Source organism: Lates calcarifer, linkage group LG12, assembly GCF_001640805.2.
Source record: "Lates calcarifer isolate ASB-BC8 linkage group LG12, TLL_Latcal_v3, whole genome shotgun sequence".
In the NCBI taxonomy this organism is placed as follows: domain Eukaryota; kingdom Metazoa; phylum Chordata; class Actinopteri; family Centropomidae; genus Lates; species Lates calcarifer.
The window spans coordinates 11,073,631-11,217,809 of record NC_066844.1 but is presented as its reverse complement, the minus strand read 5'-3'; the positions used below and the strand labels follow the sequence as shown (position 1 = coordinate 11,217,809).

General features: G+C 38.7%; 1 protein-coding gene across 1 annotated transcript; it reads right to left on the bottom strand.

The window, feature by feature from the left end:
* Positions 1 to 34,159: 34,159 nt before the first annotated feature.
* Positions 34,160 to 136,122, bottom strand: epha8 (eph receptor A8). Its single transcript, XM_018667590.1, has 20 exons — positions 135,781 to 136,122; positions 110,154 to 110,218; positions 90,736 to 90,789; positions 89,919 to 90,062; positions 88,474 to 88,623; positions 84,832 to 85,147; positions 57,906 to 58,061; positions 57,263 to 57,688; positions 55,058 to 55,182; positions 52,605 to 52,767; positions 50,009 to 50,141; positions 46,023 to 46,090; positions 45,593 to 45,718; positions 44,824 to 45,009; positions 44,276 to 44,337; positions 42,952 to 43,161; positions 39,407 to 39,556; positions 39,126 to 39,316; positions 38,062 to 38,220; positions 34,160 to 36,781 (listed from the first exon to the last, which is right to left on the bottom strand). The coding sequence occupies exons 1-20, from the start codon at positions 135,866 to 135,868 to the stop codon at positions 36,667 to 36,669; spliced, it is 3,087 nt and encodes a 1,028-aa protein (XP_018523106.1). The 5' UTR covers positions 135,869 to 136,122; the 3' UTR covers positions 34,160 to 36,666.
* Between the last annotated feature and the right edge of the window lie 8,057 nt (positions 136,123 to 144,179).

Genomic DNA, 144,179 nt, shown 5'->3' with positions numbered 1-144,179 from the left:
GTGCATCAAAGCAATAACATGGAATTTGAAAAATCTGAAAGGAGTCTGTCTACACGTCCAGCTATATACTATTCATTTAAAATGATCAAACTTTTGTCTAAAGATGGTGATGAAGACTGGTCAGTCAGGCTGTGTGTATGTCAGTAGGGTATCTTGGTCCAGAGCAAATTATCCTGTCAACTGCTGCTCGGTTTCCCATGAAATCTGCTAGAAATATGCATGGTCCCCAGAGAATTACTCCTAATGATGTTTTGTCTAGTATCACAATCAGGTCAAATTTTCCTTTTACTTATACTTTGGTCTCAGAAACAACTATCTGATTTCCAGTAAACTTTCTGTCGATATTAATGATTTCCAGAAGGTGGTTTAATGATCCTGTGACCTTTCCCCAAGGCTAAATTTCGTCTTGGACACAGGAGAGAATGAGGGCCTGTCATGCTCACCACAGGATAGACCCCATCTTATTTTGGACACACACAGACATTAACTACTCCTGCACACAATACCTCAGTCATCCTCATGTCATACTAGTGCATTCAGAAATACAGTTACAATGAGGCAGGCAGTCTGAAGCTTGCAGGTGTGGCTGCACATAAACAAAATACTTGGCTCTGAATGAGCACTGTGCATGACTCATTTAATTTCAAGAAAAATGTGTTTGAATTTGTTTCTTATTCAGGTCCTGGTAGCTTGCAACTTGCATTGTGTTGAACTGAGAAACTATGGACCACAATGATCAGCTTTGCCTTCATTTTATTAGTAGTTGTATTATGTACTTGAGTGAAGTGTGCTTGTACTCATGATTGGCTGTCATTTCCCATGTGTATAGTGGGTTTTTCAGATTTATTTTATTTATTTATTACTGTACCTGAGTTGATATATAAAATCAAGTGGTCAACCAAACAGTAAATTCTCAGGCTGTAAAACCAAAACGAGATTAAAAAAAAAAAAATCCTGGAACAGACAGGAACTGCAGAATTGGTGATAATTCTCTGTGGCTTTTTTCACTACAAAAAGTGACACTACTGGTAAAGCTCCTGCCGTACATGATATTCATTAGCTGTCATTCACTGCTTTAACAGTAGAGATTTACATTATATTACTATACATACAGCAAAAGTACAAAGAATAATTAGTTTTGAACTCAGTAGTGATTATCCACAGCGCTGAACCTGTATACATCAGTTTCAAGTTTCAGAAACTGAGTCAGATGTCCATTCCCATTTCCCTCGAGCCTTTTCCTTTGGTCACGGTCAAGAAGCCCCCTGCAGTACCTACGCAATCTCCAATTCAGTCCCCGGTTACTTCCCAGTCCTGCCTGCAATAAGGTATGGATCTCTTGGAGCAGTAATGTTATGCCACTACATGGTAGTTGAGCCGGATGAACTCCTTGTCAACCCTGTGTGTGTGTCTACCTTGCTGCAGTGCTTTCAGGGGTGTCTGCCTGCCTTTGCCTCATCTCCGTCCCTCGCTCTGAGGAGACTTTGAATTAGTCTAATTATCATCGCCTGTGTCACAGAAACATGAAGAGGAAGGTATCATCCCCAGGAGGCCCTCTTAGATTTAACACCGTATGTGTATGTGTGTTTATGATAATGTGTGTGTGCAAGTGTATCTTTTATGAATTGCCACAGCTGTGTCAGACAGCTGCTAGAGGGGCTGCATTCAGCAAAGGCGCCGCCCCTTTCGTTGCTGCTGAAAACATGCTCCCTCTTCCCATACACAAACAATTATGGCATAGTCTATCACACACACTCAAGGCTTCACATAATTACAGAGTTCAACGCTTACATTTAAGAATATATGCAAATTCATTCTGATCACCCTCGAGAACAGTTTGAGAGGATGATGGCAACCAGCATTTGAGTGCATTCAAGCATGTATGTATGTGTGTTTTCTTGTTGATATATGACGTTACAAAGACCATTTCATCTTTAGCCTAGGGACATAGTTCTGACAGGAACTGGAGAGAGTGCAGTTGTGAAAAATCCTCCTTCCCTTGTAGCAGTTGTGTGACATTAGCTGTGGGCAATAGTGGCTGCTGTGCGTCAACACCAAAGGAGTTTTTTTCTCCCTGCTGTGATCTGTGAGCTGCAGACTCAGCAGATTGTTCTGTCATCTCGTGGCCCAAGAAAAGTTCCTAGTGTTCACTGTTCACAACACACCAGCTACTCACACTGGGCCCTATATGAAGGAGAAATACGTTCTCTCCCCATGGTGGGGTTTGGAGCATTCTTGGGCCACGTTCTGGTGTTGAAGTGGCTTGAGTGGGAGCTATATTAAAGCTGCAATTGTGCCCCCAGGGCTTAGGTGATGGCACCAGCTTTGGTCAAAGGGCATAATGAAAAAATCTGAACTCATGGTGCATTCAGGTGACATCTTATGAAGAAAAAGATTTTCACCAGGTAGTTGTCTTTGAATAGTCAAGACTTTAACAACATTATCGCAATGAGTTGTCATATGCATTTTATGAAGAATTATGATTGTATTTGCCAATGGCTCATGACCACCTGAATGCAAATACCTGTTAATTATGATCTTGTCACATTTTCCAACTTCACAAGATGATAGAGATCACTAAGTCAGTTATCAGAGGGTGCAAAGGATACACTGGTTTGAGCATGGAGAGTCGCTCTTAATTATAGGGACACTATCTGGGGCAAATACTCCATTTTGTTTGCTATTCCCAGACCCTTTGACAATATCCTACAGCCTGCTTCAGCTTGATAATGGACACTGTATATCATATACAACCACCGGTTATGACACCTGAGCAACCTCACCAAAGAAATCTGGATTGCAGTCAAAAGCTGTGGTAAAGACTAAGTACTGTAAGTACCTCACATTTAGAATATATAAGTAGACATAGATAAACCAGGTTTGTGAGCAAAATTCATGAGAAGGTTGCATTTCTTGGCCTTTGAAGGAGCCATTAAATGGGATCAGGCATTTGTTGCCTCAACATGAAGGATTCAGTCCTTGGATTTGTACACAGCATATGCTCACATCACCTATCAGGGAAGCCTTGTCAGATTATTTAAAAACAGCATGGTTATTTCTAAATGTGATATTATGGATATGGTATTCCTTTATCTGTTCTATCCATTAGCTTGTGATCTTGATCTTAATCTTCTCTGTTCCTTAGAGGATTACTTTGTTCCTCAGCTTCTGGCAGGGCTCTTCAGCATTCCTCTGCGACTTTTTGGGTTTATCCTTCACTTAGCAAGATGATTTCTTTTTAATACAGGCTGGTATTTTAGTGATGGTTGTCATGTTATTTAAACATGCCCTGATGGGTGGGAGGTGAATTCATCCCAACTACTTTTCTCCACCCACAACCCATTTTGATGCCCTAATGATTTCCTCTATTGCAATAGTGAATGCTAGAGGGGAGTTGTGCACCCTGCCATGATACCAATTTCCAGGTGCTGCCATGCTGTGGTGAATTACATAGCTGTGAAGCATATCTGTATGTTTTGGAAATAGACTTTAACTAGATTTTTTACTCTAAGGAAATCGATTGCAGGCCACTGGATTGTGTGAACCAAATGTGTTTTCCAGGTGACATTAAATCCCAATTTCTCTTTCTTTTTCTTATGTTGAATTTGAATTTCATGTCTGTTGGTTTAAAAGACATAGAAAATATTGGCAGTCACATGTTTTCGGTAATGTCAACTGGTTAAGTGCTTCAAACTAATCTGTCATTTCTTAACACTTTCCTAATTTGTAGCGCTTGTTATTCTATATGCTGACTGCATTGAAGTACAGGTTTTGTGGTATCTCACATGCTTCTTTAATGAGCTTCCATAAAATCTCAAACATCTGGTGTGCTTGTGTACCTGAGAGAGGACTCCACTGTGCCCCGAGGCTGTTGATGCTCTGGCTCAGTATCGTTTTTTCGGCTGCTTTAAAAATTACTTGGTTAGGCTGTCATTTTTAATTTCTCATTAACCTTTGTCCACATTTTTATTTTTTTTTGCCAGCATTTTGAATACCCAACAAACCTTACTGCCAAAAAGTGTATTATTAGTGCCATATGAGGGTTATAAAATTGATGCGTAACAACATTTTCTGATTACAGTGGCCAAGAAAGCTCTATGCACTGCAACTTAAAAAAACACATACAAATTGAAAAAAAGAAACAAATTAAAAATACATCTTTATGAATTTGACAGCACATGCGTTGCAAATACACACAACAAAACCAAACAGACAAATGTGCTGCAAATATTCACAACACAACTAGTGCCGCAAGTAGCACAGAAAACAATGGAAGTGGGACACAAACAAGTGATGAATCTGGCTGGCATGCGCTTGTTGTTCCATGCTTTGTGACTTTTGAAGTCACTGAAGTCAGCCACTCATCAGTGGCTTTGGAAAATGACCAAATGATGAGAAAGTGGTGTCATGGGATGTCCAAAGGATTGAGTAATGGTAAGATGGTTTTTGGAAAACAAACCATACTATATATGAGCTGTGTTCAAGTATGCAAGAATCTCTGTCAACAGGCCTAGGATGACCCAGCCCTCATGTTGATCATCATAATTTGGGCCTGTGGCTACAGCCCAGAGAGGTGTCTGAGGAAGGACATTCGGCACAAATGACCTGAACTGTGGTGCAGTGGCAATGGGGTGCTTCTGATTTGGCTCCCATGGAAGCTGGGTTTTTGGCACAGTGGAGGAAATCCAGCAAGATATTTTATAAGTTTATCAATTGCTTATCTAAAATAAAATCTTAATTTCAAAGGTAACTAGTAGCTACAACTGTTAAAAAAGTACAATATTTATTTCTGAACTGTAGTAGAATAAAAGTTTAAAGTAGCATAAAATGGAAATACTTAAATAAGCAGTATTTAATTTCTACCACTCTCTCAATCAAAAACAACAACCAAAGACATAGATTAATGATGTCATTAGGTAGTGTCATACGATCATGGGAGTCTCATAAACATTGTCATCATTGCGTCAACTTCTCTTGGTTAGGATTTCTTCAGTGTCATTCAGGAGATTTTTTTTACCAGGAGTTAAATTACTCCTCCTCTCTCAAACAAATGGACCAATTCAAAATAGGTAAAAACACAGAATAAAGCAGTTTCACTTTAAAAATTGTCCATGAAGGCTGAGCTGCTGCTAATGTTTGTTCAGCTTGTTTCTCTGATAACTTATGATCAAGATGCTCTAGAGGTTTTTGGGGTTTTTGGGAGTGGGAGCTGAATTAGATATAGAGGTCTCCACCTCACAAAATGGACCTTGTGATTAAATCTGGTTAAAACACTAAATGAAGCAGTTTCATGTTTTTTTTTTTTTTTTTTTTTTTTTTTTAAACCAATGTTTCTCTAACACTGTTCAGTGGAGCCCAATTGTTGCTAATGTTTGTCCGGCTTGTTTCTCTTATAACTTATGATCCAGACTAAAATCCTTCATCCAGTTAAAATATATGGTGAAACCAAAATTAATTAAGTGTAAGGTAAAAATGTGACGTTAAACTGGACTGAAAGTCAATTTTGACTGCCTCTGGCAACACAATACTGATGCAAGCACAAAGGGGATATGATGTAATTGACGGGCAACCACATGACCATAATTACAGATTTCTCCAGATTTAGGGCAGCATGGTGCAGTGGTCAAAACTGTTGCTTTACAGCAAGAATGTTCTGGTTCAAACCATGGTTTGGTGAGGGCTTTTCTGTGTGGAAATTGCACATTCTCTGTGTGCATGCCTGGGTTTTTTGTGGGTACTCTGGCTTCCTCCCACAGTCCAAAGACATGCAGGAGACCTAGTGATAGACTGGCAACCTATGCAAGGTGTACCCCACCCCTTGCCCAATTTCCGCCCAGATCGACTCCAGCAGTACAGTGCTTGAGTAAATGTAGTTTATTACTTTCCACTATCCAATTTTAACTACTGACAGCATTATTAGAAAGCTTAGTTTCAAGTCTGTTAACATGAACTTCCTCAGCTGACTCAAATAAGTCCCCAGTCATGGAGCATGATTTAGTAAGAAACAACAAGCCTGCTGGCACAGGGCAGCTGCAGCACTGTTTGTCTCAGTTCTGTAATGGGAGTGCAAAAACCCAAAGAAACTGTGATACTGCTGATCACTTATCAGTAAAACTATTACAAATACATAAACACAGGATTTAGAGGAATTACAATTGACAGTATACACTGTAAACAAACCAATCAGTTTCTACACACAATATATAACAGACAACGAACGACTGATGCAGTATGTTGGAAGGTTGTGTTGTAGTGTAATTATTAAGTACTTTATCTAAATAAAATAGATACCTATTAGAAGCAATGGGGCTTTAAATCAAACTTCAGAAAAATATCTTCTATAGCAGATCATTTGCCCCTGATTCAGTGATCAGGACTTCTTTTTCCTCAAACAAGAAAAAATTCTACTAGTGGATTAATTAGATAATCCTCGTGCCTCCTGCATGTAGTGATTTTATGGTGGAGAATTGATATCTGTGTACAGAGCTCCTTTTTCACATTTAAGGACACCCTGCTAATTTGCACATAATTTCAGAGACTGAGCCTAATTATGGCAACGAAGAACAATTCAGAATTAAAGTTTTAACTTTATACATAGTGGCTATAGTGATCTTTGCACACATACCACCTGACGTGCCTATATACTTGACATTTTTGTGTTCCATCACACTCTCTGCTGGTGAAAGGTGGGAGGGGAATTGGGAAAACTCAGACAGGAGTTGAGATGAGATCTAGAAGTTGCATGTCCACATTGACTGTGTACGTTTTTCTCTCTGGTCTCACACTGTCTATTGTTTGAGTGGCAATATACTCAATTTAGTCCACTTTACTTATGTTTCACACAGACATACACACAGACGCCACTCCCACATGCCAATGCTGGCACTCACACATACAGATGAGGCCGAGTCTCCTTCCCAGCTTGCTCTCAAAGGCCCTTGGCACTGCTTGTTTACCCTTCACTGTGACAGCTGTGTGTGTGTGTGTGTGTGTGTGTGTGTTTGTGTGTGTGTTGATCTGAGGAAGGAGATATTGCGTGTCAAGTGCTCTCCAGGGCTAAACTATCATTTCTGAGTGTTATCACACCATCCTACTTCCCAGGGGCTGGCTGTCTTTCTCTCTGTCTCTCTCTCTATAACACACACACACTCTCTCTCTCACACAGGAGGAGCTCCAGACAGTGTTAGCCCAGTGAGGCGTGCAGTCAGAGAGGAGAGAGGAGACTGGAGTAAGTTGACCAGTTGGTGAGCAGACACACACTTTTTCAGACTGGAAAATCAGTCATGCAATGTTCCTATTCAGACACGCAGCGCTGCAAGACCTTTCTGACCTGCAACTACCACGCACAATACAAGTTCAACTGTCAGACCAATCATGTCTGTGGACCACTAATGTATAGTATTCACAGCACACATATAAACAGGATAAAATAAATTTGCACTGGTTGATACTCTTGGAGAACTCAGCAAGACAAATACTGATACTGCTGTTTCTAAGAATTCACTCTTTTCACTACTAATGTCATTGTTGACATTCTGAAGGAGAACAAACATCAGTGGTGTATAACGTGTATCCAAGAGAATGTCCTCCCAAGAAAATGAATCAGACGCATCAGTTGTTACAGCAAATCCCCAAATGTTTGCATTCAAATGACAAAGCCCCCTAGTGGCTATAGGACATATGACTTTCATCCATCAGGAGCAAAGGAGGAAGTAGTATTATGCTGTTTTAGAGCCACCAAGTCCACATAGGGGGCAACACAGTGGTGCAGTGTTCAGCACTGTTGCCTCACAAGTTTGCCTGGGGCTTTTCTGAGAGGAGTTTGCATGTTCTCCCTGTGTCAGCATGGGTTTCTTCCAGGTATTCTCTCTTTCTACCATAGTCCAAAGACATACAGGTTAGGTTAACTAGTAACACTAAGAAAAAGTGCCCATAGGTGTGAGTTGTGAGTGTGAATATTTGTGTGCCTCTGTTTGTCAGCCCTGTGACTGACTGGCAGCCTGTCCAGGGTGTACCCTGCCTCTTGCCCAGTGTCAGCTATGATTGGCTCCGGCCCCTCAAAGCATAAGCGGTATAGATAATGGATGGATGCAAGTCTGTAAAGGGAGGAGGTCAGTTTGGATGGATTGGTCATCAAAAACTCTGAGCAAAACTTGTGAAACTGCTTATTGTTACCCGTATCCTTTCCTTTAACCATGAATATGAAAATTAACAAAATATTAACACTAAAACATTAATATTAAATATTAATGTTAATTAAATTAAAGTTGAATAGGGGCACCAGATTTTTTTAATAAAGGGGATTGATAGCATAGAATAAATGTATTTAATGTTTAGTTAAATTAATCAGAACATATAGAAACAAGTCAATTATGAACATATTAATCTATGAGTAAAATGATTATAGCTAGGTTTACCATGCTAAGACAATGACAGTGAGTTGAAGGTAATTTGGAAGTTTCAACACAACATTCAAACAAATAACCTTGGGCACTTCTTGCTTCACTATAACAGGATTTATTATCTTCCAGTTAACATGAATTATACTGCTCAAATATAACAATAAACAGACAAATAATGAAATCATCTATAAGTGCGCATTAGAGCATTTGTGTATGTGTGTGTGAGAAGTACGATGGTGGGCTCCGTGACTAGGTAAGAGCTGGGGGCTGTGTGTGTGTGTGTGTGTGTGTGTGTGTAGGGAGAAAAGATGGCAGGCTTAGATCCAGAGCAATGGAGCTGATGCCATGCAAGTGTGGCAGTGAAGGGACGCACAAAGGGACTGAAGAAAAAAAATAAAAAAAAAAAAAAAACATGAGTCAAACATGAATCTACCTCACCCTATGTTTGCACATTAGAGGTAGAGAGAGAGTGTGAATGAGCAAGCTCCAGCTTGTAATTTAATTTGTATGATTACCTCTTCAACAACAGCCTTTCTTGTTAAAACTTAGTAATAGTTTGCAAGGGTGCAAGTATAAACACAACAAGGCAGTAAGGTCAACTGATGAGACTGGTTTTCATGTACAGTCTCATTCAGCCACTTATCAGCAACTGCCTATTTCAAGTAAATGGTTAAAAAATAACAAATGAGGTAGTTTTTTTTTTTTTTAATAGAATAAAATGAAAGAGTCTTGATCTTTATTTGAGGAATCTAACTAAAAACCCGTTCAAAAAAACTCACTGATTTTGGGAATAGGGAACTAGAAGTGCTAAAATGCTTATTTCTGAGTTTTAGGACTCATTCCTGCACCACCCTATGGTGGTTGAAGCACTGCATTCACAGGCAGTAGCTTTGCTGCAACCACCAGGATGGGACAAATTACACCTTTCTCATTCTTTTTGGAACATGGACTTTAGTGACCTTACATAATTCTCAGCATGGCTCAGCCCATTTTCAATCTGAGCAAAGGCCTAATCTACCAGAATAACTGAAAGCATCTCTGCACGCAGAGACTTTAATTAATTCTTCTGTATGATGTATTTAGTGCGTGTTAAATGAAGCATGTCAAATAATCTGAGGCTCTGTGATGGCTCCCGAGTGTGTTCCTCTTGAAAGAGTAGATAGAGTCCTCCCCTATGGAGTTACTATGTGCCTCTTTTTCACCTGTCAGTTGGGAGTTTTATGGGCCAAAATTCAGAATATACTATGATTCCTCACCAGCTTCTCACCAGCAAATCAAACTCTACTTTTCCTATGTTGTGGTGGGTGAGTGGTTTTTCTATGCACCAAAAAAAGCGGCATACCTAAAACAACTACCTACCTTACTATCAGGATGGGATAAATGGTATCTGTATTAGTGTGTTAAAAAGATTACAGTGTAGCACTGAAACATATACATGTAGTCTCTGTAGCTAATAGGCTACATTGTATCTAAAGTACACTTGCTCAAAAATGTAACTAACTGTCTGGGTACAACAGGAGATAACACACAGAGATCGCAAAATTTTCAGTATGGGCTGTTTGTAGTTTTTGGATGCTGTCAGAAATGATTGAAATCAAAGACATCATACAGCAATTTGAAAATCAGTAGTTGTTTGCTCACAGCTGCTGTTGCTCTTCATCACAACGTGAATAAAAGAATGTAAAAACATTAATTACTTTAATGACTGTTAGTTCTTTTTGGTGGTTAGCTAAACATGGCAGACTTTCACATTTCAATCTCTTTTTTTGGTTTGATAATGTAAAACACATATATCTTGCATTGCCATGGTGCTACTGACCGATGAAATTTAACACTTAACTATAAATCAGCTCCCACAGCAGAACCACCATACTATGACACAGAAGTATAATTATGCTTATATTCTCAGCAGAGTGGAAAAGCCACTTCAAAACTCTCCTCTGAGACAAACTGATAATGATTAAAAAACTGAATTATACCTATCAAGGCCAACATGCTCACCAGCTCAACCAGCTTAACCTGGAATTGCCGGCCCTGTGCAGCCTCCTAGTTTTACCATCTGTTACTATGTGACATCGTGGGGATGACAGCATGGGTATTGCCTGTGTTTCTCAAACAGTTAACAGCAAGCATGAAGCCCATGCCAATGTACGAAGGGGAGAAAAAGCATTACTGATTAACATTATGTTATCAGCACAACAGTCTGCCCATTGTTCTGTGGTAAGAGGGCCTAATCCTGCTCTTAGCAGTCTGGAGGAGATGGAAGCTTTTGTGTTTTTCTATCCTGCCGGGTTCTGGGGTTGATGAGTTTGCCCTTCAGATGCCTAGAAACTTTCCCTTTCACTGACAGTGACTCATCTGTGGCATGCAGGATTGGAGTAATGCAAACACATGTGTGGACTCAGACACCCATATGAAGTCACTTTCCCTACAGATAAAGTTGTAGTGAATGTCCCTCCAGAAAGATACTGTAGCTCATTGCAGAAAACAACCAGGCATTCTGCTTAGCCTGGACTGCCACTGAGAAGCGCAGATGCCACTGTTTGTCCAAGGACTGTGCCTGTATATGGGTGTTTACAGCTGCTCAGGAGTGTGGCAGATGCCTCTGTTTGAGGTGTCCTTGAAATGTGTCCCTGACCGCCAATTAACGCTGCCTTATTTGCTCACTGCAATGCCGCCCCAATTAGCATCAAACCAATACCTGTTACGACCTGCCATGAACCACTATGAGCCAGTGCCACACCTCTGCTCCACCACTTAAGGCATATAGACCTTGGGTCATTGCTGTTAAATGGCTGCCACCAGGCATTTAATTATACTGCTGCTAAAGCTAATGGAATGGCTGCCACTCTTGTTTGTAGAAATAAAGTGGTATGGTTAAATTTTTGGTTTGTTTGATCACAAGGCTGGAGGACTATGAATTGGTTCCCAGCCACTAATTTTTATTTATCCATACCACAATGACTTATACTGCAGTGGTTAGAAATTCTGCATTTTCATGTTACTGTCTCATTGCTTCTCTGCCTCTAATGTAACCTCTCCCCTTCTCCTTCACAGTTGGAGCCACAGGTGGGTTCATTCCCCTGCACCATATTTATCTGAAAAGTTTAACATATATGATGCTTGAACAAGAGTTATTTATATGCTCTTCTACTGAAAAACTATGGTGGTTTTATATATTTTAAAATTTTGTGTAATTTATACATTTGTTCATTCTGCTTGCAATCTGAGATAATTTTGTTTTTATTTGTAATGCAAAAATATGGCCAGTAAGAACCTGCCAGTAAGAACCTGCTACCCTATGTTTCATTTGCTCTTCTGATAAGTATTTATGTTGCCCAATCATCTAAGCCATTCACTCCCTGAAAACCATTCCACACTGAAAAGTCTTAAATGTCAGATTCTACAGTGTACATCTTTACATTACATTTGCAGTCGGCAAAACATGCAATATCACGGTATCATAAAATATTCTTGCTGCATCACAAACCTCATGAGTTGAAGGTGACAAGGGAGCTGATGGTAAAGTTACGGACAAGATTCATTATCTTGTTATGTTGCCCTTTTAGACTATTTTGGGTTTATTTCATAGTCAAGATGTTTCTCACCACCTTGTTTGAATGTCTTTTTTCTTTTTGTTTTTGTTAAATTTAAATTTCCTGCCAGTTAATATTTTAACATGATAGAAAAGGAAGTGATCAGGCAGTCGAACAGGTGGTAAACCTGAGCACCAACTGCAGTCCAATGAACTGTGTGTACAACTACAGTAATTAGAGTAGATTAAACCTGACTCAGAAGTGAACCAAATCAAATGTACATTTACACTGGACACCTAAAAACTGGACCTGTCTTGTCTTCTGATGACTGGAATTTATTGTCCTGTGAGATTCTGTTTTGATGATGGTGCTACTTGCCGTTTTTTCTTTTTTATTTATTTATTTATTTTTTGCCTACACTCAAAATCTTTATATGTCACATGATTTCTGAAACCTGTCACTCAAAGAGCAAAACTACACAAGTCTGCAAAACTATAAACTAATTCTCAGTCTCTCACTCAGCTTTCAATTTCATAAAACACCTGGTGCAAAACACCAAACACAATTTTCCACTTATTATCACAATAATCAAACAGGAAGTAAACCAATCAAAATACACTTATTTGCCAGTGTCTAACACCCATCCCTCACATGTGTGAACTTTAATTACTTAACAGATCACTAACAAATCACTACTCCAGTATAGGCCCGTGGTCATGTTTGTGGTAATATGGGACAATGTAATTTTTTCACTGGGCTGTTCTGGCTCAAAACTAGTTTGCTGTAACCAGATGATAATAATGATAATTAGAAATAGTTGAATTAATAAATAAGACACATCCACAACCACTTGGAATAATGATCAAACCTACAACAATGAGCTTGTAAAAAGACAGAATTTTGGAATGTGGTTAATAAACCAAAACTTCCGTGTCAAACTGATGATTCCAAAAGTTCACTCTTTTGGTTTTGGTTATTATTTTCAACAGTGATATAAAATGTCCAATATGAAGATATACATTATTTTAATTGCTCCCTAAAAAGCAAGGTGGTTTGAATTAGTCATTATAATAAAAACAGTCCTGCTTTGTTTTGCTTTTGCTTTGCCTGTGTGTGTTATGTACATGTGTGTGTGTGTGTGTGACATGGAGCAAGAGAGAGAGAAAAAGAGAGAAAAGAGAGAAAGAGAGAGGGAGAGAGCTTGTGAGTTTGTCTATGTCTGAAGTTCCTCCATTCAGCCCCTCTGTATAAGGGAATATATTTCATTCATGAACATTCCCCCTCCTCTCTCTGCTGGTCAAAATCATGGCAGTCACTGAGTGAGACATACACATGTACTCACACACACACACACACACACACACACACACACACACAGACAGTAGCTTTTTAAAGCATTCATTTTTAATTGATGAACAGATGAAACGCAGGGGAAGAAGGGGAGAAAGTTGTAGAAGAGGAAGGAGTGTGTAGCAAGACATGATCCTTCATGTGTCAGAATGGACGTGCGTGTGTGTGTGTGCATGCTTAAATTGCTCATTAACCCTGCATCACCACTGAGGCTGGATTCCATGTCATGATGTCGTGTTTTAGGGACAGACTGACAGACAGACAGACACACCCACATACACATCTGGGCCAGTGCTTGCGTGCAGCACTCTTTAACTCAACAACAGCCTAGATTAGACTGGCTTCCATGTCGTGTCAGAGACACCAGGCACACACAATCACACACGGACACAACGGCAAAAACATTGATGCACATAGTGACTTTTAAGCTGGAGAAAATACAGAACTAAATAAATAAATGGAGAGACATAATGGAGGTGCCATTCAGGTCATGAGGGCTCACTGAGTAGTTTGATGAATACATAAATGATGTGAATCACATCTTCTGACTATCATGATCACCTGATTTCTACCCAACTGAACACCAACGAGAGATTTTGGAGTGATGAGTTAGAGAGTGCTCCCCAACTCTATCATTACAACATCCCCTTGAAAATGAGATATATTGTATATACAGAAATAGCAGACAGAAATGTTTTGTACTATTTTGTTAAAGGCACTACCTTCCAAAGGCCAAATCTTCCAAATTATTCTGAGGGCTTTTATTTGCAGAAAAATGAAAAAATCCCAATGAGAATTGATATAGTCTTTGTTTCTTTCAGCTCCTGCACCGTAGTGTTCCTGTGTCACATCTATGAGGTTTCGGGGTAGCAGCCTGCACTGATGTCTGTAACTATTTTTATATTCCACCATTTGGGAGGACAGTTTCAGAATTTTACATTTCTTCACATAATGACTGTTCAGCTTTTTGCTTTTATTTAGTTTTGGATCTAAGATTTTCATTCCATCTTCATTTCAGTTAATTTGCTGTGTTTACTGTGTTTTTATTCCCTGAAGTGACTATGTTTACTTGTACTATTACTTTTTCTTTTTTGCTTTACAAAAGCAACAGTTCTGTGTATATATTTAACATAATGTGATGAATTTAAACATATAACTGATATCATGAAACTCCCCGTTGAATTGGACTTGACACCTTGAGCAAAGTTGGAGACAACTCATGAAAAAGACTATATATGGACAATATACAAAAGTACAAGAGCACTTCTTAAGGAAGCATTTGCCATCAGCACATTTAAGCCGTCTTGGAACAGTGATTTAAAAGTTTTAAAAAAAATTAAGTAGTTTACATGAGTTTGACAGCTGTGGGTATTGTTATGTGTTGATGTTGATATGTGTTGTTTCATCTGTTTTTTCATCATGCTGTGGAGGCCTGTGTGTCATCAGCTTAATTGATTCAATCAGTTGGCACACCTGGTATTTGTTTATTGTTGTTTCAAGACACCAAATTGCTCATGATGATGGTTCTGAGGTGAGACTGGAACAATGCTCTTTGATTTTGTGGCGTGAATCAGTGAATCTCCTTGGTTTGCTTTTTTAAATATAGGTTTATTTATTTTTTTTGTTTGTTTGTTTTGTTTTGTTTTTAACCTAGGGGCAATAAAATGGTTAGCAGAACTGTGAGTAAGCAGAGGCTAATCTTAGATATTAAACCAAATGTGGCAGCAGCAGTCCTTCATTAGTAATACCATGGCTGTATTAACCAGCTAGGGCTACTTGGAGGGAAATAATTAAGTTATTTAAACTAGGCTTTCATACAGAGTTCCACTCAGGATACAGTAAGTAATGAATCAGGACTTACCTTAGAGAATAACTGAACATTAAATCCATGTCTTGAGATATTAAATTACATGTACAGTCACTTGCACACACTAAAGAGTAGTAGTTGTACAAATATTGCAGTAGTGTAAATTCTGCCTGTAGTACTTAGCTGGTAGTTTAAAGTGTTGATCAGTGTGGCAAATTTTTCTGTGAAGGTGAGAGAATGGGGGGGGGGGAGTGGCCAAGAGTGGCGGTGGTGTGTCTCTCAGGGTTTGAATGTGTTCTTTGAATTTTTGAATGGGGTGTGTTCAAGCTGAAACGGGGTGACAAGTAGATCCTGCCGAAAATATATCTCCTTGTAACTGCCAAATGCTCTACTGTGTTCACTAGCTAGGCTTAAACTTTGTGTAGCCTGCTCTTTGGTGCTGGGCAGGTAGTGTCCAGTGGTTTTGTCAAAGCTGCTTTCCCCTGCAGGTGAAGACAAGGATGATGAAAGCAGTGAGAGTGAACCGAAACATTAAAGCTGCAGGCTGGAAAACCAAAACAATGAGCTGAAAGATGTTAAAATATCTGTAGAACTAGGGAAAATGCAGATAATTCTGTGGAGGTTCATTGCTTAGAGTAACCTTTCACATTACACATCGTGATTTGACCCATTTTTACATAAAAATATTCATGAGTGCAGCTTTAACTGTCTGTGAATACCTGCTTGACTTTAGCCAACTGTGCAGGATTTCTTACAAGGCAAAGCGGATGTTAAAGTCATACAAACAGGCTACTGACATATAAGCAGTTTCATTGCTAAATAACTGCCATTGGCCTTCAAAAGCCCATGTTGGTTGAACTCTAGTGTTCAGCTGTGTTGTTTGAGGAAGGCAGGAATCCTGCTGATGTTGGTCATTTTTATTTTGGGAGCGATTAGTCTCTCCATTTGCATATTGGTAGCGCCTGATCTCCCTGGCACTTGTTCATTCATCCATATGCAGTACATCTGGAGAGGAATAATTTTCATTCTCTAGCTTCAGGCTGTTAGAAAAAAAAAAACACAACACCTCAAGAATAGTGTGGTGCTTGTGTTTAATGTATGAATTATATGCATGAAGCCTTTTTTTATTTTTTACAGTTGATTTGAATTCCAAATTAACTTGAGGATATGAAAGGAACAGGTCAACAAGGTCTGTACTTTAAAAAAAAGAAAAGCTTTTAAGTATTTCTTATTGATCTCCTGGGGCTCGGTGGGGAAGAGAAGGTTAAAAAACACACATGATCAAACAGATCATGTGATCAGCAGATGACTTGATAGGCTGATGCAGTTCATTGCCTCATACATACGAGAAAGTGAAGCCTAAATTTAGTTTGTGTAAAACTGTGGGTACCTAGTGGTGTCTATCCAAATACTTTTTAAAGTAGCAAATCATGTTTAGGGTATCTAATTGCAGCATAGACCTTTTTCATAATGTACTGCAGCGGAGCTGAATGCACAGCATAACATGGAAGATTTTTTTATTTATTGATGACTGGTGAATATCATTTGGATCATCCAACAAAATAGAAGAAAAAAAAGGAAAAACTAAGGCAACACGTCCTGGTATAAGGAAAATTTGTAGTCAAACTTTTATCGTTTTAACTTATATAGTCAACATCATACTTTGGATGACAGAGTCTCAAATTTAGGTAAGGTAAATGTAACAAAAGGGTATGATCTGACAGCTTGCTTACACATACAATCAGTAATATTTTAGTGGCTCTTTTACACAGAGTTTGCAGGTGTTTGCAAGTATTTCCGATCAGTGTCACTCACTTCTTGGTTTGGTTGCTGGGAATTGATGCTTTCCAACAGGCAAAACTGGTCTGGGTTTGTTTTTGTTGCACTCACTCTGTTCTCCCAAGTCCCCTAAACTATCCACCATGTGCTCTATACTTGGTTTTGTGTCTTTAAAACTAGACTGAATACCAGTGCAGAAGCCAAAAAGTGGGAAGCTTCAGACATGCTTGTAGCATTAGCATTTAGCATTTAAGCAACCAAAGCTGTAGATAACTTTTAGCCACATAAGTTTACATTGTTGTTGCAACATGGCAAATGTTAGCTTATGATATCAAGTCATTTAGCCCTCATCTCCTTCCATTATCTTGCTACCTTTCATTAGTGAGCATGAGTGAAACATAAATAGGACCTTGAATCTGCTGCATGGTGACTTTAGTTTAACTGCAAGTTCAAAGTCATACATGTAACTTAAGGGAGAAACCTTGCTAAACTCCTTTGGAAACAAAATAAGATTATTTATGCCATTATGCATACACATAACAAAGAAAACATAGCTTTCGCCTTAAGAAAAAGACAGACGGAGACAAAATATTTTAAAATATACAAACAGAAAACTATAAACACACTATAGACACACTATACATATGTACAATAAAATAAAAAAAATGTATATAAAAAAACTAAAAATATAAATAAAAATAAAATATACAATACCATTAAATTGCTTTGATGACAGCTTTGCTCACTCTTGGCATTCTCTAAATCAGCTTCATGATGTAGTCACCTGAAATGGGTTTCCAACTGTCTTGAAGGAGTTCCCAGAGGTGCTGAGCACTTGTTGGCTACTACTTCACTCTGCAGTCAAACTCATACCAAACCATCTCAATTGGGTTTAGATCAAGTGATTGTAGAGGCCAGGTCATCTTACGCAGCACTCCATTACTGTTCTTCTACAGAATCTTTGTGGCCCTCATGTGGCATTTGTTTATCAAGGCTTTCTGACCTTAGTATTCTCAACCAGTGTCCATTTATCCAATGTACCACGGCGCATGATGTAAGCTGCAAGAATAAAAGAAAGTACAAATGAACAACATACAAACATACAAATGAATTCCCTTACTTACATTAACAATGCTGTGTCCAGTGGAAATTAATTACTACATTTTCACCAGGGAAACAGTCAGTGTGAAGTTATTTTAACATCCATCTGAGGCAAGAGGGAGAGATAGAAAAAGAGAGGGGTAGATGTGGCCATAAATTTGACAAAAAGAAGGAGAAAAAGCTAAATTTTCTGAGGAATATTTGAACTTCTATATGAGCTTCCAATGATAAGACATGATATCCTTTAAGATTTTGGTTATCATAATATCAACAGAAAAAAATGAAAAAAAAAAAAAAAAATACAATATATATTATTAAAAAAAAATAATGGTGCACTTACCACTTTGGTCATCTTTGGGTAAATCTGGTTCTAATTCATAAGACGGTTATCATAAAGATTTGCAACTTTTGGTAAGCTTCTTGAAATTGCACCCCTACTTCTTGACAATATACCTCAGAAAGCCACACACCCTCTGAATGCCCTAGGCCTCCAGATTATGACTTTAAAGTTTCATGAAAAAGTGATTAACTTGGTCTGAATGGTCTCACTACAATGAAATGGTTTCTATAGGGGAGAAGATCATCACAAATACAGTTGTGCTTATTGGATCCGTAAGAGTCTCAGCTTTTCAGTCATACCAAATTCATGTAACCCAGTTCAGTTTAGGGCCCACAGTATGCAGAAATAATCAAATACAAAATTTGTGCAAGTGTAAAAATAACACGATTGTAACTGCAAAAAACAGCATGTTTCTTGCCCAAACTGCCTGTTATTATCATGAAGTGGGTCCGCAAAGGGGAGACTTGTGGGTATCCATAGAACCCATTTTCATTCACATGTTCTGGGGTGAAAGGTCAAGAGACCCATTTGAAAATGTCAGTTTTTCCCTTGCCAAAATTTAGCCTAAATTTGGGCAACTGGTTAGCCCCCTTGGTGTCAATGCATGGTATTCTTTGTACCTATGGATTCCTCAGGACGTCTAGTTCGATATCATACCCGTATATTCACTCTAGCTTTCAAATACATCGAATTGAAGCATCTAACACAGGCCAACTTCCACTGCAGAGTTTCAGCTGAAGCTTAAAAAGTTAAAGCTAAAAACCCAAGCTAAAAACAATATTTCAGCCCATTAGTTTTAAGCAGTGAGTCTCCCCCAGACCTTCCTCACTAACCTTAACAGGTTCATAGCCACATGTGGTCCAGGCTTAAGGCTAGCTAACTTCAGCTAACATTACTGTTTGCAGCAAATGCAGACCAGATTCCTCATAAAGTACCAGAACCAACATAATGTAAACATTGTAAATGTTGAAAGTGTTTACTCCAATTAACAAAGATGTGGCTTACCTTTCTTTTGCAAGGTCCCTCTGTTGTTTTGTCCTCCATTCCTCCAGACCAGGGGTGTCAAACTCAATTTCATACTGGGTCACATCAGCATTATGGTTGACCTCAAAGGGCTAGTTGTAACTGTAAGACTATATAAATATATCTACTCTCTCATATAACTGGCATAACTGCCTCTGCAATCAATCCCCTTCGGTAATAAGTCCCACCAACTTCTCCCAGGGTAATTTCATTTTACTTATGGAATTTTCTACCTCACTGAAGATGTCCCCTTCTCTTGTCGTCCCATGCATGGCGGTCACATCCAAGAGCTCCTCACTGACAGACAAGTCTGCATTCATGCCTCTTAAAAATGGATAGATGCACTGTGTCAGTATTGTCAGTGCTTTCATCAATGGCTAGTTAAAAAGCCAGGTAACTGCATGCTTCTTCAGCCAGATTTTGGGCGAGCTCCTGGATTCTGTCTGTCTCTGGTCAGTACACAACTGCTCATATACCTTCAGCATACACTGCTTTAAAAATACACCCTCTTGATAACACTTTGAAACTTGGGCGATTTCTTCAGCCACAAAAAAGCTGGCTTTCACCACTGCTTCATTTTTTGCTGTAACTTTTGCAAACATATTCTGCTAAGAATGCAGGCTGCTTTTTAATTCTTGAACCTTGTGTTGCTTTTCTTGGTGGGTAAGGTTAACATACTTAGCTCTGTGCTTGGTGTCTAAGTGTTGACATAAATTGTATTCCTGGGCACTGTCGCTGCTTTGTAGCAAAGAAGACATACTGGTTTGTCTCCATTGAGCACTAACGTGTATTTGCTTTCCCATCTCTCATTAAATTGCCTGCCCTCTGCATCAACTTTTTTTTCCCTTGGACATTTCGGGACTATTTCCTTTTTATCCCAACCCCATCACTGACTAAAAAAACCGCTGTAAGAAATGGCTGATATTGAGACACTGCCATCCAGGGGCTAAGTGCTTTCATGGCACAAGTAACAAACTCAAGATGTATTCACTGTACTTCTGTAAAGTGGCGTAGGATTGTATTTTATGATAGTCATGGTCTTTGAAAGCTCTAGTGGGCCATATAAAATGAAGTGCCTTGAGTTGGACATGTCTGTTCCAGACTGTTGAAGTACCCTCGGTCCGTAGCCATGGTTAAAATTAACCAATAATGATTGTGGAGATCTGCAAATTATTTTAGAGGTTGATGAGATGAGACTTTGTGTGCTCTCTGCTCTGGAGAAAAAATGGAGAGACAGGAGAAATAAACCATAGTCTTACTTTGGTTTCACACAGACCTCAAAATTGTCTAGGAGAAATAAATGAAACACTTTTAGAGCTCTTCTTTAATTTTCTTTTCCTCTGGGCAGATCTAACTACCAAAAGTTATGTTTTGCAGGCTCTGGTTTTATCTCCCTCACTTAAGGAAGAATTACAAAAATACACCTAATATTCAGAGATAAAAATCTCCATATAATTATATAATATATAATTGAGGTACTACTGTTACAAATAAAGAGAGTTGAAATTTTGACTTTCTCTAATAATTTTGACATGCTATCTCTTAGCTTATTGTCTTATAATTGTGAACTGGTGGTTAAAACTTGACTTTTATTTAAAATCTTAAAATTTTAAAGCTTCTATGAGAATATTTGCGTTTTCCATTCTTTTTTTTCTGATAAGCTTGAAATGTGTTGATGAAATCTCAATGTAGAGTTTTCTGAAAAACAGGATAAAGCATGTCGTAAAAGCCTTATTTTGCTGTTACTCCCAATAAAACATATTTCATATTTATTTCTCTGTTCCCCAATGATTTATGATTAATAATGTATAGAAATCTTGAACAAAACCAAAATACATTTGGATGCTTATCTCTCTAAACTGTTGGTCCTTGTTTGAAAAAGTGAGTCATTTGTGAGTCTGAAAGAAAATGATTTCAATCAAATAGACCAAAAACCAACCAAAGCCACTGTTGGATACAAGTGTTTCGATATACTCTAATACTGCAGGTCATGCCATAATAACTACAAAGGATGCCATTTTCTGTTATTCCCTGTAAGTCATGAAATGTTATATGAGGTTATTGATGTACTGTATCTTCTGGTTATCCATGCTGTGTGTGCATGTGAGATACCGCTCCACTTGGCGTGTTCCTTCTCCTTGCTCTCTTCTCAGATAACAGCAGGGGTGCCGTCACATGCTGTGAACACAAAACCACTGGCAAGATCTGTGGTTAAACTGGGACATTCCACACACTGCCACGCAAGACAATCACGAAAACGCTCACACACACAGATGATACAGAGACATGCTGATACATTCAAACATTCATACACCTGCAAACTTACATGCAAGCTTGCACACATGACATGTAAAATGCTGACACAGGCACACTCTACCAGTCTGCACCATGTCTTCTTTTGTGTTGGTTTATTTTTTCCTATTATGTTAAATTGCTTACCCATCTCCATAAGGTACATGAAATGCGATTAATATCATTTACTTTATTTCTCTTCATACTAGTGTATATGTACAAGTCTTTGATCAAAGTTGTACATTTGTATGTGCATATACAACGTTTTTGTTTTCAGTGCTTGTCCACATGAAAGACATTTTTTCTATAGAGGACACATATCCTGCTTATATTTAAGCCTTCTGTTGGATTCCAGCTTCTCTCTACCTCCACCTACTCCTCCCTTATTGTCTGACAAATCTGTACATCACTTCCAGTTACAACACAAATTCATTTCACATTTGATCTCACATATTTTCAAAATGTGTGTGAAGTTCAGATATGTTTTTGAAATGTATGTGAAATTAAGAATGAAAAAGAGCCTATACTTAAATCAATACTGCTCCAAAAGAAATTTGATGAATATTTAAGCACAATAAATTAAAATACAATGTGGGAAAAAATAAAGCAACTAATTACCTCATTGTTAAATTTAATCATTATGGAATACTTAATATGAAAATTTAAATACAACTATATTTATAGGATTGAAAAATTGGACATTGAAAACCACTGATTAATATTTTTATGTGATTTGAATTCCCCCTTTAAAATATTGTCAAATAATGTCAGATAATTTTGGAATTAACCGAACAAACAGTACTGAATGTATCAAGTGATGATTGAGTGTCAGAATTAAATATTGAGTTGTGTATAAGGTTTCAGTGTTTATGGTGTCTTAAAAATAGGACCCAGAAAAACCTACCTGACCCTAACACGTGTGGCATTTATTTACAAAAAATCAGTCTGAAAGCAACATACAGACATTTGGATGGAATCAAAACAGACCTGAAGATATTTAGACCAAATCCAACATGCAGTCCAAGTGAACAAAGAAAGAACACTAACACTGCAAATTAAATGAAAGATGATGCGCCAACAATACGAGCATCCATGGTAGAGAAGAGCAGCAACACATATTATTTTTCCCTTTGCTGACATAGTTCACACTCTTTTCTGTCTCTTTTTTCTCCTGTGATGATTATTGTACATCATGTGATCATAGAGCCAGTAAAGAACCCACTCAGGTACTCCTCTCAGGTATTAAACCTATTAATATCAGGAGCCATGGCATAAAACGGAGTTAGAGTGAGTATTGAATCATGTCTTGTTTCCTTAGAATTGAACCTATGTAGATGGTGTTTTATTTAATAGAACTCAATAGAACTTTTCACATGAATTAATTTGTGATAAGAACAATGACATCTTCAAATTAGCACAAACGTTTGTGTGATATTGTAAAAATTAAATTGTTCTGTTTAAATCAGCTTTTCTAAATTTTAAACAAGTCTTAGGAAAACAGAGGGAAACCCACAATTTGATTGCTCTTTGACTCCTGTTCACCATACTACAAATCAGCTTGTTTTCCTCTAGTCCCGTGTTAAATATGAAACATGCCACTCAATGCAATTCTGACCTAGAAATCCTCACAAACTCATCTCTGTATTCATTAGTTTTGCATATTCTTGCTGAGATCTCGTATTTTGCATTTGTATTCATTTCTCCTTCTCTGAACTCTCCCCCAATCCTCTCCTCACCCTTCCTGTTTTTCTCCCCACTGGAAAGAGTTAGTTTAGTCAGGGCGACATGCCTTTGGCACTGCTTGAAAATCAGGTTTCCCATTAAGCCCTGGAAAGTTGAATCTGGGGGCACGATGGTGTGTGTGTGTGTGTGTGTATGGTGGTGGACTTTGTATTTTGGATGTTCTTGGCAGAGAGAACCAGTTTAACGCCAATAGCCTTTGAGCTGCTGTTCAGCATATCACTGCTTGTCAAGCATGAACTACATGTCTGCTAGAATTAACTTTATAACATGAGACCAGACATGCCATTTTTACTTTTTTTTTGTTTTTGTATGAGCACTTTTGGCATATACTATATATATATATATCTATATATATATATATATATATATATATATGATAGGACACACATTGTACACATCTTTCACTCATCACATATTATCTATAGTTGTAATAATGCTGAATCTACATCATTTAAAAGGTAAATTTAGGCAAAGTAGCTCTTTATCTTCACAAGGTGCTGGTGTTCAGATTTAACATTTCACCCTCCAGCAGTTTGCTGTTATCAGTTCCTCGTCCAGCCTTTTAAATCTTTGCCGAGTTAAAATGACTGCGAGCACTGGCAGTTGTAGATGACACATTGTGAAACGACAGACAAGAGCAGGCTGTCTTCTCAATCCATCTCCCAGCTTTTCATTGCAATATTACGTCCTGGTTTATTGCATCGATTTTTGTTGCAGCTTAATCTTTCTGCCAGGTTGTGCCAACTCTTCATGTTTTTGAAGGTATTCACTGCTCCTTGTGTGCTCTCTACAATCCCAGAAGCAATCCCCAGTAACCTTTCCCCGAAATGCAAAAGAAAAGTTACATCAGTGCAGATCTCTGGGCGTTAATACACCCCTCATCTCACTTCAGTGACACAATTTGCCAGACATTTCTGCTGTTCATTTAGTGAAACAACTTTGAAAGTCACCTCTTGTCTTTTTTATTTCCTCTCTTATTTTCCTTCCGTTGGCTTTGGGCATCTGAACTTCTCATCACACTAAGCGTGCTGTCAAGTTGGATTAGTCCATGAAGTTTAACTTGTGGGTATTTTTTATTACAGGAAAGGCACTCTAGGCTTATGTCTGACAAATAAACCTTGCTGAGTTGCAAGTTCAAAGTTTATCCATTTATTTTCTGCAGGCCGTTTCGCCCCCCGATTATTTCTCCTGAGTTCAAAGTTTTTCTGCTGCAGCTTAACGATACACGTGTGGCATCATCTATAGTGAGGCAACTGGGAAAGGAGGGCAAGGAAAGAGTGGGGTGACTGGGAGGTCGGTTCCTGCCTCTGCCTTGACAAGGGGACTTCACTGCAGGGAGGAAAAAGAGAAGGAGCAGAAACTAGGAGCAAAAAACACAACAAGGGACCAGTTGTTTAACAAAATCTCGTGAACTTTAGGGCTCAAGGCACTGTGAATTAGTGCTGGGATGTCTGAGTTTACTCACACTACATATTTTAATCACCCTTTCTGCACGGTCACTTTAGCCAGGTTCTGTGCTCATGTTGTTCTGTCAAAAAGCATGAGCATGAACAGGGAATCCCTGATCTGTTTTGTCCACTGACTTTCCAATAAATGTTGACCAAAAAAATACAAAATGTGTCTTAACTTTGTGTAACTCTACACAAAAAGAAACAAGACTAAGATGAGTTTGTATTGTTTGTATGTGTCAAGGTGTTATACAGTACCCACACTAGCTTCATATGAAGCCTGTATAAGCCGTCTATATGGCTGATGTGCACCTCATTAAAAATGAAAAACATGCCAGGACTGTAACAGCTGTAACTGACTGCTTGCATTTTTGTGTACAATTTCTGATGCAGCTCAAGATTGTTGAGTGTATAAAACTTGCACACTGTCAAGAAAAGCCTTATTTATCTTCTCCTTTTCAGTATCATTAAGCTGCCTCTATTCATGGTGACCACCAGCTCCTTAATGCAGTGAATGAAGGGTGTAAATAAAACAAGTCCATGAAATGGTCTCATACTCAGTAATGAAACAGGCAACAGTGCAAACAAATACTGTGTGGATCTCCCACACAGTATTTGTTTAAATACTGTTAAAGGATGAAATAATCTCATCCTGTATTCTACGACAAATTTAGTACTGTAGTGGTGATACTAATGGGTAAAATCTTATGCTTAGCTGTGAATAAAACCTTTGTTCTAGGCAATAGTACCATTCCCAGGGGCTCACTGCGTGGCTAAGTAGGAAAAATTTGGATCCACATATGGCTGCAAAGATAGAAACACTGTAGGTGTTTTGTAATGAGTCTCGGTCAAGACTACTGTTAGCCCCAATAGGTAAAAAATAGGAAATCATGCAAGAAATCTGTCAACTGTTTGGACAATTTGTCAAGTGCTCCGTCTTCCCTCAAAATGAGAATCAAATGACAGTCAGTTTGGCCCCATTCTGAAGTTAGTTGGAGATAGCCATTTTGGGGTTTAAATCCTTCTTATGCCATCCGGGCAGGATTAACATTACAGAGGTGGGCAATGGAATGTTCACTGTGCTCCACAATAATTTCACTCATTGTTCCGAGAGGCATTTTAACCATAAGGGAAATTACAGGATGTGGTCTGTGATAGACATGGGTGCTGCAATAGACACGGGCGCTCCACTGGACAAAGTCAAAAGCCTCCCCAGAGGGACGTGAAAGAATTGGAGGTGAGACAAAGATACTGTGAAGTGAATTCAGTCAAAAATTTTGCTCCTTCGCAGAGTCATAACTCAGTCACATGTGAAGACACAGACATGAAACACTAATAGAATTCAGTGTGTTTTCCTGAGGATATTGTTATCTTCAATGTCAATACCAAATAAACATATATAAACCTACTTAGACATTATAAAAAAAGACCCTTAAGGACTTGCCAGAGAATCATTTAACTTTCAAGTTTCAAATTTGTTGTCTCTACATTCATGGAGACATTGCGAAGAGGAACTGCTAAAAGCTGATTTGCCATACATTTAATAGCACCAGTTTGGCAAAAAGTAAATTAAATACAGGCAAAAAAATTGACTGAAAATACAAGGATGTAGCTCCAGATGGGATTTAAATTACAGTAAGACCAGTGAGTTCACAAAAAAACAGCAGGGAATTATGGCTGTAATTATTACTGGACTGGGGGTGAAAAATTACCCACATATGTCCTCTGTACAAGATTAAACTTGCTGATCATCGCAAGTAATGTTAAAATCACCTCATCTCATCCAGGGAAATAAATTTGGGCCACATGGGGTTTTAGTACCTACAGTGTCTGCTCATTGTGCACCTTTTAGACCAGGAGGGCAGAGAATGACAACAGGTTGTACTGGTATTGACTGGGAATAAAGGTTTAATAGTTTAACCAGTGATGGATAAGGTTGTGAAATTTCTGGAGGTGTGCTGTTGCCAATGCAGACCCAGTACTTGAAAAAGTACCAAAAAATGCGCTGCCATATCCCACCAGTGTGTTTGTGTCGCCAGCCATTCTCCTCTTTCTTCAGCTCTTCACCATCAATCTGTCCTTGTACTCAGCTCCCATTTCCCCACTTTCCTCTCTACTTCCTTTTATCTCTCCTGAACTTTTCCTATCCTTTGTCTCTCTCTGTGAGTTGGCTCCTATCTCCTCACCTCCAACCATGTTTGTCTCTTTCCCCCTCTCTGATTCAGTGCTGGCCCTTTGGCAGTGTCGCAGGAAGACGAGTTTATCATCATCATTATCACCATGTTAATTCCAGAGCCTTATCTTCCTAAATAAAGTGTGTGGTTTTGTCTCTTTGTGCTGACATCCCCAGGCTGCAATTGAATGTTGCTTATTTCTATCTTGCTCCACTTAGCATTGAAATGAACCGGTTTTTGGGGACTAGCACTAGCGTAGCTTGCATCAGCTCTGTGCAAGCTAATAGGGGTATCAGCAGTTGCCTGCATCGGAGAACATCAAAGCAAGCAATTCCCTCTGAACACAGAATCTGAGTGCACACAGCGGGCATGCATGCAAAAACACTCACTCAGGCATGCACGTACACACACAGAGACTAGGGTGCATACAGCGGGCATGAGGGAAGGAGTAGTTTCTTGTTTTCACACAGTATTTCCATATATGTTAATAGCATTCTTGTTATTGTGCAGTAACAGCCGGTGGTGTAATGAAGTGATGAGCTGTCCTGGCTGGAGGGAGGAAGACAGACAGGGTTAGAAAACAATATAGCCTGTGAATGTTTTTTTCAGGCATTGATTTTGCTCCAAAACACACACAAACTGTATACACACACAATTCACATACACACAATTGATTTCCCGCCATTGTCCATGTTAGTGCTGATATGAATGATGTGTTTGATGTGAGGCACGTTGAGGTGAATCATTGATGTTTCTGCTAACACCACATGATTACCCTGTGAACGGCCCCATTTGATTCTGCTTCTGAAAAACCTGCATGGGAACTGGGTCATGAAATTTCAGACGTTCAAACAATCATACTCCAAAGCTAGATGAATGGGTTTTATTTGGAACAAACACAGCTTTTGACCAGCTAACTGATGTACTATCATGTGTGACTGGAGCAATCACTGCTGCTTTATCTGCACACGACCGTGACAAACAAAACACATCAGGGCTATCAAAGTACTGTAATCATATTTGGTGAATGAGCTTTTTTCTCCCCATTTGTTGTATAATTTGATTTGCTCAGTGAGTGGCCACAGAGTGCTTCTCATTACCAGTGGAATAATTCATAATGAATTATGTTTGTAATTTCTGCTTAGTTATCTGATCTCTCTGATGTCATGGAACAAATGTATTGAACAGATAGATGTTAAGATGTATGTTTTTTTCTGCTAGTAGTGTCTCATTATTTGAACAAGATTTTGAATGAGGGTTGTCTGCCTAAATCTAAAAATTGGGATCTGGAGGCTTTCACAGAGTGACACATACAAGGTTACTTGTACTTGATGTATATACAAATGTTTTGTATATTGGAGTAATGATTTAGAATAACTTCAAATACCAAAAGACTTCCATATTGCATGGATGCAGGAAGGGTCATGGAATTGTGTCTGTGTTTTGTGGACTTGGGTAAGACTTATAACCAATATCCTGTATCCTGGGTTATCCTCTGGGGACTCCTGCACAATATGTGGTACACGTACAGTCTCTATGACTCTTTCAGTCTTTCTTTGCACAACTGAAGAGCCAGCTGTGTCTGAATCATCTGCATTAACTAAAGCTTGTTCACTAAAACTCAGTGGCTGTTGGACTGTTGGACTGTTGGACTTTGCCAAAGTTGCCAAAGTTACGCTTTGTTTGACACTTTAAAGTACACAATATTAAGACATAGCTGAGGATTGGTGTCTTCAGAATTCTGTCTCTACATTTTGCAAACCATAGTTCTGTAGTCTTTGTCAGGCTGTGATCTCCCAGCCCCAGGAATAATATTCATATTATTCATATTCATCTCTGAAACTAAGTTACAGTACTAGTGTTGGTTTTCATACGATATCCTATTATCATGAAAAGGGATATTGTATGATTTTTTTCAAGCTTAACAAACTCACCTGCAACACACCCTCAGAGCTCAGCATTATTTCTCAGTAAATCAGATCCAGACCTGATCTGATCTGTTCATATAGACCCCTGATCCAACCAGTAGACTACCAATTATATAATAGGCTCAGAACAGCTGCTGTAGATAAATAAATTAATATAAACAAATAAAAAAAGCATCTTCATTTATATATTAAATTGTTTCAACTATAATTGAATTATTTTAACCTTCTCACATGGCACTGAGATTTAACCCTGCTACTTTTATCAAGTTGTTCCAAAACATTCCAAATTCATAAAATAAGTTAATTTGGAATAGACCGGTAGATGGACCCAATCTTTTTCATTTAGGGTAAGTCATCAAACTCCATTTGTTGAAGTGGCCAGATAATTGCTTTTCTTACTGACTGTTAGAGTGGATGAAATCAAGATGCCAAATATTACTTATAAAAAGACTACAACATCTGCTATTAGTTACGTTTTCTTTTGTTTTTCATATTGTTTTCTCCCTCTGACCTGTAGCAATCACTGCATGGCTGAGTTTTAAACTTACAGGTTTAACAAGTCTCGGTTCTCTGCTCAGCTCACTCTAACTTGGTTGGCATCAACCAAGGAGAATCTTGCCAAATTAGTTAAAGGATGCTGTTGTATTATTCACAAATGACAAACAGATTGACAGATTGAGTTGAGTAAAATATATTACTAATTGTGAATAGCTGATCTTGTAGGAAATGCCTGCAAATCTACATTACTTAATACCCTAAGTAATTACTATAAGCTTTAGATAGTAAATCAAAGAATAACAGCAGATACAGTGGTCAAAGTGACTTTCATTTGCAGGGTGGATGAGCTGAATTGCTGCACCAGTAGAGGTGGTTTGGTGTCTGATCAAGATGTCACCCAGATGTCTCCCTGTGGAGGTCTTTCAGGCTGATTGGGAGGAGATCCCAAACAAGCTGAAGGGATCAGACTGTAAATTGTAGCTGACCTGAAAACGCCTCAGGATTCCCCAGGAAGAGCTGGAGGCCTTGACTGGGGAGACATCTGGGCTGCACTGATTAGTCTGCTGCCACTGTGACTGGAAAAAGTGAATAAAGGTTGATGGATGAGTGGATGACTGTGAAGAGTGTGGCTGAAAAGATGGATGAACACACAAACCAGTTAATATTCTGTTTCTATTTTTAATTAGCAGCTATAATACTACTATTGAAGAAAATTTGTTGTTTTTACTCAAGGAGAGCGTAAACTCTGACACTATTTCTATTAAGACACTATTAAGCTCCAAAGAGAGAAACTGTCGAATTGTGTGATAATTCTGTGCGGGTTGATCGCTATGAGCAACTCCTTTTACATTGCATAGTCATTTGATCCATTGTTAATAAAATTTTTGAATTAGTGCTGCTTTAATCATTGCATCAACATGCATCTCTTTTATGAATATCATAGTGCTGAAACTGCCCTTCTCAAGTTCACTAAAGACCTTTTGATGAGTGCAGATCTTCACATCTTCTTCTTGTTATTGCTTCATGAACGAAACCCAAACAACTCAGCAGGCTCTTCTTTTTTTCTATCTGATTTAGAAATTGGGCTAGTATCTCTGGGACTGCCAAGAGTTTATACTCAGTGTTAGGGATTCTGTTTCTTCTGTTTTATTGATTATCAACATTGACTTGTGTGCATCAAAGCTCAATTTAAGACTGATAGCATTAGCATTAAAAAAAATAGGCAGACTGTAGAGAAAATAATGAGAGCCAAATAGATAGATAGATCGTCAGTTTAAGTCAGTACTATTATAATCTCTTGGGGTAAGAGACAACCTTTGACTCAAATTTTATAATGGCTGGCATTATTATGTTATCTCAAACAAGCAAAAATGAATATGAAAGACAATCTGTATGTTACCAAATGTCATTGATTGACAATGCTGTCATGGATGGACAGCTACTTTCAGAGAAAATTGCTTAAAGATAAGGGATTTTCAAACCCAAGTTATATTTATCCTCTTAAGCAACAGGAGTCAAACTCATCCGACATGTTTGGTGACAATCTTGTTGTCAATTAAATTACTTAATGATTGACTTCTAAAAGGTATCTGATAATTGAACTTGTATTCCAGCCTGAAGCTGCCAGGCAAACAAGACATTTGTGCTGTGAGAGAAATACTGTCCAGCGGCAGAGTCTGATTAAAATCTTTATGTCAATATATTGGCTTAATGTGATTCATTCAGAACAAACACATCAATAATTGGACTGGTGGAGCTTTAAATCTGTTACCATGTGGCAAACATTGACACAGTGATTATTATTCATTCATCTGCATACATACGTTACTTGGTAAACACTTACCCTGACACTTAGAGCTTTCAGCTGAGTACAGTGCTGTAGTAAAACCACAGAGCTGGTTTTAGATGAGGAAATGCTGTTGTAGCTGTGAACAACAGATTCAACAGACTATTTTTCCATGCTGAAATAACACCATGACCTGACTCCATCTAAATCTACACCCTGTGACACAGAATCAGAATCAAAGGACTCAGAACTATGTTAAGCTTTAAGTTTACATATCTATATTTCATTTTAATTCATATATTTATATTTCTTTTCTCAGCCTGTGTGTACCTCATGAATTATATATGGCCTATTTACAGAATAGCGCCATTCAGTTATGAATATCAGCTATGATATGATAGTGTTTGCAAAAAAAGGTGCATAGAAAATATTATTATATATTATATTAATATTGTCTGATATACTGTCTTCAGTGGCAGCCACTCCTCCCATTACTTAGTCCCTTATAACAACAACATATAATAATAATAATAATAATAATAATAATACTAACTACTACTACTAATAATAATAATAATGAGTAGCAGTAGTAGTAATAGCTATTGTTGTTCTGATTCAGTAATTTTTTCTTCCTCTTTTCATATCATTTTTTTTCTAACTCACACAGGCAAAAGCCCACTGACAGCTGTCTCCACTGTGTTGTACTGCTGTTTTTCTCTTACTGGGCAGCTCATATGATAATAACTATAATCAAAATACCTATCTCATTAAATTAATCAGACTTTGCTAAGTTGTCACTTAGTTATGTGTGCATGAACACAAGAAACTGGTTACTGTAACCTGGTTAACGTAAAATCTATGCATACCTGAAACACCCAGCTGGTGATTAATTTGCGCACCCTTTTCCCCATTCTGTCAAATAGTATTCTAAAGGAGTGGAACTGAAAGATATTTGTGTTTTGTTAAGGAAAGTTCACCACACAACAGCATAAAAATAACAAAGAACAAAACTAAAATTACCTGTACAGCGTCAAGAAGAGTGATCTGGAGAGACAATTCCCGCGGACTTCTTTTCACTCAGCTCTCATGGATTGTTTATTTGATGAAATGTACTGTTGGAATTGCAACACTGTAAGCTATACACATGCATTGTTCCAAGGTTGTTCACAAAGACTTCATTATGACTGTGCAGAGATTTACACAGATTTGAAGTCTTGTTAATGAATTTGTATTGTGGCTACTTTAGGATAGAAACAAACTTGACAATAAATGCTTGAGTGTTTAAATCCATCTGCATTGTCTGGCACTCCCTCATGATGTGGACCTGCTGTGAGGCGATAAGAAACTCTGAAACCACTTGTTGTCATGATTGGCTTTGTGCTCTGTTCGCAGTCAGCCACGGGACATCCGGGGGACACAAGGACGTGGACTCAGCCGAGGCTTGGAGAGTTCCTGATTGCAGATACAAAGTGCTATCACCACTGTTCTCAGAGAAGTCAATCAGGGGACAGTGTAGATGGTCGTTAGCGATGGGCGGGACTCTGTGTCGTCATGGGGACAAGGCTATGGCTGATAATTGGGCGTGGGACTCGGTGGCAACAAAGCAACACGGCCTTGGTAATGAGATTAATGATGTTATGTTAGGTCTTGTTTCACCAAGGAGAGGATTATCTCCTAACAGCCCTCCTAAGGTGAAGGAAAGGACAATTACTCAGACACAGATTCATCAGGCCCATTCCCTATTCAGACTAAGCTTGAAATGATGTTTCAGAGCTGGGTCAGGCTTCATTCCCACACACAAAAAAAGCAATTTACTCAAAAACTCAGCAATGAACATTAAGGAAGTCAAAGTCAATTGTTTTCAACCTGAGTGTTGCAGAGTGAACATAATGGTGCTGCAAAGTTCAGATCAACTCCTGATCAAACACTTCAGGGTGAATATAAATATGCTGCTTATATGTGACCAGCTAGATTGAGTAATGATGGTTTGCTTCCTAGATTAATTTTCACAAGCTCTGCCCTCTCTGAACATCGGAAAAAGATTCATTACAAATGATCTTTGGACTTTGTGATGCAAATGCTTAAGTGATGCACCACTCCAAAAATACATCTCTCTCTGAGATCCTTTTGAGATGCCATGTATTTAACGTTTGGATGGATTCATTGAAAATCCTATACAGGAAGGTTGAGTGCATCAGGAGATGAATATATATATATATTTTAAGGCTATCAACTTTTTTTTCTCCTGGTTAGCAAGTATTTTTTATAGCTGGAGAATATATTGAGAGCTGGCATCCTGTGACCAGCCTTTGTAAAAGAGATAGTGCTAGTGTTTTTTTGTTTTGTTTTGTTTTTTTGAGGAACTGCACAAAAAAATCTGAATAACAACGACAACATGTTATTATCTCACTGACAGCCTGACATTGCAGCAGACATGAAGCAACATTAACATTCATCTGGAATTGTCTCTGGCCAGCTCACAAATGGAAGTTCAGTCTTAACTCTGCTTTTCTCTTTGGTTTGGTCTTCACCAACTCCTGATTAAAAAAACAAACAAACAAAAAAACATGTCACTATGTAATCTGTTACAGTTAAGCTACTTAATGTTGAAATCAGTTGCCTGTGGAGTTTGGAAAGGAGGTTTCTTAAATCAGTGTGAAAACTAAAACAATGAGCTAAAAAAGGCAAAATGGGTGTACATTTTTTGTGAGCGACATCTTTCACATCACATATGGTCATGTGATCCATTATTAACATAAAAATTAGTCATTAGTACAGTGATAAACCATCATAAAACAATGATCATTTTGTTGCATTCAGCAACTACAACTCCCATGTGGTTTAGAGCATGCATTCGTTAACAACTGAGAGCTGGTTTAACTGAAGTGATCAGACATGAAGTCAGCTCTCTGTTGTATTATAAATAGGTGGAAAATCACTGTTGCAGTCACACACAGACAAACGTTCCTTTATTGTGTATTTATGGACAGTTTGCACATTTATGATTTATCATTAGCAACAAGGATGATTCATCAACTGTAATAAAAACGCTTAGAGTTGTATTATTTGGAAAACAAATTAACATGAATAAATAATGTAAAGTGAATAAATCCGATTGTTGCAGTTTTTTTCTTCCTTCCAGTGACTGAACTTGCTGTATACATTATAAATCAATTAATCTAGCAAAAACATATCCTAACTTTATAAAATATGGGTTTTCAGTTCAAGTCCAGTGTCTTGAAAAGCATCCTAAAGAAAAAAAAAAAAGAAATCTTCTGAAACCAGTGGTGAAATGTCACAATAATACATATTCAAGAAATATCATGAGGTTCTTCTCTAATAAAAACTGACATCAACCATCTAGAGGAAAACCTACCAAGGTGCACAAGAAAAAACATTCTCTTGATGGCACAGAGGGGGGTATAAATTAGGGCTGATTATGTACTTTTGAGAGTGTTTAGATATAAACATTCTACTTACATGTTCGTCTTCACCTTTTTCATCAACACTGAGGCAGTGTCATCACATTTAATCAGAAGTTACACTTTATTTTACAGTCTGCGTAGCTTATGTGCACTATATTCCCAGCATTCACAATAGAAATGTGTTCAGATATATACTCTGGGGTACAGAGTTATTGCACTGAATAGTATTAGTGCCAATGTTGATTCCAAAAATAAGTTTCAAATAATAAACAAGCTTCTGTACCACTTTGTTCATAAATGCCAAGAGAATAAGGGGGCTTTCAGGTGTAACACACACCTCCCAGAAAAATCTGATGCAGATGTTGAAACACCAACTTTGGGATGATCCAACCTAATATATATCTAATTTTGATAGAAAGCTAAACAGATGTTAAGTATATTAATACTGGATTAATATTTAAGGAATTTTAACATTTAAGGGATTACTTAAGGAAATATAAAAATGTTTTTCAAAATTGTTCCATGTTTCACAGTTATGAGCCACTTCAGGATAAATTGTAATATAAACCACTGTCACATTTTTAATGATGGTGGTCATAAGAAAGATTTGATTTAGCCAACACTGGGAGCTTAGTGAGACAGTGGTGATTTTGGCCATCATACATAACCAATTTATGGGATCTGGTAAATGCATTTTAAAAATGCTTTGAAAATGTGTTTCTGCATCTGAAAGTAATCAAGGAAAGCATGTAGTCTGACATGCTGTGAAAATATTATATTGTGATATAAAAAAGTTTTTTTTGTTTTGTTTTGTTTTTTCAATCTATTTGATCTGGAAAACAAACGAACTCAAACTGAAAGAAAATGAGAAAATAATTTAACTTTTTGGAGGGGTTTTCTGGGACTTCTGGCATTTTAAATTGCAGTGCACATTTAATAAAAAAAATCTGCTAATGTACTGAAAATGCATCAGATGCATCATTTATGAAATGGCCAAAATGATTTTTTATGCCTATCTAAACACATATGTAATTTAATTATTGTTATTGTTACAATTTATTGTTACAGTGAAGTAAATTTGGAAAGAGAGCGAGCTACTTATATCACTACATAATTTTAGATATCTCTTTTTCTGGGGTTTTATAATGTATAGTTATTTATTATTTATGTATTTTTTAACATTTTCAGACAACTAATTCTTCAACAGACCAACATCATAGCTCCAGTTGTGGCTGCGAGGAGATTTGTGACACAACTGCAAAGCCTCTACAACACAGAGAGATTGTAGAATAAAGTGCACTGTAACTGAATCATACACATCTTCCTTCCAGTAGTTGTGCGCTGCGCAGCTTCAAACTGGGCAGAGGGCTCTAGGGCTCTCTTGGGGTCATTCATCAAGGTTGGGCTGCGGAGAATGTGCCTGTTGTTGGTATTAATAGCCTGGGGTGAAATAGGTCTTCTCCACTGTGGAGATGATCTGGCAACTCGGGTGAGCCCTATCTCACTTTTCTCCACTCTGTCTGACTGGAGCCTCAGTCGGGGCCTTATTCTCCTCAAGCTGTCACTCCAGGAGAGTCAGCTAGTGTCATCAGAACATTTGAAAACACCTTCATCCCCACCCCCACCCTATATATCATTCCATGTACTCTTGCTATTGCCCAGTTCAGTAAATCATATTACTCTGATAAATTCATGATTGATAAATTATCTTCTCTTTGTAGACAATAAAATTAAAATAATTTGTGTAATTAAGGCAGTCTTTCCATTTATAAACAAGACATTAAAACTCAGAAAATGTAGCTGGATAGGAAAAAATGAAAGGTTGAACTTGTCCTTAAGAAGTCACGTATACTTGCTCCATAGTTAAAACCTTTCACCTTTTGTTCTTCAATTTCTCAAGGAAAAAGTCCTGTAAAGTTTCCAAACATCTTCTTCTCCCTTTTATCTGATCATCTTGTTTCCCGTGGAGTCCCTCTAGACCTTATTGAGGCCTGGGTTTCTAGATTTCTGCAGAAAGAAACCTCAGCGTTGGAGTTATACGTGCACTGAAGGCACACTCTTGTTGAGGACCTGCGCCCTCATCAGCTGGACACTGGTCATGATCTTCTTCTGGTGGCCCATCAGTGTCACCCCGAGCCTCTGGATGTCCCTGTACAGCACATATACATTTCAGTCTCAAATTCAGGCAAAAACACAGATATGACACATATTCTAAATAGATCTTTCTGCATCATAATGTCAATGTTTAAAAATACTAAGTTTGTCACAATAGACTGTAAATTCTCAGATAGTGGCAAGGGCTTTAATTTACTGTGCCACAACTGCAAAGGCTTTTATGCAAAACAGAACTTTTCCTAATTTCCCCAACAGTTAAATATATTTTACCATAATTAACCTGTTTTGAGATCTTCTAATTCATTATTGATATTGTTTTGTGTTGTGCTAAAATCAACATTTCTTCCAAGTTTAACTGTTGTCTTGATAAATATAGTACAATGTAAATTTTCACAGCATTATTCATCATTATAACAACAGTCTACTTTCTCTCTGCTCTGTTCAGTGATTATATGCACCAGTGCAATTTTGGGGTATTTTACAGTAATTAAAGTGGCTATGTGAAAACAATGTAAACGCAGTCAGTCATGGTGATGAACCTACAGATCTGCAGCTCCCTTGGCTTTGTGGAATAAGATAGCAAGTTTCAGCTCATTGTTTAGCTGTCTGGCCATTTACTCACAGGTTCACCATATCAACTTATGTCAGTGCTGTGCTCACAACTCACAAAGTTATTGTGAAAAAAAATCATTGTTGCTGAAACTTGTAAGAACTTGCAGTGTAGATATACAGTAGACATGAAATGAGAGGAGAGAGTAAGGGGTGTGGTATGCAAGTAAGATCTGCAACCAGAATTGATCTAAGGATATTCCATTAACATGGTTTGCAATATAAGCACTAGGCCATTGGGACACCTCCCACACAGATATTTCAAATTAAAAGCCTCCAGGGGACATACATTTATGTATTGCTGCAGGAACTTTACTAACTGTAGCTTTGCATCGATCAACTCAGCAAAGTAGAGGACATAGCAATTTTGTGAATGTGAAGAGTACTTCTGTTTAAAAGGCACATTCAAAACAGCAGACTGGTCAGTATGACATTGCTTTGTTGTTACTTACCATGTAGGCAGGTCAAACTGATTTTACGTGTATTCACTGAGATTTAGTACAGTTTTACAGGTGTGGGGAAGCCAGAACTGTCTTGAATGTGTCAGTCAAACAGTTTAAGCCCTGTGTGCAATGATTTCTCATCCCACAGGACCTTTAAGCCACATACATCAGCTGGTAGGGCCCAGCAGCTAACTACTGCCAAAGTTAGCAGCTCACCATTCCCTCTGAGTTGTTAGCGCTCTCTATCACAGTCAGAACTTACCCTTGGTTCATGCTGATGACATGTCCCAGTGTGTGGTATCCCCCTGCTGCAAAGTGGTCCTTGTAGCGGCCCATCTTTATGGTGTCCAGCCACTCGTCTACTGAGTTACAGCTACTGAAGTCGGGGATAGCTCTCTCCATCAGTGGAGGACTATTTAAACTGAGGCCAAGAGAGAGATAGATGGCCATAGATAGAAAGAGAGAGAGAGAGATGAATGGGAAGACAAAAAGATTAGCTGGACAGAGACTGAAAACAAGAAAAGAGTCAAAAAGTGAACAAGAGAGAGAGAGCGGCTCAGGGAAAGGGGGTTTGAAATGCACTAGTAGCTGAGGCAGAAAATCAATAGCAGTTAAAATGATAGAGAAGAGGTGGCGGCTGTGGTTGCAGGATGGCTGCTTTGGGTAGATTAATAAAGGGAGAAATCCTTAAGAGTCCTCCCTCTTCTCAGCCTCTTCCTCTACCTACCGTTTCCCTCACCTCACACACCTACTCACACACACAAACGCAGAAGCACAATGCCATGCACCACTGATTCTGTAGGACCTGGGATCTGAACTGAGCAATTTACAAGTCCAGCTTCAGCCCAGGTGTCCTCTCAAACCTGCTCCCACATTCAGCACGGATCAATGTCAATATCACAGTGAGGCTTTTACTTAACGCACAGTGCGTCTATCAGAGATGAGCTTATTGGAAAACGAACACGACCGCTCGCTTCATCTGTCAGAGAACTTTGAGGGAAACTTTACACTGCAACTTTATCCCACCGCGTTCATGTTTGATAGCAGCGGGATGAGATTGGATTTACCCTGCCTCCTGCACTAGGACAGTAACTTAGTAGCCTTACAGTCTGTCACCATATATTTTCCAAGAGATCATCTTCTCAGCCCCTCGCAGGCGGTATCTTGCTTTGATTTGCAGCTTAATCCGCTAATCACATGAACCAATATTTGATTAAATTTTGGCGAACTGTCCAGCCAAATTAAATCAAAAGACTGCTCGACGTGTGACACAATGCACCCATGTAGCTTTGATGAAAATATGGATCTATTCAGTTGGCCACCCACCTGCAGAGCGTGTCCATGGACTTCAGGTTCTCTGGGTTGCGGATTAGCTTGTCAAGAACGGTGACTATCTGGCAAAAGCGTGGCCTCTCATTGCGATCCTTCTGCCAGCAGTCCAGCATGAGTGTGTGTAGAGCAGCAGGGCAGCCCATAGGAGCAGGAAGCCTGTAGCCCTCTTCCACAGATTTGATCACCTGCGCATGTACAGTAAAATATGACTTAGATTACAGTGTCTACCATGAAAATACACTGAGTGTTAGAGATGGGCAATGGACAATGCTCACATCTCTGTTGGTGAGGTTCCAGTATGGTCGCTCTCCGTAAGACATCACCTCCCACATGACGACACCATAGCTCCACACATCACTGGAGGAGGAGAACTTCCTGTATGCAATGGCCTCTGGGGCTGTCCAGCGGATTGGTATTTTCCCACCCTGTCAGGAACATAAAGATGTTCGACCAGGAAGTATCTGACTTTCTGAGACAGATTTAGAAAACATCTGGAGAGGGAACTTGTCTACAAATATTTGTCTACAAATATTCAATTCAATTTTTCAATTCAATTTATTTGTATAGCGCCATATCACAACAAAAGTCATCTCAAGGCTCATATAGAGCAGGTCTAGACCATACTCCCTAGTGTTGTTTGAACAACTAATTACAGTGGAGCAGGAAGTATTCATATTCTTATTCAAAGTGTATATTAAGAATATTCAAAGTGATGATACTGTATCACAATGTAAAAATATACCAGTAGAAGTAAAAATAGAGCAAAATTTAGTTAGTGACAGTACTCATTCAGAGAGGCCTCAATCATATTTGGTCTTGTGTACTATAATTGTTGCCTCATTATTACCAGCGCCTATATTCTATTAAGTAGTTTAATCAATAATTTATCATATTTTAAGCTTATCATATTTTTTGTATGTAGAATCTTAAGTCTATAACTATCAGTGAAGCATTAAAAAAATAAAAGGATATTTCCCTTTGGAATGGAAAGAAGTGAAGGTAAAAAGTAGCATAAAATGGAAATAGCTAAGTACAATACTACCTAAAATTTGTCCTAAAGTACAGTACGTTAGTACATGTACCTAGTTACTGCCTACCACTGAGTGAAAGCAGCAAGTTAAATGGTGCATTAAAGAGAGCCAGTGTGGACATGATCAGGACAAGAATAGACTTACACATGTTGGCAAGTATATGAACCACTTACATTATTTTTGATATATAGCTGACACTTAATTAGGCTGACAAATGGACACATCACTTCTTAAACAAACAGAGCGGTCCCTGTGGGTCATTTTAAACATCTGAAGGTTACTTTCAAAACATAGCCCATTACAGACACCTGATGTCCTGCTAAACATTAAGATCAGCAACACAACCCAGCGGAATTCACTAACCTTAATTTATCTTTATCTAACACTTGCAGGTTCTTCAAAGTGACTTTCCTGCCAGTTTGATTTCATGCAATAAGCAGCTTTATTCACTTTATTCAAACTTCCGTAAATAGCAGTAATGTGAACTATATTAATCTAATCTAAGATATGCTGTGATGACACTATAGTGTCTATAATATCACAATCTGCAGTCCTTTTCTCCTTCAGAACATCTCTGTGTGATGCTGCATGTAATCACCTTGCTTTCTGTAATCTTATTGCTGTGCTTTAACAAACTGTAACAGACAAATGTGTCAAATGCTGATTTCCATCTGTGTGCTACAAGCTGATAGCATCAGACTGTGGAAGGAGCAGCCTGTGCCTTTTTTTTTAGTTAAGACTTAATATATTTGTTCCCATCAGGCTGCAGGTTTAATATCGAGCTGCTCTCAACTGGAGCACTTACAAAGATGACGTTACTTCGCTTCCACTTTTATGGGTCTTTGATTGTATTTTTATATATATATATATTATATATTATTTTTATTTTTTATATATATATATATATATATATATCACTGTTGTGCAGTTGTGTTTGTCTCTAATTTTGTTTGCCTTATTGTTACTCTTTTGGCCAGCTCTCAGTGGAACTGCCTACTTAAACAAAGGTTATATAAGAATACATGATGAAGATTTTTTTGTGTGTGTGTGTTTTTGGTATCTTTTCATGTGCAGTTTATTGAAAGGCTTTTGAAGTTCAAAATTCAAAACACTTGCTGCTCAAGGTCCTTATTCTGTGTATAGTGCTGCCTTACAGAAAGGACTCAAAGGTTTAAACTATAAAGATCAGTTTACCTGTCACAAAAAGCACAACTCTGTGAATACAGGGGCTTTATGTCATCTGTGGCTCAAAAAAACTAATTCTAGTGATCCATCAACCAGATGCATTGGAATCATTACTGGCCCAATTACTGACCCTGTTCTGTATTGGCAAGATGTGACCAATCCACATTACTACTGTTATCCGTCACCGTCTGTCTGTGTTAAATGCATGTTAATGTGAAGGTAAAGGTAGGGCGGAAACTGAGTGCTGATAATGCCATTCACAGAGTTACCAAAAAATGCCTTGACATATTTTTTTTTCCAAAAGAACATTATTTATTATTTATGTGTGTGTGTGTGTGTGTGTGTGTGTGTTGTTGTGTTTTTTTTTTGTCATGTCAGTTAGCAGGTCATTATGAAGCATATAACAAAGTTGCATTACATTTTATTATATTAAACAAAACATGAATGAAAAAAGATGGATGGAGTTAAAACAAGCTCTGACATTACATCTAACAGGAGTTTAAAAAGCTCTATGGAGGGGGTCTTTAATGTTAGTTAGCAAATTTGGTATATGGAAAAACAGAATTTGATTACAAGAATCAATTTCATAAAATATATTGAATGATGTACTTAAAGGGGTAGTTCATCCATTTCATACTACAGTTATGGAAGAAGCGGCTTAGGCTAAGCTATACTGACTTTTACTCCCTAGTGAGGGTCAAGCTGCTAAATGTGTTGCATTTCCCATAAAGTACTTTAATATTGTCTTTTATTAGACTTTCCCTTCCTCGTAAGTGTCCACTGATTTCCGACCCCACACCTTCAATTAGTCTAAGGCCTAAGCAGAGATAACCCTAATGAAGTCATCAGGGTTTTTTCAAACTTTGTGAAACTTCATCAACCATCATATCCATGGATGAAATTATGTTGAAATTATTATGTTTCCACAGGCTGAGATGTACTGAGTAGAAAACTGTATTTCATGTACAAATGTATAAAATAGATAGATAGATAGATAGATAGATAGATAGCTAGATAGATAGATAGATAGATAGATAGATAGATAGATAGATGTACTTTATTATTCCTGTAATAATGCCCAAATTTTATGGAGTGTCCCCATAAAATTTGGGCAAGGAAGCACAATATCAAATAGATTCTTAGTATTTGAAAATGCCATAAGAAAGATTGGTGCAGGGTCGCTGCAGGGAGGGTCACTCATACTAGAAGCTAAAAGGGAGGATATCTCTGCCTCTGTGGCAGTTTTGAATCTGTCTCTTGTGAGTCCCCAAACTTTGTGGAAGTACATTAATAAATCACTGGCATGCCCCTTTAAAATCTGTACAATGCTTCCTCACTGCATTGGAACCCATTGAAATCACATAAGTGAATATGAGGTCATAACTGTAACTTTGACACATAATACCTTTAATAGAGGAGATGTATATATACCTCCATTCTTGTTTGTACATGTTGTAAATTAGAGTTTTTTAGTCCCATCATAAGTGCCACTCCCATTATTTTACTGTCACTGCGCAATGTACAACAAAACTGAGTGACTGATTGTATGTTTCTGAATGTGTGTGTGTCAATGCATCAATGCTTGCCTCGATGTGAAAACTCACACTGGTGGTGTATGCAGCATCGGGATCATCCTCTAGTACTCTGGACAAGCCAAAGTCAGACACCTTACACACCAGGTTGCTGTTGACCAGGATGTTACGGGCAGCCAGGTCTCTGTGGATGTAGCCCAGGTCAGACAGGTAGGTCATACCAGCCGCGATGCCACGTAGCAACCCCACCAGCTGGATGATCGTAAACTGGCCATCATGTCTCTACAGGGAGACAGAAAAGACAAAGAAAGATCAGGAAGGAGGAGATAGTCAGAGAGAGTTTTAACAGGCGATCAAAAAAATGTGATGATACTGCAGAGAAAAAGATGAAGAGAGTGATAATATCTTGATTTTAATCAAGATAGAGAACAGAGTAAAGATAAGAGAGTAAAACATGACAGGGATTTGCTTTTAAGTTATAATCTGCAGTATTTTCATATAAGCAAATACTGGAGCTGTTTGACATTGTCGATGTAATGCAATGTTAAATCAACCTACAGCATATCTTATTAAAGAAAACTTTCATATTTAAACCACTGGTGCCTGATAACCTTCTCCTAGCAACTGTCCTCTGATCCACAGGAAGTGATGCGTGTGGTATTTCTACTTTGTTAAAACCCTAACACTGACTCCAACCACCCACTAATAGTTATGGATACATTGAGAAAAAGTTATATAAAGAGTTATTGAGTTATTGAGCATGATGTCAAGTTTGGAGATTTTTATATTTTCACTTCCTTAATGTGTGGAGAAAAGCCTCTTGGATATCCACTGGATTATTACAACAGATGCTTAGATCAAAGTTTTCTTTCGTGGCTCAGGAGGAAGAGCGGTTGCCCACCAACCAGAAGGTCGGTGGTTGAATCCCCAGCTCCACCTCAAGATACTGAACCCCAAATTGCCCCTAATGTGTGCATCGGTGTATGAATGTGTGTGTTAGAGAGCGCTGTACGAGAATAAGTTAGAGAATAAGTGCTGTATGAATGTGTGTGTGAATGGGTGAATGTGACATGTAGTGTGAAGCGCTTTGAGTGGTCGATTCGACTAGAAAAGTGTGCTATGTAATTTATAAGTACAGCCCATTTAAAGTTGCTGAGAAGCTTACACATCTTGGTAATACATTGTTTCCTCGGGACATGGGCAATGACCAATGATAGGTATCCATGCCCGAAGAAAAAAAGACACAGAGTCAGGTGGACAACTGAACTTATAGGAAAATAATATAAGAGAAATAATAATATAATATAGTAAAAAGTAAAAAACTGAAACAACATTAAAAGCAAAATGAGAACCTCTAGTGCTTAAATGCTCTTCAACAGTAAACATCAACACAAACCCTGAGGAAGGAGTCCAGTGAGCCATTCTCCATGTACTCTGTGATGATCATTACCGGTTTGCCTGGTGAAACAGGAATAAAGCATTCAGGAAACAGTATGAGGTCATACAGAATAGATATCATACAGTATCATGACCCAATCACATTCACTACTTTCATCCCCTTTGAACAGAGGACTCTCAGTTTGTACATGTTGATGTTCCATATATACAGTGAAAGTGCAATGAAAAAAAAAAGAAAGAGGAAACAGCGTTTGCTTCATATTCATTTTGCAACATAAATGTGACCCTACTATGATCCACAAATGAAATTGGATTTTTAAAGCAACACTCCTTTGTTCTTAGAAACACACAAAAGTGAATAAAGAGTGCTATGTGGTTGTTTGAATATAGGCATAGCTTAAGGAAGGTTGTCTACAGCCTACATTAAGTCTACACATGGATTAAAATCATGAACTGTGTGTAGCTTCTGCATATCTATTAAGGTATAGTTAGTCATCATAAAAATGGCATTATATTTACTGATATATAGTTCTACTGGCAGCGTACTCTGGGTTACCACTCCCTCCAGGCGGATGACGTTAGGGTGGTCAAACTGGGCCATTATGGAAGCCTCGGCCAGGAAGTCCCTCTTCTGCTTCTCTGTGTATCCTGCCTTCAGGGTCTTCAGGGCCACTGGGATGTCTCTCTTCCCTGGGAGCCTCATACGCCCGTAACACACTTCCCCAAATTCCCCTAAATACAAGAGCATACTTCAGCATTCAACTTATGAAATATTCCACTGTATGTAATATGCACTATGCTGAGCTGCACCCACACCCTTCTTAAGCCATGGAAGTAAATGAGAATGTGTGTTAATTTGCTTGGTTGGATAAGAGAAACAAATCCACTTACAGGCTGTCTGTCCACATACGTGCTCAACCTGAAGCTTATCATCTATCACCCTCTTTTTCATTATTGCTTATCTTAAGCTCAGACAAACTTTAAGTGTGCTTTCTGATATTTGTCATCCTTAGGTCTATACTTCATACTCTCTTTGTGTCTGCGGGAGTCAGATGTAGCTTAGTCTATTGTGGAGCTGACACAGTGTTAGTATTCCCTGCCTGTCTGAGGAGCCTTGATTGACAGCCCCACGCAACGCTCTGATTCCGCTCTGCCATCCTCCTCTCTGCTGCACACCACAGCCTTTACACCAGCCAATGATTTTAAGTTAGCTCAGCCAATGATTTTGACTCTCTCTCTCTCTCTCTCTCTCTCTCTCTCTCTCTCTCTCTCTCTCTCTCTCTGTGTGTGTGCGTGCACAAGTTCATGGTTTTACCTGAACCAATGATTTTCTCTATTTTGATCCTGGAAGCTTCAATTTCTCGGGCAAACTCATGGACTGCCTGGCAGGGGTCCTCGTATGTGTGCGGGTCGATATAGAACCTCGCGTCAGGGAATGACACTAAGATAAACAACATTACCATTTGGTCACATATCGGAGAATGAGAGCAACATCACATCTGAGCCCCTGTCACTGGTGTGTGGAGGGAAAGTTGATGAAAGGGAAGAAATGACTCGGAGAAAGGAGCAGACAGAGAGAGGGAGAGAATAAACAGCATGCGGGGAATAAGGCCTGTTTGCTCCTATAATCACTCAGAGCGTGATGAAAATTGTTTGCTCTATGGATGAACTTTATTACATGGGGATGTTCAAGGAGGGTGATCTAATCTATTATTGGTAATAATTGAGGAATGGGTCAAACATACCATGACCATTCTGGTAATGCATCTTCTCCTCATCAGAGTCCTGGAAGGCTTTGCTGTAGCCACAGTGTCTATACAAACCATACACACACATACACAGACACACATAGCCAGTCATCCAAACACACACACACACACACACACACACACACACACACATAAACATACAGCGGGATGAATACAGGACAATAGTGAAACATTTGTACGATCAAACTCCAACCAAAGCTCAAAATTAACAAATCAATAATTGTTTATAATGAATTATTAAAGTCAACAGAGCTTTTCATCACTTAGTGTTGCTCAGTTATTTATAGGGAGCAACCAGTCAACCTATTAATTTGGTTTTCCACTGGCAGCAAGGTGGAGAAGATAAGAAGTCATTCTTACCCTCTTAGATGAGCTTGAAGGGTCAGCACACTCAAATGATCAAAAAAGACATGTTTTCTCATTTACTCCTGGTGGTATCAGGTCATACAGGGAGAAGTCTTTTGTTTGCCCAGGATTTTAGATCCATGTCCATCTCTCTGATTTTTGTGGTCGCTTCAGTGCCACTTAGGTCAATTTAGAATGAACTTTTATACCACTAAAAGTGAGAGAGAAAACATCTTTTTTACATCTTTGGGTGACTCAACCCATTAAATTGATTGGGTCATTGGCTTTTTTATAGTAATTAACCTGCTTCACCGGCTATTCTTCTACATTCAAGTAAAAACAGTTAACACAATATTCATGTTAAGAAGAGGACATTTAGGAGAGAAAGGGAAAACAAATTTAACATCTCATTCACAGATAAAGATTCAAAAGTGGCAGCCTGTCTCTTGCCCCTCATGGGTCTGTAGCACATTTGTCATTAGGCAAGTAATTCAGATATTCAGTTTCAGTGCAGCATGTATTTTCTGATTCTGCCACTACACTGGTGCATGATGAAGTCGTTCATTTCCTGATTTTTAACTTATATATAGATTAAGTGGCTGGTTTTTACCATACATTCACAATGTATGCTACAAGCTGGCATGGTTGATTGACATTGTGGTTCTATGTGCACTCAATATGTTCAATTCCTGTATTTCTCCCTGTGGTACATCTAGAAACGGAGTGGGGTCGGAAAGGGTGCATTATCAAACATTATAGGTGGGTGTGTTAGAGATTCTAACAATCATGGCCAATCACATTAACTATATTCATCCTCTTTAAACACAAGACTCTCCCCGTCATGACACACTAACAATTTGGGAGTTTTTCTCAGAGGAAACCCTTCCTCGTCTGGGACATACAGAATGTCAAAATATGAAAAGACCAGTTAAAATATACTGCAGATTTTTTTTCATATTGTTTTTCGGTATTTCTGAAGAATGGAAATAAATGCAGCAAAGAAGAAATTCTAACTTTTAAAATAACACTTTTGTTTTAGCCATTGTTGCATTTCCAAAAATAGGTTAGAATACAGCCTCTGGGCAGCGCTATTTCTCCAGAGCAGTCTATATGCTACAGTGAGTAGTCATCTTCTACATGAAAATGGTCTCAAATTTAACCAGCAGATCTGCTGTACATAATTATGGACTGATAGTGTACAGCATCACTCCAATTTGAGAAAGCAGATCCTCCCTCTCTGGTTATCGAGATACCGACGGAGTCGAGAGACTAATCTCAGTACCAGAAAAAACAGGTTTGTTGTGTGGCATAGTATTTTGTGCAGTGCGCTGGCATAAAAATGGAGCCGACAAACTTAAAGCTGGCAGAGTGATAGGCTGCTATTCATTGGGAGTGGGCATTGCAGCCCACTTAGCCACAGAGATTTAAAAGGCCACAGCAATACTACAGAGGTTGTGAGAAGTTTACCTTTATGCAAATGTCCTCTGACGCAATGTGAGCAACAACCAGGTGATAACCAATCACACTCATTTTAATGCTAACAGGAGCAGAAGCAGAGAGTTGTTTACTACTCCTTCCAGCACTGATAGAGGACCAAAACGTTGACAGATCCTAGGCCATTGTTGTATTGGTGTTTCAGCAATGTACCATTTGAAAAAAAGCTGTTCTTTAATTCAGGAAATACATTGTACAACAAGAAATGAACAACTTACGTCAGTACACAACTGTCTAGGTGGAGCAGAGTATGTTTTTTTAAGATCTCAGTGTGACACACACAGCTTCTTAAGAGGCCAGAGACTGACTACTACTTTTTATCTCTATGTGTGAATTCAGCATGAAGCTTGCAGATTAGATTGTAGCATCACTAGCTACAACCTATTCTTGACACTACATTTTTCTTGTCGGTAGCAAGCTACACTACAAGCAAATGAAACCACACTTCATACCACCTACTTCATATCATTTCACTCCCAGTAGCTTGATGCAATGTATGTGTTCCTCCTACTCTAGTTTACATTTCATGTCTATGTTTCCTGATGGAGTGGAGTAAAAAAAAACACCTCTGTGTTTCAGTTTCCTGTGGGAATCAACACCAACACTACTGGCTGCAGTCTTGGCAGCTGACAGCAACGCGTATTGCGATTCAATTCACCATTTCTGCATCCTGTCCCTTCACCAGTGTTTGAGTCCAGTGTGTGAACATGGCATTAGACATTACTAAACTATTGTAATTTCACTTTGTGTGGCAGTAACTATTGCTATTGAATTTAACCTCCATTCTAAATGATTATCAAAATAGTACATTTGTCAGTCTGTTTCAAATTGAACTGTCTAAAAGGCACATTTATCTCTGTCTGTAAAGTTACTCTAAAATCTGATGGGGTTGGTGAGACATCCACTGGCAATCCCTGTCAACTGCCCCTTCCACTCAAATAATTGACATGTCCCAGGTAGCACAGATGGAAGTAAATGTGAACCATCAAATCAAAACAGATGACAGAGGAGCTGCTAAATGAAAATTCTAAAAGTTCTACTGAGTGATGAGATGGAGATATCAAATCATCCACAAGTCTCCAGCGTGCTTGCATACACATACACATCTTATGTGATAACAGGGCACTAGCATTAGCCAAAAAGCTGTGTTTTGTTATCTGACCTTTATGTTCATTAAGAGAAAATCTCATTTAGTCAGTATAGCCACTAATTCATCTGCTGTGCAGTCAGGTATTTTTAGTAAAGTAATGGTTTCTGTCACAAAGCCTTTTGATATTTTCTCATCAGTTTAATAGTGGGTTGGCCATTGCCCCAACTCCTTCAATTTTAGTATATTCCTTGAAAGGGAACATTTTAAATTCTAAACTCCACCATGGATGTTATTTTTTGATCCCCAATCTTAGTGGCATTAAATATTTTGGACTATGCAGTCATGATAATATGATTTTGCCTGGATAACATCTTTAAATCCTCCAACGTTTTTTCCTCCTCAAACAGAGTGGAATGAAAAACTTAATATGCATTGAAAAATGCATTAATTAAGTGCAATGAAATTAATTATTCAGTGCAGTACTACAGAGATGTAAGTTGAAGACATCAAAAGGGAGGAAAGGGGGGCTGATGGGATAAGCGGGAACGTTTGGCTTGAAAACTAGTGGACATGAATCAACATAATTAAATCCACTATGAGGTGGAAATTATGAGTTAGAAAATTAGCTAAGTAAGACAGTGAGAAGACAGGAAGGGCTGAGGAGATGAAAGAAGCTGAAGCATTAGTTTTCAGAGCTCCTCTCTATTCATTGCCCTTATTGCTGATAGAAAAGCATACAGATTATTTGTGCACTATGACATTTTGAACATTTAGACATGACAAGTGGGACTAAAGGTAGTTTAGCTTCTCAAATACAGGCTTAAATGAGATTCTTTCCCCTTTTTTCAAGAACATTTAAAGGTATATTGTAAAAGAACTTCACATAGATGACAACCTTACTTTCATTAAACTTGCAGCAAATACTATATGTGGCAAAAGCAGGGAGAAATACAGTGCACACGAGGTGTTGATCACAAGCAACATTACACAAAGAGAGGCACGGTATAGTAGTGTAAGAAAGTGTTCCACACACAGCAGCGATGGGTAGTGTGGTAAAGTGTAGCCTTGCCGTTTCCTGCAGATGATGATGGCCAGAAAGGTGACCAGGCCGGACACCAGGGCCATGCAGATCCATATAATTGTCATGGTATTGTAGCGTAGAGGAGCTGCAAAGACACACAAACACATTTTGTTACCTGAGGAAAAAGTGCCACCAACAGCTTAGAGTTTCCAGTTTACACTATCATATAACAGCAAACACAGGTGGCAGGTAGAGTGGCCTTGGTTAAACAAGATAAACAAGAATTTGGAGCTTCATTAAAGAGCTCAGCAGTTTCTAATTACCTCCTGTTTGTATTTTGAAAGTGTGTCTGTGTCATTATGGGTAGGAAATATTCAACCCAGTGTTGTCATCTGTTTTGAAAGATTGAATATTGTCTCAGACTTGCAAGTGATTAAGCCTCCACCTTTAAGTACACTGTTATAAATACACTGACATGTAAGATGTACTGTATGACAAAGAAACAAGACAATGTATGAAATTCAGGACATAGTGAAAAACTGGTGTGGAACCACTATAAACATCTAAATTCACTGGAAAATAATTAAGCCTGTTTGAACCGTTGCTAAATGTCGCTAAATAACAGAATTTGCAGTTTAGCATATAATCTACATGATATCTTGTTGCAATTGCATTCTACCTAATGTCAGTTTCAGTCCTTTATCTGTTTATTTCTCACTCTCTCTGCACTCACTTATGCAGTATTTTAAGACAGCCAAATTCCCAATGAAGCTGTTCTCATTTACGTGTTTATCTGTTTGTGTTGTCAGACAATGGAACAAGTATGAAATAGTGACTGAAACATGGTCCATTAAGACTATATGTTGACCAGCAGTCACTTCCAACCCATTTCCAAGCTGCTGCCCCACACTGCTAAAATCCTGATTTTATAATATCTACAATGTCGTCTCTGTGATTTTGTCATTGTGTCTATATCTGCAATGACTAAATCATCATACACATAAGTTGTGTTGTGTGCTGTGTTACAATTCTGGCTATATTTACTTGTAAAATGACCACTCAGAGAGAAAGTTAGATGCTCACTCCCATTCTCTGGCAGCTGCTGTATAGCCAATTGAATGAGTGGCATAAAAAGGTGTGTATGCAGAGAGAAAACCTAACCTCAAGTTAATGGGGCAATACTGGCCACTCTCTTTTACAGAAGTAGCTAAGGTTTGTCCCAATTCCTGAAAGTAGGACTTCTAGTTTGGTGAACTATTTTAGTTTTAACTATTTGGGGTGTGGGGGTCTAGGTAAGTAAGGCCAAGAGGGCTTCATAGATTATGTTTTGTGCTGAATATTTTTATTTCATTATATTTATAATAATTTATTTTTGTTACATGCCGTTGTTACTGTATTTACATGCTTCTTTCTTGAATCTCATGTGTAATTCAAAAGAAGTCAAAGGTTTCTTGCACAAACGTTTCTTGGCCCCTGAAAGTCTAGGTTATTTATTTGTATTTAATGGAGAGTTAAGTATCCAGATATGTTGATTTTTATATGCTTGTCCATAGTGAAATTTAACAGGTTTCCATTATTAGCTTCACCTTCCTGTGCCAGAGCCATAAATCATTACAAACACACTGATAGAGCTGAAAAATTATGTTGACAGCACAGATACTAGTAACTGCTGAAAAGTCATGTAATGTTAGCAACAGCAACACTGTTATTCTTTGACTGAATATTGATGTATTAAAACAACATTTTAGGCTGATTCTCACTTCACACCTGAATCAAATGAACTGTCCAGAGTCACACAAACCTGGACACAACTCAGCACCAAGAAACTACAGTGCTGTTTGCAGAAACATAACAGGACACCACTCTGTGCTTGAAAAAGGCTACTCAGTCTATTTTCATAAACTTTAGTTTTTATTGATTACTCAGCATGCAGGCTAGTGGGATGTGTGCAGTCCTCTTGTTTTCAGAGTCTGAAAATGAATCAGTATCAAGAGGGGGGGAGTTGGGGTCGAGTGAGCAGCAGAATGAAGGAAGACTATTAGTCAACGAAACAGCTCTGGGACTCCAACCAGGCAGGAGGTTGAGCTTTGTAGACCTTGAGTCTGCTCTGCACGTTATCTGCCAAAACCCCTATTAGAAAAGAAAAATATTCTAATAAAACATTTTTTTTAGTAACGCTTAACTTTCTGTGTTATACTTGCCTCTAGTGGAAAGACTCATGGAGACTTTGCCCCCACCCAGCACTGTGTACGGCTGTTTGAAGCTGGGACAGGCTGCAGTTCTGCTGACAGGGTTGACCCTCTAACAAAGTACAGATCAATGCAATAGAGGGATGGACTGAGGCAGTTACCGGGCTCATTGACACCCAAGCCCCTTTAGCCCTGGACCATGCTGTGCAGTCTGGTCTGGCTTTGAGAGGCTTTCTGTGCTAAGTCTTTTAGCAGAGCAAACTGTTTTCTTACTGGACTTTTTCCACTATATTAGACAGCATAAAACAGCTGAGGGGTCCCTGTGTTTCAGAGCAGGCAGAACAATTTAGTGATACAGTATATCTACTTTTTGTTCCTCTATCTCTAATAGACCATCATATGCTGTAATACACACACACCTGCTTTTCCAGTCTGGATCTCCACATTCTGGCTGAAGCGTCCGCAGCCTGCTGATGTTCTGGCTCGGACCTGGAAGATGTACTTGGTACCCGGCTTCAGCCCTGACACTCGGGCGCTGGTATTTTTAGACTTCAGAGTGGAGTAACTCTGCTCTTCATTATCCTGTAAGAGAAACAGCCACATTTGAAGATTAGCTTTGGGGACATTGGCATGCTTGTCAGCTCAAGCACTCAATGCATTTTTTCACATGAAAACACAGGATGTATAGTTATATACAGGATTGATACATTTAACAACTAAAAACATGACCTAACACCTGGTTTAGCCAAGTTTATTGTTGATGACAAATATGGTGAGAAACCATGTATTAATGCACTGTACTGTGCAAGCATAAGTTTGGGCAATTTTATAATGTTTCATCAGGTATTCCAATTCTTAGGATAAGACAAAAGCAGTCTTTCCAGTCTGGCTAGTTAATCTCACTTGATTTCCAGTTAGCAAACAGGTGAATAAATTTAGTAATCTAAAATAAATAAATTTAGGACAAGTGTTTTAGTAGCCCATGTCCAGTAAAAAGATGAAGAAGTCAAATAGGTCACAGAAAATGATATGTGAAGAAAATAATTATCTTTACTAACATCAACACTCATTCCAAGAGGACTTAAGGTTTTTACATGTTTTTTTTTTCTTTTTTTTTTCATGAAATTAATTCTCTTACAAAAATCTATGTAATTTTTTTCTCGGAAGGAGGTTAATTTTTCCAAGTTTTTGCACAGCATATAAAGTCTTCAACTAATCACACTGTGAATTGACACTGAACAAATATTGTAAATGTTGCAAATTTGCATCACCAAACAAAAGAAAACGATAAGGGTGCCGATATTCTCAATTTTTCAGTTCCTATGAAAAGACCAAAAGTAATATTGAATTGACCTCCGTTATTAAATGAAAACTCATCAATGAGCCACACTGCTGCACTGTGTTATTTCATTATTTCATTCACCATGAACACACACTGCAGTTTATTTAACTCTCATATCTGGTAAGTGAGAAAGGTAGATCACTCTAGATTGAAGATTAGATATTATTTAAAAAATATATGCAAGGTAGATTTGTTGAATTGGCAGGCAATTACCTCGCACATCTTTTGATCTGCTTCTATCAGCCAGAAAAGTGACAGGTGCTTTGAAGAGTGTTTGTCTTATTTTCATGTTTCCCCTCAAATTATTGCTTCGTTATGATACATCATTTGTTCAAATGCATATTCTCAAGCTTGTTACAAATTCTCACAACTCAAAGCTTTGTTTTTTTTATGTACATATTCATTTAAAAAAGGAGATGCTTTCATTGTTTTGAAGGACCGTGTTCTTTTTTTGGAAGTCTCAATTAACAAAAAAAAAAAAAAAAAAATCATTATTATCTTTGTTATCAGTACTATCCTCACCATTGTTTTCATCTGCCTGGTGCATCATCTTTTTGTTTGGAAGTAAAGAAAGCTCAACACTAACAGGAGGAGCAAGGTGCATCCAAACAGCACAATAAGTGAATCATTCATGTGTCCTTGGAAAGGATAAGAGCCTAATTATGAAGAAGTGCTAGGTGAAGAAATAAGAGCCTTTTTTTGTCTTCATTATCATCCTCAGCTAGAATGCTGCTGCAGCGGCCGCCACCCTTGCTGTGACTCATTGTTGTTTAGTACAGTTCTATAGAAACCTTAAGAAAGCACATTGCTGACTTGTCCACTTGAAATCCCCCACAGGCGTCTCACCCCCTGAGCGAGGCCAGATTAAGACACCAGCGCAAGAGACGAGCTAATCCTTCAGCTTTCCCCACACCATCCTGCTTGTATGGCTATGAGACTACTTGCTCCCAGGCCGCTCCCTCTGCAATTAGCTGATTCCTATCATCACATGCACACACACACACACACCACACACACACATCCTCTCACCCAAACACACATGCATGCTCACATTCACACACAGACACACTCCCAGCAATTAGCTCGTTGTGAGGCTTATGCGCCCGCCAGCCGCTTGCTGTCACTGTCACTTTCACTAAGTTGGAATCTACACCGTCTCATCCTCTTTCTTGCTCTCCCTCTCTCGACCCCCATTTCCTTTCAATTAGCTGAGCTGCCAGTAGGATATTTTTCTTGGATTAAGTTATCCAGAGTCTATCCAACTGCCACTCCTCTGCATTCACAATATCTTGGCTCAGCTTAGTTTCAGCCCTTTGAAGACAATGAGCTTATGTTTTCCAGGTATAGTGAGGACTGTGTCACTTTTTTTCCTCTCATAAGCTGCCTCAATAGTTTCATGTTAACATTTTTTTTTTGGAAAATAAACACAATATGTTGACACAAGACTAAAACAAAAGATTACAGTATTTGGTTTTTGGGCTCTGTAAGCACAATTTCTGAGTGGTATAAATGCAGCAGTTAGTCGAGTACCTTCTCGTAGTATTTGATGTCATACTCCAGAATTACTCCGTTGGGCTGGTCGGGTTCATGCCACAGCAGAGTCACGCTGTTCTGACTGGTGTTCTCCTGGCGGATGGCTAACACTTCAGAAGGGGCTGCACAGGATACAGAAGAGATTACTGCTTCGTCAGTTTAACATGTGGCTCGTCAGTGACAATCATATATTGTAAGGTACCCTGCAATGGAGTCCTCTTTACACAAGAACTGCAATTTATGAATTACATTCAGACAAGATGATGAAATGAGAATGAATCTATGGAGATTCACTGGAACTGATTTATTGTACAGCAAGGTGACTTTAACAGCTAAGTCAGTTTGTGTTGATTTTAAGGCATCTTTAGTAAGTTTAGATCATTCTTACAGATGTGGCCATATAATTTCAGTCTCCACAACACACTGTTTGTCACTGTCTACCTGACCAATACAACCCCTTTTGCTTCTGTTACAAAATTATTGATGTAAGTGTTTGCTGATCTGCCAAGGATATGGTTAAAGCAACAGAATGAAACTGTGCTGTGTGGATATTGGAGATGAATGCTGGTTTTCAATGACTTCTAAGTCTATTTGACTGATCTACAGTCCAGCATTACTTAGAACTTGCTGAGCCTGATTCTGGCAGTTTAAACAGCTGACTATCACTCATTTAGGCACTTCTCACCAAAGTTACATAGTGCAAGAACAGATGTTTGGGGTGCAGAGTGGGAACGACGGAGGCTCCATTCTCCCTATTACAAACCAGTGTATCATCAGCTTTATTTTGAAGCTGTTATTCTAAGGTTACATAGTTGCGTAATTAGCTTTAAGGTATGGTATAAAGCTGTTATGACTAATGGGTTAGGTAAAAGGCACCCACTTACAATCACAAGAGACAGAGCTGTGAGAGATGTGTTTCTAGCCTCTCAGTAAATGTAAATTTGTCTTAAATGACCTCTCATCTTTTCTACTCTACTCTAAGGGCATCCACAGTCAATATCCTTTGATGGCACTCCAGGTGTCCAAAACCAAAAATCAAGACAAGCTTGATCTTTCAACACCAAAACCCCTGAAACAACCCAAACTATCAACAAAACCATTGATTATTGTGCTACTAGTTCAGTGTATTCAAACTACTTGGATCTTTTCTATGTTGAACTAAATGAGAACTGGCTGCAAAGAGGACAGAAATAAACTGCTCTAGAAAAATACTAACTTTTTCCAAGTTTGTAAAATTGAAAAAAGTTCAACTTGAGGGCAGGCTACACTTAATTGTGTGTCAACCAATCAGTGACAACTGATCACTGCAGCACTAATCAGAATGTAGATTATTGTAAGTTGGTAGTATATGGTCTGTATGGAGCACAGAAGAGTTGGACATGAGTATTGTTTGCTGACAGTGGCAGCTATTCCACTGTCAACTAGTAACTTGTGTGCCACAACCTGTTTTTCATTATCAGCATAAAATGTTGTTGAGACAGCACATTTCTTTTAAAGATTGTTATTTTGGCACTTTTGCTAAATCTGACAGCAGAGAGAGACAGCAAGGAGAGAAGAGAAAGATGTGTGATCATGGGCCAAGGCTGGATTCCCATTCAAAATGATGTGGCTGCAAGTGAGCCATCAACATGGCCGAGGGCACAATTTGTGTGTTATTTTTTTTAAAGATTATTTTTGTGACATTTCTCTTCTTTTGGATAATTTACAGTAGAATTGAACCCAGCACATAACAGTAATTGCACTTCGTATGTTATCACAGCATGCACACAATCAAAGTCTTTCCACTAGAGGACCCATAACCTGGAGTGTTTCCAATATGCTTTGCAAACTGACTTGTTTTTGATATACTTCGATATTGTTGAAAAGGTAACGCTGCTTCAGGTGAAGACAGATGTGACAACCATGAAAAAACTTTTACACATTGTTGTTACAAATTGTTAAATTAATGGAAGGGCCCTGTCTTTGCCAGGATATTGAGGCATGCTTGCTAAACTTACTAAACATGTCCATGCTTTATTAATGCTGTGGTGCCTTTGCAAACAAGTTGTTGATGTCTATTCCCCACTTAAAGAGACAACAGCAGAAGCCATGACAGTGGATCCACATTACCGTACAGGTTGTTAAGTTAGTGGAAATGGCCTACATGGGACACGACAAAGCCTTCATGATGAGAAACTCTAATGTCATTGTTCTGAACCCTACCTGCCTGGTTTGTTGTGATGTTGACAATGGCATACAGCGATGGTTCGTTGCTTAGGTGTGTCACAGCGTTCATAGCCAGGATGCGGAAGGAGTAGTTGGTGTGAGCCACCAGGTTGAGCACCGTCACCCAGGGCTCTGTCAACCCAGTCTGCCGCGGGACGAACCGAACTGCTGCAGTGCCTGAACGTTCCACCATCCCTCCTCCTCCGGTCCCAATACTCGCCCCGCCACCTGCTTTCCCCCCACCACTGCCTCCTGGGGAGGATGCACAGTCCTCACAGGTCCCTCCTTCCCCAGAGCATTTCTGACACAATACACTGTACTGCAGGTCACTACGACCTCCAGTATCCAGAGGACGATCCCACTCTAAGTTCACAGATGTCCCATTGACCGACGAAATGACATTTATTGGAGCAGATGGAGGACCTGGAGAAAAGAAAGATGCCAGTTTGAGTTCCTTCACATGTTTGATCACTGTCTAAAAAAGTAAACAGTATTTTCCAGGCATAGATAATTTTGGTACATCATTCCATAGCTGCTGTGGTTTGACTGAGTGTGTTTGTTTACACATGTCTTTGGACTACTTTGAGCTGTTCTTGCCCCTGGGATTAGGTGATCTTGTGTATGGTGTGATTGTGCTTACGGGAGCATGGAGCTGCTGGTGGGTCATCTGCTGCTCGATAGAAGTTGGAGTCACAGGGGCAGGAGATGGCGGCTCTGGTCTCTGAGTGGCTGTGTTGGGGACATTTACCACACAGGCCATCACCCGCCACTGGCTTATAGAAGCCCACCTCACAGGCTGCAGAGAGAGAGAATAAATAGAGTAAATAGAGAGCTTGCAGGGAAGGGCACTGCACTCCCATAATCACTCAGACCATGATAAAATTGAGAGAGAGTGCAGCCAGAAAGGCATGAATCACATTCCTATAGCAAGCTATGCATATCAACGCTGCTTCAACTTTTTCAAAACTGTGTCATCTCCTCTAAAGCATTCATTTTAGGACATAGCCCCCCCTCACCCACCCTTCCCCAAATCTATGTATAATTACAAGTCTTGTAACCGTAGAGACCACGGAGCAGGGGAGATGAAAGTCATACTTCTTTCTGCTCAGATTTGGGCTGAAAAGGCTCTGCACTGTTGATACTCCCAGTGAGACCATCAGAATCCAGACCGTGTTTCAACCTTATTCAGCTCCTCTGATACATATTCACTTTTAACTCTGCACTGATTAATAATGGAGGGGGCTCTGATAAATATATTCTCTTTCCAGGCGGTTAATAGGCTTCTGCTATGGTAAATGGGGCAGGGGTAAACCTTGCATACACTCAGAAAGCAGCGGCAGACACATGCTCATGTTTGCTCTTCCTCACAGGGTAATATATGTATGCCTCCCCAGAATGCTGTGTGTTAGTTTACAGACGCAGTGTTTTCCTAACCTTTCCTTGTTAAGTTTATAGGAGACCATTTTAGGTGCTTAGACTTCAAAGGTGCTGAAAGAACCATGAAATTGGATTACCAACGTGAGTGAAAGTATAACGAAGCAAATAGTTAAAATGTATTCTGGATTAATGACTGAGACAATTTTAGATGCATTTGAAAAGGAGTAAAATGTTACTATGCTTGTACCTGAAAAGTACATATGCTGCAATGTTCATCATGGCAGCACAGAAAAAGACACACAGTAGATGCTCAGCCATTTGACTACATTTTATATCCTGTGATGTTTAATTTCACTGATATTTTTGCAGACATTTTATTTTCAGCTAATCTTCATTGGAACTTGGTGTCACCGTAGCTGTAGCTAAGTATGAAGCAGCTATTTCTTCCTAAAAAAAACTGACTAAACATAAAGTGTGCAAAGGTTCACATTATCCCTGAACAATCTACCACTCCTTACTGAACGGAGTTTTTGTTACTTTTAAAATCATGAACATGATCCACTTACAAACACTAGCATTTCTATTGGTATGTCCACACAGACCACTGCCTGGATTCTCTGGCAGTGAGAAGTCATCTGACACTATGCATAAGTAAGATCTGATAAGTATATAAAATTTTAATTGAAATTTGAGAAGAAAGACATACACTGGATGTGGATAAAACACTGCATACATAGCCTTCAAAACTGAAATAATTTAAAAAAGAAGAATTTCTTTCCATGTTTCAGCAGCCTTCTTTTTTACTACAAGCTCTAAGGAAAAGAAAACAAACAAATACCAGAAACAGAACCATCTATTCTTCTGTGCAAATTGAAACACACCAAATTGTAATATACAGTGCATTCATCAAGTATTCAAATTTTCACATTTTTATTATGTTAGAGCCTTATGATAAAATAATACTGAGTACCATGTAATGACAAAACAAAAACAGAAGTTTTAAAATATTTGCAAATTGATTCTTTTTTAAAAAGAAAAACTTAAATATTATGTTAATGTCAGTATTCAGACCTTTTGCTGTAACACTTGAAATTTAACTCATCTTGGAGATGGTTCTACACCATGACTGGAGTCCATCTGTGGCAAATTCAATTGATTGAACATGATTTGGAAAGTCAGGTGGCCAGAAGGTTCTGGGTTCATATGCTATTTCACCTGGGTTTTTTCTGTGTGGAGTTTGCATGTTCTCCCTGTGCCTCCTTGGGTTCTCTCCAGGTACTTCCTCCTGCAGTCCAGGTTAGCTTAGTTGGTGACTCTAAATTGCCCGTAGTTGTTAATGTGAGTGTGAATAGCTGTTTGTTTCTATATGCCAGCCCTGTGATAGACTGGTGACCTGTCCAGGGGTGCCCCACCTCTTGCTCAGTGTCAGTTGGGATTGGCTCCAGCCCCCAGTAACTCTTAAGGTTAAGTTGTATGGACAATGGATGGATTTGGAAAGGTGCACACCTGTGTTCTGCATATCAGAGCCAAAAAACAAACCATGAGGTTGAAGGAACTGCCTGCAGAGTTCAGAGATAGGATTCTGTACAGGCACAGAAAACATTCTACTACTTTGAAGGTTCCCAAGAGCACAGAGGCCTCCATAATTTTTATGGAAGAAGTTTGGAACTGCCAGTACTGTTGTAAAGCTGACCACCTGGCCATACTGAGCAATGGGGGCAGAAGGGCAGAGAGAAGTGACCCAGTAGTCACACTAGCTGACCCCCCAGATCCTGTGTGGAGATGTGAAAAACTTCCAGAGGGAACTGAATCAGCTGAATTTACAACAGGCGCAGTCCAATCAAGGTGTAGAAACATCTCAAACATGATCAAGAGAGATATGTGGAACCTGAGCTAAATTCTTAGATAGCAAAGGGTATGAATATTTATGTCAGTGTGATATTTCAGTTTCAGGTGCTATGACTTTGATATTTTTTCTTTTGCATGTCTAGGCCACCTGAATATCTCTGAGCATCAGCTTAATAATTGAAGATTTTGAAAAACATCTCAAGCGTTTTGGCACCTTGCTGTTTTACGCTTCTCCTGACTTCCTAAACATCACTGTCACTGCTTTTATTTGGGAAGTGAAACAGCTGGAAACCACCATAAGCCTGCAAGCATCACCCCAATGGGATACAGTACTGTTTAGCATGGCAAAGCATAAATGAAAGGCAAATTCTAACCCATATTTGATAAACCAAAGTGCTAACCTACTGTACACATAACACTACTCAATACATATTTATTCCATTATACCATACCTGCATCATCGTTTTATAATTACAGTTTAAAAAAATAAGTACTTTAACCTCCTCGTCACTCAGAGATGTGCATTTCTTATGGAAACTCCAGTGAAATGATTTTCACTATACAAACTGTTTTATACAGAGAGCTGCTTAGTTGCTCTTCTCTAGTGAAACTAGAAGAGCAAGAGATTTCTATGAGAAATCAGGACAATTTAAAGCTGAAAATTATGAAGACCTCAGCTGGAAATGGCTCTGACAAAAAAGAAACATAGACAGACAGTGTGACACACAGACACAGGCACACACACGCATTCTCTGAATGAAAAAAGAGAGAGTACGTGAAAGAGAGCGGGAAGGAGGGTGGACTGAGGAGGCACTGGGAGCAGCTTGCAGAAAAGGATTTACCAGCTCAGTTTCCTTCCAGTGTTTACCAAGGAATCATGTTCTGAGACAGAAATGTCTGATTTTATTTACAGACATTGGGTTGACATGCCTACAAACCTACAGGGACTTGCACTGTTTGAAGTGTTAATTTCTGTTAAGACAAGTTGAAGAATTTTACACGGGAGTCCAGGGTTCGGTCAAAAAGTTAAATCAAGTCCATTTTATTTATATAGAGCCAAATCATAACATTAGTTATATCTGGGCACTTTTCATATTGAGCAGGTCTAAACTGTACTCTTCATAATATAATATAATATAATATAATATAATATAATATAATATAATAACAAGTAATACCACATACATAAAACAATGGAGCCTCCTGAGTCACATTTATTTGTGTGAATTTAGAAACTACTTCCTACAAGGGTAATTACTGAACGTGCAAACATCAGCTTGACTGCTTGTGTGAAGTGATTGACATGTTCTGAATTGAGTGTAACTCAAACTCAAACTCAAAACTACATATGGAAAAATACAATATCTAATGCACATTATTTTTATGTGTCTTAAAATTTGTCCATAGGGCATCATAAAATGGTTCTCTATGCTAGTTTTTATTCATAATTTCGTCCAGCAGTCTACAGTACAACATGCACATGCTTTAGTATCTGCTATTGCCAATTTAGTGTGAAATTTAAATGACATTAAGTAGTAGGAAATTGAGTCTTTAATTGATTTGCATTACATTTCCAGGGGTTACAGCTCTAGCATTTAAAACTGTGAAATGTATAACTGAGAATTAGCTTTACCCCTTGAAATGTCCAACACACCACATGAACACACTGACACTCAGACTTACACAACTGCTGATGATGTAAAACACAAAGCAGATGCTCTGACATGTATTTACACACACACACACACACACACACACACACACACACAATGCTCTATGTGTATCACTATAGATAAACAGACTGGGGGGTGACATTACTCCTCTCTTTCACTGTCATGGCCCCCACAGGTGCCAGAAACTATTTCTATTTCCAATATTTATCCCAGACTGTTCTCGCTTCCTCCTTTTTATCCCGTTAATCCCTCCATCCCTTGATGTTTTTTGTGAAGCCCCTGAGTTGAGAAGCAGGTCACGATAAACATCGGTACAGCTCGTTCATCAAGGAGAGAGGCAGCAAGCGCTTTGAAGTCTCTGACAGATTCACCAGGAGTTCTGCACACACACACACACATATGCGCACACACACATGCAGAGGTTATGGTAATAAAAAACATACACACGAGGCGTGTGATGCAGCCACAGTAACCACATGAAACATGAATTTATCAACACACAGGTGAATATGCAAAGGGAAAGAAAAGGCAGCAAGTGTCAAGCCCAACTGTGATAACCTTTCTCTTCACCTCTGATGTGCTGCTCATTTGGTGCTCTGGAAAAATTGAGATGTAAATGACGATAATAATATCAGATATCATCAAAAGAAGATTAGGAAGACTAACAACTGAGATGAATGTTATCAATCTGAGGCATGACAATTATTGAGGTTTGGGCTACTGCTTGAAAAATTGTTACAAATAAGTGAATAAATAAATAAAACTGGAAAAAAAATGTTACAGTCTAAAAGAACATGGTAAAATATATTACTGAGTTGCATTATGGGAACTGTAGGATCCAGTGTTTCTGGAGCTTGACTCATACCAAGGACCAGAAGTTAAGATATTGCTCTCTGCTGCTTTTATTTCTAAATCTAAAAATCTAGATAAGCAATACAGGAATTTTCTAATCAACACACCAAAACTGATTTCACTGATGGACGCATCAGTTCTTTCTATATTATCAACCCACTCAAGTTAAAGCAGAGACTGCAGTTTAATGTATCAGCCATTTTATTTATTTATTTATATTAAATTAAAGGTGCTGAGCTCAGAGCCCATAGAACAAAAAATGCCAAGATAATTATATTCTGGACTGTATTTTTAAAATATGGAGTATAAACATAAAAAGTGATGGAAATAGAAAGAGAGGTTCAGTTTTGAGGCACATACTTCTTTGTGTGGTCCCATTTCTTTAGGTAAACTGTTTACATATTGTGTACTTTAGTGAATGTTTATATCTATGTATGTGTGTGTGTGTGCTCATGTGTGGCTGCTTGCGTATTGCCTGGTGTGTCAGTACCTGTCAACGCAGTGCACTCGCTACAAGAGAATTTGCATTACAATGAATCTTAATAGCCATGTGCAGCATTGTGTGCTGACCTTGATTTATTCCTTGTATAAGTGGGTAAATAAATACATTGGAAAAGAGGGGGGAACTGGAGAAAGCACATCATCGTCCCACACGTGAGGTGACTGAGGGAGGAGTGGGGAGGTGCGGTGAGAAGCAGGGAGGAGTGGTGGGGAGCGAGGTCTTATGAAATCTTACATTCAGTGTACAAGACTGGCTGTGAGCACACTCTGCTTCAAGGATACATTTAAGTAAATATAGAAAAGTACAAGAAAATGAAAATAATAAATGCTTTTCTTAAAAAAATGCTTAAAGAAACATTCTGACATTTTTGGTTCCTAAATATCCTCTAAAATGGTACAAAGTAGATTTAGGAAAAAATGCATCATCACCAGTACCAAAATGATGGCTTGCTAGCTGAAATACATTAGCATCTTCTGATGTTTGTATTCCCCTCAGTTAACTGTGCTCTGCTATTTTGATGCCATTATTTATTTCTAAATGGCCTTCCAGTAGAGGTTCTGATTCCTTTGCCCATTTTCTTCAGCTTACCCTTGTACAGCAAGTCAGTTTTTCTCTTAGTGCTGTTTTGTTATGTTTTAATGCTCTTAAATTGTACATAAAGTTGCTAATCAGAAAGTTTTTTGCTTTTCTGTAGTATCCATCTTTTGAACTGTTGTTGAGATGTTGTGGTGAGTGCCAGACGCTACCTATCAGATACAAGGCTTAGTCAAAATGGGAGTGAGTCTAAATGGGAGTCAAATCAGACTCAAGATGGAGTCCAAACAGACCTTAGACCTAAATCAAGCCAGAGGCAAAATAATGCCACAAAACAAAACAAATAAACAAATAAACAAAAAAAAGAGACTGAGGATTCAGAACACTCTGTGTGGAATGATCTCTGATAACAATAGAAACCAACAGATATTTGCCTGCAGTGACAAAAATCAGTGATATCAGAAATGCTAGAAAGTTTTTTTTTTTTTTTTACACACATTTGTTATATGGCAAAGAGGTGCTACTGACAATAAGCACTACCTGTACAATGTTAGTACTGTATGATATTGTACAATGATGACTGCAATGACAACATTTTTTTCTGGTTTTCCATTTCTGCAGTGTCTGCACAAAGCAACTACAGTATAAGGGAAAGACTGGGATGATGACAAATGAACTGGAGTTAAGTTTTGGTTAGGGTTAAGCAAGTAAAAATATTCCTCAGTAAAAACAAATCAAACAAATAAATTTGGTGAAGACAATACTCATGTATGTCATGTATTTCCTTTTCATGTATTCATATACTTTGCTATCATTATATGAAAAATGTTGTGGCTGCCATTAGTTTATGACAAGCTAAATCTGTGGTTCTGCCCTGAAGCAATAATGGTTCAGTTCATTGTATTTCATTTTGGTACTGACAGTGCTTCTCCAGCTCAAAAAAGGTCCATTGCACCATTCATGAAAGCTAATGATATTGCTTTGTGTTTAGTATTGGCAGGGCTATGATGGTCCCTGCTGGACAACACCAAAATGCAATAGGCCTCTTCTGAATGTTTTCTGTGATGCAATTTGATTTTAATGCGGCATGGAAAAGCCATGTCACAAATGAATTAGTCATTTACACACCATCAGTCACTACGTTAAAACCACCTGCCTAATATTGTGTAGGTCCCCCTCATAGCGTCAAAACAGCATTCCATGGAACCTCTGGGGGTGTCCTGTGGTGTCTTGCACCAGGCCTTGGCAATGGATCCTTTGGGTGCCGTGGGTTGCAGGATGGGACCTCCATGAATCTGGCTTGATCCGGTGCATCCCACAGATGCTTGATCAGATTGGCGTCTGGGAAGTTTAGAGGCAAGGTCATCACTTTGGGCTCTTTGAGTAATTTCTGAGCAGTTTAAGACTGTGGTGGGGGTGCACTGATTTGCTGGGGGAGACCACTGCCGTTGAGGAGTGCGGTTGCCATGGGGGGTGGGGGGTCTGCAACAATGTTTAGGGGGATGGTCAAGTAACATCCAAATGAGCAGGACCCAAGGGTTCTCAGCAGAAAATTGTATTGTAACAAGATGATCAATGTTATTCAATTCATTTGTTTGGAAGAAACTTCAAGTCCAGTGCAAAATCCAGAGCGCCATATTTAAGGTGCATGGTGTACAGTATGTGTGTATGTAGTGTGTAGTCCGTCAGAGCAGTTGACATAGCCCAGTAAATGGACAAACATTTATGTTGAGAAAGCATTTTGTATTCAGGAGATGAAGAAGACAAAGTGGAAGCAAAAAGACAGCACATGTCAGCTATTACCCATTGTTTTACAGACTGACAACTAAATGCAGTATCTAAATATAGCTATAAAAACAATTTTGCCACCATCGACTCTCTGACATGCCTGGAAAGGCTGCCAGATGCTACTAAATCCTACACACTGGTCCTTTAAGGTTAGGGAGAGATTGTGGTTGCCCATGGTGGGATTTGTTGGGTCTCCCTCTGTAAATACCTATTTTAAAGAGTATGGTCTAGACCTGCTCTATATGAAAAGTGCCTTGAGATGACTTTTGTTGTGATTTGGCATTATATAAATAAAATTGAATTGAATTGAATTGAATTAATGTACAGTAAAAGTAAACGTTCATTAATTGCAGGTCTGTGATGCCCCATCAAAGACCTGAGGCCCAAGGGAAACCAAGGGATACTCTGCCTGAAATGTTTGTGTAGAACATTAATTTATGGATTGGTGTAGAACTCACAAATGACTGACAGTAAGAAAAGTACAAGATGATAGAAAAATATTTCAAGATCTGACTCAATACCTGATTAGAAAACTACAGTTCTGCTTTTCAGAAACATAATATAGCAAACATGTGATGCTTCTTTTTTTGTCTCTTCATGGTGGCTGTTGTTCCTTATGGTATTTAACCATATCTTATGCCACACATTTTTGTTGAAAGACTAAATATTTGCGTTGTATCAATCAATAATAAAGTAAAAGAGTAGAAAAGTCAACATTTACTGAAAACCAAGTATCAGACAGATTTACTTTTAAATTGACCCATAAACTTAATCTGTCAACAAAAGCAGATCTAAAAGTTCTATACACTCCTCAACAACATATCCAATTCTGATGTCCTAGACCTCGCGCAGTGTCGACCTTGTAAAGAAATTGAGCGCACGCCAAAATCTAGTGACAAAGTTTGCCAAAGGCTCCTTAGCTGGTTCCCTAGGGAGCACATGAAGCCACTAACGAGCCACCGAAGCTGTCTGAGTGATGGATGAACGTGTCGGTGAGATCAGCTGTGTAAATGGGACACTCACCGTCCACATTGTCCCTCCTCTTATTCTGCTAGTCCAGATACGAACAGCTGGATCGTCACTCTGCTACAACCCACTGCTACAAATGTGCCTCCTTCCAATTTAAGATAAGCCTGATTTACTCAGCATTATGTCCAGGTACATGGAGATATATGACCTTGGGGATAGAATAAATGGGGCTGGTTAAGGATCCTTAAAGAAGGATAGACAGATGGGTTTAGCTTCTTTGTGTTTTGCTCAGAGGACAAGAAAAACAGAAAGTCACCAAAATCATTACTGGGAAAAAACAAAAACTATTGTGAATTTTACTTGCAAACAAACCAGTCTTGTGGCATTCAGTCAGCTGGCTATTTGACCTTTAAAGTGGTCCTATATTTCTTGATGTGCCAGTGACCAATCTAGTGTGGGAAGAAAGGGTCTTCTCTATTTACATCTGTCCCATATGAACTCAGCTAAACATTAAAAGGCTTGATATTGCTACAGGCTGTAGCAATGATACAAGACGAAACAGACATCAGGCTAGAAAACATTAGAGAGAGAAAACAGTAAGCCTGTGGGAACATTTATTAGACTGTAAAATGGGAAGTGAGACTAAACACTGCACTAAAACCTAAAGCCTAAAGTTGCCCCAACTGAGGAAAAATGTCCTGGAGAAAAATTGCAAATTTTAAACTGTCCAAGTGAAAAAGCATTTGTTTATCTAACAGGGTACCTGAGCTTCCTCTGGCAATATCATCACAGCACTTTTTAAAAGTCATCTATCACATAATTTGCTGACCTTATAGAGAAAAACTGTGTTAAAAGAGAGAAAAACATTGCAAACTGTTGATACTGCAGCATCTGTCTACTCAAAGTAAGTGTTTTACAATTATTTAACTAATAATATTACTTAAAAAGGAAAAAAACAAACTCAGTGTCCTAGTCTTTGAGTAGGCAGGCCTTTGTAGGTGTTTCACAACTAAGCAGACAGGGTCAGTGGTAACTCAAGAAAGTAAGGCAATTTCAGCTGGTAACTAGCTTACAAACCAAGGGCAGCCAGGGGTGTATTAGTAGTGGGATTTTAAGCAATGTAGTCTGCTAACAGCTAATTAGCTATCTAACCAGCAAACTCACATTGGCAGCACACTTGTATATCTGTGGATATTTGTTTGGGAGCTTCTTAAGCAGGAAAAAATGCAGTATAAAGCATGTGTCTGTGCCTGGAAATAAGAAAATAAATTTGTGTTGCATGACCACTGTTGGCTGTTGACCTGACCTGACCAAAACAAAAAGCATTGCAGGAACATCATGTGCATAGTAAGAAAAAAATCTTTTGCTATACAACAAGTTGGGAATGCTATCTAGGATGTAGGTGTACGTGTTTTCTTGTCAACAGTCAAGGGAAGACTTCATGACCAAAACCTCAGAGGATTCACTGCAAGATGCAGACCCCTGGTAAACCTCAGGGACAGAAAGGCCATAAAAATTAACAGCTAATGGCCCAAAGCCATCACTTCATTTGTCAAACATGATGGTGGATTATATTATACCAGTGGAACTGGCACACTATGAATACAGAGGTACACAGCAGTATTCTGTATGCTCAGATTCAGAAAAAACTCAAAGGAATATTTTATCAGGAGGACAATACGGCCAAAGCAAACAAAGAGGCTTTCAGGGTGAAGAGATGGAATATCCTTGATTGGCTGAGTGACTCACATGATCTCAATTTAAGTAAGCAGCACTCCACATTCTGAAAACCAGACTTAGCCAGAGACAATTCACTACAAGAGCTGAAGGTTCCTGGGAGATGATGCATGGGTGGCTGTGGCTCAAGAAATAGAGCGGGTATATTTGTGTGTGTGTGTGTGTGTGTGTGTGTGTGTGATAGTGCTGTATATAAAGTAAGTATAGATTAAAGTATGTGTAAATGGGTGATTGTGACCTGTAGCGCTTTGAGCGAATGTTAAAACTAGAAAACCACAATATGAGTGCAGTCCATTTACATGGTTAATACTCAATAGGAATGTGTCACTTGCAGAAAATGAGTAACGTTTCAGTGAGTGGTTACTGTTTCGTGCTGTTCACTGGTAGGTTCAGAGTTAATGAGGAACAAATCATGAAGTAAGTGGTCAGTATGTTGATTCACAGATATTTATGAACTAATAGTATCTGCCAGTACCTCTACTACTTTTTTAACAATCAAGTCTTTCCTGAAATCACAATTTTGTTTGCATTGTAAAGTGTTACTGAGAAACCAGGTATACTGTTCTCCTATATGTATACTCTCAGGATTAATGTCAGAGCAGATCTGTATGCTGTAGCAGAGAAAGAATGTAAACTTCAGTTGGACAAATTAGGAATACAGTAGGTATAGTACATGAGTATCATATGTTTTTGTTTGTTTGTATTCAATAGATACAGACATTTGTTGGTTGAGAGTTGCTGTATTTTAAGGTACAGCCAGTATTTCTGTCTGCCTGAAGAACCTGTCAGTCCATATACATTCCTGCCTCTCCTTGCCTCTCTGTTGGCCTCCCTGCTGGGTTCAAATCAATTCCATCAATGAAGCCATCACAAAGGGAACATTATCGCAGTGTTTTCCTGTGAAAAAGGCCTGGTAATTACAAATCAAACGAGACAAATACATCCCGGTTAATGAGCGTTAAACGGATGTTAATTATCCGATTGAATGGCTGTCACCATTAAACTGTGCCTGATGGAGAGAGTGGGAGGAGGAGGAGATGAGGGGAAGAGAGTGTGGGGGAGAGGGTTGGGAAGGGGAAGGGTAGCTCAAAAAAGATGGGCATTCTGAAAGGCATATTAGCGGCAGATTGAGAAGATCAGACAGTGTGAAGTGCATGTGTTGGAAATACAGGCGAGAGGGGAAAGGCATGGGGAGAAGCAGGGGGAGGGAGGGGATAGGGTGAGGGAGGAAGGGAGGGGAGCTCAACTTTTCACTTTTTCTGACATTAGCAATTGCTGCGATGCATCAGAGGGGAAATTAATCAACTGTTTTTGATTATTTATATATTTGAAAAGGACAAAGTGTGCTGAGGAGAGAGCTAAGCAGAGACAGGAGTCACACTGTGCTAATATGGTCACAGCCAGTCTATCAGGAAGCTCCAGTCATAACATATCCGTCTAAAAGGGATCAAAAAAAGAAAAAAATAAAGTTCACACATTTAACATTCAAAACAAGGTACAAGTCCTCTCTGATTCATCAAGCACTTCACATAACAAAGAGGGACTCTACATTTGGATTAGGAAGTATAAACAGTACAACTTTGGAACTTGGGTTTTGAGATGAATTTCTGTGTGTGTTTGAGCAGTGGTCCACTCAAATAATAATTTCTCACAATATTGTGAAAATTCTTCTCATGAATGAAGGATGCATATCACCAAGACAAAATAAGCAGATGCAAGGAATACAGAAAGAGCTGAACAGGGCTTTTGACAAAAAGAAACTCAACAACACCCTGAATGCTCTGATTAACCTTTGGTACATGCAACTGTGACCTGTGATTTAGCTAAATTGTTTTTCACTGCTCTAGGTCTTTTGTTTGTTGAGGTCATGAGGACAAATCAGTTTTAAATTCTTGTTTTTGCTCAGCACTGGTCTATCAGCAATAGGAAGCTAAATATCTCACCATATACCATAAATAAGATTATTCTCTGTGTCACAAAAACAAACAGGCCTCAATCAAAAAGCTACTCTGCAATCTAAAGTTATGAATTTATCTAATATTTCAAAGGGATGTTTGGATGTTTTTTTTCAGAGGTCCTCGGAGTCTTGGTAATAATACAGCAGTTAAGTGGTTATATGATCTGTTTGATATAATGAACTATAAAATATAATAAAGCTGTGAAATCTGCTTTGTGCTTTTAATAGGGTAAAGGATGAGTATGGTGACATTCTATATAATTTTTATTGCCAGGACAACAACAATCTAACAATCCAGCTACCAAGTACTGTCTGTGTAGCCAAAGCCTGATTCATGTAATTCTTCTGTGCCATAGAGCCCTGTCGATATCAAAAACACTTCTATGAGCCACACTAATACACTTGGTGACATGATCCTTCATTACCATAACACAGTTTTTACTCAGTCCCACATACACCATCCTGCTGCTGGAAACACTTTCTAGAGCACCAGATAAGTATTAATCCACAGCAGAAAATAGTCCCCAAAAAGTACTCTGTTTCTTCCTATTAAAGTAACATTTGATAAGAGCTGGCTTTTTCAAATGACCCATTTTAATGATTTTCAGTAGGAATGAATGTGCTTGGGGCTGAGGGCCACAAACACGGTAGGGGAATCTGAATACTGAGAGATGGACTAATACATGTTGGCTTTGGATTTGTTGACAACAACAAAATATAGAATGTCAGGAGCCTTTTCCTTTTAAGACAACTGAATGCATACACCACGCAAGTAGGAGCAGGGGAGAATCACTAGGGGCCCACGTCTCAATTTTGTCCCTGATTTTGAGTCAACTGAATGTTCAAATGACATTTAACTTGAATATGTTAGAGCATACTCTAGTTTTCGATAAGAAATGACAACAGCTTACATAACATAAACTAACATATTTAACATATTTCTATAGTCTCACTTTTATTTATGCAGGCAATCATCTGACTTTGATGGAAGTCTCTGTGACAACAATGTCACAAACTGGTCCTCCTATTTGAAATGCCAACATCATTACAATTCATGACACACACATACACACATACATTCAACCATCCACATCCATACAAACTCCGCTCCCCTCAGCAGAGGTCTAGAGGAGGGAGAAGTAAATGACAGCACCCTGTGTGCACATCAGTTTAACTCAACAAGAAGTCAGGGCAGAAAATCATTTGAAGAAGTCCCGCAGTCCCTTCAGACAGAGACTGCCAGCTTCTCAGTGATCTGCTATCATGTTGCCTGTCTCTTTACTGTCAGCACTAATAGCTCTTAGACACTGGACTGGGACATGGGTGGCTACTGCAGGCCAGGGGTGGCACATACTCAATCAATAATTTACCCAGCAGCTTTCGGCCTTTTGTGTGTATTTTCTGTCCTGAATTAAGCATTCGTATGGGCTGCACATAAGAGGATTTGTTTGTGAGATTGTGTCTTTGTGTAGCTGGTAACATGGGTATGCAAGCATGTGACCAACTGTGTGAGTGTGTGTGTGTGTGTGTGTCAGCAAAGTTGCTTTGTGTACTGATGTGTAGCCCTCTGCACCTGCTGTGGAGATAGGGCTTTGGCCAATCACAACAAAGATTGGAGGGAAGTTTGAGTGAACACAACAGTGCTGTGTCTGGCTGAGATATGATTCATTCTGTTATCGCTCTCGCTCTCTCTCTCTCACTCGCACACACACAGACACACAGACACAGACACACACACACACACACACACACACACACACACACACACACTCAGTCATGATGGCTTAACAGCATTAAAATGTTTAATAATACCATCTCCTCTCATCCTCTGTTTCCTGTCTCCTCTTTCCTTACCTACTCTCCTTATTTCCTCTCCCTTCTTTTCATTATTTTCTTCTCTGCTGCCTTCTCCTTTTTAGATTTCCCACTTTCCTCCTTCCTCCTCTCCTTTTTTGCTTATATCATTTCCTCACTTCTCTCCTTGCTTCCTTTCCCTCTCTCCTCCTTTCATAATCTGCTCTGTTCCTCTTTCCCTTTCCCCTCTCCTTTTTCCCTCCTCTCTTCTGTCCTCCTCTCCTGACTGACCAATCCAAATCCTCAGTCATCCACCAATGTGGACCAACCAGATGCACACAAAAATACTAATTAGTCTTGGCACTGCAACAACAAATCCCTTAGTACTAATGCTCCCACACTCCAACAAACAGTTGTACATTGCCTTCACATTTTGTGAGACCCACACATTGGGACACACACACATTTGCACATTAACACACATGTTCCCACCACCTTGCTTCCCAGTGCACAGCATGCGGCTGCAGCAGCTGTGATAGCTGTTGTTTTGTTCTTTTGTAAAGTTTTTGTTTTGCCACATCAGTATTGTCGATGCCGCTCTGTGGCAATAAATGCATTATGTGTGTTTATGTGTGCACAGTTTAGACATGATGGGTTTTTATCAGCTTGTAAGGAAACCTTCCAGGGTTATTATGAAGTTGAATGTACTAATTTAGCATATTGAGTCATTTATACCCTGCTACTGGCTGTACTGTGTTTATTTGTCTGATAATTCCAGTTTTTTTACAACTTGGGTTTTGATTTCCTCCTTTCATTTTCATTTTCAACATCTATTCAACAAAATCACTACAATAAAGTCCAAAGGGATGGACTTCTGAGAGCAGGGGCGGGGTGGGGCTCACAAAAAACCTCCCTTAAGTCCAGAACCTTTGTTTTTTTATTTGTGTCAGGTAGCTAGTTAGCCTGATAATCAGACTGTTATTGCTAACCGCTTTTTTGTTTTTAATAATTATTTTAGCCCAAACCACACTCTTTTTCTAAACCCAACCAAGTAGTTTTTACACCTAAACCTAATCCAACAATGATGATTCCAGAACCTTAACCACGTGTTTATTATGGTCATCACTATGCTCTTATTACTATTACCATAACGGCAAAGGTCTGGAACACCTGCCACTGGTACACTCCTATGGGCTCCTATGGGCTGACCTACAGTATACAACAAAACAGAATACAACCCTGTACAGTTTTGAATCACTAAAATTTTCAGTGATTCAAAACTGTACCATCTTACAATAACTGTATTATTTCTAAGTTGAGGTGTAGATTATTTGTTCTCATCTCATCTCAAACAATAGTGATTACAGCTGTGATTTCCAGTTTAGGCTAAAACAAGATTAGAAAATAACCTGTGAACACACACCTGAGTTGTGTTTTATATAACATGGTTCCACATGGGAAGAAACTCCCAGAAGAACTAAGAAACCAGATTGTGAGACTAATAACAGAAGGCTTAGTAACTGTCCTCGAAGACTGATATCACACATAATTCACTGCTTATGCAACCTTTTAATGAAACATAGTTAAGTACTTCTGAGTGGGCACTGGGATAATCTCTGGAAATTGGTGTTTCACTGACTGAAAATGAGAGGGACATTACATTGAGTCAACCTCTACAACACAACATGGTCCAAAAAATTGCAAGATGAAACTTTGCAAAAGAACTGATGAATACTGGCAGCACATTCTTTGGTCAGATGACACCAAAATGAAACTGTTTGGATCAGATGTGGTCCAGTATGTTTGCTGTGGACCAAGGACTACCACTGCAAAGCATGTAGGGGAGATTGACCTGACAATGAAAGTTTGTTAATGCAAACACTGAATGAAAAGATGACTCCAAGTCTCTAGATGCAGCAAAGAAAATTTTTGACAATGATGCCAAACACACTGCAAAAACCACACAAGAGTTTTTAAAGAAGAAAAGAGATTTGTGTAAGACTTGCATCAACCATGCATATTGAGAGAAGATTTGAATTTCACTAATGAAGGTGTGTGCTGACTTTTGGTCTAGTTGGCTTTTATATAAAGACCTTTCATTATAGTTTATTAGTCAAAGTTAAAATTTATCAAAATCACATTTTTTAATTAAGTGGCTTCATTCTTTTCAGGATTTGGCAAAACCTAAATAAAATTTTATTAAATGGATTTGTAATTCATGCTGATCAGGAGTGTCCTCACTTTGGTATGTATATGATTGTTTAGGTTAGGTTAGAACTTGCTGACTTGCTGGTACATATGAAGAAAGATGTAGCACAGACAGACAACACCATGTTCAATGTCATTACAGTACAAACAGTCTCAATTCATGAGTATCTGTCACCTTTTTTTACAGGTTTATTACCTGTATATTGTATTGTTTTCTTGTACCTCTTTATGTGGTCCAATATTGGTCTGAAGCCTGGCGGTTAGGAACTAATGACCTAATCTTTGGAGGGTAAAAACAAAAATGTACAGTGTACAAGTGTACAGTTTTTTTTGTTTTTTTTTCCTACAGTTTGTTGTAGTCTGGACAATGTTTTACTTATTTCACTGTATTACCACATGATCTCAGAAACTAAATAACTAACTAATTAACTTGGTGAGAGCAGTGTTATCATAAAATAAGATTAACCTTGCAATAAATTTACCTCAAGAGAAAAAAAAAAAGGATTACTTTCACAGTTCAAATAAAGTTGAGACAAAGCTCTGGTGAAATGATGTCAGAGGATTCAAATCTGAGTGTGTGTGAGTTTGTGTCACTCTTTATTAAGTCATATGTTTGTGTGAATGCGTGTGCACTCACACCGGGCAGCTTTCCCTCCCCGAGGCTGTGAGTGTGGGTGTGTTTCTGGAGCCTTGGTGTCATTTGCCTCCAAACAGTAACAATGTTGTTGATCAGCAGTTGTTTACAAACCGCCAGGAGGATGGAACTAATTTGATCACTCACTATTCCCCTGTCTCTCCCTCTCCAGAGACCGTTTCAATTTGAGATCCTTATACGTTCTCAATTGCAGGCTGCCACAAGTTGATTCTGACAGCAATTATGAATATCGTGTTCCACTCAAGTGGTCATGAGCCGTGGAATAATGAAGTTCTCACCAAATCATCTGTTTCCCAAATCACTTAACTGGATCTTCATTAGGAACCAAGAAAACATAGTGGGAAATAGCAACTACATGGTGGTTGGTACATGACAAAGAATTACATTTATGGGCTTAATTTCAAATTAATGTCCCTAACTACCCATGAAGTATAACTACAGCTGTCTGTATGTGTATTTTCACAATGGTCTGAGTGACGGTACTTTTTATTGTTATTACACTCAGGTTTAATCTTTTTTTTTCCCCTATCCTATTCCTTTTTGGTTGTTTGTTTTGTTTATATTTTTGGCAAAATAGTAGTATAGTAGGCATAAATAGTAGGCATTTTCTAACAAACCCATTTTAGTTCTAACACAACACACATCATTTGACCTAGTCAGGACTGAAGCCTCTAAAACAGCATTTCCATTCATCACTGATTATTTTGAATATTAATTTTATTACATCACTTATTCTTCTCTGTCAGCTGAACTTGGTTTCTTGCCAGGAGCTGGGGGTGGTGATAGTCACTTGTCAAGAGCATCAGCCATCATTACATTTGCAATAGAAGAGTTTAGAGTATGCCCTCTGAGCTGCGTTATTTCTTCAGGGCAGGCTGGATACTACAGTGAGTCACTGTCTGATGAGACAGAACTGGAGACAGATCTTGTTGAGCAAAGGAATTCAGTTTGATACTGAACTCGCAACTTTTCCTCTAGACCCGTGAGTAAACAGCTGTTAATGGTAACACTGGCTATGTAGCGATAGTGAAACTTACAAAATATCTCCTTTAAATGACAGTACAATTGCTTTCATCTAACAAGTCACAAAAATGTTGATATTGAAATGTATCAGTAAAATGTTCGCAGACAATTTTTTTCCCCCAGAAAATATCTGATCTTGCAGTACAATGTCCACTTGTAGAAACTATAGCATTAATGCTCTTTTTCATGTTTATTGTAGGCAGTCACAGGATTTGGTGAAGATAGTGGTCCTAGATTTAATACAGAAAAACTTCAGTGACACAAAGTATTTATTTGACATTTAATCTAAATGACAATGTTTCTAAAGTGCTTTTGTTGCCTAAACCACAGATGGAGCTCTGAATGTGAAACTCTGTCTCTGGTGTGACAGTCATGTGCTTTGCACGCACACCATGCACCCCAACCACCTCCCAGAGACCCTGGGAAAAACACTGCTTCTGAACATAATTCAGCCAGCCATAGTTGGAAAACAATTTAGTGCACATGCAAATAGTTTACACTGTAAAGCATTTTCCAGCATAATTGAGTAGACTTTTCTAGACAGTCTATTAACTTATTAATTAACTGATTAACTGATCAATTAAAAAAGTCCACAAATAATGGAAAATACCATCACAGTTCCCCATAGGCCAGGTGATTTCTACAAACTGCCTCTTTTGTCTGACCAACTTGCCAATTATCAATCATATAAAACAGAGAAATGCAACAAATACAAATTAATATTTGGCACTTTTATATTTTGCACTTTTCCTTGAAAAATTTACTGTAGTTAATCAATAATAATGAAACAGTTCAATCAATCAATTAATTTTCTGTCAATTTACTAACTGTTTTATTAACCTTTCAGTAGAGATGTTCTGGATATATTAGCTATTTCAATGATTAATTTACAAACAACCTAATGGAATAATTAAAACATATAATCAAATAAGCAGTAAAAATAATCACAAAATTTTTAGTTGTCTTCAGGAAGAAACTTCCATCTTTTTAAAGGAAGACACGATTTATTGTATCTAATATTTAATAAAAAGAACTACATTGGTCAGATAATCACAAATCGTATAGAATATACTTAAGCTATTACATTGATCTAACCCCTTTTCCACAGCTGAGTGTCAGCCTACTTTCACCTCAAGGACCCAGGGCCAATGAGGCTCCTTCACCCTGTCAGAAACCACGATGCACAGCTCTGTCTCTGGAGTGTCAATGACCTGTGTGTGTGTGTGTGTGTGTGTGTCCACCTCTGCATATGTGCATCATATGTTCAAAGTGGAAAATACCAAAAGTGAGGAGGAGTGACAGCAGAGAGGAGGGAGGTGCTGACAGGTCGGAGAAAGGACAAAGCCTCAGCCCCCTGTGTGTGTGTGTGTGTGTGTGTGTGTGTGTGTGTGTGTGATGAAATAAATATATAATAGAAGAATATTAAATCCTCCTTGTCGTCTGCTGCTGTCTTCCTCTGATATTTCTCTACAGTGCCAAATTGACAGATAACGATCATATTATGAGGCAGGGTGTCACACTTTCTCTCTTCTGAAGCCTCACTTCTCCCATTTTTTCATAATATCTGTCTTTCTCTGTATTTTCATTTTTTTATTTCACCTCCTTTCTTCTGTTCACCTCTCCCTTTATTCATGCTGCTTTCCTTTCTCTCTCCCACTCCTCTCCTCAACTGTAAGCCTCGCTCGTCCTCTCTGACAGACAGGGAGGAGAGTTTGCTGACAGGAGAGACAAAGAGGCTTGAAACAGTCCCACAATCCCTCAGTGACTGGAAGAGCCAATAAGTTTTGTCTGCTTAAGGAGAGGTGACGAATTACGCGAGCTACTTGGATTACACAATCAAACAAATCTGTTGTTACAGTTTTTGTTTTACACATGTGAGGAGTTTGCCTGGTGTAATACATTACAATGAAACTGTAATACATTGGTTTGATAATTTCATATGATTTTGCTTCTCTTACTGCATATCCATTATATTTCCATCAGAAAAATATTCTTATTAATGTTGTGATAATTTCAGTTATATTTCTCCATGTGAAGGAAGTATTCAGATACTTTACTTGAGTAAATGTACTAATACCATAATGTACTTGTTGACAAATCCCCCATGTAACAGTTACATAATTAAATCGCTATTACTCATGCAGTAATGCATAAGCAGCATTTTACTGTTGTAACTGGTTGGGGTGGAGCTAATTTTAAACTATTTTATATAGGGTGACTGATGGATTAATCTGCTGATTGTTTTCTTGATTAATTGATAGTTAGATATGCCCATCACCAAGAGCCAATGTGACACCTTCAAATAGTTTGTTTTGTCTGGGGAGTTTTCAATTTGTATATGTTTACTGTAGTTTCTTTAGGCCAAGGAAAAAATCCTCACTTTTGAAAAGCTTGAACCATGAAATATTTGTTATTTTTGCATTAAAAATGACCTCAGAGATAAATCACTTATATATCTTACTCATAAGTAGTTTTTCAGTAGTTTTTGTTTTATATTCTGCTAGTAGTTTAATTTTTAATAAACTGGTTTGTATATAAAATTACATTTTGTAATAACTGCAGCTGATAAATGTGGTGGAGTCAATGTTATTTCTCCTCATATTTCTACTTAGGTACAATTGAGTAAAAGTATTAAATTACATTCCATCCCTGGCCAAATACAGTGGCATCCAAAACTACCACAACCCTGGACTTAAAAAAAGAAATTACAATCAAAATACTATGTAACATAATCCTTTCAGATACAAATTATATAAGACACTACAGATAGCCTTTGTTTTGTGCAGTTGGCTCTGACTGAGCAATTTCCTGAATCTCAATATGTGCTGTGGTCATAACTTTATTTTTACAAAGGGACCTATCTAACGGCCACAATAATCTATAATGATAAACACATGGAACTGCCAAAATACGCTATTGTAAGCAGTATAACAGAAAAAGTTTGTTACAGTAGGTTGGATCAAATCAGTTCAGAGTTTATTTTCATTATTATTTCGATATTTCAGCATATTATATGATCAGTGGTTTAATTAGTTTTTAAATTATCTGTAGAAATGTTCTCAAAAAGTAAAGTTCACACTAGTGTAGATACTCACTGTAATGAAAACATTTGTGCCAAAAAACTTTATAATATAGGTAAATATTGTCTGTACATTCAGGGTGATTTTTAATTTTTATTTTCAAATTTGGTTTTTAAATTTTACATTTGCAAATTAAAAAAGAACCCTTTCATTTATATTATTTCACAAATATAATCTGCTAAGTAAGCATTTTTCTTATCTGTCTGTATTCATTAATAAGAATCTTTCTCTCATTTTTTCCATGGTTGTGATAATTTTAATATGAGAACATTTCAGGGGCTATATATTCTAACTGATGGAATAGTGCAGCATAAAAATCATGGAGAGTTGGGTTTTAGTATTTTACACAATCTTACTATAAAGTTTGAGTGAAGGTATATATGTGGCAGATGGTGGCAGATAGTGTGGAATGATGATACATGCCACCTTAAAGCTATGGAACTATATGTTAAGGGATTTTTAATATCATTATTTCCAGCAAAGGTTTGAATTTCTACTCTAGTAGCTGCATTATATTATTTTCTATACACTCAATCACAAATCACATTAAAGTATCAGAGGCACAGTGCAGTTCACAGAAGAGAACAGGCTGTCGTCCATTCACTGATCAGGGGAGCAAGCTAACCCACATGTATGAGTACACACCAACCCCTCTGTGTGTCTCTGCGTGTATGTGTGTGTGTGTGTGTGTGTGTGTGTGTATCAGGCTCGGATGAGCTGGCTGAGCTGAGTAGATGTGACCAGCCTAAGTGTGTGTGTCTCATATCAGTGTGTCCTCGATCGCTCTCACTGTATGGGGCACTTTAGTCCATTCTTCAGTGGCACCGGGAGGCACGCATTCACACACACACACGCACACACACACACACACACACATACAGTACACACCTGCACGCATGTATGCACAGCTACACACACACACACAGACTCAGTGTTTTGATGTAAACTCAAGTGGATGAGGGGTCCAGTCAACCACTCGACCAGAGTCTTTCTCCCTCTATCCTCCTCTCTTTTTCCCTTCGTCTTTCATTGCCTCCCTCACTGTGACACTTTTAACAGCATGTCACGCAACCCTGTGCTCACACAGACGTGTGCGCATACACACACACACACGCGCGCTCATACACCATGTCGTGCTCTCAGCCAAAGCTCTGCACCTTTGTCAAGGGAGAACCACTTAAGCACGCTCATATACACACACATATTCACGCACATTCATGTCTGATTTTTTTCCCCTCTACACACACAAGTCTTCACCACTTAAGCAGTCTTCCTTTCACCATCTCGTGCCCACCCCTCCTCTCTGAGTCTTGTCTGGCCTCATGTGTGCGTGACTGTGGCTGGCTTTGGCGAGGGTGAATTAGCACAGGCGACCCAGTTTGGTGCCAGAAGAGACGAGACGTCAGCAGAGGATATATTGAAGAGCTCTTTTTTTTATTTTCCTTCCACTGCAAATCCACTTTCTACTCTGGCTGCAGTGATGTAATAGTAAATAAAATACAGGGAAAATACATTTCATCCTGCTGAGAATTATTGTAAAGCAAATAAATTCTATTTCTGCTGATTTCATGTTTTTTTTTTCCTTAAAAGATCCTATCTCTTTCAGATAACTAACATCAGTGCATTAATTTAAATCAGTCTTAAAATGTGGATTGTTCATGGTTTCGTGAACAAAATGTGACTCAAGGTGATTTTTCTTCCACCCTTTGCTTTCTTTACAGGCTCTGTTTTGCATTTCTGTGGTGATGCTAATTGCCTGCAACTAATTATAGAAAGTCTGTAAGTAGCAATCTGAACCACACACACACACATACACACACACACACACACACATACTCACAAACTACACTTTTAAACACATTTAGACAGGAAGCTCTCACTGTTGAAGCAAGAGGGTGCTTGCTACTGGACTAAGACTGGTAAAACACAAAAGACATTTTTGTGTGTGTGCGTGTGTGTGTGAGTGTGTGTGTGTGTGTGTAGGTGTTGAGAGGAGGAGGAAGAGGAGGGGAGATGCAAGCGAACTGGTGTTGCATGTCTTGTTCGGCTCGTTTAGCTGACAAACTGCTTTTAGCGTTTAATTATCCATCACTCTGTGATTAATAGGTTTTAATTACAGTAACCCATGGCAACCTGAAGTATGCACAGGTCTTCCGAATAAGGTCAGCCTATCAAAACCACATGAAAAATCAAAAAAGGTAAAAATAAACAGAACGTGGTCAAAAAGAAAAGCAGAGGATCAAAATTCTTTGCATCTCAGATGTCTCATTATTCATCATAGATGGCTGGATGAGAGAAGAAACCGAAGCTCAGAAAGACCCACAGCTATTTTCTCTGTATTTACCTACTTGAGATGAATATTAGACCTCAGAAAGCGCTTTTGACCAGACCTTGAACTTCTTCACTTCATTTATTTTTACATGAGCCACAGTCAGAGCTTCAAACAGACTTCTTGATTCAGGAGAAAGGTTAGAACTTTTTCAAATTCATGTGTTGTTTCGAAGGCTTTTTTCATTCTAGAGACATTTCTGCTGATGCTCTGAGCTCAGACAATTTTATAAAGAAACTGGAAGAAGAAAGAGACTTATACCAAGTTAAGTACATGAGCAACTCTGATGCTTACATGATCATATTTCTACTGAGAAAAGAGGATGGCAGATTTGCTGAAAATTCACCAGGAAAAAAAACCCACTATATGTTCCTGTACTTTCCAGCATCCCTAACGGAATGTAAGCATTTTAATCTGCTTTCACTTGTTGTTTTGCTTCAGTTGGTCCAAACTCATCAAATTCTAGTTCAATTTTAGTCCTAACTTTGTATTGATGTGACAACATACACAAAGAAGTAACTTTTAGACAGTTTGGTATTATCCTGACCTTGAAATTCCATCTGTGTGGTTTGTTCAAATGAGGCAGTGTAAAGTTTTATTAACAAGAGCAAACTGAATAATTAGAGCAAATGTGCAGCAATAATAGCATAATACTTAAAATGTAAATAAACAAAAAATATTTTAATTAGAGTACATTTTCTCCTGCATTTCATTGAATGTCTGCAGCCACCTGAAGGCAGCATGACACATACGCTATCTTGATAACTCTGCTGCCTCTGAATTGAGCGGTGCTGCAGCAGAGTATTGCACCATTACAGACAGCCATGTGTTGTGTTTACCTTTATTAAATCACATGCAAATAACACCAGTCTGCTACAGTGTAACTACACACACCTTTTATCAGTTTCTTATTTTATTCTTGAGATGCATTATGATGTAGACCCTGTTGCGTCACATTTTAAGATATGATGTAACATTTTACAACATGAGATTGAGTAGAATTAAGACTATAAAGGTATCTAATTGATGAACTCATAAACAGCTTCAAAAAACTTTTTAAGATTTTTTTTTCAATCTTTATTTCTCTAATTAACTCTTGTCTGGTCCAGTGTGTTTACACTGTGTCATTCTGGACAACAATATAATTTCTTGAAAAGACTTCTTTCCATTTTTTGCGCTGTTGTTGTCATGTTTTACTATGACTGGCTCAGCTGTTTCTGACCAATGAGAGCAGTGCTAGAAAGAGGAAGCAAAGAACACCCACTTGATTTGTCTAACTCCTCACATTATCTTCAGTTCAACTTTTTTTTGCACAGAATGAGGGCTTATAACTCCCAAAATTGCTTTTAGAAAGAACTTTTAGTAAGGACAGGAGGAGCAATTACTGTGCAGCAATCCATAACTCTTTTAGTATACATACTGTAACGGCATGTCAGTATTGTTGTGTGCAGACTGTGACCTCATCAGAAGTATTGAGAACACATGTGTAAGAAAAAACAAAAAAGGAAACAGTTTGAAAACAGAGAGCAAATGGAAAAAAAAAGAAAAAAAATCCACTTTATCAGGTTTTAGCGCAGAGCCACAGCTCAGCTGCAGTTCACCTCACTCTGATGAAGTTCACTCACCTCCAGCTCTCACTGGAGAGTTTTACATTTTGTGTTGCTCTCCATCCACTGTCTCATAAAATCTGCAATTTTTCACCTCTCTTTTTAAGTATAAATAAAGTATAAATTGTCAGGACAGTCCATTTTGTTTTGATAAAAGAAAAATGTGAGAATTTGTGTTCAACTATTTTTAAGGTCTCCCAGGTCTACCCAGAAACTGAAAAATACTTGGCACAAAACATTTGTATTTTAACAAACGTTTTCACTTACACACTGCGCATATCATGGTTACTAAATTATCTTGTAGGGGTGTAACGATACACATACTCAATTATCAGCATCCAACATTATCGATCCAAATTCAAAACATCGACCACTGTAACGTCCCTCGCCAAGGAAGCGCGGAGACGCCAGCTGGTTTCGTCACAACTTTTATTAGGCCAATAACACAGGCTGCTGTGGGCTACTGAGTGCCCAACACCGACAGAAATAAAAAAAAAAGACCAGATCCAAAGACCAGGCAGCTGACATGACAGACAGGCTTCACCGCGTCTAAGCTGGCAACATGTTCATTAACCCTGAATAACAGTACTTTAATTTAACAGTCTGCACAGCGTTTCGTAACTAACCCAACACTAACATAAGGTATATTATCACAGTCTGTCACGATTTAATCAATGGAAAGACACGCCCTTATTTTGAAATTCCCCGGCACGTCTTCTCTGCGCCTGAGCGAGCGGCACCATGACAAGTAGCTAGACAAAAGTAAGTTAAGGTATCGCCACCGCACTGGAGAAAAAAAATAATGGTCTGGTAACATTTTGGATTTTGGAGAAAGGACGGGTCAACTGACAAGTTGCATGCTGTGTTTCAGCCATACCACTTCGAGATAAAATACTCAGGTTTACACAGTATCCTTCTTTAATGTATAAAATATGAATATGATGCTCTTTCAGTTTTCTGTTTTAGAATTAGAATTCATTAAAGATCAATATAGCAGAGTGTGGCACTTAGTAGTACATACACAATAACATAACAATATTTATCTATTTTTGTTAAAAAGAGAAGATTATTTTCATTTAAATGGTTGAGCTCAGGAATAAAAGTGTCAAATGATATTTTAGTTGCTGTTTGTGATTTGATATTAATGGAAGTGATTGTGTTAAATCAGCAGATATCGTCTCATATCGATTGCTGGCTCCTAAATCGAATCAGATCAAAATCGTATCGTAGCAGACTTTGTGATATCGGCAAACATTGAATCGTTGTCCATTGAATCAATATAATCATATCATGATGAAACTTGTGATTTACTCCCCTATGATCTTGTATAATTTTATAGATTGCGTATATACAGTAGAGCACTTAGGAAACCCCCTCTTTGACAGTTCCCACAATCAGCATGTTGATTGGATAGATTTAATTGTACTTTAGTTTCTGAATTCAAACTAAGGTTGCATATCTATAATCAGCAGAATCCTGAGCTTAGTCCTCTTTACCTTCACACCACAAACAAACTGCACCTGATTTCTCTGTGTGATTGTTTTGCACAAGAACAGCACAACCTAAGGAAACCAACTGAAATAGGCAAAGGCATTGTAGTCCCTCTGAAACAGGTCTGAAACACTTAACTTACCCACACAGGAGTCTCTGTGCTCTTCGAATCCAGCAGAGCACACACACCTCCCAATGGGCACCAGCCACTCTCCCTCAGCACTGCAGTACATTTTGGGCGTATCCCTCTCCTCGGCATGATCCACACACTGACCCCTGACCTCGACTAGAGAGGATGAGTCGGCACCTGTCACCACATCGGTGAACACAGCCAGGTTACGGCTCACCCCCACACAGCGTTTGTAGTATACCCGCACCGAGGTGAGGGCGATGCAGGCACCAATGTCTTGGAAGGCCAGGTAGAAGCCTCGTCTGTTCAGAGGTCCCACACCTCGCACCTGTGAGGAGAGCAGCAGCTGACACTTCAACTCACACACTTCAGGTCATCATAGAAGTGATCATTTCTTTATGACAGTAACAATGTATACATATACAGTAGGATATGGTTCAGTTCTACCCATATTTATGAGACCTCCCTAAGACTTACAGCACAACTTATTAGAGTTTGGGAAGTTCTGTCTCTTTTTCATGCTAAAGGCTCAAACAGTGGCTGCCGCAGCAGTTGCTAGACAAAACAGGTGTAACAGTGTGAGCACTGTCTTAATTTAATCTCTGGACTGTTGTTTGTTTTTGTGCTTTGGCAGCAGTCATTAATCAACTGCTCTATTTCCAACAACAACCTGGGAACATTAATGTTATTACATTTTTATATGCTTGTTTTGGGTTAGGTTTTTTTTTTGTAGAATATCGTATCACGGTTGACTATATTGTTAACGTCCATGACATTATTTAACAAATATTTTAAGTTTGTTGTTGAAGCATGTGAAAATATGAGGACACCTTTTTTGGCATTAAAATTTGCAAAACATCTGATAGGGTCACAGCACAAAGTAGGAAGTAGTATAGCTGCTTCTAATTGACATTTACCAGCTACACGTAATTAAATTAGGTTGATATGTCTCGAGAGATCCACTCTGTCCATACATTTAAGTACAGGATTTTTTAGTAATTCATAGCCATGGCATAAAAGCTCTTTGTTGTACTGTATTTTTTCCATGACAACCTCACTTCACTTCACTTGATGAAGTAGAAAAAAGAAGAAGAAAAAACTGGCAAAAAACTAAGACACTAAGCTGACAGTATTACAAACGAGGAAATATTGCTTTCTTTATCTCCTCATTCCATCAGTCAACATCTCACTGTAAGAACTAAGCATGTCTTTGTGAAATAAAAGCTTTGTGACGTAGTGACTGTATTTGCAGGGGTATTTGGTGAATTGCTAACTGCACTGCCACCTGAATTATTGCTAGTGTCAGTTACAATAGCTCCTGGTGCATGTTCTGCTTACTTCCATCTGGTATTTTCTTCCACATTGCACACCATGTTTGTTGAATAAAAAAGTTTGTTGATGAGGGAAAATAAAGCATCTAAACTTACAAATGAGCCATTAATAAGTTCGGTAGTGCATTAGCTTAGTTTTGTTACTAACAGGACAATAAATTCACACAGGTTATCAACATTTCTAACTGTGCCATTGATTGCTGTTTGCAAACCATTACTCTCAAAAAGTTATCACCAAAAGTTAAAGTTAATACTCTAAAAGAGAAAGTGAACATGGTGCAACACAATAAGCTACAATTTCTTTCATTTTCTTCTTCTTTGGCTATCTATGCCCCCATAGGTCAGAAGTTGGGTTGGAATAGCTGACTATTGGTCAACGCTGCACTGATTGCAGCTTTTCTTTGAGCTCTATTGTAATGATTCATTTTGTAATTTGTAATGACAGATATAACACATTGTGTTTTCAGCCCTGTCTGATGACATTCCACAAGTGGCAGAGGGGGAAAAGACCGACTGGCTTCAGGTGAGGTTTTCCTACACACTACAGTATCCACTGTTTCTCTCACTTTACAAGATGGATTTTGTATTTCTCCTGTATACCAATGTACAGAATGCACAGAACTCCTTCAAAGTAGCGGTGTCTACATGTTTAAACAGCCCAATTAGTAGCTTTGTTTACATGTGATGATGGATTGAATAGATTTTTCACTGCCAAACTGACTTACTGAGCTCCTGATATATCAACACTGTGTGCTAATTAGACAGCTAATTAGGAGTTTTGCGGATCCTTCTGAGCTATAATGCAGATGTTTTTGTTACTATTCCAGGTAAATGACAGAAATTAAACAGCATGTTGTGTAATCAGAATCAGAAGTCCTTTTTTAGAATGTCTGATGATTTCTTTTTTTCCTGCACTGTGTGCTAACATTTTTCAGTTACGGACACACTGTATACACTGTATGGTCAGCTGTTTTGGTGTAGTTTATTCCTACCAAGTGATATAAATATATATTCTCATTACAATTCATTGTTTTTAGATGATACAGCGGTGGCAGTTGATATCTCTTGACTAATGTCTATTAGTGTCTATATCTGTCTGTAACAGAGTAAAGGTATCGCACAGGTGGGTATCTAATCTGTCAGAATCTGAAGTAAATGTCCAGAATCATATGATTCTTTCACATTTTAACTATGAGAACCATTATCTGTAGTATTTGCAGGACCAAAATATGGTGAGATAAAATTACTAAAGAAGTAAAAGTAAGTATGTAAATAAATGTCAGCCATAAAGATGTATATACTGTACATATCTATACATCCATTATATATGTGTTTCTGTGTGTTTAGATAGATATAGATATACATACATGTGTGTGTGTGCACATGTGCACAAGAAATAACAGAAAATAGCATCCTTACCAGCCAAACAAGTAGGTTTGCAGTAATCATGCAGTAATATCAGAGTATTACTTAAAAGTCAGCTTAGCTGACAATATTATATTCTTATTGTTAACAAATCCCATAAAAAGACAACCAGAAATGCATTAGTCCACCCTTATTGACATTAGCAATATACAAAGCTACAGCTACAACAAACATTTATTTGGAATGCTCTAAATTGTCTTTTAATTGACTGTAATGGCAGAAAAGAGAACATCTCTGTCAGTTCAGAATTCATTAGGCAAAACACCCTTGTTTTTAACTTGAATTAAATGTTTTAAAGTTGAAGTAATAAATCAAGCATTGAATACAACCGCCACTGTGAAGCAATGTATTTGTCAGCCTTTTGTAGCATTGTCTAAATATTCTCGCTTTGCCAGTACAGAAGGAACAACAGAAAAAAACAATGAGTATGCCAGCAAAGCCACTGTATCAACACAACTGCTACCTAATTCAATGACTAAGGATTAATATATAAGAAATATAAGGATAGTGAACAATGATTTATACATTGTCTTTCATATCTTCATCTTTGCAACAATGTAAAATATCAATAAAAATGTTGTTCCACTATCCAACATCAAATTCAAAGCTGTTATCAATATCAAAGTATTTCCCATGATACTGATCTGAGCCCTGCTGTTTGTTTTCTTTTACAGATCTGCAAAACTGAGCACAAAACAGCCTCAGTGACGAGACTGGAAGAGGCTCTCCAGGGCTGTGGATGTTTCCAACTTGTCTTGAACTCCTATGGAGGTGTACGTGCTTAGAATTAGAATGAACTTCCTATCCAAAGTGAGATATTACTTCAAAGAGCTTGGCCTGACATTTACTTGCTGTATCAGTCATTATTCTTGCTGTTGTTTAGCGTTGTAACACATACCTCAGTGTTGAGTTTAAGTCGGCGGACCCCCAGGTCCACCCCTGTGAAGCTTTCATCAGCAGCAATGGTGTCAATCTTAATGAACTGGTTCTCCCGTATGGCTGAGCCCACCGCTCTGTCAGACTCATAATAGTAAAGGTTGAAGGTTTCCTGCAGAGCAAACAAGGGTAGTTTGAGTACTGTATGTATGTTCAGTACAAAAAGCCTTGTTCAGACTGGATATATTTCTCTAGAGGAGATAAGATGATTTTAGCATCACCTGTGCTGGTCAGTGTGTTTGGGTAATTTTTCACCACCACCCCAGTAATAATTACAGACATTTACCTACTGCTTTTCTGTGAGCTGCTCCACCTGTAATTTAAATTCCATCTGGATGTTAAAATGGATTTCTTTTTTTCTGCACATAGAACTGCTTGGCCTTCCACTTTTTTGCATTTTTTCAGCTTAGTGTGAAATTTGATTTATGTGTGAAAATGGACAAAGTCACAAATGTTTTGCTAATCTGGAGAACATGCTAATACCAACAAATAGCACAGGCCTATTTGGATACTAGTATGATGACAGAAAATATTCAACATTTATAATCATCATTAAAATGGTGCCATTAAACATACGCCACATTAGTTATTATATAGCAGTGCATGTTTTCAGTGAACAAACGGATGTAAAAATCCCCCCGGGGAGGTTTTGTCCTGATGAACATCCATGTCTAATACAGCTAACAGAGTGAATATTTTAGTTACCAACATCCCCCTGCAATCTTAGTACCAATGAAACTTTGGTTTATCTAATATATATATATATATATATATATATATACAATCCTGGAAGCCTTACAGATGGACTGAAACCACCTCAAGAGGTTTTGAGATGTTGAAAAGATGCACTTATCTTTTCAAGAAGCACATTATTTTTTGTCCCTCCAACTATAATTATGGCAGAATGCAGTCTGTAGAAGTGCCCACTAACAGGATCTTAGCCTTCTGATGGCAGCCAAAATTAAAGTTCTGCAGTCACCTCTACAGTATAGTACAGAAATAGGTGGCTTCCTTAGTAAACTAAAATACAGTCAAAACTCAAAAAGGTATGTCCCACTTCTTAAATGTTTTGGTCAGTTTCACATCTATATTACCACTTTCTCAAAGCAGGTCTGTCAGGTCTATTTTTGATCAGTAGGTAAAAACTCCCCAAGTTGTCCCATAAAGCACAATTTGTACTTTTGAAATTATGTTTAAAGGCCATTGTGAAGTATTTTCAGTTAGTCTTCACAAGAGTAAAATAGACTATTTTTTAAATGCTAACTGTATAATCTAATGTGAGATGAGATATGCATTTATGAACTCTTAATTTTCAGCTTTGTCTCTTTCTCATATACATTTCCATCATCCTCCCTCCTCTCCCCTGGCTTTCCCAGCCTCTCCTCTCTGTCTCTCTCTGAGTGTTACCTTGCAGGTGCCCAGTACTCCAGGCATGCTGTTGCAGTCTCTCAGGGTGAACTTGACCTCAATGTAGATCCTCCTGGCTCCCTCTCGAGGGATCCAGCCTGTCCTCAGCCAGTTGTTCTGGCTGGGACTCATCACGTTACAGACCTGATTCAGAGTAATGGTTATAATCATCACAAGCAACATCATCAAGAAAAACAAACATTGCACTCATTAAAGATGCTAATTTATGTGTGGGTTAGTTTTTCCTCACAATTTTGATGCTTTTGAGTTCTGTTTCAGTTGTGACTTATGCCTCCTTGTAAAAGTATTAATGCTGTCATCATCTTGTGTGGCTGCATATTCACAAGACTGGCTATCATCTCAGTCTTTGCTGCCATTGACTATAATACGGTAATGTTTATTATAATTTATTTAAACATTTGGTCTATAAAATGTCAGAAAATAGTAAAAAATGCCCATTACAGATTACCAAAGCCTTCAAATTGCTTGCTTTGTCCAACCAACAGTCAAAATATAAAGTTAAATGTACTATTACAGAAAACTGAAAAACAGCAAATATGAATATTTGAGCTTCTGAATTTTTGGAATTTCTACTTAAACAATGGACTTAAATGAATTCACATCAACAGTTGACTGACTAGTTGATTCATCAGCTCATCATATTACAGACAATATAATTAAGCTGTGAACTGATTAATTACATTGTCTGTGATACAAAGTTTCCCTGGGACCAAAGTGATATATTCAGCTGAAGTTCATCTAATAATTAATTCTAATAAAACTTTCAACCCTGCTGCACACAGAGAACATTACATACCTGATATGTGTGGATGGGACTGAAGTACTCGTCCATCTCATTAATGGCGTCCCACTGTGCAGAGAAAGAGAGAGAGGGAAACATTCCTGGGTCAGTCACATGTTTGCATGTATCCAAGTTTTTCATATGCAGCAAATCATTCAGCTGCTGTCTATATTTCCCACATGATTATCTGTGCCTGTGTGCCTCCCTAACCACATTGGAAGATTATTAGCCTTGACTTCAAATGAAACATGTGACGACTCCTGTCACACAGGCAGCAGTCATGTTAGTGTGGCAGGTGTATGGTATGCTATATTTGAATCTCTCTGAAGACGAACACTATGATTTTCCAGATGATTGGTGGTGATTTCAAATCTCATTATCTCTATCCTCTATGACTTTGTAGGACAAAAAGTAGAGATAGTTTTTTGCATGAGGTTAAACATCTACCTTCTCATTCACTTTCCAATGTTTCTTTATCCAAAAAAAAAAAACAAAAAAAAAAAAAAACCAACAACTTATTTTTAAAGTTTCCATGAACACAGTTAAACTGGGATTCATGCTGGTTTTAAATATGCTGATGTATTCCACTCTAGTGTTCTGGTGAGCAGCAGTTAACACATGTAATCATGTGTTCTACATTTCAGCATGTTGGAATTCACTTAATGTAATTCCAAAGGGACACATTTCCCTTTAATGAGATGCCCCTCATGTATGTGATTAGATTTGCATTGTTTACTGAGTGTCGCTGGCGGCCAATAATAGAATTATGAGGACGAACAGTAAGTGAAATGTGTTGGTATTTCTAAATGTGTTAATGTGCATTACACCTCCCTGCACCAAAAGAAATCACAGGAAAGTCTGTTTGGCTCCTCCTCTGTGTATATTGTGAGGAGTTATAAGCTGTACTCCCAGAAACCTTTATCTACAGATGCCCAGAAAATGCCCAGATTTTATGTAGTAGGATGCACTTTGAGATTAGACTCAAAATTCTGATTGAAAACATCAGTGAGTATGTACACAGGAGCATGTTTTCAGTGTAGGACAAGATGACTGAAAAGCTTTTCTCCATGCACAGATCCCAGCCACACTCCACATACCAGTTAAGTCTATTTTTGCTCCAGTGTTCACAAGCAGTACAAATGTAAACAAGACATTTACATATACATGCATTAGCTTTTCATTTTGGAAAGATACGATTGGAACCATATAGCTAGTTGTCACTTAACAATTAGATACTAAATAAATCTGTCAATTGAGAACCTTCAAACGTCTGTCCAAATCAGTGTATAAACATGTTGAAACACAAATTGCATACATGTACAGTACATCCATACTAAATCTGGTTGCCTGGTTTTGGGCCAGTGTGTGAAAAGGTCAAAGGTCATGTCATTTGTAGTATATAATAAGCTTCCAGTATGTTTCTTCAGAGGTCAGATGGTCAACCTTTTGGTCAACTTCATGTTAGGGGGCCTGTGACCAACCATTTCTGTAACTTTCTGTTACTGACAATCCAACATTCATACCTTCTTCACACCTTGACTGGTCAGTTGTGAGGAGGTACAAAAAGAACCAGGCGGTGAACCTTTCTCTAGCTCTCTTCTTGCTTTCCTAGCACAACTATTTCTGTCAATGTTCATGTGAAAAACCAAGTGCGAGATTATAAATGTAATCCAGGAGCGAGTGTCTGAAAATCTATCCTGAAATATCTTAACAACTACTGGATGTGTGATTTGCCATGTGATTTTGTGCATGGTGCCCAGAGGGTGAATTGTAAAGACTCTGGTGATCCTCTGACCTCTAGCACCATCAAGTCAAAATTTCAATTTCTCCAGTACTTCAATCTATTACTCAATACCTGCAGAACTAACGACATGCCCATGCTATACTTTGTGTTCAGTGCTAATTAACAACTGTTAGCATGCTAACATGCTAAATTAAGACAGTGTGATAAACATTATATTTGCTACACATCAGTATAGGACACTGTCAGTATGACTAAGTAAGCATAATGATGTTTGCATTTAATCTGAATTAACGCTATGCCTATGTCCAGCCTCACGGTGCTGCTGGCATGGCTGTAGACTTGTTTTCATGCTAGGACTTTCCTTGCCCTGTTCAGTCTTATTCTTATTAGGGTCAGTGTTTCCCAAATGTAAATAACAATGGTCATGAGGGAAATGTCCATTATGAGTCATAATGGACATTTTCTTCACAGCCAAAATAAACAAGAACAGGTTAAAAAATAGTGTAATTTTCCTTTACACATACATCACAATCCAGCCAGTTGCCTGCTTTACTCTTCAACAGCTTATTGCTGTATAGAAACACTTTACACCTTCTACTTATGGTTTTCATAGAAAGTACAAATCCAGTTGCATAGTTACATGGTGGATTTTGATGTCAGGACTAGAAAATATCCTTTAGTGTTACTGTATTACAAATAGCACACCACAGCCCAGTCATAGAGGAAATAGATATTCTGTCAACTGGTTTATTCATGGTAATGTGGAGACTCAATCGCAGGATGTCAAAAGTTCATGCAAACAGCTTAACCCAAAGAGCAGGAGAATGGGATTTTGAAGGTAGTTTTCTTCTTTCTCTTCTCCTGTTGAAACAGAAAATTTCCATGTGACAAAAAGCAAGCAGAGGTCATTCAAAAGACAAACAATTGAGGCACAAGATTTATTTAAGAGAAGGGAAAGCAGAGTGAGATTATTATTGTGATGCTTTCATTGGTTAGAATTTTTGTATGGGTCCACTGGTGCAAGACACCAGACAAACCTGGCAACTTTCCAGTGTCTGAGCAAGACACTGCTCTGTCATGGTCTTTGATCATCTAAAAGACACTGTTCTTTGATCATTTAAGACCAGAAGTCATGTGCAGGTTTCTGAGATGGGGGAAGGGGGCAGCTGGTCGCCCCAGGTCACATTTGATTTATACATATGCTCCCAAGTGCAGGATGAGTCAGCAAACATATTTTAATGTTTTACAATAAGAGAAAAGGATTTTGATGTAGTAATACTCAATTTTTTTGAGCATTACTACATACTATTTAGCATAAGAGATACCTGAACAATTAACACAGGAACACAGGACTGGAGCAGTAGAGGACATGGATGTAAAAATCTTGCCAATAACGGCATCATTCATTCATCATTCTTCTCTCTTTTCTCTATTAATTTGCATCTTAGCCTTATCCCTCACTGTGTTACTTTTGCAGAGCTTTCCTTAATCTGAGAAACAAACTTCAATGATGTCATCAAAGTTATCTAAGCTTGAGCTGGAGACATGACAGAAAGCCTTACATATCAGGGAGGGGATTACAAAGGATTCCACTGACTTGCAATATGGGTATGGATGGGTATCCAGGATCTGATATATACTACAACTCTTATCAGTATTTGTTACTGTTTTAGCACTTTCTTGATACTCTTGATACATCAGTTCTTTTTATTAGTATGCAAAATACATTTAGAACAGGGTTACAATTTATTCATGTTTTCATGTAACAAAATATTTTAGACCACCACAATGTTTTCAACAGAAAAGTCACTGTAATCCACTCTCTACTACTTTTGCTAACAAAAATGGGCTCGCTGTCTGGCAGGTCAAGCTGATAAAGTGAGGAGAGGCTGGTTTGAGAGCTGGGGCTGCCATCTCAACCAGTAAGTCTACAAGAACTTACCATGTTTTAAGATACGTGAGCAGCTTTTGTTTTAGCTAGTTCTTAATAATTTGCTATTAGCCTAATGAGCACAATATGCCTGTAACATGGAAGGGAGCCTGTGAACTTAACAATGAACGTATCACTATCCTGCAAAGGTATGCTTTTGATGAATTACTAGTAATTTTTGCATAGATTGCACATACAGTAGCAATCATAGGCTAAAGCATTCAAACAAACAGAAAAAAAAAGAAAAAGAAATATCTCAGTGGATGTAAACATAACCAGTGACTCACTCAGTGCAAAACTATATCTTCCCCCCTCTATCAAGAGAAAAGCAATTCACCTCCTCTCCCTTCTTGCTGTAGTGAGGATTAGAGTTTAGGTGTGCTGGGTAGTGAAAATTGGTATTCATTTGAGCCAAAACTGATGCTCTCTTGAATCATGGCCACCATATATTTCACCCTCAATGTTATATACAGCACTGATTATTTGCAAATACTACAAGCATGGACAGAGTCAATTTGTATGCATGTATGAATGACATGCATGTGTGTTTAACCCCAGTGTTACCCATGATCCTCTTGGGTGTAGGATCCTTGCACAAGTGGCAGTAAGTGGAGTAATTGAAAGGGAAAGTGTTGACCCTGGGAAGCTTTGTGCTGCACCCAGCTGAACTCGGCCCCAGATAAGACGACTGGGCTTTTCATGGAAGCCCTTCAACTCCTCTCCTCAGCCCCATCTCACCCTGCTCTCTCCCCTGACACACACACTCACACAAACACTCCCCCAAGGCACCACTGGCCAAAAATCACTGGGATAATTAAGATGTAGGAAGTCTCACCCATTTCACCCTTCCCTCCCTTCTTCATCCTCTCATCTTTATCAGCTAAATTGAAACCGTCCTTGAACTTGTGAAGACCCCAACTAATTAGTGGGGTATATAACCTCTCTATCTCTCTCATTATTCCCATCTTACCATCGCAGTGCTCTCAACCTCTTCTCTTTTTTTGCTTTTCTTGGGAAATCTTAGATTTTAGCTCCTTGTAATTTTCTCCAGGAGTGAAAAATCACAAGAGCTGAAGGCAGATTGTCACGAGGTTGGGAGCTGTACAGCACACAGGGAGGGGATGAGATTGGATCAGATTGGTTGTTGTTTGGTCGTGAGAATAATGGAAATCTTTTCTGCTTGTCGTCAGCAGGCAGGCAGGGAGAAGAAGAAGAAGAGAAGTCAGAAAGATTCAGCGGGGCATGTTTATCTTCTGAAAGTGCGATAAGAGAGTTTTCTATCATGACGACAACAGAAATACAGTGCTTCACAGAGCTGCGACTGACAATGCTGTGTGGGTACGCACAGATATGTGTGTGTGTGTGTGTGTGTCTGTCTGTCAGAGAGAGATAGAATGAGACTGAGTGAGAAATTAATTGCCTGTAAATTGCACATCTGTTTCGTGCCTGTCAACTCATCAGATCTCTCATCAGGAGAAATCAAATGTGGCAGACAGAGAGCAAAAATGTTAACAAACACAATAACATGTGCACACAATGCAAATATATCACAAATGCAAATATACTGCAGGTACACAAAAGTGTATCAATAAAAAATGTCCATTACAGTAAGTCTAAAAATACAGTTTCATGGCATATGTATAATTTCGAACAAAACTAAAACAAAAAGTTTTCATCCTGTGTACATTTGTTTCAGGCATGGGTCATAACACTCCTAAAGTGCCTCTGATAAGTTTCACATTTGTTCAGCTTTGGTTGAAATCCATCAAAGGTAAACAAAGTTTGCTCAGTTTGGCTGAATTCTGTTTCCACCTAAAAACACAACACATGTCAAAATGCCCCACCTCTTTACACAAAACTGTCGCTGCCTTTACTTTCCAGGATGGACAGATAAATAAAAATATTATCATGGAAGAATATTTTTTCCTCTCTAATGGAAAAAAAGTTTCTTCACAGTTAAACAATGGAAGATTTTTTGTGAGAAATATAGAGTTTAAATAATAGACTGTTTAATAGAGATTTTTAAATTGACTCAACAGATTAAAACATAGGAGTTTCTTGGGTGTTGAGTGCATAATTGAATGAAATGAATGAATCAGACATGGTGTAATATACTAAAGGTCACTGAAAGCCTGAAGTCTGCATATAGGGATTAAATACTCCACAGCCACATATTTTCACTAACACCTCTGTTCAGGTTGAAACGTGAGGTCACAAAACCACATGTACCTATAAGAATGACAAAGGTGTAAGCTGCCCTGCCCTAAGAGGTGCAACAAACTTAGGGTGTGAGGCAGATGTCAATCAAGGTCAGACTGTGCAGGCCCACACAGCCCTGAGAGGAAGTCTACCGAGTCAAACATGTGAAAACACTTGTGTAGATTTGCCATTGATGTCAAGGGCACTTCATTATAGTTGGATATTCCTATTTTGTCTCTCTGACCCTGTATGTCTTTTTTCATCATATTGTCTCTAATTTACTCTGTCTTCTGTCTTGACATTTAAGTCAGCTGAGCTCTGTGAAGTGGTACTACAGTAAACAGAGGACACAGATAGGAAAGAGTTGTGATAAGAGAGTGGCTGATAAGCTCGCTGTACCAAATTTTGAACCTGTGATGCTGTTACATCTGTGCCTTCGTCCACTGATCCCCCAGACTGCCCAGAGTGAACTGATATAATAACTGATATCATAGTTCTCCTCATTACATAAAACACAAACAAAGACAAAAGCTTCAAAATCCAGCTTAATGATAGTTTGTTCTCTCATTCACTGCTAATTGTGTTTCTGATTGGGACGTTCTGGGGTCACATAGTCAAACAGCTCAGCCTCCTCTGACTCTTCGTGGCAATTAATACTTGTTTGATCCACATTCCTTGATTTCCCTGATTCTCCATGCTCCCTTTCTCTCTTTAATCTCTTTTGTTTTATTCAACCCATTTAGTGTTTCCGTTGAGACAAAGACGTTGCAATCTGAGTCGCCTGAAGATCAGAGAAGCTGTTGTTAAGCAGAGTAAAAGTGTAGTTGCCTCCAAAACCAGTCTTAAGGTCTATTCTCATATGAGTCTGACGCCCTGTAGCATGAAATCAATATCAGTCTATTCATAACATATGATATGAAGTGAAGAGGATGGCAAAAAAGATGGAAGAAAAAATGAAAGATTGATTAACAAATACAGAGAGAATAAAAGAGATGATTATGTGCTGCTGGTATGAGGGACAATAGAAAGGGAGTTGCCTGTTTAAGACTCCATTCATCATTGTTGTTTCGGAGGAAGCTGAAGGCAGCTGCAGCTATAAACACACAGATACTTGCAGGGAGTCTGGTGTGTTGATGGAAAATTTTCCTGCTCAACTTTGCATTTCTAATAAGATTTGCTCTGAGGCTTCCAGACCACTAAAACACACAAATTGATGCTGAGTTTTTCAACTTTTTAATGAAAAATAAAAAGAACAGTGAGACAAAAATGACCCAGAAGTTATTCTGTGCTCTAAGGCTCTTTGCTATTATTAATGACTGAATGAATGCTCTTATTTGTACTCTATTTATCTCATTCTACAGAAGCTTCTTACTGCCATTAATAATTAACACAAACAATAGATACGTACATCCAGTGCTGAAAACGTTAGAATTACAAATCTGACCTATTGCCTTTCAACCTGCCTGTGCACACTTACACTTTCCTACTCATTCTGGCTGTATTTGTGAAAACGAAATCAAAATTAAAACAGTAGTAGAAGACCATGACTGACAGGACTGGGGTTGACATGTTACACCAAAGTGGCAGCTGCTAGTAGCTTAAAAATGGGGGGAAAAGATTAGCTTAAGCAGCAATATAGTTTTCGAAATACTCTAAGGTAATTATTATTATTCCCTCCAAAGTAAGAAGAGTTTTTTGTAAAAGTTCACTTTTTTCTTGACTGATACTGATATTACTTCCACTGGAAACATTTTTTCCAGTCCACTAAGGGCCACATTCCTTTACCAAACAGCAGCCTGAGCAGGTGGCTGTGGGTAGGTGGGGGGTTTTCAACATGCAGGAATTTGATACCAGAGACCTGACTCCAGCGTGCTATAGGACGTAATCCAGCGGGAAAGGAATTAACAGGATGTTGTAAACTACAGGATTTTATACTCCACAGAAAAACAAAAATGTTAGTGTTATGTGTAATGAGGTTTGTTTCCAAAGTAAAATGTATTATAGATGTTTTATTGACAAATAACAACAAGTTAACCATCTAAGTTAATGAGCTTTCTGAGCTGTCTGAGCTGTATCACAAGGTTTTCATCAGCAGAGAGAAGTTGCTGAGTTGTCATAGAGACTCATAGAGACTCTATTGTCATGTGAACTCAGTAGCTGGTGAAGCCCATTTGATATTGCTGAAAGCCCTGGAAAACGTCAAATTTCTAAGGAATATATCTTGGGTTTTATTTCTAAGGTCAACATGATGTTTCTGAGACAGTGTGATGCAGTTGAAAATTCCAGAAAAGACTAGTAAGTGGACCTCGAGTTGAGATTGTTTTGTCACACTGTTGAAGGATTATTCTATCCTTCTGTGATTACCTCTGCAGAAGATTTTTCTCCTCATATATTTCTGTGTAATCCAACAAGTAACCAGTCCAAGTAATGCACTACCTGGAAAACTTCACTACATAAAGTTCAGATTATAGGCTAGTCCAGCTGCTTGTAACGCATTACTCCTACTCTCCCTCTTGCATAAAAGTATGCAAAAGCCTGAGAGAACACACATGTTTTAGCAGGAGAGGCATCAAATGAAAGACAAAGCCAAAGAATAGTGTCTTCTTTGAAAGATCTAATTTCAGATTAGTATGTTTGATGGAAGTTTCTTTAGAAGTCACAGAGAGAGAATGACAGGGAGGGCGGGATAGGGGGAGGATGATGAAGATAGAGAGAGTCAGTGGGGTGTGGGGGCTGTGGGCGTGTGTGTGTGTGTGTGTTTTTTTTTTCTGGTGGCATTTCCAGGCTTAATGCTGGGCTCTATGTGAAGTAACAGGTCTGCATATTAACTCAGTGGAAATATCAGGCTCTACCCAACACCTTTCTGCCTCTCATACTATCAGCCACACAACCAGAACAGACTTAATAACTTTGCTCCTGTGTGCATGTGTGTTAGTGTGTGTGTGTACGTTTGTGTATGTGTGTGTGTGTGCCTGTCTGCCGGCTCTTTGACAGCGATAACCTTTCTGGAATAGGAGTGTTAATTGCACTGGTCTGGGATCAGTTGGGGGAGGTGGTGTAATTGCTATCTATTCTGAGATTCAGCTTTTACAGGACAGCATGTGTGTATGAAATTGTGGAAGTGTGTGTGCAATTATGTGCAAAAAGATGAAAACATCCTAACAAAGTGAAATGTATAAATGTTTTTTTCTTCCCGCCATTTTAATAAAATCTTTAGAAAAGTGTAGTTTGTTTGTGTTGGATGCTTTAGTGCCAAATTTCCACATCAGTGTCCATTTAAGGCCCCTGTTCTCCAAGCCTCCAGCGCTATGAGCCCTAAACATTTGGAGAATGTCCTATTTGATTTTTTTTAATTTTATATCTTCATATTGCTTCAGTTGGAGATAATAGTTCAACTGAACAAATGTGGCCAAGAAACATCATTGCATCTATCTGGACCAGTTTCAGCACCAGCATGCAGAGTTTGGACCAACCTGTTCAACATCGGCAGACTGTTGCACCAACTGAGCATTTAAACATTTAAAGGTTTGACAGGAAGTTGGGATGTGAAGTCAACATTGTTATGTAAACTTAATGTCACACCAAACTTGGCACTTAGTGTAGTTGCACAGTAGCAATTTATGTTGCAACTCGAAGGATATTTCCCTTTTTCAACACAAAAGGTTTTGATTCCCATTGCACCATTTATTATTAAAGCCCTGTACATAAGTCTCATAAAAATGCAGGGAAAACCCTGAGCTATATGATGACTAATATACTTGTAGAAGATCTATTAATTGGTTGGCTTGTGACAGTTTCACTGTTGCTGTGTTGCTGTGTTGGCTGAGGCAGAGGAAACAGTCAATTTCATTTGGCAATGAGGCAGAGATTGCCTTGATTCAGCAAGTTAGCTTATGTTAACAGGAGTCCAAAAACCAGTGTTAACATTATCAACTTGCCAGCAATGTTTTGGGGAACTAATGTCATGGACTTCAAGCTAACATTCTACACTTGTATACATGTATCTCTGACTGTGTGTGTTTGTATGTGAGTCTGTGTCTATTATTATTATCAGACCCCCTCCCCCACCACACCATTATATATCATTATCTGCAATCAGCTGGTCTCTAAATATCAGCATTAGCCACTGAAAAAACCTGTAATGGTCAACCACTCTTGCATACCAAATCGGATAATTTACTGTCTTTGTCTGAGCAGATTGATAACTTTGTGTCCATGATGGTAAAGGGCAATATAGTCTCAAAGAAATGTTCTGCATATTTTTATTTATTTTTTTTTTTGGTTGGTATGATTGACATTATTTTGTAAATTGCTATGTCACACCTGGAGCACTGCCCAGTCAGTTGATCAAGTGCTGCTGAAAAAGATTAGCTCTTCACTGTCAGGTACATAAACAATTATACAGATGTGGGACAGTTGTGGCACAAAAAACAAATGAACCACCATGAACAAACTGTATGAACTATATGAACTATATGAACTCTGCAGAGTTCATATAGTTCATCTTCAGAGTTTTTTCTTCTTATTCCCTACCAACATGAAAGAAGAGGGAAAGAAGAAAAGATGAAGACGAAAATAAGGATAGAAATCCAAATAAAAAAACAAGAACAAAATAATACCTACTCAAACTGGTGTGACTCAAGGAAGGTTCAAAGAGAGGAGATAGCTCTTCACTTGAGGCCCATTTTAGATCATTTCATTCCAAACAGGTCATCCCTGCTGCGCCTGCTAAAGCTGACAGCTGAATGGAGATGTCTGTCAAACCCTGACGAGGTTGAGGTGGTCTGTCTGGCTCAAATCTCTCAAACACCTGGGCAGTTTCCCCACTGAGGACTGAAGCGCTGATCAGGAAATGTGGATCATGTAGGCTTCTGCCTCCTTTTGGGTAGCTTTGGAAGAGCTTTCAAAATCAAGATATTTAGTTTCTATACTGATCCCACATCTACCAACCTGCATGCTTCCACACACATGCACACACCTTTGTGGTTCTTACAGATGCTACATGGAGACCCTCCAGTGATCCAGCACCTACATCTTTCCCTTCACCTGGCGTGTTTATTTAGTGAGATACTTCCAAAGAGCAGCTGCAGAGGTGTATTAGCACCATCGTCAAGAACAGCAGCTGTGCTGTGTCGGCCATGCGTCTGTCTCATGAGAGCTTGTACGGCCAATTACGCAGCAGCGGACAGTCATTGAGAGGGCAACAGAGGAAGTTCAAAGACTAGCTGAAGGTGTTTTAAGAAACTGTGTAATCAGACCTCGGGGATGTTACTGCTGATAGCAGCAGAAAGGCTGAAAAAGAAAGTGTTGAAAAAAATGACACAAAACGTTGCTGGGCCCCTCATTTAAAAATTCAGCATAATGCTATCAATTAAGTGAAAATATGCTTCAGTTTAAAAACAATAAATTAGCCTTGGTTAAAATCATTAAAAAATATGGGCTATTTCAAAAGCATTAACACACAAAGTTCAGTACAGAGAACCATCCCTGAGTGCTAATCATAAACAAAGATCTCTACAGCGAATCTTTAATCAAGAAAGTTACAGTCACAGGTCTAGTTCACTCTAGGTTTAGTAGCACTGGTAGCATGGTAAGCTCAAGGACAGGCATGAGATAACAACTTACTAATAAGAAGAAAAATAGGAAAAGGTCAGAATATTCCCATAAACATGTTCAGATGGGGTAATGAAAAATGCAGTAAGTTCAACTCAGGTACATTTGTAATAACTCAAACTAAGATACATTGAACACACAAAGGAATTTGGCTAATTTCCTTAACATCGATCAATTAACAGTTTGAAAATAAATATGGTTTTCCTTTGCAATTTACTTTCTAGCACAGTAAAGTAAACTGGAGCATAATGTTATGTCAAAGACATTGTTCTGTATGTATGGTGGTACCTCAGTGTTTCACTGTTTGCTTTGTTACCAAGTGTTCTATAACTTTTCTCTTTCGCCCCCAAAACTTTAAATTGCATCCTCTCCTCCTTACAAAATCCGAATCAGACAGTTTCTTTTCTGTGAAATGATAAGGTAAAACAATCAGTGTTGATGGTCAGTGTTCTTTTCTAACTGGCTGGATAAAGTCAAAAGAGGGTGAAAACTCTCACTTTCTCAAGTAAACTTACAAGCCAATTATAATAATAATAAAAAACTATTACAATGTGGATGATAGGTTAAAGTTATGATTAAGATGGTCAGGGGTCCCTTGGCTATACCTTTTGTGAGAGAATAGGGATCACAGAAACACAACAGACATGAGCCCATAATATAAACATAATAATTACTGGTTTTCAGGAATACCAGTTCAGACCCATGATGCATATAATAATTAAGGTATGACGCTATATTATTTTTTTCTTGTGTAACAAGCTGATTATTTCAAATTTTGTAATTAATAAATAAGTTGTGTTTTCATTCATGTTCGTAAATCAGTTTCTAGCTCATCAAACCAAAAACCTATCAAACGGCTGGTTTAATGACATATTCAAATAATATTAATAACTTAATGACATGAATCAGTGCACTGACTAGTTGAGCGTCAGTGCTCTTGAAATCTGTCACCATAGAAGATACTGTTGCAACACAAAATAAGCTAGTTTGGCTGGTTGTAAACTATTAATGTTGAAGCTAACTCTGCAGCAAAGATTGTTTTACTTTATGTGAATGTGTATTCTCAAATGTATTATGGATTGTGTGAACTTATTAGGATCAAGACTTAATGTGTGTTTACTACAACACAACAAGCACCTAAGGGCAATAAGATGCAAACTAAGTCTGTTAATCTACACCGGGATGTAACTGTCAAAACATCTGGTAAAGATTATGCAGAGGTTTTAACATATCTTAACAAATTTGAATTAATAAATTATTTATCAGATTCATACTTGATAAGAAAATGAATATCATATTTACATCAAGCTCTTTTACACTGTAACATTTGCATGGTGCCTCCTAAGTTGGCCTGTACAGCCATCAAATAAAACTCATCTTTAACAGCCAGAAGTGGAAAGCAATGTCAGATAGTGCAGATAGCAATATGCAAAAAAAAAAAAAAAAAAAAAAAAAAAAAAAAGTGTGCATATGTGTGTATTTGGGTGCAAGAGACAGTAAGAGAAGTAACAAGGAGTTGGAGAAATAGTTAGTAATGGCTACAGACTGTGAGCTTTTGACACTTCAGCTCATCACTTGCTCATCCACATCATGGCTTCCACGGCCCACGTTACTCATCACACACACACACACACACACACACACACACACACACACACACTGTACTGTCAGCTGTATCGATTTTGGGGTGGCCGGTGGATGAACCTGTCATGGCCAACATAGATCGGACTGGAGGATAATGAAGTCTTCCTGCCCCATCTGACAAGCTCTGTGAGGAAGTGAGAGAGAGAGAGAGTGTGTGTGTGTGTGTGTGTGTGAGAGAGAGAGAGAGAGAGAGAGAGGGAGCCAGAGTAAGAGAGAGAAAAACAGAGAAAGATGCTCTTGGGACAGCCCACGGGCTAACCATTGCCTGAATAAATTGGATGGAAAGAAGCCCCTTGAGTCGAAGACGTGATCTGTCATGATGTCATCTAAACGAGACTCGCATTGAGGGAGAGGTCAGGGTGCTAATAAAGACCTAACCCACACACACACATTCACAGTTGCACACACCATCGATTGAAGAATAAGTGCACGCTGACAATCTCCAGCTATTTTCCTGGAAACATTTTAATCTGGCTGTAACAATGCTTTAAAAAATCTGCTTCCTTCTCTCTCTCTATCTCTCCATCCTTATTCCTTCCTTCCCACCACCTTGCTAGGAGGACAAGCTTAAACTTGGGTGCTGTCTGTCACTTCTCTCATTTAAGTGTAAGTCAGTAATTTACTCACTTGATATTTTTTTATTGTCAACAAATCCCAAGGAAGGACCAAAAGTAATAGAATGTTAGTCCAGTTCTCAAAGCTTCCTGTCTGTGACATTCCAAACCTATTAATGGCAAATGAAGTTGTTTTTAAAAACAGGTAGAAGTATAAGCTTCCACTGATAAACAAACAAAAAATAAAAATAAATAAATAATATATATTTTTATGTTACTCAAACAGAAGGGAATAGTAGATTTGTTGTAAGCCATTTTCAGCCACAAATTAATCCTTTGGTTCTCTATTGTGTATTTATAGTAACAGATGTTGTATGTGAGATTGAGTCAAAATTAAACTACAGTGTGATTTCATGGTAATGATGGAACATGTCATCTATTGTAATAATTTTTGGGATATTTTAGCGCTCTGTGACAGAGGAATATGACACATGACCCTTTGGATGCACACATAATGCTCATGTCATTAGGATGACTTCATTGTTGGTTTTGGTCTAGAAATGGAATTTGCAGACAATGATAAAAATGTAGAATATTGACCTTATATTTTAAGTCCTGTTCAGTATTTACTAGTTAAAGCTACAAGCTGTTTTATTGTTTGTTTGCTTCTTTTGTCACTAATAATTCTCTTTTGTTTCATAGCTATGACTGAGCTCTTACATGTTTCAATGTATTTATTTGGTCCATTGCTAATATTAATAACTGATTAGTGTGGCAAAAGTTCAAATAAAACGGTAGTTAGAGCTTTGCTCAATGTGGGTGGCTCTTTGTGAGCATGGAGTGAGCAGTTTGGAAAGGGATACCACGGCTTTATAGCTGTAGAAGACAGTTTACCTGTGGGGCAAAAGAATAGAACATAACCACACTCTTTTGGAAATTTTAATTATTTTACCAGATGATATCAAACATAAACATGTGACATAAATGCAAAGGGGATTCATCTGGCAAAAAATAAAATAATGAATTAAAACAGATGTTTGAGCAGAATAGTGGAAATACCTGTATCCCCCTTCCCTCTGTCTGAAAATGATTTCACATTCAGGAAACTACACTCTGACAATTTAATCCATCTTCCTCCAGTGAGGACTTGACACTTATTCCTCTTGTATTCCCTGTGGGCAACTTCTCTATCTGTTCCTCTTTCTCTCCCTCTCACCTTTGCCTTACTCTACTCACTCACAGTGACATGTGTGTCGCCTCTTCAACAATACCTCAATGTAAAAATAACATTATTGAACCAGCAGGATAACAGGCAGATCCAAGTTTGAAGTGTTTGTTATGTAACACCACACTTCACATGATACTGCAGAATCCAAACTTCTCAGCAGCTTTGTGAATCAAACACAGCGTGACCGCACATACACAAGTCACAAGTCAGCATGAAACGAGAACGGCTTTTTGTGACAGAGCGAAATCTTTCCCTTCCACTGCAGTTGTATTTTCTTGACCTAAGACCATGAAAGAGCAACTCCTGCCCAGAGCAGAGGGCAGCTGAAAAAACTGATGCTGCTAGCATGGCACATTCATAACACTGTAAACTGTCAGGGTGGCAAAAAATGACCTTATATGTATGCTGTATGTGTGAATGTGCTGGTGTAAATGTGAAAGAGTGAGAGTGTGAGAGAGTTAGAAACTGTCAAAACATCCATTTATCAAAGACCCCATGAGGTCTCAGCAATGTTTTTCTCTCTCTTTCACACACCCCTAACAGACACACAATATACTGTCTGAGGCACCTTGCATAACACATTACAAATAGAATCTCTGTTAAAGAAAAGGTTCAGACTTTTATAAGCCTGACCTTGACAATATCATCCAGAATTAAATCTGCATTAATCAATATTTTTATTTTACAATAGATCAAATAACTATAGTGTGAAAGGTGTGTATTGTTGTTACAGACACACTGAAAATCATTACCACACTCTGCAGTTCCCTTAAGATCTACAGAGTATTTTAGCATCTATAAGCTAATTGTTTTGGTTTTTGGCCTACTGTACTGTACTTACTTTATTCACTGTCAGTGAGACTGCTTTGCTATTGCTTTGCTGTCAGACTGCTTTAAGCCAAGAAATACAGACAGACAGAGTTAGGGACTAGCTGGTGAACACAGTGCAGCATTTAGCCACTAAAGAGCCCCATATTTCCCTCAGGAGTTATTAGAGACCAAAAAAGAGCTGTGTGTGTCTTTGTCCTAACAGTCGTGTGCAGGTTTATCACTGGTATGAGTTTTTTTTTTTTTTTTTTTTTCTTAACACCACACAGAATATAATCTTTAATGTATTGCCTAGTGTTATTTATTATTATATCACATTTTCTCAGTACCTCCCTTAACAATAATTCCTAATAATATAATTCATCAAATGAATGCAACCTGGAGCCAGATGACCAAATGAATTTTTTCTTAATTGACACTCATGAGTTTATTTGATTATGAACACATAACCCTTGGGCTCACAGCTTAGCAAGGAAAACAAACTTAGTAGGAAAACCATTTTGTACTAAAATGACCACTTGATTTGTTGAACTCAGAAGCTGAAAGCTTGTATTAGGTCCAGTTGAGGATTTCCTCATTATCATTCTTATCATATCCTGATATATCATTTATTGTAAGTAGCTATATGTCACATACTTTCAATATTTTTTACAACTTTAAGTGAAAGAATTTACTATTATTATTATTATTATTGTTATGGAGAAAGAGTACTGAAAAATGCTGTCTTTAGCAATGCAAGAGCAGACCCACAGCAATAAAGTGCTGCTGCTGCTGCTGTGATAGCTTTGCTGAAGAATCATTTTGAATGCATCATTATCAAGCTCAGAACATACCCAGTCTACTAGTCGCACTTAGTTCTCTGAGTAAATCAAACCTCCCACTTGGAAGAGAGCAGCTTCTTCATTGTTGTGACTCACTCACACCAAGCCAGCCAACCTATTTCTATCTAACGCAATGTACACATACACACACACACACACACACACACACACACACACACACACACAAAGACTGTCAAAACATAGTCTGCTGTCACAATGTAGGGAATCTTAATTCTGTGTTTGAGCAGTAATGTATTGTTGAGTGAACTCTTCTGTAATGTGTATATTGACAGTTTGAACTCGGCATGGCAGAGGTACTGCTTCAAATGTTCTAAAGCAGTTCACACACACAGTTCAAAGGAATTTTGTGGTTTTTTTTTTCAAGCCCAATTTTTTTTCATAATCTTACATAAAATTGTTCAAGCTTCTCTTCTCAATGAAGTTTTTGTCACTTGATCACTTGATTTGTCACCGCGATCTAATCCCTTAAACTCTGTGACCTTGACTTTGTTTTATGGGTACCACTAGACAGTTGGAGTTTGCATTACAAAATATGTTTAGATTTACCACTATCTAGAAATATCATTAGGAGCTCCTGGAGATTTTTTAATAACAGACTGAACGATACTTAACAAGTCAAGTGATATTATAATATTACTTGTTTTCTGCAAACTATGATATAGTAAGCTATGCAAGCCATGCATCAGGCCGTGTCATAAATAACACTGTCTACTACATCGCGCAGGATATATACCTTCCAGCATTTTATCTGAGTGTCTGAACTGTGAGTGTGAAATTAATGTGCTTTATGGTGTCCTCAGAGATTTCCACGGTGCAAAAGAGTTGTGTCCATGCTATGTATGTTACTGTCTGCAAACAATCTCTCAATGCAATGTGTTACAGATCAACAGTGCTGTGTTGTGAGGTGATTTTGTCAAAATTCTACATCACATGACGCACTGGCTGAGAAAAACTTTTCTTTACACATGCAGTCTTTACAAAAGGAAGGGCTATAAAACCAAAGTCACAAATAATCAGTTGTTCTTAACTTAATCTATACTGTGATGACACAAAATGATGATTATTAAGTGTCTAAAGTCTCTGTTTACTGATCACTGGAGTAGATTACAGTATGTAAAATCGAGGTTCCCAAAAGAAGGTGTCCATGAAGATTTGTTAACTTTACTTTCAACATTCAAAAATTGCTGAACATATTAATCACATTTTATATGACATTATTAAACATACTGAAGTGGACAAAAAACACACTTACTAACCACTGCAATTATACCACAGCTTTGTTGTCACAGTAATACAACATGTTCTCTGGCTGAGCTCTCCTGCTACACAGCAATAGAAATAGCAAATGATGGAAAAATGTGTCATTTCAAAAGGAGCTCAAAGAAATGCTGATGCACCTTAGCTCTCAATAGAGTCTGAAAAGTCCACACCTGAGGTAATTAAAAGAGCTAAAATCCAACTATGCTGACGGCTACTCAGCTCACAGCTTTACAGTTCTGACTGTGTTTGGATGGATATCTATGGGGATAAAGTTCTATGAACAGGTGCAGTGGTTTAAAAAAGTCTGGGAACCACTGACAGTAAAGAAGGAATGCACAAAGCAATAACTAAGTAGTTCACATGAACTATCATCTGCACCTTAAAAAAGCAATAATGTAGTCATTTTGCCCTTGTAGGTGTATGCCAGCAAGTATCAAACCTCATACAGCTTGTTTCACTGTCCAAAGATCCTTGTCATTCAGCACAAGATGAATACCTTACATAATCTAAGCATAATGCCACAAAGCTGAGTTCCTGCACTGAATCCATTCATTTAACATTTCATGTGCAGCAGCGCGGAGTGAAAAAACATTTTTCATCAAGTTAGAAGTGAATATTCCTGGCATATTGAAACAATTAAATGAAACACTACAGGCTGAGTTTATGTAATCTAGATGTAATAACACGAGCCTGTCAGGATGGAGCACATTCACTTCTCATGCTGATTTTACACAGAAGGAGTCATTTCGCTCAAAACTCTAATCCAATTCTTCCACCTCTTTTCTCAGGACTTGAAAGACAATCCATCTGTTCCTCCTGGCTGGCGTTCAATCACACCGCCTTCTGTTGTGTGGGCTGGAGGTGAGTTAAATGTTTCTACCACTCCACTGACAGCTGGGGGAGTCAGGGACACCGTGGCATCTCGCTGCTATAAAGATCACGGCTGGAGCCCTAATTCATCACCCCAGGCATCATCATGTGGCATTACAATATGCTAATGTAGCGACGCCATGCCCTCGCTGTCACCTCGTTCTCTCTCTTTCATCTTTCTCCCTCTCTCCTCCACCTTCCTCTCATCTTACTTCCCCCAGGAGGGCTGCGGGTCCCCCCCCCACCCGTGGTATGCACTTTGCTGCCAATATGTGTGTGGGGGGGTTAAAAGTGATGTCGGAGCTGATGTTGGAATTAGGTGAGCGTTGTGTGTAGTTGTCTGGCTTCAACTGACGAACATGTAATTAGCCTGTGGTGACAGTGTTACAACCAGGTCCTTTTAAATAAGCACAGGCTCCCCCTGAACTGGAAAATCACTACTTCACATTCCTTCAGATGGGATTAAAATAGAATAAAAATAAAAATCTTTGCAACAGGTGTTGCTTTGTGGTGGAAATTTGTACAGTTGGGATTTCAGAGAGTTTCAATGAGGAATTCCCAGAAAACACGAGGATGCTGAGTAGATATTGATTTAGTGTTGATTCGACATCTACATTTTTTCAGAAGAGTTTACTGCATTGCTATTGTGTGAAAGTTTTGGTCAATGATAAATTCCTCAGTGGACATATTGTTATATATGTGTTATATTCTTAAACCTTACCCCGTGTGATGGATATGTTAGCCAGCCCCAGTCTCCTGTGATCGTCGTCGTATCCAGCAGATTCACTGTGGAGAGTGAACAAAAACAACAGAGGTAAGTGATGAACTTTAAATCATTGTTTTTTCCATCCTCCCCCATCCCTCCTGTCCTTCATCACCATCCTTTGTGGGAACTGGCACTTGGCAGAGTCACACTATACACACGTACAACTGTCTGACAGGTGTGACTGATGAGGCAGGACTTTCGTCACAGCAACTCTGAGCCAGGTGTCACAGTGTGTGATGTCACCTTGACCTGGCTCACCCTCAGAGCCCTCAGAGTTGAGACCTCAGTGGTCCAGGCTCAGAATAGAACAGGAAACAAAATGTGTACTGTTATATGTGCAGTGTGAAATAGAATCTCTGTAGCAACTGCAGATTTAGATATGAAAGGTTAAACACACTACTCTGTTGAGTTCCTTTTTTTTCTATTCTTATTCTTTCTATTTTCTATTCTTTCTTTTTCTATTCTTTCTATTGTTTAGTTACAGAAAGTGACAGATGAACATCTTTTTTAAAAAATATTTTTACAAATATCCATGTTATTTTTAAATATGTCAATACAATCTACACTTACGGTATTGAGTAATTTATGAATGCTCATTTTCCTGAGAGCTTTATTAGATTGAAAATATTATTGGAATAAAAGTTTTATCAATTAGGTGAATTTGACCACTGGAATGTTTGTGCAGTCCATGTTTATTTGTAGGTGCAGTGGTTAGCCCTGTCACCTCACAGCAAGAGGGTTCTGAGTTTGAGCCCCAGTTCGCCTGGGGCTTTTCTGTGTGGAGTTTGCATGTTCTCCCCGTGCCTGTGTGGGTTCTCTCCAGGTATTCCATGCAAGTTAGGTTAATTGGTGACTCTAAATTGCCTGTAAGTGTGAATGTGAGTGTGAATGGTTGTTTGTCTATATGTGTTGGCCCTGTAATGGACTGGCAATCTGTCCATCACAGGGCCTCACACCCAATGTCAGCTGGGATAGGCTCTACCCCCCCCCGCAGTGACCCATAACAGGTAGGCAGTATGGATAATGAATGAATGAATTAATTAATTAATGAATGTTTTATTTCTCTCAGATCATCAATACAGACTCTATAGAGGTTAGCTTTTGCTAGCACATAAACTACTAGCTAGTGTGACTGTTGGTGTTCAGCTCAGCCTCAGATCTCAGAAGTCAGAAGAAACTCAATTTCTTTGTTATTTTCCTAGTTTCTCTCCATTTTCCTACTGTCTCTGTTTATTTATAAAGTCCTTGCCAGAGGACATGTTTAATAAGTTTCAAACTTGTTTGAATGTTTACTAATATTCACTGTATTATTACCGATCTACTGAGCGTCAGTGATATCAGTGAGGTGAGCCTACAGAGAACCCCGAATACCCCAGCCACAGCCTGTTCACCCTGCATCATCTGCAGTATTGTTTCTGCTCCCTTTTCAGCAGTTTCTTTCCTTGGACCGTGAGACCACTGAATTCAACCTCCACACTCCACCACAATAAATTTTATGACTTGATTATTTATTCAGTCATTTATATAAGTTTTGTTTTTTGTGAGTGGCATAAGGGACTGCATCTGTAAATAAACTATACAATCTTGTGTTGTATAATGATAATTAAATTAAATCTTGAATTATTAAATATGTCACTATCACTGATTATTTAATTTATTTATTGTCACTTTTGGATGCTAATTTATTTTCCATAAGAATATATATTAAATACAAATGATGGTCAGTGTTTATTAGCTTAGTTTATAATTAGCTTTATTAGACTGAGCTCATAATAATAATTTTAAACTTTTACACCTTTCACTGTTTGTGCAGTGCATTATTATTTATAAATGGGTTTTACAGATGTTCGCTAGCAGTATACAGACTGCCAATACTTTGCTAACTTACCATTGACAAGTTTGCTTTCCTGACTCTCAAGGAAGTCCAGTTCTGTTTTCTTCCATTCTGTCCTTTTCCCCTCTATTTATCATTTAGATTCATAAAGTCCAGTAATAAGCTGCAAATTTTTGTTTAATTTATAAGAATTGTAACTCACATAGATGTGTTCTCTCTGCCAAGAGCTACTTTGCATCTGTTTGCGCCCACTCACACCTGTCTATCAGCTATGTATGCAATCTTACCACATCTAAAATTCTGTTCACATCTTGTCTGAGCACACCTTTAGTTTTGAGTGACAGGATATTACAAGAGAGGGATGGATGGATGAAGAAAAAAATGGATGAAGAACTTAGAGAACCACTAATTCTACCCACTGGCAGTGTCCACATCTTACACTCGAACAGGTGTGTGCGTGTGTGTGTGTGTGTGTGTGTGTGTGTGTCTCCCCTTCAGCACCTCCAGCTAATATGATCTCTGCCCCAAGGCTTCTTGTCAGGCTACCAAGTGATGTTCCTCACATTAGAATGAGTTTAACAAAACACTTCACACTTCTTAGCTTCCATCTCTCATCTTTCATCTTTTTATCTGACACTTGCTCTCCTCCTGTCTCTAATGCATGTTAAAGCTACAATACGCAACTTCTTTTTTTTTTTTTGCCTTGAAGCAGGAAGTGTACTGCAAGGCCTGGCCTCCACCCCCTCAGCTGGCCAAGTTCATGTCCAGATACCTTTTTACTCATACTGATGAGATTTCAGGCAAACATTCAGAGATTATCTAGCATTTTATCTAGCATTTTATTTATCCTTTAACTTAGGAAATGTTGCAAACTGAAGAAGTTGAAGAAATATTTGACATTAGATGTTCTGATAGATGTTTCTTAGTCCACTAACAAAAAGGAAATTATGAGATTAAATTTAGTTTTTAATATGTGGTAAGTGACTATCATGGCTGAGAAAGCACCACTTACATAAACAAACTACCACCCACACACTTTGGCTGACAAGTGACTTTTGGCATTTGCACTCTGAAAACTGTGTCTGCACTCTTAAGGTCTTTACACACTGGGGGTGTGACAAATAAACATCACAAAAATAGAACCTACGCTTCTCACCTGCAAATATACAAGAGCTGAAGCTCCATTACCATTTCTAGACATATTTTAGGATATTGATGGGACAGTTTGAAGTCCTGCTGGTTAATGTGTTAACAAGAAGTTGTTTACTCTGGATGTAAAAATCTACTCATAATCCTTTCAGTTTTTACTTCAGCCTGGACAAAAGTGGTTGCCCAACCACTACAGAACTATGCTGATTTAATGTTAATATATAGTATAATTTTTGTATAAATACAAATTAACGCAGCCTTAAGTGATCAAAACTGGATGACTTTAACAAACTCTCACCATACCTGTGCACAGCTTCAGTCTGAAAAAAGATCAGTAAGACAGTAATTAGCCACAATAACTGAAAATACCTATGTGTGCTGACAGGGCTTTAACACAAATGATGTCCCAAAAAAACAAATCACTGATTTTGCAGATCACTTTATTAAAACTATTCCAGGCAGTCTGTCTCTTTGGTGACTCCAAATAGCAGAAGTCAGCCATTCTGTAAATAATGAACTTCAATAGCAAGAACTCTTGAAACATTGACAGTAAACTGCACACAGGATGCTCATTTAAACAGTGCTTTGTTGCCGCTTTTATAGATGGTTCTGTGTTTTGCTATTAAGTGTTGATTTGTTACATCCTATGGGTCAAGAAGTGTCTACACCGACAATTCATAGAGGCAAATGGGATTTGTGTAAAATATTGTCTGCTGCAGCTTCATGATTTAGGCTAATAAGACAGGAGTATTTTTCCATAAAAATCTTGCCAAGTGGAGCCTCATGATCTTCTAATTTCTCTGTGCAAAGACTGTTGCTTTTCACACAAACACAGACACACAAACACTCACGTGTTGCAATTAGCTAGTGTGTCACTTCTCCTAATTTGGGCATTGGGCCGCTGAGGAGGGCAGTGGGTCAGAACACACAGACAGATGGCAGTGCCACCATCCTCTCATCCCTCCATCCATCCCTCCCCCATATACCAGCCTTCTCTCAGCCTCTCCCTCCCTCAGGGCGCCGACATCCCGTTGTCTCCTATCGATGATGCGGTGGCCCCTCACGCTATAGCCAAGGTCACAAATGGATGCCGCTGATGACACTCCACTGAGTGCTCTTCATCAGCCCACCAAAGTGACATAATGAAAGCAGTGTACAGGCGCAAGTGGATTTAATAATTCTTCAACACACTGAGGGAATTTTGCTCTGCTATACTGTTATTATTAAAGAACAAGAAAAAAAGACAAATATATCCCCTCCCTGATTCGGAAAAACATGTGAGGTGGTGTATTATCATCACAGCGGACCATGTGATGATTCACAAGCCATTCCCAGTGGTATTAATTTAATTTCCACCCAAATGAGAAATCCCTGTCTTTGAAGGTGGTGGGAGTCATTTATCTAATTTGCTCTAGTTGTCTGAATTATGACTTGTATACAAGTAATAGGGTTTAGTAGAATGTCTGGTGCTTTGCTTTAATGTGGCAGGAACTGTGTGAATAAAACAGAGGACAGGCAGTAATTAGCGCTTTACCCCACACACCCTCCACCCCCATTCCCCAACTTCTTCTCATCTAACATGCAGGAAAACAGAAGTGAGCACCAATTCTCTTTCTCTCTACATCCCACCTCCACCTTCTTGGCAAGGCTTTTGTTTTTGCAGCTGACTTCTTCAACCTAATTCTCAGGTTTGTAATGACAATGAGCTAAAAAGGTTGCTTCTCAATGAAGTCACACAACAGATGGAGTGAAACAAGGCCTATTTTTCAGGGTTGTAGCTAACCTTCAGAACACCTTGATGTGAGGTAGTTCTAAAGTGAGAGGGTCCTGCAAGAGAGCTCTGACAAAAAAGTCTGCAGCAGTGAAGAGGTTAAAGTCTTCATTTGGTGGAGGAGGCGGGTGGAGGGACCAAGTGCTTCTCCTCGAGGACTCCGGGCTTGAAATTGAGTTTGTTCCTGTTTCACAGCATTCTGTTCATAACAGAAACACAAACCACCAATACCAGCACTCCCCATGTCCCCACACCACCACCTCCACCAATTTCTATCCCACTCTCTCTACCTTGCACACCTCCACATCTTGGAGAGTACCAAATGAAAAAGCTGTCCAGCGACTTGAGAGCTTGTTTTCGCTCACTCACAGACACGCCACATATTTCCCAGGGCAGTGGTCAACTTTCCTCTGCCATTACTTTTCCCCACTCGCCCGCGAATCAATCTGGCCAGTAGGTTAGCTGGTGTGTGGACGCCTGCGGCCTGGCTTTCCTGTCCTAGGCATGCATCAAACCAGCCAGGCCCGCCAATTCTTTGAAATGCAGTGACTGCGCGCACATACACACAAACACTGTCTTTCTCTTGCAGTGGTCATGGCAGGCTAAGAGAGAGGGTGCATGTGTCTGAAGTCAACGTAGAAGAATTATGGGCTGTCTTGGAGGAAGTGGAGTTTGTCTGCAGCGCCTGCAGTGACTCCATGCAGCCGCAAACAACAATGATGCCTTTAAAAAATAAAACACACACACAGAAGGGGGAAGTATACGGAAATGGCAGAGTGGAGCAGATGCCCTAAACCTCATTTCCACTTGAAAAGACATGGCCATACATTTCAAAGAAAAAAGTGCAGCCATTATTCTACACCAAGTGGCTAAAAACACACTCACTAACACACACCTATATTATATATACATACATACACACGGATAGCAAACAACATGTGATGGCAATCACAAATGTGCATTGTACCAAGAATGCATTTGACGTACATACAACCTCACAAACATGTACAAATACACACACATAGCTGACATATATGTACACACAGACACATTGATAGTATAGCTCTTGGGCTAGACAGGGACTATGACAGCGGTGTAATTATCTCATCAACATCTGCCCTTCTCTAACAAGCTTCTTCTTCGCATCTCTCTCTGCTCACTGCCTATAAAGCTCCTCATCAGCGCTGCGACCAGAGGAGACGATAAAAGCCTCCATAGAGATGAGAGGAGCTCCACCAAAAACACCAAACCCTCTCTTTCTCCCTCTCTCTCCCACACTTGCACGCACGCACACACACACACACACAAAACAGCCATCTTCTATTCCTTTCTAGTTTTGTTTTGCATTTGCTCCACAGTCCTAATGCCAATTCCCCACTCTCCAATTACTAGAGCAAGTCCACATAAATTACTACCTCTCAAAAAAAAGAAGAAAATGTTCTCAGCCTTTGCTCATTCAAGGCAGCAACAAACCAATACAAAATGACTAGAAATAATTGTTTTTATCACCAGCAGTGCCCCTGGCCCCTCCTCATCCTCCTCCTCTTCAATGCATTTATTTATCACTGTTTTGTTTTTTTCAACAGTAATGCTGATGACAACTAGTGATAGGTTTAGGGAGCCATGTGAAATAAAAGCTGGAATAGAATTAGGGATATTCAATGACTCCTTTGATTCACAAACTGTTAATTTGGTGCAAATGAGAATTAAAGAGAAAGGAACAGGTATTGGATCATTGCTGCACTCAAGGACGCTCAAGTACACAAGCACGGCAGGTGCTTAAAGCAAGTCTCTTCAAGCATTTTCAGATCGAAACCATCAAGTAAACGGGCAAAATCATGGCTCCTCAGGCATGACTGTGCTGCATTTTTATTTTGGATAATAAGGATGTCACCTACTCGAAGACACCACACATCTGTAAATAAGACAATAAATTTATTCCGACTTTATAAAGAACATATGCAGATCTGTGGCCAGGACTCCACATTCACATTTGATTAGCCATCAGCCAAACTCTGTATTCAGTATTTACATTAAAAACTACTAACACAATCTCACGTTTTATTTATTAATTTAACTTTTAACATTAACATTTTCTGTAAATGATCTTGTATTTCTATAAATTATTATATAAATTCTCTTCTCTGCTAAAACTGCCCTGTGGACTTTTTGAGCTCTAGCAATGCAATGTAGCAATGTCTTTATGACTGGGTCTCCATTTTGTTTATATTGGGGCCATGAAAGAGTGTGTGACTGATTCAGATCTTGCCAGTGAACCATAAGAAGTGTTCTGCTGATCAGCAGCTGGTGGCGGTAAAGTGCAAATAACTATAACAATGCACCAAAAAAGGCACTGAGGAAGAAGAGTGTAGGAGCACAAACAGAAATGGAAACAATGCAGCATCCAAAATATCTAAAAAATTAAGGAGAAAAAAATTATGTGTTATGTGTGATTATGTGTTATGTGAGCACGCACAGTATGTTTTGGTGATAAACACTGAGTATGAATATACTGTAACTTTTGTTTATTTAAAAGAAGTTTAAATGTGTAACATGTGTCTGATTATAGAATGTAAACTCTTCTTGATGTAATTTAAACCTTCAGATTCCCCAGATATCACAGAGGATAGAATCTTATTACCTTATTACTAAGGTCCTGTATATATCATTAGACATATCCAAAGCACCAGCTTTTCTGCCTTGCAGAATCAACAGCCTGGCCAATTTTTGTGTTTGGAGATGTAAACAGTGCATCAATGAAAACACACTCTAAACTGATTTTTGCAAAGTTTACTCAGCCAGTAATCCCTTTTTATTTTACAGACTGGGGAACAAAATTGTGTGGCTTTCTGGGTGACAAATGGGCTGTAAATAAACCACAACACATGGGAGCAGAACTCAAAGCTGGGATCACACCCAATACATAACATATTTGTGTTGCTGCAACTGCTTACCCACAGACTAACATATGTCACGACACATTATGCCAGCCTTGCAACATGAACTGTGAAATAGTAATACTTCACACTTTAACACATAATAAAATGTTGTAGTGTAAGTCAATACAATAAATATTTTGAGTGTTTATTAATGCATTTGTCGACAACTAATACTGTGAAGAATCCATAAATAGTGTATAAATAGATAATGAATGATTTACAGTATAATATGACACAGTTGTGATGATATGAAATAAATCTTCTATATGATTGAAAATGAAAGTCATGAAATTGGAGTTGAAAGCCCTACATGAAATGTAGTATATGGATCTTGAGTTAAGAATTTTTTGTCAGACTACTCTAAGGTCAAGATTGAACCTAGCTGACAAATACGTTGATAAACACTTTAAACGTTGTAATACCTGTTTATAAATGCATTATAGTTTGTTATAACAATTCATTAAATGTTAAGTATTACTTATAAATGCTAAATAGAGGGGTTTAAAGGAAAGAATGTGGCAAAAGTTAAAAAATATTACTTTATTCTCATTAAAAAAGCTACAATTAAAACTAGATTAATGCAATTAACTTGACCCAATGCATAATTTTGAAACACATTTCTTAGGAAAGTATAACTGTCAGTGCATTAACAGTCATTCCTTCCTTAAGTGTAAAGTTAACTTCAGTGCTGCTCCCCTCTGTCACAGATCACTACCTTCTCATCAGCGATGATCATTCAGAGTCACATAGTGTGTGTGTGTATGGGTGGGTGGGTGTGTGCGCGCGCGGTTGCATGTGCAAGTGGTTGTGTGTGTGAGAGAGAGAGAGCTATCTGAGGCATTTATTCACAAACGACCCACCTCTACTCATCACTAATCTCAGTACGACAAAACACCATTAAGCTTCTGTATACTATTAACACCACTTGTTTATCACAGGAAGATGATCAATAAGAGCAGGGATGCAGGTTACAGACATGGAACCAGCTGTGTCAAGAGTTTATGTCTCCTGGCAGCAAAATGACTGATCAACAACAACATGATCATCATAACAAAAGTCCATTGTACTAGATGTGCTAAACAAGAAAGTGAAGACAACAGAGTGCTTACATTAAGAGTTCAACTTGCTGGTTTTGTTAGATGTGGTGACAGAGTCCTTGACACTGTATGGAGGCAGCATGTTACACTTGGAGAGAGTGTAGACAGGGAATAGTTATTATAGACATTCTTGCTGCTCTCATGAATTACAATTAATCATGTCGATCTATTATGTTCCTGTCCTCTGCCCCACCCAATCCAAGTCATTGCTTACTACTGATCATGTAATCTTTAAGAACAAATAATATATATAGTTTAATTCTTAAAAATGGCTCAGTAATTTTCTAAACAGCTGGATATGGTAGTTTTTAACAAATGTTTAAAAAATTGGGAATAAATGGTTCATTTCTCACATTCAGCTGTAGATTAATACGTATCTTGTACTCAAGTGAGTATTACCTCAGTATATATATAAGTGGTTATCTACTGCAGTGTGTGTGTTCATGGTCATGGAGGAATGTTTCACTCAGTTCAATTGTGCTGGTCACTGATATATTTTTAATATCACACACTGGGGGCTCCATTATACTGGCTTTGTGGCAGTGTAAACAAGCAAAGGCAGTGTAATCACAAGTCTTCTTAATGCTAGCATAGCACAATCACTGGGTAAAAGGGGCTACAGAGACATTAACAGCCCAACACATTCACACTCACATTCACATCGATAGCCAATTAAGAGTCTCCAACTCCACTAACCTGCACATCTTTGGATTTTCATAAGAAACCAGCTCACCAAATTAAAATGACTAAACACATAGTTTGTCCATGCCCCCTTGAACAGTACATTTGGTAAGGTTAGAGGACCTTCATCATCTTGAAAAAACAAAAACAAAACAAACAAAAAACCTGTTTTAAAGTCTGATGTCTTGTTAACCCATCCATCTACCCTGATCTCCTCCCCACCTCCTCTGTAACAATGTCACCATACTGTCTATCACTTGAAAAATCACTCATTTGGCACTTGAAATGACAATGTTGTTATTCCTCTTCTTAAAGGGACAGTTCAAACTCACCCAAAATAGTGCAGACTATGGAATTTTAGCATGAGAGCCATGTTCCCTGTTTGGACAAATATAAGAGAAGGTTATACATATTTTCACTACGGGCTGAATTAATGCTTGTTTTATCTGTCTCAGTTACCTTCATTGCAGTCAGTGCTTTCCCATACATACTCTTCCAGATGTCGAATCTAAAATGTTGAGCTAAAATTGTGGTTTGGTCAATGGTGTCGCTCTCCTATGGTAACATCTTTGCTGTGACAGTCTTTCTTTCATTTTTTCTTTCTTTGTTTCACGCTGTATCCTCTTAGTATTTGTTGCAGCAGTGTCCTATTTTCCCCACAGGGATCATTAAAGCTTCATCTCGTTACCTCTACACCTACACTCACCTTCTTCCCTCCTCCTCCTCCTCATCTCATCTTTCTCCAAACTCTCCCTGAAGTTTTTCTCCCCAGAGGCCTTTCTTTTCTCCCTGCGTCTCCATTGTGGTGTAAGCATTTTGTCCTTGGTGCAGAGAAAGCAGCACAGACGGATGGAGGGAGAAGACTGCTGAGAGACTTATTATGATCACTCTGATGCAGACGTTTCCCCCCCAAAAAACACTTTGTTGTCCACTTTTCATCTTCTTCTTCTGAACTGTGCTTTGTTTGTATGGCGAGTGCAGGGAATGAGATTTCAGAGGTTTAAAGTGGTAAACAGAGCCAACAACTGCAAACAACAGTAACCAGCCTGAAGCACGCGCACACGCACACACACAGACACACACACACATCTTGACATATCTAAGGCAAAACCATGTATCTTTAGGTTTGGTGATTTTCCCATTTTCAATTAAGTTTTGACATGATATTTTAGATATGTTATATACAAGCAAATGGTATCAGCTATATGTGTCTTAAAATGTGCTGAAACTGAAAACCTTCAAGAAAAAAGGGAGCAGAACAAACCCACTGGCACACTATTCCATTTTTTGCAATCACCATGCCTTTTTTTCTTTTCTTTTCGTGCAGATATGGCCACTTTAGAACAAGGGCCCAGCCTAATTTTCATCCCACTGACTTTCAGTTGAGAAAATGTTTTGATCAGTGGTGGAAAGCAACACAGCAGCATACCTGTGTACTATATTGATGTGATTGTACTTGATTAATTCTATTTTATGCTGCATCAATCTTATGCTTTGCTTTCAGATGGAAATATTGTACATTTTTCTTACACTTGTAGTTACTTTACAGATCAAAATTTTATATTGGAAAAACAAACAAGCTTATAAAAATACAATACCTTGTTAAAGGAATAGTTTGACATTTTGCTAATTCTTCTCATTTGCTTTCAGGTAGAGAGTTCTCATATCTGTCAGTTACATATGAGGTTACAACAGGGAAGCAAGCATTGTTGCCTCACAGCAAGAAGGTTCCAGGTTCGAGCACCAGTTCGCCTGTGTGGAGTTGTGATGTTCTCCCTGTATCTGCGTGGGTTCTGCGGGTACTGCAGCCTCCTCCCACAGTCCAAAGGCATGCAAGTTAGGTTAATTGGTGTATATGTTGTATATGTTGGCCCTGCAATGGACTGGCGATCTGTCCAGGGTGTACCCCGCCTCTTGCCCAACGTTGGCTGGGATAGGCACCACCCCCCGCCACAACCCTTAATGGACAAGCGGTATAGATAATGATTGAATGAACAGGGAAGCATAACTTTGCATAAAAACTGGAAACAGGGGTAAACAGTTAGTCTGGGTCTGTCCAAAATTAAAAAAAAAAATTCAACTCCAGATCACATCAATTAGCACATTAACACAAACAGCAAAACAGCAAATTGTCATTCTCACAGTGTTTTCTATGTATTTCTACAAATATGAGAATTAACAAATTCCCAAAATGTTTTTGTCACCCTAAAAGGAGTAGTTGGGGCCTCTTGTCATGTGTGGGATGTCTACAAATTTGTAGTAAAGAGACATTTACCGTCTTAATTACTCACATGGTTTCATTTAAGTCACGTTTCAAAGATTAAAGCTGTAAAATTATCTACTATAATACAAAAAAATATTGGATAAAATATTGTCCCAAAATATGAAAACAAATTCTAGTAGCACCATTTTCTTCTTTCTCTCTCTTATCTGGCATATTTTCATCTTTCTTCCTCCATTAATCATCTCTGGCCCACCAGATTTAGTCTGTGTCCTGGTGGGAGGACCTGACCCCTAGGTTGGGAATCAATGGACTAAAGGGCCTTTACTCATAGCATGTTCATTTGCTGTATTGTTATCTGTTACTTCAGTAAATGATTTTAGCACTTCTACTATCACTTTAACAAGCAATCACCAAAAATGGGGGGGGAAAATATCCAAACAGTGCTGTCATATTGAGGACATGACGGGACGTGTTTGAACCACAGATGTTCATTATCAGGCAAATATGAAAATATTAACTCACATATACTTATACACGAGCAGCTACAAAATACATTCAGTAATGAAAGATTTCACTGGTTAAGTCTGAGAAGAAGAAAATAAAAAAGCAAGAGCCCCTATCGTGTATGATGCGTTACAGTTAGGATAATTCTAGGAAAAAATGTTTATTACATTGAACAAATCAAGTTGCTGACATTTAACATCCATGAGAATATAAGTAAACAGACTAATGGAGCCCACAGGCCACAACTGGTCACCATGCAGCACAGCAGGGCCACTTGGGATGCCAGCAGACAGACCTGGGATTGAAGACTTGATTTGTTAGGTGCGCTAAAGTGTTTCTAGCATTATCCCAGAGTAATAGGACTCGCATGCTTGATACTTCTTTGATGAAATCTCTACCTGTCTCATGCATTTTTGATTTGTTGATTTTGCCAGATCAATGTCACAGGAGACAACAAGCATAGCACAGAATTCCAATATGTTACTAATGTATTGATGTCAAACCAACATAGGAAGAGTTTTATTGTTACTTTTTCCTTCTGTATAATTAACAAATGATTATGAAATGCAGATATTTATTTCTTGTTTTGGTGTATAATACAAAGTATCTGTGGATATGTTTGTGCCATTTCTTTATGGATAAGCAGTCATGATGTGAAATATTTTTCAATTAGAGATTCATACTTAAAAGGTTCATCATTGAATCTGTAAATGATGTAGAAATCCCAAAATAATTCATCCATGGCATGCATACATGGATCTGCTGTTTCTATAACCTACAAATATTTTTACACAGGAGACACAATAGCACACATCATCACCGCCAGAGCATCCAAAATTGTTATTGAAATGAAGCATGGAACTGTGCACTACGCAACTTTTTCCATAATATCAGCATAAAATGCAACAGAGACAGCACTTTTTCCACAAAAAACAAATAAATAAAAAACCTAAACACGCCCTAGTTTACCCCTTTCCAAAATCACAAGATTAGGTCAGAAAGAGTGGGCAGTGGAGTGTCTGCTCCTCTGCTGGAGTGGTGACGAGATGATTCGGTTTATGCTGGCCAGAGTACCCCAGCACAATCCCTCATATCTTATTTTAGCAGGTGTTCCCAGGCTGGGGCATGGGACCCTGCTTTGTGTATCCCGGCAAGGCATCGTGTTTGCTGCATGATGGAGGGTGGAAGATGCTCAGGGCCAGTGAGGCTCATCCTTTCCCAGGGGAAAGTAGTGAATAGCAGGCTATACTGCTGCCCAGGCCTGCCTGGCTTCCCCAGGGAAAACATTCAGAGGGGTATAGATGCAGTGGAGGGGAGGCATGCAGAGCTATTTATAGAGCAGGTAAAGAGGAGAGGTGAGGGAAGAAAGAGAGGGGGGAGTGAGAAAGAAGAGGGGAGTTGAAAACAAGAAGAGAGACAGAGGAGTCTAAAAGCAGATGACAGTGTGATATCTGCAGCTGATAGCGTCCACAGAGATCTGGGTTGACGTTGTCTGCAACACCTGCTGAACAGAACAGAGCCCCTGACTTTTAGCATGGCCTGCTGGTGCAAAAACTAACAAAGTATGCCTCAACTTATTGATTTATGGTAGAGAGAGTTCATGCAGAGGTTAGCTGTGCTGAACTGAGAGGGAGCAAGACAGAGCAGAGAGAATAGTTGAGTCAAGATGACAGTGATATTTTATCAATACAGACTCAACTTGCAGCCCAGAGATTTTTGTGATGTTTCTATACCAGCCCAGTTCTCACCCTGCCTTCCTCTTTAATAAATAAAATTATTTTTATTCTTTATTTATTTTCCCACTCTCTGCTCCACCCGCAGGCCTCCATGCTGTCAGCTCATTTCAGCCCTTGTGCAGCATGTATGTCTCTATTTCATACTGATGCCCTTTAATCATTTTCATCATTTCAGTGAGCTGACATTTTACATAAAGAGCTCTTATCATCCCTGGCTTAGACTTAATGATGAATGGTGATAATTACTGTCAGTCAGTGTGTCTAACGTGCCATGGTCACATCACTATTTCTGTTCTGGAGTGTGCGTGCTTAAAGAGAGAAAGGAGTCTCTGCAATATCCAAAGTTGCATAATAAAGTGGGCCACATACTGTACTGAACCAGACGTGATCATGACTCCATTTCATGAAAAACCTACAGTAACATATAAAAAATACATGCTACACCAGTTAGGTCAGTTTAAGCAGTGGTTCCCAGTCTCTGAACAGTGGAGCAGTACTTGGTCATTTAAAATTTGCTACTACACAAGAAAAAACAAAATACAACTAGATGACTCTATACAGGCTATTATAGACTGTTTGTTCAGTAATGACATTGACTTAGCACAGTCACGACAACATACTGATTTTGAGCTGCTTTAGGTCAGCCCTAACTAAGGTCCAGTTAGGGCTGACAGTCCACTGTCACCAACTGAGTTACTTGATGCAGTCTACCCTTTACATCTCACATTTCATCTTTTTGGACCAGGATTGGATTACTTGGCTAACTCTCCATAAAATAACAAAATGTCAGGATGAAGCTACATGAATCCCTAGTTCTCGTGTCATCAGTGGTCTTGATGAACTCTTTTAAAAAATAACTCTGGTTTACATGGATGTGAACAGCTGTTTTTTAACCTGGATCTTATTTTCCTATATTTCTGTAAATGACTGGAACAAAAATCTGGATAGTATATCCGACAACCACAAACAAATGGTTGAAGATACAACTTACTTTATTTATTACTCTTTATTAAAGAGTGAGATCATTTTTTTAAAATAGAAACTTCACTGTCCATTAACAAAAACATTAATTTTGCTTTGCAGAACACAGGAGCTGCTGGAATACAACTGTTTGTCTGTGTTATTGTGTGGTACTTTTATTTCATCCACCACTGAAAGCCACACAGTGACATGAACAAACTAACTGATCTGGTCAAACAAGAAGGATCTTACTCTTAAATAAACGGGATCCTACCAATAATGTTGTCATACACTTGTGATAGAAAAGGCTTTTGTTGTCACTGTACAGTTAAGTACAGTGAAAATGTGGGTGCTCCACGAAGAGTGCACGATAGAAGAAAGGTATATACAATAAGAATACAAAATGTACACAAATAATACAAAAATACAAATAATGCAAAAATTTACACTCGTTATACAAAATGATAACGATCTGAGTCTGTCAATGGCAAAAACATGCAACTTTTAGAAAATTGCACCATTTGCAACTCGTGTTCTCAGTTGCCAGGTACACCATTCTTGCTTTAAATTGCATTGATTGCTAAGATTTTTGTCCCTATCAATCATTTATGCCCAAAAACATGGGAAAATAAGGCCCAGGTTCAAACCACCTGAGTTATCCTTTGAGTATTAACATCCATGTGTATAACTTTTTGCCTACATGTTCCTGTCTGTGTGTGTATATGTGCAGCTCAGTCAGGGTAAAGTCCTGATGCTGTACGCTTGAATGAGCGCCGTCACGCAGCCACCAGCTGTCCATGCAGTGACACCACAACACGACGCACTTACCCTCAATGTTATTAGTAATGACAAAAATAGTCTGAAGATAAAAACATCAGCAAGAAGTGAGGTGTATGAGTCAGTGCAAAAGCTGGAATTCTAACACTTAATGTGATGACATGCTGCTGAATTAATGTGTTTGTTTTCACTGCAGAATGATGTGTTGGAGCGTGGAAAGTTGCAGTGTTGAGCTAATTCAAGCTTTTCCTCTGTCTTCTATCGTCACAACCAAGAAAAATCAGCAACAGTGTGTCAGCTCTGCAGCCTCTCAGGGATACACAAGCTTTATTGTTAATCTAGTTCGAGTGTAAGTAGATGAATGAATTAAGCTTCATGCATTTAAAAGGGCCGGGTATGAACAGAAGACGAAAAATGGCAGAGAACAGAGAAAAGTATAAAGGAGCTTTTGGACTCCCTGCTTTGGCTCTGTTTGTGGGTTAGCTGCTACTGAATCACTCTATTAAACATCACTGGAACAGATGTCTGTGAGATCTTCATCTAGTCTGGAAGATTCTGGTCCTCTTCCTCTTTCTGTGCTTAACTCTTGCAGTTTGGATGATATTTATTTATCCCATATTAGTTTTTCATCTGTAAATAATTTCCTGGCACTTTTTCAGAATCAGCTATGATATTATCTATATATAAATTTGCTCTCTGCCAGGGGACCTCACATATGCAAGTCTGCCCTGATTAGTTGTGTTAGCCACTCTCATGGTGATAAAACACAGAGCTAGTGGTGTTTAAAGGGAATAGATAAAGATGAAAAATTAAACACATTTACAAGGAGTAATAAATAAAATCAATTACTTGCAGCTGGCACAGTGACTTGGCAGTCTGGGAGATTGTGCTGTAAATGCAAAATTACAGTTTTTCCCTCTTAAACAGCCAACTTGATCTAATTATGAGGTATTTTGACTGGAAAACATTATATCACTAAAGGATCTAGAAATACTCTTCGTGTCTTAGCCTGTGCTCTGAATGTGTCTTAGGGTAATGATGAATTTGGTGTAAAACGGTGATAGTACACTGTAAAAGTCAGGAGGTCAGGACGGGCAAAGGTTCTTTTTAGGCTTCATTTACCACACAAACAGTCCTGTCCTCCAAACAAGGAGAGGGTGTTTCTATCACTATTTTTTTTTTAATGCTAAATGCTGCTGTTACTTCAGCAGGAGGTAACTCACAGGCCAGGCGCTGATGCAAGACATTGAAATAGACTTTTACAAACCTTTTTCCAAAATACCCTTCATTTGATTTATTCACTCTCTCCTCTTCTCCTCCTTTTCTTTCTCTTCTATCTGTGTGTGTAAGTTAGACATTATAAATGCTTCCATTCCCTTTAGCCTAATGCTTCACATATACCAGGCGTTAATATCATTGCCACAGAGATAACTCAGTTAGGTGGAGTGTGTGTGTGAGTGAGCACATGTATACATACATGCGTGCCCGTGCGCATCTTTTTGGATTGTGTATGCATGCGTGTCTGGATTTTCATGAGATGAGAGATGAGTTATCTGCCCTACACCCCCTCCCTCACCACATATTAATTAGATCAAGCCTGTGATATATGGACAGATTACTGGGTGTAAAACACATTATTTCCTTTATGGAAACAGGCTCCAGGAGAGATCCATCAGCCTACATCAGGGTTGGTTTTGGGCTCACTACATCATACATGAGCATCCAGCTTACCTGCCACAATCAGAAAGGGAATCTAAACTGCCGCAAACTGCATGAATTCTAGACCATCCTCACAAAAAAAATGATAGCAGTTCAAATACCTAAAACAGCCAATGTGTAGGTTTAAGTGACATTGACCTCTTTGACCTCTTAACCTCTTAGTAAAGCCTGAGTAGCAGCAGCTGAGCAAAAAAAATTCATAGAGGTAGCCATGGTGACCAGTGTTTACTTTTTTCTCATACACTAGTATTAGCATGAGTCATACTCATGCTGCAGTTTAGGCTGAATAATCAGTAGTTTCAGGTCACTTACTCTTTCAACAATGACTGTTATTTCTACAGCCAAACTCACAAGTATTATGAGTAAATCATTAGGAATTACATACAGTATCTTTTTTTTTCTATACAACCAACTTGTGACAGCATTATTAAAGTGAGCATATGTAACATTTGATAAGAAAAAAGAGGGGCAAATGTGGCCAATTACAAGCTAATGGCACGCTGAATTTTTCCCAAATTTGTCTATAGCAAGCAGGAGATAACAAAGATGTTTAATGGTGACTGCACTGACTGACTAGTTCTAGTTGTACCTATAAAACTGTTAATACAGGTATACCTTCTGTCTTCCAGTAGTCTTTGGTCAGAAATAATAGTGATGAATTTCAGTATTTATACATAAAAATATATTAACCAAGAACTTAAAGTAGAAATGCAGCTAAAATGCACATACATCTATGAAATGGTTAGATACTAGAAACAGGCGATCCAAGGTTTAGTCTGTGGTAATCTAGGCCATCCCTTGGTTTCGCCACTGCCTAGATATCAAAAGATCACTGTTCAAATATTATCTCAAATCAACAATGCAATTTGTTTCATTTAATGATAACAATGACTCTGACCTGTACTTTTAATTGCCTAAACTTAACCAAACCTCATCAACAGAGGTGGCAGATGAGAAAACAATCTTGGAACAGCTGTATACATTTTGATACGCACTGACAAACGATCCCGTCCTGCTGATTGGGGCACCAGCAGAAAAATCTGGTATGAGTCACACAGGTAATGACAAGTGACCTATTTTGTCATTTAGTTTAGAGGACTTGTTGATGAATTCACACACGACGCTCTCAGCTTGTTGCTGTTTGAGCTGCTGTGACTCAGAGGAAGCACTCTTCACAAAGTGAGCTGAGCACAAACTTTGAGTTTGACCTTATTAGTTGGACGGCTCTTTGTTGCTGCAGCAATTGGAACAGGTTGGCAGGTTTGCCAGCGTTTATCAGAGCATATTAGACTTTCGCTGGGCTTCTATTAAACTTAATGAACATTTAAATCCTTTAATGGATTGAAGGGAATTGAGAGCGGCAAATTATCAGCTAGACGCTCTTCGCTGGTGTTGATAAAGACACCCGCCGATGGAACTTGAAGAGACGCATTTGAGACAGCAGCCTCCCCCTCTTTCCCTCTCTTCATCTCACTTTGTTCTCTTGCCGTGACCGTCTCACATTCTCCTTGTTTCTCTCCTCTCTTTGCTCGTGTATCCCTCTATCACACAGCCTGTCTTTTGTTTCTAACACACGCTGTGTTCCTCTGTCTGTCTATAACAGAGGAGAGGAGGCTGTTGCTGCAGAGCCAGATCTCCGTCATTCATCAGTCCCCATGAAGGCAACATCATAGAGATCTCTCTCCAGGAGGGATGTGCTAACACAACCACAACACCAGCCCATTATAGAGCTGTCAAGCGTCGCCTACAACCTTCTCTCCCTGTCTCTCACTCCTTTGCTTTATCCTCAGCCATCTCAGTGAGGGATCTTTTACCCCACATTCTAGCAGAGCAGAGAAACATAAATTACCCAACGATACAGCTGCAATCACCGAGCACAGCAGAGCCAACCCAGGGACTGCTGAAATCTAGCCAGCCCAGCATCAGGTCCTGCTAATGGGTAGAAAGGGCTCAAGAGAGGCCCATGCTTTGTGAGGCCTTGCTTGCTTCTGGCTGCAGCTCAGGAGGACTGGCAGAACTGGCTGTATTGATCTGGTAGTTCCTTATATTCCTGTCGACAGCTGGCTAACAAGGCTGATGTCTCAATAAAGACCAGTGCCTTAGGGAGAAACGGGGCAGCAGCCGGTCAGCCGACAGCAACCTGTGTTAAGACAAACCAGCAGACAGAGGGAGAGAAAGGTTCACGCCCTCTCTGGTTTTTTAATGTGCTCCCACAACGCTGCACATACAGACTTTCCCCCTTCAGGATGCCACAAGAAACTGTTACTATTGAGCTGAAACTGAGAATGGGTCATGGGGCAAAGAACAATACAATTTTAACATTACTGACATGATTGATGTGGAGTATTACTTTTAAAGTGATACAGAACAGTAGACTGGAGTCATTTGCTGTCATTACAGTTAATTTCACTCACACTCAAAAGACCATATTTTCAGGGTGAAATTCTGAGTAATTACAACCAAGCTCTGCTTTACACAACCCCTCACAGACTTTTCCTGGATCCTACCGCATCTCCTAATACCCTTCTATATATTATTGACTGGGAACTGACAGCTGTAAGTGATTGAGCAAAACAAACAAAAGAAGCAAGCGTGTGAAAGAAACACACTGACAGACTGATTGATGAGGCCAGTGATCTGATTTTGATACATGAGACTTCAGGATATAGTTTGGCCACTCTCTGTGTGGTGAGGAGGTAGAAACAAGCAGCTCTACGAGTCAATAAATAGCTGAAATATGAGACACCACGAAGGAAAACATCTCTTCTTGTCAGCAAACCTGCTAAAGTGTCCTTGAGCAACACACACTGCAGCAACTTCAGCACTTGTTTTTTTTCTGTAATTAGTTACAGAAAGGATTCCCCATCACGCTATAAAGTGTCTTGCATTTTTCCTTCATGTAATGTTACTAAACATGCAGCAGGTACCCTATTGACTGAGGAGAGATCAATACAACCAGCAGCATCTGAGCCGACTGTAGCAGTGATCAAAATCAAAAGCCTTGCGTTTTTTGTTTTTTTTTCACAGACAAAAATTTGTCTTTGCCTTTTATTGCTCCAAGAGAAAAACTGCAGCTCCCAGCAGTCTGCCCTCTTTCAAATTCTCCCTCTTCATTTCCTGTTTTCCCTCCGATTTTGTTGCTTCAAAACTACATGTTCAAATCTTAAAATAAGGCAAAAAAATCTTTACTGTTATTCATCATTCCCTTCCTCTGTCTCTCTTTCTCCCGTTGGTCCTCCTGCAGCAGAGGTATGTGGTAATAATCATCCACCTCCAGTTTGCTCATTAGCAGTGAGTCCTGCTCTCTGCATGGGTCTTTTCATGTTCCTCAGTACTAACAACAACCTGGAGGAACGCTCTCTATCCTCACTGGAAATGTGACGGTGTGAAACAGTGTGCAGGAGTTGAATCAGGGACAGTGCCCGCAGACAGGAGGAGCTGCTCAGGGAAACCACCACCTCCATACAGGCAAATGATTCAGTACATACACGCACACAACAAATGTGGGAGTTGCTGGAATTACAGCAAGACCTGTTTTTATTTGTTGCTCCACATGTATGCCTGGCCTATGTGATTTTTCTGAAGGCTGATTCAGATACTGAAGATTGCTATTTCATGCCAATAACTTTAATGTGGCCATTTTCATCCCCCAAAATAACAGAGATTCAATGTTTTCACCCAGAATTGTTTCCTTGAAAACATTATTTCTGCACCAAATAGCTCCTGTTTTAAGTACTTTTACTGCTGTGGTTATGTTTACAGTTTATAGCCTCACTAGACTACACAAGAAGAAAGTTTCTGTCCTACTATGGGTGTGTAATGTTTATCGATTTTTTTGCTGTCAGTGTGGAAAAGTGTCTGAAGCAGAATGTAAAATGTGAGATGCTCAATTTTGCTATTGTACTGCAAGGAAACGCTACTTCCTGTGGAAACTAAATGTTCAAAAATGAATGAATAAAAACATTATGAAGTAATCAATCATAAGAATAAATAAAGATGATGACCGTAACCATACATTTAAAAGAATATATTACAATATATCAAATTATATTGCAGGTCACTTTTATTTCATTGTAGCAGTTTTTTGTTTTTAATTCAAAATGTCTGTCTCCCCGGTTGTATGACTGCCTGTTGTTTCTGTCCAAATGAGCAACAGTCAATTGTTTGTCAGGTTAGGTGATACGGGGAAAAAGTTGTGGTGAAACTCAAAAATGAAACTACAAATGGAATGAAAAATTACCTAAAATAACATTTCATCATAAACCAAACAAGGTTTAAAAATGTATTGTGTACAATCTGTATTTATTCATATAATCAAAATTTATTCAATACATGTTACACATTGGGTCTCCATAAAGTCAATGGAATTAATAATAATAATAATAATAAGAAGAAGAAGAAGAAGAAGGAAAAATTAAGACATATCGGCTTGTATATATCCTACACATTACTTTTCTGAAGAATCAGAAATTACACTTTTGTGATTGTCTGTAATTTTGAAAGAATTAAGTGTTTTTCAATAGTTTATGGTAAACAATAATATGAAAATTATTCATTGAAAAATATACTCTCTCCAAATCCAGTGATTTAAAGATATATTTTTTTTAGATAAACTGAAGGATTAAGTGTTCCTTTACGGCTTGAAAAAATTCAGATTGTACTAACTAAACTATTTTAAAAAATGTAATTAAAATTAGTTTTTTTTAAATGCAAAAAGTCACAAAGCCAAAAACAGACCTGTGTCTATTAACTCATGAAACATTTTGGAGATATGTGGTTTTCATAGGTCAGCAACGGGATGCGTCCAAAGCAAGTTATTTCACTGTCTTTTTTATTTTTTTACATCATAAAAGAATCAGTTTTGTAATCAAATAATCAAACTTTACAGCTGATACTGCAGCACCTCCCACAAATTCTTCTACAAATTTACATGAAGAAAGTAAGGCTTGACATCTGATAAGGCACTAAAAGTGAAATATGTGGGTAAGCTAAGGGGGTTTTACCTTTCTCCTCTACATCCCTGCTGGTCTTTTACTGATTCCAGCTCCCTCTCTTTTTTCTGTTCCTGAATAGAAAAAAGCAGCAATCTGATTCTATTGTAATTACGGTGCCTCCCAGGATTCACTGTAAAATTCACTGTTTTATCAAGGAAACACACAAACACGTACGAGACGTCAACATATTAAGACTATCTCTCCCTTTGTGTCTTTGTCTCTTTCTAGCTCTGACCCACCTTATCATACATGCACATATATAAATGTACATACAAACACACACACAAACAGCGCTCCAAAACAAATATATAAATGACAGGGTTTGAAGGACACTTATGATTCAAAATGATTTGCACTCATATGTATGATTGAAAACTGCTGTCAGTGAGTAGTGGCGGTGGAGTGTATATCCTTATACAAATACTTGTGCCCATTAATATATATCTGCACAAGATGAATATGACTGCAAACATGAACAATGAACAAAAACAAAATGGCTGGCCATGGCTCCTGCCCGTACATCAAATGTACGTACAAACACCAGTCACAGTGTCTGTCCTGTGTGAGCGCTCTAGAGTGCTTTATGTGTATAGCAGCAGTGTGTGTGTGTGCGCAGCCCTGCATGGTTGTGTGAACAGTTACCTGTTCTTCCACCAATTTAATTTCCAATTCTTCATTTCTTCCAAAGGTTATCTCATCCATGTACATGTAATATTTGTAATTGCCCTCAAGTCGGACTGCTGCCAAACCAAAGCACCGAAGAGAAATTAAATTTTCGGTACTATCATTTCTGAATGCAATCAGTTATCTTCTAGACATCAATTATTTTCTTGGGATTAATCACAGTTTTGCCCTTAATCACTCCCAAACCAGACTGAAAACAGTGGCTAGTCTTTTGCAGGATCTTGAAATATTGATTTGTTTTTGTGTGTGTGTGTGTTTATTTAGATTAATTAGTCTGGAGGAACACTATATTCACAACTCTCTGACATTTTTTATTGAATGAGAACATCTTTATGGGATGAACTGGTGTGAATGCAAACCAACTGATTCATTCCCATTAACTGATGTATTGAATCCATTATACTATGAGTTTTTCAATCTGCACACCTTTCATGAACACTTTCCAGCACTGTGTTTAACATCTTTTAGTTTTTTCCAGCTTATGTGACCATTTGGTAATATTCAAATTTTTCATGTTTTTTTTTCTTTTTTGTTATTAGTGGTAGGAATAACATGGAATTTGTTTTAGTGTCACAGGTCTAATAGCTGTTTTAAGGGTATTTCCAAACCTGAAACACTCAATTTCCTTTAATTTTCTTGGGCAGAAAATAACCACATTAAAAAAATGTAGGGAGGTCTTTGGAAACTAATGGTTAAGGCGCTTAAGATATGATTGCAACATCCCTGGTTTGCAGATGGGGACCTTGGTTGCCATGTCACATCCCTCTCTCAGTCTCTCTATGCAGTTTCCTGTTTATCTCTACACTGTCAACTATTCAAATGCTGGAAAAAGTGGATCCTATCGGCTTAAAAGTAAAAGTTTAAATGTTGTTGATATGATCAAAATCAGCACTAATTAAAGCAAACAATTAAATCATATTGATTTAAATGGTTTTCCATAGAAGGCGGTAATTTGTTCTTGCGATCTAGCTTCAACAGCACTTTGCGTGTGACTCATAAGTTTCAAGCAAGTGATTCCGACTGCAGTTACACTCCGCGAAAACACATTCAGACAAATGATGGACGGCAAAACAGACTCATGAAAAATGAGACTTTTCAAAATGAAGTCTTGTTTTCAGACTTACTGTTGCACCTGGATTCAGGCCATCAGGTGTGCTTACTCAGTGTGGACTGCGATAAAGGATACAGGTACCTTTAACCAATTTCTTAAATTCAGGGAGCAGGGAGTGGGTGACGGGACTAAAATAAAATGTGTCTATCACCCTATTTATCTAATCACACTGAATCATTCATCAGTAAAGGGCAACAATCATCACAGGAGCGACTGAATGAATTTGAATAGCAGAGACACAAGAGAGGGAAAGATGAGGACACTGGATGTGGAAGTCAATGAGCTAAATTATGGTCCAAACAGGAGCAGTGGGAAGGATGAGGGAATAAAGTCTGACATGTAAATAACACAGGCCTTTAATGGTGGGTTATAATTGTGGCGGTCGCTGAGGCAACACACGCAAGGACAATACGACTAGATGGACCGTCTCTCTTTCTGTCTGCATGGCGGTCCATGTCTCCTCTGTCTGACCTGAGGCAGCCCGGCTGTCCCACCCGGACTTTACAGAGCTTAATACAGGATAAGTGGCTGCCCTCACCTTTCCACTGCTGAGGTGATCCCACCTGAACCAAAGTACTGATCTCTCTCTTTTTCCGCTATCTTTTCCTCCTCTTCTGCTGCTGCTTTTCTCCCTCAGTGGTAAGCTGAATGTTGCCATCAGGGGTGAGGAAGGCCCTTACAGTCGAATTGCTGCTGTCACTCAGCCTCCTGAGACCAGACCTATGTCAAGGACCCTGTCATGCACACACAGGCAGACATACACACATATAGAGAAGGTACCAGGGGACTTGGTGGTGTGTGTGTGGCATTAGTTGAACAAGTGACAACAACAGTTTTCCGTCTCGTGGTGGAAAGATGAAGGACAGGAGGATGGAAGTAAACAAACCCAGGCTGGGCTTAAGGGAGCAAAGTGTGCAGTATGCGCACATATATAGAAATACACATACTCACAGGCATGCACGCGCGCTCACACACACACCATTTAAGAAACCCAAAAGGAAATATACAAGTGAAATCCATGAAGATGTTCACCTCAGATCACATATAGGCAAACAGTGTAGACACACACACTCTCACTCACACTTTCACGTCACTGCCTAACCTCACAGCAGTCACATGCGCTGTTACTGCAGCTGACACGCAACCCAGGCAAATATGAGCAATGTCAAGATGAGTTCACACACACGCACACAGACATCACCCAGATTTCCTTGAGTTATTGTGCAGAGTAAACTTTGATATCCGGGTTATGGCACACAAACACACTGTCTGTTAGTGTGTGTTTACATTTGTTGATGTGTGTGTGTTTCCCAGGAGCTCCACATGTATGAAGTTAATCCCTGCTGTCAGTGAAGATGCATTATTAAACTGTCTATTCAAATGAGCACACACACACTCTTACCTTCGTTACTGTTAGTTCCTGCTGTGCCCAGAGCCTGTAGTGATATAGTCCATAGCAGCATCGCAGCCAGCCCCGGATCTGAAGCCATGGTGTTCTCCCTCACACCCCGCCAGTCTCCCACTGCCTCTCTCTCCCTCTCTCCTCTCTTACTCCCTCGCCCTCACTCTCCCTCTCTACCACTCGCTGCCTCTCTCTTCTCTCCTTCTTCTTCTTCTGTGTCCCAGGGTTGAAGCAAGAGCGAGAGCCGGTGCTGAGGAGAGTGTGTGTGTGTAAGGAGTGTGTGTGAGTGTGAGGGCTGCGAGCTCATTGGGTTGGAGTTAGAGCCTGCCTCTGTGGCTCGCTTCAGTCTGCCGGCTCCCTCACACACACACACACATACATACATACACTTTCGGCAGGCAGCCGGAGGGGGGGAGGGACGAGCACGTCTGTCAAAGTCTCAGCAGCCAATAAGAGTGCAGGATCAGCCAGGGCTGCACATTAAATGCCCCCTCCATTGCCACACCCTCTTGTCCTACCTGCCTGGCCAATTCTCACTTTCTGTTTATCTCTCTGGGTCATAAGCAAGCACACACCCCCCACCCTCCCGTTATTTACCCTCATTTGTCACTGGCTCGCCCCACTCACACATAGACACAAGCACACACTCACCTACCCAGTGGCAAATATCTGACTGATGGGATGAACTGAAAACAGCAGTATGTCTGCCAGGCTCAAATACAATGATCGGTTATCGATCCACAGTATTCATATTCATAAAGCTATTATCTGCAGTATGTCCAGGTGCAGCAGAGTGTGACCTCACATGATATGTGTGTGTGTGTGTGCGTGTGTGTGTGTGTGTATGTCTGTTATTCAAGGACTATGATCATGTATTGATCCATGTGATGGTGGGGAATGTGCCAGATCACAATACCTGTCCTAATCAATTGTTTTACAGTCTGGTCACATTGCAACACAATACACACACAACTTCCTACACACACTGCTGCAGTGACCTGAGTTTTATTGAAGTAAATCATTACACACACACACACACACACACACACACACACACACACACACACACACACTGTGATTGACAAAGCCGAAGAGAAATAAGATTTTAAGTCATGTGTCACCCCTCCAACACTTTTTTTTAGCCACATCTGTATTCATGAGATAAGATTAATGTTAGTTGATGTTACTGTACTATACATTCACTTCAGGAACCCTAACACCAGCTACTGAGACTGTTTCCTCAGCTGCTGTCTCCAATGTCAACAATGAATTTTTAAGTTCAACAATAAGACACAGCTTTAGTGGTCACAATGCCAATTCACACCAGACATATTCAGTATTTACTATTTGTAATATTACTACTACACAATACTTGTACTTGTACAATGACTAATAATAGGGTTTTTATATTTTTTGTTTTGATACTTATGATGTGTCATTTTTTTTCTCCAATTACTACAATCTCTGTTTCATCTTTGTACTTAATTGTTACAACTACTAATATTATTAGAATATTAATAATTCGTGATGGGTTTAAATAATAATAATAATAAAATTATCCTATCAAAATCATAATAATAAAAACATTGTCATAAATTCCAATAATACCAATTCTAATGCTACTAATAACAGTTATAGTAGTGTATTTTGTACTTTGTATGGCCAGTCTGATGCTGCTGCTGCTGCTCCTACTACCACTACTACTTACTACTACTACTATTATTATTATTATTATCATTATTGTATTTGCACTTAGTTTTTTAAGTATACTTTGGAATTGTTAAAGATATGTAATAATCACTCCAGTCCAGGTATGGGGTAACCTGTAACTGTGCGCTAATGTGTACAGGATGAGTGTGTCACAGCCAGGCTAAGAGATCTGCCAGCACTGCTGCCATGCTGAGTTTTCAGACTGAACCTAGGCCTGTAAGCCCCGGGACAGGACAACACAATACTGTCACCGCTCGGCTGCCATCACGACAAGGCTGCTGCTGCTGCTGAAGCATCACTGCCGGGACCACTTGATTTGCCTTGCATGCAGATACAACAGGAAGAAAAGGAATTCTGCTCATCCAAAACATTGTTCTTGAATATTGAGTGTGAACATATATGCAGCTGGCCTGCTAAGTGAAGTAGACGGAGGGTTAGTCGAGATGAGTGTCCTGGCCAAATTCAAGCAGCGCTGTGCCTGCCAAACCCCCACCCCCACCCCCAACTCCCTCCACCCGCCCCTCTTAGGCCAAGAGACACAGGGGTTTCTGTGTGGGTTTATAATGCTTCCTCCACATCATGTATAGGGGAGCCTTGTGCCTACGTGCAATGTCTTGATAAAAGGTAGAGCAACACAGACACACATATAAACACAAACACAGAAATGCAGAAGGGTATGCATCATGTTCAGGCAGATGTGGTTATTCTGTTTTGTCCCCAATCTTCAGTGTGTGTTCATGTGTGAGGCTCCGTTGCTTTACCACTAGGCTGCACTGTCAGTCTGCCTGTCTAATAGGCTGCACGCCTGTGAAGACAATAACACTGTCATCTTCACCCTGATGCTCCGATCTTGCAAGACCAGAGGAAAGAACATTCTCTGAACCCTTAAACACAGCCATCTTTACCAGAAAAAAATCACAGATTTTTGTCAGTGCATGAAGTAGATGCATGACCAGAGGGATTTGTAGGAGAAAAGAGTTCAAACACAGAGAAATTAAATCTATATTTTTCAATTATTAGTATAACATGAGGAATATTAGAAAAACAACCATCTACATGGGAATGATTCTCCATTAAAATGTTCAGCCTGGAGCTACTCACCAGACACAGAGTGTTTTTGCTATGTTTTTACAACCAAACATGATCGCTTTCACTGTTTGTATTGAATCAGAAAATAAATGCATATCCCCAGAAAACTCACCCTGGCTGCTGTCTTTCCCTGGCAGTCACCTTTCCCATCTTTGGTAATTGATTTCCTATGCAGAGACACATCAGTGTAACATCTCAGTTTAGGCAAAAGTATAAACTCCTCTCTTAGACAGAGGTGGTAGAAAATTTCCATGTTTAGAATAAAAAGTCCAAGAGTGTGAGAGTAATAGTACTCTGAGGCTCAGGTATTATAAGAATAATAGTGTGGCTCAGAATATGAATATAAATGTGAACACAATGAGAAGTAATACCAATATTGTAGGGTCATTTTGTCCTTTTACCATAAATGAAGCAGTGTGAGGGAGAGAAATGTGTGATAGATGCGTTATTATATACACTGAACCTGAACCTACACACACACACATACACACGCACTTACAGGCAAGCTCATTAAAATGGCTCCCCATGGCTCTCTGCTCTCGCACTGAGTCTTTCAGAAGCCTTGTTGTTGTATACTCATACAGTATATGCATCCACCATAATGAGAAAATTTACTAACGACTCCATCGCTGTGGTAACAAAGTAGGGAGTCCCCTGTATGTGTGTGTCTGAGTAAGACCACCTCATGACGGGACTCTTAATAAGTCCACCTGGATTTACCTGGGGGTGTCTATGGTCTATGGGCAGCAGTTGGCATTAAAACCTTAAGGTGTGTGTCTGTATACAGGGACTGTGTGTGTGTGTATGTGTGTGTGAGCGAGAAAGAGTGAGCAGATGGTGGGGGTCAGTGCGTGCCTACTGTTGTGGGGCTTGTTGGTGTGTGTTGGCTAAATATAGCGCAGTAGTGACAGAGCTGCTCAGAGCACAGTCACTGACTCTGTCACCGCTCTCACTTTAATTCTTTGATCAGTTCACCTCCGTTCATTTCGCCTCAGTGTAATCGAGTCACTTCAAAGCAAGTGAATTAATTTCAGGTAAATTAATTTCAACAATAAACCAACTAGCCATGGAATGACACTGAAAGCTGTAATTTTATCTGACAACTCTTATCGTCACCAATTAGCATAGTGATTTTCCCCTAATTTTTTGTCTTTAACTTACTTTATAGTAGTTTGATATAATTTACTAGTTCTGTATATGGTCAAACAGAGACTGGTATTTCATTTCATAGTAGAGACAGGTCTTTATTTCTAATTTACTCTAGGAAAAAAATATTTTTTTGCAGTGTGCTCCTGTTTTATTAATTTATTTGCTGAAGATGCTGTTTGCTGTTAATGCAATGTCTAAACTTCCTCCATGTTTGCCTGTTATTCTGATAAATTCAGGATAATGTTAATTTCAAGTATTGTCATACTTATAATTAATAAATTCTAGTTAGGTCTGCTTTGCTGTTTTTTCAATTGTTGTAATGTTACAGTATTTTTTTTCCTGCACTAAAGCAGATGTTTTCTGCTCTATGAAATGTATTTTTTATTTTTAATTGTTTAATTATATGATTCAATTCCTACTTATTCCGTTCTTATTTTGGCTTTCTTATTTTGACACTGGCTCTAAAATAGTGTCATACAGTGTCTCCTTTGGGCATGGTAGTGCAGTGGTTCAGTGGTTGCCTCACAGCAAGAAAGTTCTGGGTTCAAGCCCCAGTTCGCCCAGGGTTTTTTTGTGTGGAGTTTGCATGCTCTCCTTGTGCCTGTGTGGGTTCTCTCTCGGTACTCATGACATGCAAGTTAGGTTAATTGGTAACTATAATACCTGCAGATGTGAATGGTTGTTTGTCTAAATGTGTTAGCCCTGCAATGGACTGGTGATCTGTCCAGGGTATACTCTGCCTCTTGCCCAATGTCAGCTGGGATAGGCTCCAGCCCCCCACGACCGTTAACGGATAAGCCGTATAGATAGTGAATGCATTAATGTTTCCTCCTTTTGTCCTGATGGGAAAGAGTTGAGATCCCTACAGTCACTAGAGGGCTTTGTCATTTGAACATAAATATATAGTAGGCTTATAAACTTTTTGCTGAAACAGAAAGGCTCTTGGACTTTAAAAACACCAGGGAAACAAGTTGAGGATTGAATAGGTCTGTCCCCTGACTAAACCACTACTCACTCCTTACAAAATAAAATAAATCTGCAAGAAGTGTTGAGTTTCACTCATGATAGCTTAACAGTGATCAAATGGTGAAGGAAAATAGTTTAGAAGTGAAAACAGTATTTCTGTCAAAAATAGAAACAGAATTTGCACTCTACACTTTACACTTTACTTTTTAATTATGTATATTTATGTTCTCTGTAAATATAGTTCTTGCTTCTTGCTCTTCATTCTTTTCTTTTACTATAACTGTCCTTTAGCACCAATATACCAAGACAAATTCCTTGCATGTGCAAACTTACTTGGCAATAAAGTCTATTCTGATTCTGATTCTGATTCTGATCAAGACAACAGGTATACATGAAGGGAGTTTGCGTTTTGTTCAGTCATTAGCTGGACATGGTATTTTTTGAGCCATTATAACCCCAACTTTTTATTTGAGACTTTACACGATGCAATGAATGTCAGACATACTGTGGCATGAAAGGAGGAATACCCTTATTTTTTTTATAGATGGATTCACTCTCCTCTACATCTGCTTTGCTGTTTTTCCCATTCTTTGTAAAATGATCATCAATAAAACTCAACACTTTGTGCACAGATGTGTCACATTCTACAAAAGGGTGGGTAAGCCAAGCTCTACTACCTTCCCGGATGAAGGTAACTACTCTGTGTTTGCAATCAGAGTCAGCCAGCCGAATCAGCCAAGACCCTCATCTCAACTAATTTTCCTCTCATCTGGATGGCTTGTTTGATCAGCTTAGCACCAGTGAGGCTCTACTGCCCCACAGTCCAGTCCAATGTCCTAACACATTCGGCTTCTTTGAGATAATAATTCTCAAAGAAGGCAATAGCAAGAGAGAAACACAGAGTATCTGAAACTATTTTGATCTCCTGCAAAACCTTTTTGCATCTCCTCATCTTTTTGGTCTGTCATTCCCCAATTCTCTGCTCCCCCTCCAACACAGAGGTCAGTGAACTCTTATCAGGGTGCTGCAGCTTACACAGCTCTGGGTCAGAGGTGCTGCACTTCACAGAGATGAGCTTTTTGAGTAAGGTTGACTCATAACAGGCTGCAAAAAATGAGGGTTACATACTCAGCAAATGATGGGACTTTATGTGAAATTATCTCTGTCAAATAGCAGATGGTGGATGATAATAAGATAGTTTTAGAGATACAGTATTTGATGATGCAGACTTTGATAAGAATTCAAACACAATGTCAAGTAATCAAGACAAAAAGGACATTGACAGTCAAAGTTCTACAAAAATCTACAGGGCCTGCAGATAATCACCTTTCATCACTCTAATAATGTAACTGTCTAAATGCAGGTTATCATGTTTTAAGCTCTTGACATCTCCAGAAGACTCAGCTGTGACATATCATTTAGTGATACTACTAGCAATGTAGAAATCTGGTGGTTGCATTAAAGCAAAAGCTGCAGCTAATTAATGTAGACTGGTGATAACACCCTAGTGACCCTTAACACAGACGCCTAGAAGGACCAACTAACCATACATGTGCCCATGTACTCACATTTACAAATGCACATCATTTTGTATCCTGCAAAACTTGACACACAAATTATTAACAGTTTACTGTATCAAACTATTTTTCTTCAACTACAAACCTACTGGCTAATATTTGCCAGAAAATAGCACACAACCTAACATCAGACAATGCTGTCATACATCACAGACTGTACATATGGACCATGCCCTGGCCATACTCACTGACAGCACATGTCTTGCCACATGCAACTGCAAACCAGGTATGCATTCACTGTCTCTGTCCATATTGGAGTTTATTAAGGGATTAACATACAGAACAAGGTGGGGAGTGGCAGCCCCAGTCTGAACTGGAATCACAGTGTATTTTTTCTTTACTGGAATGTGGCATGTTTTTGTTTTTTGTGAGCTTCTGTGGTCTTCCTCATTTCAAAATACCACTCCATTCCACAAAAATGTGCCTTCAGATTCAACACAAAGCATAATTTCATCTCACCATCACAAATAGCAAATAGACCTGTCAACCTACAGTACAGTACAGAGTTTTCTCCAATTTAACTTTTTGCTCCTGTCACTGAGCATCATGAAAATGGGTCACACAACTTTGGACAACCGCAATTGAAAATTGCAACATTAAATCACAGAAAATGCGTCTTTGCCTAAATTTGTGCTGCCTCCACAGAAAATCTGTTTGAGTTTGCCTCCGTCTATTTCAATAAACTTAATGCATTAATTCTGGCTCTAAATGTTGCTTACGACAACCGAATGCTAGTCACTCCATGCTATGAAGTGATCTCAAAGCTGAGGTTTTACTAAATGTTTCAAGCATGGAGCAGCAACTCTTTCCTCTTCACTCCACCTACATGCTCTTACGGGCACTGTTTAATGCTACTTGTCGTCCAAGGCAATCTTCTATATTGCCTATTCTTAGATCCACATTTGATGAAACCCCAACAATACAGAGAGGTTTAAACCTAGCTAAATAAACATCATCCACCCCTGACACTTTCCACTTCCAGACTACTACAAATGCATATAATGCTTCTCTACTCATTTTACAATTAATCCCCCCAGCAGAAAAATCTTGAGATGGCAGGTCAGATGGATGGATTATATCAATAAACCAAGCTTTCACACACTAGCTGTGTGATGTAGCATTATTTGACATGATAGTCACCACAGAGACAGAAGATGCAGTCAAGGTGCAGCAAACAGCTTACCAAGGAAGTAAATGTAATGAAAATGTTGACACTGCTGGTATGTGGCCTTACATTAGAAAGCAGCAGGCTTGTGTGTTTTGATGTGCTTCAGTATATGCAACACCAGTATATGCTGCTTTACACTGAGACTTAGGAGCCTTAGCAGTATTTCTGATGAAAAATAAAAGCTCACAGTAAACAAATGGGACTAATTCATCATATCACTGTAATTATTCCTTCATCATATCACCAGGTAAAAACATCTGTTAATAGAATTGGGCAATGCTGCAAAACATTTACTTTTTTTTAATTTTTTTTTTTTACATTCATTGCCAGTGTTTTTGTAATTAATCAAACTGTAGCCCAAACTGGACTCCCAGCATATATGGATACAGTCAGCTGTCTGGGCCAACAAAGTCCCTTTGTTGTATCTGTTATGTTAGTGCTAATATTCACTGTAGGATTTAAATAATTTCTTCAAGTAAATCTTTTATAGGCAACTACTTCAACCTGACCATACAACCCGACAACATATCTAAGAGCATTCGGGTTCACTGGATTTAATGAGCCCCCATTTCAACTAAAACGTTTCTGCTGCTGATCTGTGCTTGCATCTACACTTCCCTTGAGCAGGCAGGACCAAACAGAGTCCAACTCTGAGCTATCAGAGCTGCTTGTCTGGCCAACCTTGATGCACAGCTAAAGTACGTTTACACAAAGTGATGCAATCTGCTGTGAAATCAGTT

What these genes read in the sequence shown, in the direction of transcription:
- epha8 (XM_018667590.1), bottom strand. Translation starts at nt 135,868, where the DNA reads ATGGCTTCAGATCCGGGGCTGGCTGCGATGCTGCTATGGACTATATCA. An exon ending in ATGCTGCATACACCACCAGT is followed by an intron (nt 39,557 to 42,951) that starts GTGAGTTTTCAC and finishes TGTTCCTGACAG; the next exon opens with GGTGGGAAAATACCAATCCG. An exon ending in GGAACCTCACCAACAGAGAT is followed by an intron (nt 39,317 to 39,406) that starts GTGAGCATTGTC and finishes GTACATGCGCAG; the next exon opens with GTGATCAAATCTGTGGAAGA.